The 121,896-nt window shown below is 46.6% G+C and overlaps 1 protein-coding gene across 3 annotated transcripts; it reads left to right on the top strand.

Moving 5' to 3' along the window:
• The first annotated feature begins 883 nt into the window (after window positions 1-883).
• LOC115087414 (methyl-CpG-binding domain protein 5-like) lies at window positions 884-109,545 on the top strand. Of its 3 annotated transcripts, none has more exons than XM_029594588.1 (14): window positions 884-941; window positions 1,483-1,555; window positions 23,047-23,302; window positions 25,288-25,421; window positions 26,398-26,500; window positions 40,388-40,556; window positions 41,429-43,414; window positions 44,868-45,541; window positions 72,628-72,838; window positions 73,759-73,940; window positions 81,198-82,052; window positions 98,214-98,266; window positions 99,130-99,229; window positions 106,583-109,545. In XM_029594588.1, exons 4-14 carry the CDS (start codon window positions 25,312-25,314, stop codon window positions 106,655-106,657), a joined length of 4,518 nt encoding a protein of 1,505 aa, XP_029450448.1. In that variant the 5' UTR covers window positions 884-941; window positions 1,483-1,555; window positions 23,047-23,302; window positions 25,288-25,311; the 3' UTR covers window positions 106,658-109,545. The 3 variants fall into 3 exon arrangements, with proteins under 3 accessions (XP_029450448.1, XP_029450449.1, XP_029450447.1); XM_029594589.1 differs by lacking the exon at window positions 884-941 and adding an exon at window positions 1,043-1,239 and having other exon boundaries at window positions 99,151-99,229; XM_029594587.1 differs by lacking the exon at window positions 884-941 and adding an exon at window positions 1,043-1,239.
• Window positions 109,546-121,896: the final 12,351 nt, after the last annotated feature.

Genomic DNA, 121,896 nt, shown 5'->3' with positions numbered 1-121,896 from the left:
TTTCTGCACTGAAAACATTTGTGCACATAAATCACAATTGTATGCATACAAATCATGTTTTTGGCACATAAATCACATCTGAGAGATTACCCCCACTCCCCTGAGTTTAACACGTCTGTTCAGCCTGTGCTGAATGCACATTTTAACTTGGGTCTACATACACATCTTTAAATCATCGCACGTTTAAAGATGTATTAGCATAACATTAGTTTACTGCAACAGAAGTAAAAAAAAAAAAGTGAACCTATCCATTGAAACTGTACGCAGAATTGAAGCCACAAGTTATTGTACCGTCCCAAGCTAATTTGGGGGGGGAGAGGTATAAAACTGGGTGAAAATCTGGGGGTGGTAGGTGAATCCTAACCCTGTTTCAGACTGACATGAAGGCTCAAAGAAGCAGGAAAAAACTGCTTAGTAAATAAATATATCAGATATAGTTTTCTCGTCATGTAGCAAGTTTAATCCTCCTGCTTTAGCAATAGTCCTAATATATTTGGACCTGCAATAGGGTGGAGTGGCAGGACATTAACCAGCCAAAGGACATATCTTAGCTCACGGCGGAAACCTTATTACACTTGTATCTTAGCTAAGAGAGAAAAAACAAAACTAACCATAGCTAGAATTGTGAAGAGGTAGCTGCTAACATAAAAAAATTCCAGCAGCAGCAGACAAACGCTAACAAAGAGCCTCGCAGATCTCGGGTTCACTGACCGTACACTTCCCCTATGCCTGTGCTCTACTACACACCAATTCCCTCACCACAATGGCTGCCCCCATCCACCCTGCTGCGGCCGCTCACGTACAGTCGACCCTGCACACTCATGACGTCATATCCGACGTCTCCCAGCCTCCTCCGCCCCGAAACCTACAGCCAAACCGCCGACGGGACGGCACTAGGGCGGAGGAGGCGTAGATGTGGGGTGTCGCGCTGTGCATTGTGGGTGCGGAATCCCCTGGGTTTGCCCCTTAATCGCTTCAGTGCGCATGCGCAGAAGGAAACTCCATGATAATTTTGTTGTGGTGGGGGGCTGGCATTAAACCTTCCAAAGTAAAAAAAAAAAAAAAAAAAGGAGGAGGAGCGGGAGGAGGGGAAAAGCAGGGAAAAAACTGGGGAGGGGAGTCAAGAAAGAGATCCCCCCAAAGCCTGCCAAGCCTGGTGCAAGGAGAGGGCCCCTTCTGTGCAGCCCCAGCTACACAGAGCTCTGGTGCAAGGGAGCACACACAATGTGCAAGGGTCTGGTGAGTCCCAGGGAAGGGAAGCTGAGCTGGGCCTGAGCCGGAGCCCGAGCACCCCCCTCCCTCCTTCTTCCTCTCCAAGGGCTGGTGTGGGGAGGGGGGCTGCCCCTTCTCCTGCTGCTGCTGCTGCTTCTTCTTTAAGGGAAGGGGGAGGCAGCAATAAAAACGAAAGAAAAAATATAGCATCAGTGAAGGCGCTTCAATAAAGAAAACGAATAAAAGCTTTAATTGCCCTTTGTTATTCAGGACGGAGCAAGGAAACTCAGAAAACTCCTTTTTTTGACAACTCCTGGGTGATCCAAGGTTTCTGCTGTTGAAGGTGAGTCTTCTATGAGATGTTTTTTTTATTTTGTAACGGGGGTGGGGAGGCTATTGTGGTTTTACACGCTCTCTGTTGTGGTATAAGGTTTATTTTTATTTTCTATATACAGTTAAGTTGGCTTTGATTTGTGTTGGGAATTTTTATTGTTTATTTTTGTATGTAAGATCCACAGTGACAACAGTCTGTGTCTTTGAGGATTTGGGGGTCAAGTTTTTCAGAAAGGAAGAGGGGCATGTTTATGATGAGCTTGCAAACAAAACAGAAAATAAAACAACAAAACCTAACACAAAACAAAAAGAGAGTGGGAATCCAGGATCTCTCTTCAGACCTATATGGAAAGCGTAAGGGTTTTCCTGGAGAACGTTGCACCGTCAGCTTTGCGATCATAATTTTATGGGGCTGGTGCAGACGGGCTGTAACATCTGGTGCTTTTGTGATTTCACGATATTTCAGTTCTTTGAGCTTCAGTCTGACAGTATGAATGACTTGTAGACTGCGGTGGAGGGAGGGAAGTGAGTTTCCTTTCAGGAACTAGCGAGACGAAAGTTGTGTATGTTTTAAGCCAACATTATTTTTTAAATTGTGCTATTTTCTATTTCTGTTCGTTTTGTCACCAGCAGTATTACTGGAGGTAAACATATTCTGATTGCTAGAGGACACAGTTTAGCAAGTATGCAAGGATTTAAAAAGGGTCAAAATATACCAAAAATTAGGAAACACATTTTTCTTTTATATTGTTTAAGGAAATTGTTTTTTCAAGAGGATATTGTGTTCTGTTGCTGCCTGCACCAGAACAGGTAGGACAAAAGAAGGAACAGGTTTTTAATGGGCCTTTCATCTCAACTAGGTTCTGTTAGCAAAAGCAAAGAACATCTGTATGCAAAAGAAAAAAAAAAGTAACTTATCTTAAAAAATGAGGCTATTCCAGCAGTCTGAAATTCTCAAGCTACCAACAGCAGATGTGAAGCACCATGGCCTTTTATTTTTTTGATTTTTAAATTCAGCTCTTTGGAGTGTCAGAGCAAAATAAAAGGGTGACATTTTGACCCAGATGGTTTCAAGAACATCTTTAAAAGGGTAATTTTCAATAGTGTGTGCAAGGTAGCATAGGCACTATCAGTATGTGCACACAGAGTTATGCCCGCATTGTATAAACTGGGTGGTGGGAGCCGCACAGTTCATAAAGCATATTGCATATCTGCCCTGATAGTATGTGCGGATCTTTCAGTAAATGTGCATTTTTTTAATGCAGAGATCCGCAGATTTTCTGTACCTGTTGGGGTCCATTTTCAGCCACTGTCCACAGAATATACCCAATTATCTTAAAGTTAACTGGATAAACTTGTGCTTCTAACTTACAGGCCGATTCAGTAAAGTCCACGGGAGAGCGGGCAAACGTCCGCTCTCCCGGCGCGCACACAGGCCACTAGCCTGTGCATGCGATACAGTATGCAAATAAGGCCTGGTGGTAGAAACGGGCAAAAGGAGGCGCTAGGGACACTAGTGCGTCCCTAGCGCCTCCTTTTTGACAGGAATGGCGGCTGTCAGCGGGTTTGACAGCCGACGCTCAATTTTGCCGGTGTCGGTTCTCGAGCCCGCTGACAGCCTTGGGCTTGGAAACCTGACGCCGGCAAAACTGAGCGTCTGGTTTTCGACCCGACAGCCGCCGGCCGACTTCAAATTTATTTTTTTTAAACTTTTTTTTACTCTTTGGGACCTCCGACTTAATATCGCCATGATATTAAGTCGGAGGGTGCACAGAAAAGCAGTAAAAACTGCTTTTCTGTGCACTTTCCCGGTGCCGGAAGAAATTAGCGCCTACCTTTGGGTAGGCGCTAATTTCTGAAAGTAAAATGTGCGGCTTGGCTGCACATTTTACTTTCTGAATCGCGCGCGAATACCTAATAGGGCCATCAACATGCATTTACATGTTGAGGGCGTAATTAGGTTCGGCGTAATGGATGTGCATTTTCCGCCCCTTACTGAATAAGGGGTAAGGGAAAACGCGCGTCCAATGACAGGTTAACATTGTATCGGCCTGTTTGATTGCTGTGGGGCATGACCAAATTTAACTGGATAAGTTATCTGGCTAACTCTGAATATCAGAATTAGTTGGATAATTTATCTGGCTACCTTTCCCTTGCCCTGGAATGCCCTTATGTTATCTTGCTGAATTTTAATGAGACAATGAGTTATCCAGCTAAAATTTAACTGGATAAGCAACAGATAAGTTATCCAGCTAAATGCCATTCCATGTAGACTCCATTGTAATTTGTGCACGTATTTACCACAGTTTCATGTGAATTTTCAAAGAAGTTACATGCATAAATGTTACATACTGCACAGCAATTTTCAAAAGCCATTTATGCATGCAAAGTGATTTACACATGTAAAATCTAATTTTAAGCATGTTAATGCTTTTGAAAATCTGGCCCTTAATGCGCAGAGGCGGGTATTTTTTATAAAATATGCATGTATTCTGCTTAGGAAAATACTTGTGTGTGTACTTCTAATCACCAGTTCACTCTAACCTCCCACCCAAATACTGCAAACAAAAGATAAGTGTAATTTCCCTTCTGCGACTCGGTTAACAGGTGTAAAAGCTTGTACCACTTTCAAAATAGCAACTTGTGAGTAAATTACTGCCTCTAAACTGCTCTTTTTTTGTCTTACATTTATACACAATACTGCTAGTATGCACACGCCATGCTTTTACAAAATTCTTGTGTATATACATGCTACTTACACCCCTAGCTTCCTGTTTTACATGCTGAAATCTTTTGAAAATTACCCTTAGAGTTTTTCAGAAGTTTGCATACCCAGAATGTGCTTCACATTTTACTTAGCAAATCGTTCTTTTTCAAATTATTTGTTTTGGGTTTTTTTTCTCTCTATATTGCTGCATGCAGCCTTGTCAGTAAGAAAGTCACAAGTCACATCCTTTAGGCTGGATCCAGCTGGACTGTGATGCCCCAAATGGCAACATGCATTTGCTGCATTCACAAATCCAGAGGCTCTGCATCTGTGTGATGTTTTTGACTCTACCAAACCTAGTTGTTTCTAGGGATGCTGAAGCTAAGCAAGGGCACTGTCTTTAAAATGATTCAAAGCTGATAATTATTAAGCAAAACAAGTGTGTTTCTCTTCATGCCATATGGTCCTTGCAAATATTGCATGAAGCTCAGAGGGTACAGCTTTCTACCAGAGGGGATAGATTTTCAATAAGACACCGGACAAAGCCACCCTCATGTACTTCTCAGCCCCTACAAACCTACCTGATCTTAAAGCTCAAAGTACCTGCATACTTTGTTTAAGGAACAGGTGTTTTTGCAGATAAAAAGTATGCATGCTCTTTAAGTTGTTCCAAACAAAGGCATGAAATACATGCGTTAGCTATGTGCTTGCTTCTATTAAAATTAAATCTATGTGTGGGCATCCTGGTGGCTTGGTGACAGGGCTGTGTACTGCCATGTGGAAGGTCCGTTGCTCCATCCTCGAGTTGGGCCTGCAGTGGGAGGGGAGAAGGAAGGTATGCGTTGGGGGGAGGGAGTCATGGTCATTGCCTAAAGATGACACCTGGTGGCTGGTTTCAGGCCCCCATGATTATAGGGTTTCAGAAGGATTCTTGGTGCATGGTCCCTGGTCTAGAACCATCACTGCAGTGACTGGACTAAATGTAATTTGGGAAGAAATATAAAATAGAGGGAAAATCTCCAGGAAGTTGCAAATGAAGGCACAGAGCACTAGATCCCAGCCTTAATTCTGACTGAGCCGGAAGTACAAAGGTACAGAAGGAACATATGAATTGCCATATGCCATCGAACCCAGTATCCTGTTTCCAACAGTGGCCAATTCAGGTCCCAAGTACCTGGCAAGATCCCAAACAATAAATAGATCCCATGTTGTTAATGCGCCATGATAAGTACTGGTTATTTTAAGTCTACTACTTCATTAATAACAATTTATGGACTTCTCCTCCAGGAACTTGTCCAAACATTTTTAAACCCAGCTGTGCTAACTGCTTTAACCACTCTGGCAGTGAATTCCATAGCTTAATTATGCTTTGAGTGAAAAATAATTTTCTCCAATTTGTTTTGAATGTGCTACTTACTAACTTTTGTATTTTTTTTGTTTTTGAAATAGTAAATAACCAGTTTACATTTACCCATTCTAGTCCTCTTATGATTTTAAAGACTTCTATCATATCCCCCGTCAGACTTCTCCAAGCTGAAGAACTCTAACCTTTTTATTCCTCATAGGGGAGTCATTCCATTTCCTTTATCATTTTGGTTGCTCTTTTCTCTGTTTTCCAGTGTAATTATGGGGTCCACTTTCAGCTGCTATGTGGCTCAGCTAGTTAGCTGGATAAACATAAACTTGCAGGGTATTTTCAGTGGTGCGGTTGTTAATGAATAAATCTGGCTAACTTTAGGACATCCCACGGTCCAACTAGAGTTAGCTGCATAGGTTAAATGGCAAACTCCGAATAATTTATGCAGCTAACTCTGTTCTGCCCGAAAATTTCTCCCACCCATTCTGGAATGCCTCTGACTTATGTGGCTAAATTCTAGCTGCATACCTCTTTTTGCAGCTAGAATTTAGCCACTTACGGTGATGAATATCGCCGGGTAGCCATTTAGATGGATAACCTTTCAGTTATCCAAGTTATCAATCTAAATGACTTTTAAATATCGACCTCATAATCTTTTATGAGATGCAGTGACCAGAACTGCACACAGTACTCCAGATGCAGCCCCACTATGGAGTGATCCAGAGGTATTATGACATTTTCCTTTTTATTCTACATTTCATTCCTAACATTCTGTTTGATTTGTTGACAGCCACCACACACCGAGCCAAAGATTTCAAATTATTGTCCACTATAACGCCTAGAGCTTTTTCCTGGGTAGTAGCTCCTTATATGGAACCTAATATTGTGTAACTACAGTGTGGGTTACTTTTCCCCAGGTGCATCACTTTGCACTTGTCCACATTAAATTTCATCTGTCATTGAAATGCCCAGTCTTCCAGTCTCGCAAGGTCCTCCTGCAATTTATCACAATCCACTTGTGATTTAAGAACTCAGAATAATGTTGTGCCATCTGCAAATCTGATCACCCTACTCATCGTTCCTCTTTCTAGATCCTTTATAAATATATTAAAAAGCTTAGGTCCCAGTACAGATCCCTGAGGCACTCCACTGTTTTCCCTTCTCCACTGAGAAAACTGACCATTTAATCCTACTTTCTGATTCCTCTTTTAACCAGTTTGCAATCCACACTAGGGCATTGCCTCCTATCCCATGACTTTTTAATTTTCTCAGTAGTCCTATTTTTCCTATTTCTTCCTTCTGAAACTACATTCACCGGCTCACCATATCCCCATGTTTATTAACCCCTTCAGAAATATTAGATTTGTGAGGCAAAATTTTCCTTCTATAAATCTATGCTGGCTGTGCCCCATTAAAGCATGTCTTTCTGTATGTTCTGTGATTCTGCTGGAACAAAAAAAAAAATTAAAGTATGCACGTAGTTTTCAACTGTATTTCTGAAATGGGTTCCCATCTGGGAATCTCTCTTTTTAATGTGGCTCAAAGCAAGCACGTGGTGAAAGTATGAGCATACATTTGGGTTGCATAAGTCATTCTGCTCTGGGTTTTTTTGGGTTTTTGTTTCACCTATGTCGATCCAGACTAAGCTTTTGAAAATGCATCTGATTATGTACACCCCCAGAGGAGAGATTAGGAAGGATAGGATGGAGACTTTTGAAATACCTCAAAGGTATAAGAAATGCACGAGAAGCAAACATTTTTTTTCAGTGGCAAGGAAGCTCAAGAATAAGTGCAGTTTTCAAAAGCCATTTATGTGGTGTAAATTGCATGTGGGCAAAAGTAACGTAACATGTGGTGATCAACAAATACATGTACCTTTTACGCACAGAAAATGCAGGCAAGCTCAGAGGTGGGGGGGGGAGGGAAAAAGTATCTGCAGAAAAAGCAGCCGTCTATGGGCTCTCTTTTCCCTAGGGCAGAGTTTCCCAGCCCTCTACTGGAGGCAACCTAACCAGTCAGGTTTTCAGGGTAGCCATAATGAGTATGCTTGAGAGAGAGTTGCATACACTGGAGACCCGGGACATACAAATCTATCTCATGCATATTCATCTTGTCAATCCTGAAAAGCCAACCGGATAGGTGGGTTGGGAAATTGCCTAAGGATCCCTACGGACTTTTGCAGTTATCTGTATAGTCCTGCCACCATTATATTTGGCCCGAAAGGGGCCAGACCTGGGAGTAACATTAGAAAATATTTCTTCCCAGAAAGGGTGGTGGGAACATGGAAGGGCTTTTCAGGCGGGAGGTGCGAGAGACAAAAACATAACAGAATTTAAGAGACCCTGGGATAAGCTCGGAGGATCTCTAGTTACACAGGAGTGAAGAGAAAGCCAGGGATCAACTGGAGCATAAGACAGTGCAACAGGAATGAAACTGGGCAAAGTAGTTAGGCCTTATAGTTCATATAGCAGATAAATTTAATGTGGACAAGTGCAAGGTGATGCATATAGGGAAAAATAACCCTTGCTGTAGTTACACGATGTTAGGTTCCATCTTAGGAGTTACCACCCAGGAAAAAGATCTGGGCGTCATAGTGGATAATACACCCATGAAGTCAGTTACACGCACTAGTGCGCTCCTGGTCCCACAACTGTGTAACTTGCTTCTGCTATGGACAGTGTGTAAGTAGTTTAATTAAAAAAAAAAAAGGGTAGTCAGGGCGGTTTTAGGGATTGGGGTGTGTAGGGTAATAGGGATGCAAGCTAGATAGGGGGTTTAGGAGGCCTGCTTCTTTACTGGGGTGAACTGGGAAATAGGCCTATTGCGTCGCCACGCATACCTACTAAAATTCCCCCCCCCCCCCCCGAGCGCTCGAGACGGGATTCGCGCACATATACGCACGTCAATTATAAAATCGTGTATGTGGGTAGCCAATTTTATAACATGCGCACGTGTTCTAAAATTGGCGTGTCCATGTGCGCATGCCGGCATGTCCGTTTTGAAAGTTACTGTCTTAAGGTGGCGATTGTCCGTCTTCCATTAAAAGTGGCTAATTTAAGTGCATCAGAACGGTCAAACTGTGGTCCAGTTTCTTCTTTGTCTCTTCTTTCAAAGGTTATTGAAAAGATTGTCCATTCTCAGCTCTAAGAATTTTGGGATGATAAAGGTCTTTTGGATAGTACCCAATTTGGGTTCCGTCCATTTCATAGTACAGAGTCCTTGCTGCTCTCTAGTTTTGACGTAATTCAGCATGGGTTCGACACAGGTACGCAATTCTTTCTCAGCTTGCTGGATCTATCAGCAGCTTTTGATACCTTCATTCATGAGCTTTTGCTTAATCGGTTGGAGACTTTGGGAACCTTGTCACTTCATTTCTTTCCCACCACCAGTTTCAGGTCAAAATTGGGGACTTCTTATCTGGGTCACATCCTCTCGCAACAGGTGTTCCCCAGGGCTCTCCTCTCTCTCCCCCACGCTCTTTAATATTTATCTGGCTCCCCTGTGTGTGGGGCTCTTGAATTTGGATGTGTTGTTTAGGCTTTACGCCGACGATATACAGTTCGTTTTTCCTATTTCTTCCTTTCCTGAGGATTTGGTTAAATGGTCGGTGTGTGTGTGTGACAAAGATTAAGGAATGGCTACAGGACAACAGGCTGGCCCTTAATGTAAAAAAAGCAGAAATTGTGCTCCTGGCGCGGAGTCTGGCGGAGGAGTTTTCCTCACATTTTTCCTTTGATTCGCCCCTGTCTTTGTGGCCACATCCCCACACCTTATTGAGAGTTTGATTATTTCCCCTATAGGCCACTACCAGACATATAGTGAATTCACTAATACATTTAAAGGACGCTAATTAGACACATTCCTACTCCCATAGCAACCTAAAACTTAACTGGGAACTGAACAAATTTGAGATGAAGGCAGCAGTCCAGCAGCAAGAGGGAGGCCTCCCAGTCTTTTGCATCGAGTGTCACATGTATGATTTTTTACCCGCCGGTGAGAAGTTGTATGTGTGCATCCGATGCAAAGAGCTCCTGGCTCTCGGAGAACGAGTCCAATCTCTGGAGGCTAGAGTGACGGACATGGAGGAGCTGAGGCAGACAGAGGTATATAGATGAGACCTTCAGGGACATAGTAGCCAAGTCCCAACTTCAGACTGGCAGCCCTGGTGCTGCCTTGGAGGAAGAAGGTCTCATGATCGGAGAGCATCAACCTGGTGCAGCAGGAAAGGATCCTGTAGCAAGGACCTGCTTTCCAGGTGGTGCATTGTCCTTTCGCACCAAGGATGTGCCCAGGAGGGAAGGGTTAGTTCGGCCGTCATAGTTGGTGATTCGATTATTAGGAATGTAGATAGCTGGGTGGCGTGAGGATCGCCTGGTAACATGCCTACCAGGTGCGAAGGTGGTGGACCTCACGCGTCACCTAAATAGGTATTAGTCAGTGCTGGGGAGGAGTCGGCTGTCGTACATGTGGGCACCAACGACACAGGAAAATGTGGGAGGGAGGTTCTGGAAGCCAAATTTAGGCTCTTAGGTAGAAAGCTTAAATCCAGAACCTCCAGGGTAGCATTCTTTGAAATGCTCCCTGTTCCACGCACAGGTCCCCAGAGGCAGGCAGAGCTCCGGAGTCTCAATGTGTGGATGAGACGATGGTGCAAGGAAGAGGGATTCAGTTTTGTAAGGAACTGGGGAACCTTTTGGGGAAGGGGGAATGTTTTCCGAAGGGATGGGCTCCATCTTAACCAGGGTGGAACCAGACTGCTGGCGCTAACCTTTAAAAAGGAGATAGAGCAGCTTTTAAACTAGAACAAAGGGGAAAGCCGACAGTTGCTCAGCAGCGCATGGTTCAGAGAGAGGTATCGTCAAAGGATACTAATGATGCATTAGAGTTAGGGCATCCCGACAGTGAGGTTCCAATAATAAGAGAAATAGTCCAAGTGCCTGTAATTAAAAACTCACCTGAGCTAAAAAAATTCTAATTTATCCATATCAATTAAAAAGCAGAATGAAAATACAAACAAAAAACAAACTTTGAAATGTTTGTATGCTAATGCCAGAAGTCTAAGAAGTAAGATGGGAGAATTAGAATGTATAGCAGTGAATGACGACATAGACTTAATTGGCATCTCAGAGACATGGTGGAAGGAGGACAACCAATGGGACAGTGCTATACCGGGGTACAAATTATATCGCAATGACAGAGAGGAGCACTCGGGAGGAGGTGTGGCGCTTTATGTCCGGGATGGCATAGAGTCCAACAGGATAAACATCCTGCATGAGACTAAATACAAAATAGAATCTTTATGGGTAGAAATCCCTTGTGTGTCGGGGAAGACTATAGTGATAGGAGTATACTACCATCCACCTGGTCAAGATGGTGAGACTGACAGTGAAATGCTAAGAGAAATTAGGGAAGCTAACCAAATTGGTAGTGCAGTAATAATGGGAGATTTCAATTACCCCAAAATTGACTGGGTAAATGTATCATCGGTACATGCTAGAGAGATAAAATTCCTGGATGGAATAAATGACAGTTTTATGGAGCAATTGGTTCAGGAACTGACGAGAGAGGGAGCAATTTTAGATCTAATTCTCAGTGGAGCACAGGATTTGGTGAGAGAGGTAATGGTGGTGGGGCCGCTTGGCAATAGTGATCATAGTATGATCAAATTTGATTTCATGACTGGAAGAGGAACAGTAAGCAAATCCAAGGCTCTCGTGCTAAACTTTCAAAAGGGAAACTTTGATAAAATGAGAAAATAGTTAGAAAAAAACTGAAAGGAGCAGTTACAAAGGTAAAAAATGTGCAACAGGCGTGGACATTGTTAAAAAAAATATCATCCTAGAAACACAGTCCAGATGTATTCCACACATTAAGAAAGGTGGAAGGAAGGCAAAACGATTACCGGCATGGTTAAAAGGGGAGGTGAAAGAAGCCATTTTAGCCAAAAGATCTTCATTTAAAAATTGGAAGAAGGATCCAACAGAAGAAAATAGGATAAAGCATAAGCATTGGCAAGTTAAATGTAAGACATGGATAAAACAGGCTAAGAGAGAATTTGAAAAGAAGTTGACCGTAAAGGCAAAAACTCACAGTAAAAACTTTTTTAAATATATCCGAAGCAGAAAGCCTGCGAGGGAGTCAGTTGGACTGATAGATGATCGAGGGGGTTAAAGGGGCACTTAGGGAAGATAAGGCCATCGCAGAAAGATTAAATGATTTCTTTGCTTCGGTGTTTACTGAAGAGGATGTTGGGGAGATACCCGTAATGGAGAAGGTTTTCATGGGTAATGATTCAGATGGACTGAATCAAATCACGGTGAACCTAGAAGATGTGATAGGCCTGATTGACAAACTGAAGAGTAGTAAATCACCTGGACTGGATACACCTCAGGGTTCTGAAGGAACTAAAAAATGAAATTTCAGATGTGTTAGTAAAAATGTGTAACCTATCATTAAAATCATCCATTGTACCTGAAGACTGGAGGATAGCTAATGTAACCCCAATATTTAAAAAGGGCTCCAGGGGCGATCCGGGAAACTACAGACCAGTGAGCCTGACCAGTGCTGGGAAAAATAGTGGAAAGTGTTCTAAACATCAAAATCACAGAACATATAGAAAGACATGGTTTAATGGAACAAAGTCAGCATGGATTTACCCAGGGCAAGTCTTGCCTCACAAATCTGCTTCACGTTTTTGAAGGGGTTAATAAACATGTAGATAAATGTGAATCGGTAGATGTAGTATATTTGGATTTTCAGAAGGCATTTGACAAAGTTCCTCATGAGAGGCTTCTAGGAAAGGTAAAAAGTCATGGGATAGGTGGCGATGTCCTTTTGTGGATTACAAACTGGCTAAAAGACAGGAAACAGAGAGAAGGATTAAATGGGCAATTTTCTCAGTGGAAGGGAGTGGACAGTGGAGTGCCTCAGGGATCTGTACTGGGACCCGTACTTTTCAATATATTTATAAATGATCTGGAAAGGAATACAACGAGTGAAGTACCGTATTTTTCGCTCCATAAGACGCACTTTTCCCTCCCAAAAGTGGGGGGAAAATGTCTGTGCGTCTTATGGAGCGAATATAAAAAAAAAAACCTAAAAATCTAACAAACCCCCCACCCTCCTGACCCCACCCTCCTGACCCCCCCCCCAAGACCTGCCAAAAGTCCCTGGTGGTCCAGCGGGGGTCCAGGCGAGGTCCAGGAGCGATCTCCTGGACTTGGGCCGTCGGCTGCCAGTAATCAAAATGGCGCCGACGGCCCTTTGCTCTTACTATGTCACTGGGGCCGACCAATGGCAGCGGTAGCCCCTGTGACATACTAAGGGCAAAGGGCCGTCGGCTGCCAGTAATCAAAATAACACCCAAGAAAGATATTTAGGTGTCATAGTGGATAACACATTGAAATCGTCAGTTCAGTATGCTTCAGTAGTCAAAAAAGCAAACAGAATGTTGGGAATTATTAGAAAGGGAATGGTGAATAAAATGGAAAATGTCATAATGCCTCTGTATCGCTCCATGGTGAGACCGCACCTTGAATACTGTGTACAATTCTGGTCGCTGCATCTCACAAAAGATATAGTTGTGATGGAGAAGGTACAGAGAAGTGCGACCAAAATGATAAAGGGGATGGAACAGCTCCCCTATGAAAAAATACTACAGAGGTGAGGACTGTTCAGCTTGGAGAAGAGACGGCTGAGGGGGGATATGATAGAGGTGTTTAAAATCATGAGAAGTCTAGAACGGGTAAATGTGAATCGGTTATTTACTTTTTCGGATAATAGAAGGGCTAGGGGGCACTCCATGAATTTAGCATGTGGCACATTTAAAACTAATCGGAGAAAGTTCTTTTTCACTCAACGCACAATTAAACTCTGGAATTTGTTGCCAGAGGATGTGGTTAGTGCAGTTAGTGTAACTGGGTTTAAAAAAGGATTGGATAAGTTCTTGGAGGAGAAGTTAATTACCTGCTATTAATTAAGTTGACTTAGAAAATAGTCACTGCTATTACTAGCATCAGTAGCATGGGATAGACTTAGTTTTTGGGTACTTGCCAGGTTCATATGACCTGGATTGGCCACTGTTGAAACAGGATGCTAGGCTTGATGGACCCTTGGTCTGACCCAGTTTGGTCTGTTCTTATGGTACAGTCATCTTACTGTAGACTTCGGTTAGTGCATCTCCTAAAGCCGCTTCTTAGTTCCTGTGACATAGAAACATATAAATGACGGCAGAAGAAGACCAAACGGCCCATCCAGTCTGCCCAGCAAGCTTCACACATTTTTTTCTCATACTTATCTGTTTCTCTTAGCTCTTTGGTTCTATTTCCCTTCCACCCCCACCATTAATGTAGAGAGCAGTGATGGAGCTGCATCCAAGTGAAATATCAAGCTTGATTAGTTAGGGGTAGTAACCGCCGCAATAAGCAAGCTACACCCATGCTTATTTGTTTTACCCAGACTATGTTATTCAGTCCTTATTGGTTGTTTTTCTTCTCCCCTGCCGTTGAAGCAGAGAGCTATGCTGGATATGCATTGAAAGTGAAGTATCAGGCTTATATGGTTTGGGGTAGTCACCGCCATAAGAAGCCAGCTACTCCCCGCTTTGTGAGTGCAAATCCTTTTTTCCACATTTCCTCTTGCTGTTGAAGCTTAGAGCGATGTTGGAGTCACAGTAAGCATGTGTATGTTTATTGAATAAGGGTATTGTCTCCAGGCAGTAGCCGTCATTCTGGCGAGCCACCCACTCTTCATTGACGGCCTCTTGACTTTATGGATCCACAGTGTTTATCCCACGCCTCTTTGAAGTCCTTCACAGTTCTGGTCTTCACCACTTCCTCCGGAAGGGCATTCCAGGCATCCACCACCCTCTCCGTGAAGAAATACTTCCTGACATTGGTTCTGAATCTTCCTCCCTGGAGCTTCAAATCGTGACCCCTGGTTCTGCTGATTTTTTTCCTACGGAAAAGGTTTAGACAGTCCCTTGTTCTGTCACCATTGGATTACAGCAATATTCTGTTTTTGGGTCTCCCCAACTCTCATCTACATGTACTTCAACTCATCAGAATTTGGCAGCTCGCCTTATTGTGGAATGCCGTTGCTCAACCATGTTTCCCCAGTATTGGCTAGCCTGCACTGGCTTCCCATCGAGTAAAGTTTAAAATGGTGATGTGGGTTTTTAAGACCCTGTATGGATGTGCTCCTCCATGTTTGATTGCAGCAATTCAGAGGTATCAACCTGTTCGATGCCTCCGATCCTGTTCACAACATCTGCTGGAGATTCCACCTTTCAGAGAGGCATGTCTGACTGAGTCCAGAAACCGTATCTTTAATATTGCGTGCCCCACTTTGTGGACCAGTTTACCTGAGGAGCTGAGAACCGAGAGAGAAATGCTCCGTTCCCTGTACGTACCAGGATCAGTCCAGGACACCTGGGTTGTGACTCCGCACCAGTAGATGGAGACAGACTAAAACTTGTGGGCGGAGCCATATATGCCCCTGTGCCAGTCACAGCCCCTCAGTCTTACTCTGTCTCCAGTAGATGGTGCAGGTCCGGTCACAGCTCCTCCCTGCCCTGATTCTGGTACTCCGTCAGGGTTGGTTTTTCTTTCCTTTGGGTTAGGCCAGGTTAGGCTTTTGGTGTTGTAATTGGAATTTTTTGCCAAATTGTCACTGACGTCCGTTTGCCCTGCCTCCCAGGGGGGTTGAGAGGTCCTGAGGGGACTACCCCCCCCCGGTTGAGGCCACTGCTAGGGTCGAGGACCCGGTTTGCCATTTAGCAGTGTCAGGGGTGACACCGGGGAGCCCGGTTCACTCACCCCTGCTGGACTAGGGCTCCAGGACCGCGGACAGCGACAGGCCTTGTTTTTTGTAAAAAAAAAAAAAAAAAAAAAAGTTTGTCTGTTTTTTTCCGGCTCTCTGTTCCTTGTGTCGCCGCTCTCGGGGGGGGCGCCGCTGACCGGGGGGAAGCTGCTCCTTGCGTCGCCGCTCTCGGGGGGGGGCGCCGCTGACAGGGGGGAGGCCGTTCGCGCGACTTTGTTTTCTTCAATTTGATTTCTGTTGCGGCCCTCTTCGCGCCGTTTTCGCCGGCATGCCTCGTGGCTCCGCTTGCCGAGCCTGCGGCTCGGCGCGCGCGCGTCTCTCTCGCGACGGTCTTTGCGCTTCCTGCATCCCGGGCGATGAAGGGTCGTCCGGGACGTCTCGGGGGGCTCGTGTGCGGCGCGCGCGACCACCGCCGAGCGGGGGGGGAGCGTTGGAGAAGCCCCAGGATTTGTTCCCGCTCAGCGCGGGAGTGGCGGCCATTTTAGCCACGGGCCGCGAAATGGCGCGGGAAGCGGCAGGGCCTGCGGCCTTGCCTCCGGCGCTGTCTCCTCAGCGGAACCCGGCCGGGGGGGGTCCCTCGGGGGACCCGGGGTCCCCGGGGAGCCCAGCGGAGGCTGATTCGGGTTCCAGCTCTTTTTCAGAGGACTTTGCGCTTTTGCTGCGCAAAGTCCTGAAATGCAGGAAAAGTAAGGGCAAGCGCGGCCGGAGGGAGTCCCGCAGGGCTCCGCCGCTGAAGAAGTCCAACAGTGGGGCCCCGAGTGCTTCCAGGGGGAAACGTCCTCCGCGTGGCGTCCCACAGGAGGCGGACCTGGATTCCTCCACGGGGGCAGACACTGATGCCTCTGAAGAGCCACAAAAAGGGACCGATGACGTGGCAGGGGACGGATCCGCTCCTGCTGCAGCAGGAAAGGCGTCACAGGCAGCGGAGGGCGACGATCCCAAGGTGGTACGACTATTCCGTAGGGAAGAATTGCCACCTCTAATTCCAGCCATTCTCCAGGAACTGGGAATAGACCCCCCTCCTCCGGCGGTGGTTCGGCAAGAAGCGAACATGGATCCGGTCCTGTTGGGCCTCACGGGGCCGGCAGTGGCTTTTCCGTTCCATTTTTCTTCGACGGACATCATGTTCCGGGAATGGGACACTCCGGAGTTAGGTTTGAAGGTCAGCAAGGCCATGGACAAGCTTTACCCTCTCCCGGAGGATGCGCTGGACCTTCTCAAGTTCCCCAAGGTGGATTCAGCGGTTTCGGCGGTAACCAAGAGATCTACTATTCCAGTTACGGGAGCGACAGCCCTTCGGGATCTTCAGGACAGGAAGCTGGAAGTACAGCTCAAGAAGATTTTTGAGGTTTCAGCGCTAGGAATTCGGGCCGCCATGTGTACGAATTTCGCTTTGAGAGCTAGCTTGCGCTGGGCTCAAGTCCTCCAAGCCAATGCGGATCTTTCGGCAGAGGAGGCAGCACAAGCGGATAAGTTGGAAGCGGCAATAGCATATGGTGCAGATGCACTCCACGATCTACTGCGCACTTCGTCTAGATCCCTGGTGGCGGCTGTCTCGGCGCGCCGCCTCCTGTGGCTCCGCAACTGGGCGGCGGATGGCTCTTCTAAGGCTCACCTCGGGGCGCTGCCTTTCAAGGGTAAGTTACTGTTTGGCAAGGAATTAGATGATTTAATGGCTTCCCTGGGGGAAAATAGGGCTTTCAGGTTGCCTGAAGATAGATCCAGGTCGCGGTCTTCCTTTGCATCCAGGTCCCGTTTTCGTGGGCCCAGGAAGGCGCGCCCTCAAAGGTCGTCGGGGCAATCGTACAGGTCTTCCTCCTCCCGTACCCCACAGTGGCGGCAGCAGCAGCAGTCTTTTCACCAGCAGTCCTTTCGTGGGAGGCGCTATGGTAGACCAGGGGGTGCCCTGGCCATCATGGCGCCCAAATCTTCACAATGAAAGGAGGTCGGCCCTTCTCCCGCCGCAGCCTCAGCACGCCGTTCCCAACGTCGGGGCGCGGTTGCTGTCGTTCTACGAGAGATGGGCCGGAATAACGTCGGACCAGTGGGTCCTCACCGTGATAAGACACGGCTACGCGTTAGATTTTGCTCGCACTCCAGTGGACAAGTTCCTTGTGTCACCCTGCAAGGCTCCCGAGAAGAAGGCGGCGGTGCTAGACACCATCCGCCGCCTAGAGGACTTGGGAGCCATCTCCCCCGTTCCGGTCGGCCAGCACGGCGAAGGCCGTTACTCCATTTACTTCATCGTACCAAAGAAGGACGGCACGTTCCGACCAATTCTGGATCTCAAAGGGGTGAACCGATGCCTTCGCGTTCCTCGCTTCAAAATGGAGACGATCCGGTCAGTCATCGCCGCGGTCCGGCCAGGCGAGTTCCTGGCCTCCCTGGACCTCACGGAGGCGTATCTTCACATAGGCATTCAGCCGTCGTTCCAACGCTTCCTCAGATTCTGCATTCTGGGCCGGCATTACCAGTTTCGGGCGCTCCCGTTTGGGCTCGCAACGGCCCCTCGTACATTCACGAAGGTGATGGTCGTGGTGGCGGCGCAACTGCGCCGAGAAGGTCTTCTGGTCCATCCTTATCTGGACGATTGGTTGATTCGGGCGAAGTCCGAGGATCAGTGTCGGATGGCGGTGGCCAGGGTCCTCCATCTGTTGCAGTCCCTGGGATGGGTGGTCAACTTCAGCAAGAGTCATCTGACACCCACACAGTCCTTGGAATATCTGGGAGCTCTTTTCGACACGAAGCAGGGCAAGGTGTTTCTGTCGCTCGAAAGGAGGGGCAAACTGCTAACTCAGGTGCACCGCTTGTTGTCTCTTCGCCAGCCGCGGGTCTGCGACTACCTTACGGTCCTGGGGTCTATGGCTTCCACGCTGGCGCTGGTTCCCTGGGCGTTCGCTCATCTGCGACCCTTACAGTCATCCTTGCTTTCCCGTTGGAAGCCGGTCTCGGAGGACTTCCATTTACCGCTTCCTCTACTGGGACACGCGAGGTCCAGCCTGCGGTGGTGGCTGGATCCAAGTCACCTTTCCGCCGGAGTCTCTCTCCTGGTGCCCAGTTGGACAGTGGTGACCACGGATGCCAGCCTCTCCGGTTGGGGAGCGGTCTGCCTAGGAAGCTCAGTTCAAGGCCTGTGGTCAGTGTCGCAAGCCCAGTGGTCTATCAATCGCCTAGAGACCAGGGCGGTCCGTCTGGCTCTGCAGGCTTTTCTACCATTGCTGCGGGGAAAGGCAGTCCGAGTGTTGTCGGACAATGCGACCACCGTGGCATACATCAACCGGCAGGGGGGGACACGGAGCCCCCAGGTGGCAGAAGAAGCTCAGCGCTTGATGGCCTGGTCGGAGCTACATCTCAGCAACCTCGCAGCGTCTCACATAGCGGGAGTCGACAACGTGCAGGCGGACTATCTCAGCCGTCATCGTCTGGATCCCGGAGAGTGGGAGCTGGGGGACGAAGCATTTCTTCTCATTTGCGAAACGTGGGGGGTGCCCCACATGGATCTGATGGCCACGTGGCACAACGCGAAGGCCCCGCGATTTTACAGTCGACGTCGAGAGCGGGGGGCAGAAGGCGTCGATGCGTTGGTGCTTCCCTGGCCTACGGATGTGCTGCTCTACGTGTTTCCCCCGTGGCCGATGATCGGCAAGATTCTACGGCGCATAGAGTTGCATCCGGCCAACGTGATCTTGGTGGCACCGGAGTGGCCTCGCCGGCCGTGGTTCGCAGACCTCATACAACTGGCAGTAGCGGCACCCCTTCGGTTCCAGGGAATGGCGGCCCTACTCCATCAGGGCCCCGTCTCTTTGGAGGATGCGGATCACTTCTGTCTCGCGGCATGGCTTTTGAGAGGAATCGACTGAAGAGAAAAGGTTATTCAGATGCGGTGGTGGCCACGCTGCTGCGTTCCAGGAAGAAGTCGACGTCTTTGGCTTATGTCCGTGTCTGGGTAGTCTTTGAGGACTGGTGCGTGCAGCGCGGGGTGGTCCCCACTTCGGCTTCCGTCTCTGATGTTCTGGCGTTCCTCCAGGCGGGTCTGGCCAAAGGTCTGGCGTGCAGTTCCCTACGGGTCCAAGTGGCGGCGCTTGGGTGTTTGCGAGGTAAGTCCCTGGCGCTTCACCCGGATATTGCTCGTTTCCTTCGGGGTGCTAAGCACCTTCGCCCCCCGTTACGTCTTCCTTGTCCGGCTTGGAACCTCAATTGGGTTCTTTCCGCTCTATGCACGGCGCCGTTTGAGCCCTTGAAACGCGCAACTCTTAAGGATCTCACTTTAAAGACGGCATTCTTGGTGGCGATTGCCTCGGCACGGCGGGTTTCCGAGTTACAGGCCCTGTCTTGTAGGGAACCTTTCTTGCGTATCTCCGATTCGGGGGTTTCCTTACGGACGGTTCCTTCCTTTCTTCCGAAAGTGGTCTCGTCGTTTCATGTGAATCAATCGGTGGAGTTGCCCGCTTTTGCGTGCGGAGGCTCCTCTGTTACAGAAGAGAGGGAGTTACGGAAGCTTGACGTGCGGAGATCCCTTCTCCGATATCTGGAGGTCACTAATCCGTTTCGGGTCACAGATCATCTGTTTGTCCTCTTCTCTGGTCCAAAGAAAGGAGCTGCAGCGTCCCGCACAACGATCGCTCGTTGGCTCAAGGAGGCCATTGGTTCAGCGTACTTGGTGAGGGGAAAACCTCTTCCTGTGGGGCTGCGGGCTCACTCGACTCGATCTCAAGCAGCGTCCTGGGCGGAAGCTTCTCAGGTGTCGCCTCAAGAGATTTGTAGGGCGGCCACCTGGAAGTCGTTGCATACTTTTATCCGGCATTACCGGCTGGATGTCCGGGCTACCGATTCCGGGGGTTTTGGAGAGAGGGTTCTCCGAGCGGGACTCTCTGCTTCCCACCCTCAGTAGGTTGCTCTGGTACATCCCAGGTGTCCTGGACTGATCCTGGTACGTACAGGGAAAGGAAAATTAGTTTCTTACCTGATAATTTTCGTTCCTGTAGTACCAAGGATCAGTCCAGGATCCCGCCCGCAGTGCTGCGCTGAAGTAACGGAGAGTCCGCTCTGTGTTTTTGATTTGCTCTGTTTCGCTTGTTCGCTCTCTCGGTTGGAGAGCCCGGTTCCAGAAGGGGTGTTTCTTCCCCGTTAGTTAGCGGTATCTAGTTTTGTTCACTTCTCTGGTTGTGTTCTACTTTGACATTCCGTAAGACTGAGGGGCTGTGACTGGCACAGGGGCATATATGGCTCCGCCCACAAGTTTTAGTCTGTCTCCATCTACTGGTGCGGAGTCACAACCCAGGTGTCCTGGACTGATCCTTGGTACTACAGGAACGAAAATTATCAGGTAAGAAACTAATTTTCCTTTTTAGAAACCGTATCTTTAATATTGCGTGCCCCACTTTGTGGACCAGTTTACCTGAGGAGCTGAGAACCGAGAGAGAAATGCTCCGTTTTAGAAGGCTTCTTAAATCTTTTTTCTTTACTTCGGCCTTTTCTGATGTTCTGTGTTAGATCACAGATTTTATCTTGGCTGCTGGGTTTAGTTTCTTTGGCATAAAGCAAGATAGTAAGTAGCTGTCTTGTTGTTTACTGGAATCTGTTGTGGGCATTTTATGTATGTTTGGTTGTAGCCCGCTGAGAATTGGGATCGATGGAATATAAATTTTTGAAATAAAGAAATAAATACTTGTGTAGTCCATCCTTTGTGTGTCTGCAGAGACTTTCAGCAGGGTTACAAGTCGCTGAGAATCAGGATGGTGGTATTCAGTGCTGTGGATATTTGTCAACTGGAAAGCGAACTGAAACCAAGTAATTTCTTTAAGGCCACTGAACAACTTTCATGTGGCACTAATCTCTGGGCACCATGAACCGGAGTCCTGGAAGTGAAAGGCTCAGTGGCCCTGTCTTTATCCTCTAAGCATCCATTGCCCGTTATATGAGGACACGAGGGCTGCCTGTGTTCTCCAGTAGCATCACTCCTGCATTTTCTTTTCCTTTTTTATCAGTATGTTTTGTCAGTGGCATGGAATGGACACCAGCATCTCTAGCACCAGAAGTTTTCCTGGTGGAATGGGTAACGAGAGCGTCTTTGCCCTCACTTCTCGCACTTTTACTCTGCAGCCTTTTCCCTCCATCCTGTTTGTGTCTCCTGGTTGCTTTATGTATGCAGATTTCTTACTGGGCGCATAATGAATGGAAAAGTCAGGGGCTAATATGACTCTTCGGGTTTGTAAGAGGGTTCGCATTTCCACCCTTAGCTCGCTTCTGCTGTCCTGCCTCAACTATGTGTGTTTTACTTTGGAAAAAGCTTTTTTTTTTTTTTTTTTTTTTTAAAGCTACCAAAACTTCCTCCCCTCACCTGCCAAAAAAACTGAACTCCATCACAAGTGAAGCAGATGGCCATCGAAAACCATTTTTCTTTTGGTGAACTGAGAGCGTTTATTGTGAGAAGGAGTCGAGCTGGCTGCCTTCATCAGTCCGAAGGGTCTCCTCAGGCCTTTGCTTTCTCTCTCTGTTTTCTGTCTCCAGAGAAGTGTAACAGCAGAATTTAGTGATTCCTAATCGACTTTTGGTTTAATTTTATAAATTGCCAAGATGCAGTAAAACCTTAGATTGACCATATGTTGAGACCTCTCCAGCACATTATTATTATTATTTTTGATATTATTAATGGCCTAGAGCAGGGGACATGACATGAAACTAGAACTGGAGGCTGAGATGTATCAGAAGGAAGTCTTCCTTCACAGAGAGGTTGTTGGGTACGTGGAACGGCCTTCCAGCCGAGGTGATGTGGACCGCACCAGAATTCAAGAAAGCCTGGGAAAGGCCTGAAGGACCCTTGGTGGCAATAGAGAAGCAAAGGGAGATTAGGCGGAGGACTGTGATATTGCAGCAGGGAGGGAGCCCGGGCAGAGATCTGATGGTCCTCATGGTCTTTACCTGCCATCAGCTTCTCTGCTTCTGTGCTTAAGGGGCCATCAGGACTCATTCTTGCTAGTTTATTTTTGTTTTATCCTATAAATACCTACTATATTTTCTCCTCCTGTAATTTAAAGAAATGACTGTTAAGACATCCTTATTTATTTATTTATTTATTTATTTAACATTTTTTATATACCGAAATTCTAGCAACAATGTTGCTAATCATTTCGGTTTACATATAACATTGGAGTGACTTAACATGCGAGTCTTACATGGAACAGGAAAATGAACTTGGAGAAAATTGAATAAATACTAATAACAAATAACATTAAAAACAACAGTAGTAATAGACATGTTATATACAGGCGATTTAAAAGAATCAGTATGAATAAGATATCTGCAAAATAGACTAGATGGATTGGAAAATTAATTCTTTAGTTGTTGAGCTAAGAGGTATTATATGGCATAGATCTGGAGGAGGGATTTGTGGATATACTCAATCGTAGGCTTGTTGTATACAAGGGTTTGAAATGATCAAGAACCTGTACAATATCGTTTTTATTTATTTTTTTCCATAAATTTTTTTTGTTTGTTTTCTCCTTTAAAAAAAAAAAAAGTATTTCCTGTAAAATTTGACTGTTAAGAAAAGCCAGCAAAGCATAAGTAAATTGTAAGGAAATGTTTTATTCTGAAATTTCTTTTTTTTTTTTTGGAGGTATGAGACGAAGTGCCCATTTGATTTGTCCCAAGGGGCTGAAGATCCTGGTGCGGCAGGAGGATCATTGAGATACTCCCTCCCTCCCTCCCCGCTTCCTCTCCCTCCCTCCCCCCCCCCCCTTGCTCCCCCTACCCCAGACTGGGAAGGGTTTACAGTTCCTGCAGCGTTTCTCTGAAGAGGAGCTCGGATCATGTACTCCAGTGAGGAGGCTCTCTTACGGACTTAATGCAAACAAGTTTGCAGAAATGAACAGGTAGATGAATGCACAACACCTACATGCCAAAAAGTTTGAAAAAAAACATTTTTTTTTTTCATTATTATAATTTTTTTTTTTTTTTTTAGGGGTGGGGGAGGAGAGAGTTATGTGATTACTGCATTTTGTGCTGAAGGAAGGTCCCCTAATCTATCATGAACTCTCTGACTTGGACAAACCTCTTGAGCTTTCCTGTGCCTCGGTTCCAGTTCTTGGCCCTGACACTGATTCCTCTCTGTGATACCTTGGGGCAAATCACTATCTACTGAACTGTGTTAATGCGATCATGTTTATTAACCACCTGTCTTTGCATCTAATACGCATTAAAAGCACGTGTGCATTGGCATTACCGCTGATGTACAAAACAAACCCCCTTGTTATAAAAAATGTTAATGAGCTGTGCCACATGCAAATACTTGCAAAGCAGCTCATTAATCTTAAACTAGTTTTATCACAAATCATGTTAAGCGACTTAGTCTGCAGTAACCCCAAAATATCTGTATCTCAAGAGATGATGTCAACTTTTTTTTTGGAACATATCAGCAGGCCGTTCTCTGTAAAGAGCCATTCATAATCTGAAGTAAAGCACCCACTAGCCAGGGGCCAACAAGGGCTGCTACAAACTGAGTCACATCTTCCTCCATTTCCCCTAGCTCATCTCCTCCAGACTCACAGACCACTCGCAGTGGTCTGTGAGTCGGGAAGAATTCCCACTCGCTCAGAGATGTCAAATCATGCCAGCTGCCCTGATGCTGTGCTTTGTCCCACATTTGGGGACAGTGAAGTGTGTCTGATCAGCCAGCGTCATTTGATGCCCCAGAGCGAGTGGAGCTCGTTACTGCCCTTAAGACACTTTGACCACTTTGATCGGGATGGTGGGACCTAGCTGAAGGGGGAGGCTTGATCCTGCTGTGCTCAGGGAGAGATCTTCTCGTGCTGGGGGTTGTGGTGGAGTGGGGTGGGAGGTGGTATCTTGCTTGGGGGGGGGGGGAATGAACCTTGCTCTGAGGGGTGGGGTATTTCTCAGCTCACAGTGGCCTTTTGGGCTCTACAACTTAGGGATTATTCTGGGTCACGGACAGAACTTTAAGGAGAAGGGGGAGTGCTGGCTAGCAATATGGTGGTGGCTATTAATGTATGTACATTGATATCGTATTTATTTATTATTTATTTATTTATTTATTTATTTATTTAACGTTTCTTATATACCAACGTTCGTTTGCACATCACATCGGTTTACATATTAACATTTGAAGTATGAAAGGAAATTACATATAACAGGGTAAGTAACTATGGATTAACATGGTTTGTAGTAAAGATTTTACACCCGTTTAGTAAATATTACATTAAACCTGCTGTACTAATGCACGTTTTAAAACACTTTAGTAAATGGGCTCCTGTATCTCCGTTTGCCTCAGATCTAATCCCTGGCTGTTCCACTGACTCTTTGTGACCTTGGGGCAAATCACTTGCTCTCCCTGTGTGCCATTTATCCAGCTGTAATCGAGATAGCAATAATATTGTCCCTTCCTCCCCTCATCCCTTTGGTGGTTGCCAAAAACGGCTGCCAGGCCAGCCACCCCTGAGAAGGCTGCATTCCTGTTTGACAGGATTTAAGTTGTAAAGAGTGCAGGGATCCTGTTTGGATGAAATGTAATAATTGTTGTTGTTATATACATGTCTTTGGTGTGGGCAGGTTGCTGTCCTGGAATTCTGAAGACCTAGGCTCTTGCTTTCAAAGCAGGCTGTCCCTTTGAAGACATTTCTTTTTTAATTGCATTTGGTAGCTGTTTACTCAGGGACATTGTGTTTGTATTTATATATGTATTATACATATGTGTGTGCGTGTGTGCACGCACTTCTGGTGCTCACGTACAGTCGTGGTGTGGTGGGAAATGGCAGCCTGTCCTGTTATAGGTAGCAGAGAACCTAGCTCCAATATGCTCCTTCCCTTCCAAAAAAATTGGGATTATCTCCCTGGACAGGTACAAGAGAGAAGAGCGAGCAAAATGAATGGCGGCAGTGAGAGTGGCGGAGCAGATAGAGACAGGACTCCGGAGATCCAGGTGCCGGTGGGGTGGCAGCGGAAGGTCCAGCGTGGTATGGTGCTTTATTTAAGGTATTGCTTTGACCGACCTGTTTGTTGTTGGGGTGTTTTTTCTTTTGTGTATTTTTGGTATGTTTGGAGTTGGGGGGGGGGGGGGGGTAGTTGTGGGTTTTTTTGGGGTTTTTTTTGCTGTCTATGCATGTAATACAGGTCTGTTTTGTGGAATTCAGAGGTATGTGTAAAAACAAAGGTAATTTTCAAAGGAGCTGCACATGTAAATATAACAAACTATCATAGCAATTTTCAAAAGTTCACTTACACATGTAAAGTACATTTACACATGTAAAACCCAGTTTTAAGCAGGTGAATCCTTTAGAAAATTGTTCCCAAACTGAGGGCAGGGGTATAATTCTGCTTGGAACAGAGCCCTCGTGATGTGCTCCTTCTGTATCTGATATCATTGCTGCGAGATGGTATCAGTAAATTGTATGATGGATCTTGCCTGCAGAAAGAAACACATCCTGAGTTTTCTCATCTATTTCTTTTTGTCTAGTAACTTTAAAATCATTTTTCTTAAAATATTCGTCAGTGAACGGAGCTGAAATAACAGGGCATCTCTGCACACATAGATATTACTCAAAGGCATTGATTTTCAATAGTGCTTTCTCATTCCAGATGATTTCTTAAATGTCCTCTCTTCCTCCTACTTAAGACGCTTGTCCTTTTCCCATCTGTGTTCGCACTTTTTGAACACTGATACCTTTGCAGGCTGATGGACTGCTGCTGGCACGAGTCTGTCCCTCCACAGCCCAGAGAGCCTTTTCCCTTCGCAACTGTTCCCCTTGACTCCTGAGAATCTCAAACCTAGCTGTTTCCAACCAGCCCAGCACAAGAACCCTGCCCTGTTCGGGACAATCTGTCCCGAACAGGGCAGGGTTGGGGTGGGCAGACAAGGAGCAACTTTTTAATTAAGGAAGATCGGATTTAGAATTCTGCAGTGTAGTAAGTATCAGGGCACTCACTGACTCGCTGCTCCTTCTGCCATCAGTCCCAGCGGTACGACGCTTACTTCACTGGATCAGATCAGGACGTATCTGCTGACCGACGGAACCTGCAAGTGTGGTCTGGAATGTCCACTTAAGGTACACAAGGTAACAAAATCCCTTTTCTCATTTGTCCTGAAGTGTGGGATCCAAAGGAGTGACGATGAGAGTGGGGGAGGGCAGTTTAAAATGGGAGGCAGGGGAAGGAAAGGTGTAGGTTTTTCTAAAATGCAGTCCACTCAGTAAGTGTTACCAGACTGGGAAACATTAGCAGGCCTATCCAATAAATAAGCTCGGAAAACGGGCACTCAGTTACCTCTCCTGTGCGCGGGATTAAATATTTAAAAGAGGGGTCACGCTGCCCAGGAGGTGCTAGGGACAAATGTGCGCCCCTAGCGCCTCCTTGGCAGCGGGTGCCCAGGAGAGGTGGCTATCGGTGGCTTAGGAAAACGGACGCCTAATTTTACGAGCGTCCGTTTTCCTAACCTGTACACAGCCACAGGTTAGGAAAATGGACGCTTGTTAATTGAGCATCCCTTCTCCTAACCTGACTGCTGGCACACTTTTTTTTATTTTATTTTATTTTTTTTACATTCTTGTCCTTTTTGCTCCTCCGACTTAATATCACCATGATATTAAGTCAGAGGAAGTACAGAAAAGCAGTGTTCCCTGTACGTACCCGGATCAGTCCAGACTCCTGGGTTTTGCCTCCCCTCCAGCAGATGGAGACGGAGAAAGTTTTGACAGACTCTGCCCTATATACCAAGGTGCCACCCACAGTCTGCCAGTATTCCTCTGTCTCCAACAGATGGTACAGGTGCAAAGCCCACAGTCTGGTCTGATCGGTAGTTAGCGAGAGAAAAGTTTGCTTAAGTTTGGTAGTAGTCAGTGAGGTTTGTTTGGTATTAAAGTTAGATAAAAAAGGGGGATTTTGTTTTCTGGCTGCGTTGACTCTCCCTTCCCTTCGTGCTGCTGCAGTTCGGGGTTTTTGTTTGATTCGCCACTCCTGGTGCATTGTTTTTTTCTTTTTGTCAGATGGCTGGCATTCCCTGGTCCTCTGTATTCAGCGCGTGCGCAACTTTCGCACAATGGGCTCTGCTCCTCTTGCATCCCCGGGGGGGGAACCCTCTGTTTTTCCCCAGGAGGGTCGGCAGTCTGTGCACACGGCTTCCTCGAGGTCTCCTGCATCACAGTCAGCCACAGCTGATCCGTTCCTGTGGAGCGTGGGAACTGCGGCCATTTTGAGCACAGACAGGGGAGCTGTGAGGGGGGAGGGGATTTCTCCTCCCGATCTATCCCCGCAACAGCTCTTCTCCGGGGGAGCAGATATGGCAGACCAAGACACCACGAGTACGGAGTATGGCCCTGGGGGGCTTCTCATCGGAGTTTGTATTGCTGATGCATAAAGCTTTTAAAGCCAATAAGGCTGGCAAGAAGCAAGTTGAGGAGGGTTTAACTGCCGGTAATCCCCGCAAAGTGGCTCGAAAGTGGACCAGGTCTCAGGGGAGCCGGACCGCGGACAAAGTGGGTCCCGGTCCCACTAAGAGGCAGCAGCAGTTAAGAACAAATGGCCCTCAGACGGATACGGATACCTCAGAGGACCAGGATTCGCAGTCCAAACCCCCGACGGGGGTGGATGGAGATCAGGACCAGCAAGCGGACGCAGTCTGCGGGGCTCAAGTCGTTGAGGGGGATGACCCGAAAGTGGTCCGTCTCTTCCGAAAAGAGGAGCTGGGGCCGCTCATCCCCTCTATTCTGGGGGAGTTGGGTCTCGAAGTGCTGCCAGAAGAGTCTAAACTGGTGACTATGGATCGTGTTTTATTAGGCCTGAGGGGCCCCACTACTTCATTTCCGTTTCATTTCTCCGCCATGGAATTATTGTTCCGAGAATGGGATAGCCCAGACCTTGGTTTGAAGGTGAGTAAATATATGGATAAGCCACATCCTCTTCCAGAGGAAGCTTTGGAGCTGTTGCGAGTTCCCAAAGTGGATGCTGCAGTGTCAGCGGTCACCAAGAAAACCACTATTCCAGTCATCGGGGTGACGGCCCTCAAGGACCTCCAGGATAGAAAATTGGAGTTTCAGCTCAAGAAGATATTTGAAGTGTCCGCTTTGGGAGTGCGTGCCGCCATGTACATCAATTTTGCCTTACGTGCAGGCCTTCGCTGGGTTCATCAGCTACAGGCCAGTGAAGGCCTTTCGGAGGGTGAGGCTTTCCAAGCGGGTTGGCTGGAAGCGGTGGTCGCTTATGGTGCGGATACGTTTCATGATCTGTTACGGACCTTGGCCAGATCCATGGTGTCTGCCGTGTCGGCGTGTACATTCCTGTGGTTGAGAAATTGGTCAGCGGATGTTTTGTCGAAAGCTCAGCTCAGCTCTTTGCCCTTTAAGGGTAAGTTGCTTTTTGGAAAGCAGTTGGAGGACTTGATTCAGTCTCTGGGAGAGAATAAGGTACATCATTTACCGGAGGATCGGCCCAGGTCGAGAGGCTCCTTTTCTGCGTGGTCTCGCTTTCGTGGAAATCGGAAGTTTCGCCTGGCCAGATCTTCAGGTCCTGCCTTTCGGCCAGGGGCTAACGGACAGCAGTCATGGTTACAGTCCTTTTGTGGCCGCCAGTTCGGGAGGCCTGGTACTTCCCAAGCTGCCCCGGGAGCCAAATCCTCACAGTGAGATGCGGCTAGCCCATTCTTCAGAGACCGTCATGAGGGGCAAACTGTCCCTTTATTTACGAGGAAAGGGCCAAGATAACGTCAGACCAGTGGGTCCTCACAGTGATAAGACATGGTTATGTGTTAGATTTTGTACGCCGCCCTCGGGACATGTTTCTGGTGTTTCTGTGCGCCTACAAGGAAAAACGACAGGCAGTGCATGACACGTTGTTCTGTCGGGAGAACAGAGAAAAGACCGGTATTCCATCCATTTCGTGGTCCCCAAAAAGAGGGGACTTTTCAGCCCATTCTGGATTTAAAAGAGTCAACAGATGCCTTCGAGTGCCTCGGTTCCACATGGAGACTCTACAGTCAGTTATTGCCTCCATGAGAAAGGGCAAGTTTCTGGCCTCACTGGACCTGACGGAGGCATATCTGCATACGGAAGGTCCACCAGCTATTTCTATGGTTTTTCATCTGTCATCATTATCAGTTTCGGGCTCTGCCATTCAGACTTGCCACCACTCCCAGTCTTTCACCAAAATGGTGGTGGTGGCAGCGCAACTTCGCCGGGAAGAATTGTTGGTACATCCGTATCTAGACAACTGGTTGATTCGAGCCAAATCCAAGGAGCTTTGTCAGGCGGCAGTCTGCAGGGTGCTGCAGCTTTTGAGATTGCTCGGGTGGGTGATCAACTTGGCCAAGAGTCACCTCATTCCCTCTCAGACCTTGGAATTTCTGGGGGCTCTATTCGACACGCAGCAAGGGCAGGTTTTCCTGACTGCGGACCACGTTACCAAGCTACAGGGCCAGGTTCGGGACCTGTTGGCCAAACGACTTCCCAAAGTGTGGGATTACCTTAGGATCCATGACTCCCAATCTGGAGCTCGTTCCGTGGGCCTTTGCACATATGCGTCCTTTACAGTCAGTGTTGCTTTCCAGGTGGAGTCCGGTTTCAGAGCAATTTCATCTGCCCCTACCCCTTCCGGAGTTGACGAGGACCAGTCTTGAGTGGTGGCTTTGCTCGCACAATTTGTTGCAGGGAGTTTCCCTGGTAATGCCTGAGTGGACAGTAGTGACTACGGACGCCAGCCTCTCCATGATGTGGATCTGATGCCTGATGGGCGGAGACATCAGATAGGCGTTCGCAATCTGTAAAGGATCTGCTAGGGAGTTAGCAATCTCTTATGCTTCGACTCCTGAGAGGGGAGGAGTTAGCATTCTTGTTATGTGCGAGCTCCTCTGGAGGGAGGAGCTAGCACTCTGTTATGGTTAAACTCCTATGAAGGGGAGTAGTTAGCAATCTTGTTAGGAAAACTCTGTGTTAGATCTAGGAGTAGCAATCTGTTGTATACTAGCTCCAGAAGGAGGTGGAGTTAGCAAGCGGTAATGAATCTGTTGCTGAAGACCCCTGGTAGGAAAGGAGTAGTTGTCTATTACCAGCGGAGTGCTTGGAGAGGACACTCAGCTGTAGAGGAATGTAGATAGGTGAATCCTTGAGCCGGTGGCAGATGACTGCACCCCCAGGAGGATATCCTGAGAGGGACCACCAGCTAGGCTTGAGTATGGAGACAGACACAGAATTCTTTTACTAGACAGGTAGTAGAACCACCAGAGGTGGCAGTAGTGAGCTGGTATGCCCGGCAGGGCTGAAGTCCCTCAGGTACTGGAACCACAATCCCAGGGTAGCTGAGCTGTAGAGAAACTATAGATAGTGAGTAGACAGGTATACTGTGTTCATAGCCAGAATTGGATGACAGATCTCACATAAGGTCTTTAGAAGGCTCAGTAGCTGGAAAGGGTTAGGCCCTCGTGGAGCGAGCACCTGGTTCCAGGGAAAGCTCTGAGAGAGCGAAGGTAACTCACAATTGTCTGTATCTGTGATAGCTTCCAGGCAGTAGAGAATCTTCAGTGTTCAGGAGCATGGGCCCTCTAGGAGCGAGTACCGGTTCCTATCGGCAATCTAAAATAGAGAAAAGAGAGCAAGGCCCCCGAGGAGCGGGTACCCCTGGTAAGTCTGAGGAGGCAGAGTAGCATAGGTAGCGAAACCCTTTGCTAACTCAATCCGTTAGCAATTTCTGAGACCTTTTATATTGGAAGCGGATGACGTCAGTTCAGGGGGACGCCCCCGAGGTTCGCGCCCTTGCTGGTACATCATTCGGAGCGCGCACACGCCCTACGTCATCAGGAACATGGTGGATCCACAGCGCCGTGCCGCTCCGGGGACGCCAGAGGAAGACTGCAAGAAGACGCCGCAGCAGCAAACCGTCCATCAGGCCCGGAGGATGTCGCCACAGTGGTAAGGAGGGTGGAGTGAGGGTGTCGAGCAGCGACGGACGCAACACTCCGGTTGGGGAGCAGTATGTCTACGGAGATCGATGCAGGGGCAATGGTCTCCACAAGAGTCTCAGGGGTTCATCAATCGCCTGGAGACCAGAGCAGTCTTCCTGGCCTTGCAAGCGTTCCTTCCTCTGATTCAGGGGAAATAGGTCCGAGTCCTGTCCGACAATGCGACAACAGTGGCGTATATCAATTGCCAAGGAGGGACCAAAAGTCGATCAGTGGCGGAGGAGGCTCAGAGGCTGAAAAGCTGGGCAGAGCAGCATTTGTCCCGCATCGCGGCATCTCACATAGCGGACATCGAAAATGTGCAGGCAGACTTTCTCAGTCGGAACCACCTCGATCCTGGAGAGTGGGAGCTGGCAGAAGAGGCCTTTCGGCTCATTTGCGGCAAGTGGGGCACTCCATGTCTAGATCTGATGGTGACTTTCAAGAATGCCAAGGCTCCGCGGTTTTTCAGCAGGTGCAGGGAGAGAGGCGCCGAGGGCGTGGATGCTCTGGTGCTCCCCTGGCCGGCCAACATGTTGTTTTATGTGTTTCCTCCATGGCCACTCATCGGAAAGATACTCCGTCGCATAGAACTTCACCCGGCGGAGGTGATTTTGATAGCCCAGGTGTGGCCAAGGCATCCATGGTTTGCGGATCTGCTCAACCTAGCCGTGTCAGGTCCTCTGCGTCTGCAGGACGTCCTGGCTCTCCTTCGTCAAGGACCAGTCTGTTTGGAAGAGGTGGATGGCTTTTGAGAGGCGCCGTTTGAAAAGCAAGGGTTATTCGGACGCGGTGGTCACTACCCTTTTGAGATCGTGCAAGCCGTCTACGTCCTTAGCTTACGCCAGGGTGTGGAAGGTTTTTGAAACCTGGTGCATTGAACAGGAGGTAGACCCACTCCGGGCGTTGCTGGCTGATATTTTGTGTTTTCTACAGGCTGGCCTAACAAAAGGATTGTCGTGTAATTCTCTGAAGGGCCAGGTAGCTGCTTTTGGTTGTTTTTCAGGGATCCATTCACAGAATGTCCTTGGCGATGCATCCGGATGTGGCGCGTTTCCTTCGAGGAGTGAAACATTTGCGACCTTCGATCTGTCCGCCTTGTCCTTCGTGGAGTCTGAATTTAGTCCTCACAGTTCTATGTGGTACGCCCTTTAAGCCATTAAAAAGGGCAACCTTGAAGGATCTTACATTGAAGGTGGTATTTCTGGTAGCTATTTCGTCGGCTCGGAGGGTGTCAGAGCTTCAGGTGTTGTTTTGTAGGGAGCCCTTCCTGTGGATTTCGGAGTCTGGACTTTCCTTATGTACAGTCCCGTCATTTCTTCCAAAGGTGGTTTCTTCCTTTCACCTGAATCAGTCAGTGGAACTTCCATCGTTTACAGATTTGGATTGGGCGGATCCCCTCGCACGAGACTTGCAGAAATTGGATGTTCGTAGGGCGCAAATGCAGTACCTGGAGGTTACGAATACTTTTCGTTTGTCAGATCATCTGTTTGTGCTGTGGAGTGGTCCAAAGAGAGGTAATATGGCTTCTAAGACTCTCGGACGAGGGAGTTTCTTTGAGGACGGTTCCTTTCTTTTTACCCAAGGTGGTGTCATCCTTCCACTTAAATCAATCAGTAGAACTCCCATCCTTCTCAAATTTGGATCCTTTGGAGCCACACACTAGAGATTTGCAATGGTTAGTCGTAAAGCGTGCATTGATGCGGTACCTTGAGGTCACCAACAGTTTCCACATGTCCAATCACCTTTTTGTACTGTGGAATGGTGCCAAAAAGGGGCATAAGGGGTCAAAAGCCACTATTGCGAGGTGGTTGAAAGAAGCTATTAGTCTGGCATATATCTGTCAGGGTCGCCCAGTTCTGGAGGGGCTTCAGACGCATTCTACTCGTTCTCAATCGGCCTCCTGGGCTGAGTGTCAGCTAGTTTCTCCACAAGAGATCTGTAGAGCGGCTACTTGGAAGTTGTTTCACACTTTTGCCAGGCATTATCGCTGAATGTTCAGGCTCCAGAGGCCAGGGGATTTGGTGAAAGTGTGCTTCGAGCTGGACTCTCTCAGTCCCACCCTATTTAGGGAAGCTTTGGTACATGCCAGGAGTCTGAACTGATATGGGTACGTACAGGAAAAAGAAAATTGGTTCTTACCTACTAATTTTCGTTCCTGTAGTACCACAGATCAGACCAGAGTCCCACCCTCTGGAGGAAATGGGTAGTTCGGAGAGAGTCTCAATTTGTCTTTCTTTTTCTGTACTTACTCTGAAGAATGGCAGAGTTTTTGTTAGTCCTACTGTTAAGCGGCAAACACGCTTATGATGCTTCTCCATGGATACAAGAACACTTAGATTTTGTAGACAGCATAATTTTTTATTGAGCAATATAAGTATTCTTGGGAGATGCTGGATGCCCTTTCACTGACAAACTGACCACCAGCATCTCGTTGTATACATGAACTGATCCTTCTTTTATAGGTAAAATGCAATACAGTACTAGGTCAGAAATTCTTAAATGGCATGACCACTTGGAATATCATTTACATAGGTTGTCATGTCAACAGCATGATACAGTATCCCTAAACTACCCTGATCAGTTCTCCAAGTTGGGGCCCATTTACCATCACTCTTTAGATAATCCTTTGGTCTGTTAAAATCTTGCTGTTCAGGGCACTCATTACATCTTAGGCTGTGTTTACAGATGCCCCTGTTACATTTGCCCCTGTAACCAACATTCTAGCCTGAGGTTCTAACTGTTGCCTTCTGCTCTTGTGACCCTATAATTAGGCATCACAAATTGTTGCCGGCTTCAACTGCTGTCCAAGTGTCCTTGGAATTCATCCAGGCCAGGCTCAGTAGCGCATTTAAAGTTCACACAGCCAGAAAAGCTAAGATAGCAGAGGATTCTGGGTCAGTTGCCGTCTCCATGTTGGTCTCAAGCTCAGGCACACATATCACTGCACAGGGTTTTGTGTGGGCGTAGTTTCATTTTTAAGGTTTTCCTCTTCCCACTGCTCATCTGGGGGAGTCTAGTTGGTTTGGTTGATTGCATTTCTGGCTTGGGTAGAGATTAATACTGAGGGACTGCAGGTGGCAACTTGGGTTAAGTGGCAGTGTTAGTAAAAATTTCTCTGTCTCCATCTGCTGGAGGGGATGCAAAACCCAGAAGTCTGGACTGATCTGTGGTACTACAGGAATGAAAATTAGCAGGTAAGAACCAATTTTCCTATAAGCATATCCTGACTTCTTGGAGGATGGGGAAATCCCTCCGGGACTGGAACCGTATAGGACTATGTTGCAGTTCAACCATATTTATCCATTCTGAATATTCCCTCCCCCTCCCCACCCTCCCTCGGATCGGCCACTCTTAAATTCTAAGGTCTCTTATGTCCATAGCAAGCTCCCCATTTGATGGTGGTCATGGAAAGTAACCGCTATGATTTATGTAGCATATTATGACTTCTTCCAGTGTTCATAAGGCGACCAGGTTTTCTGGACCTGTTCTAGCCTGTCCTGTCGCATGGCAGTCAATTTGTTAAGATAGTAGATCTTGTCCAGTCTCCGCCAAACTTCTATTATACTGGGACAAGCCATTTGTTTCCATTCTGCGGCGATTGCCATCCGGGTAGCTATGATCACCTGAGTTATCAAGATCTGATGGTCTTTGCTGGAGTCCAAATGTGGAAAGGTAAGCAAACAACATTTAACATCTTTAGTTACTGTGTTGCCCAGCCTTTCAGATAATTTTTGAAATATTGAATCCCAGAGAGAACTTATACCAGGGCATGTACACCATATACGCAAAAATGTTCCCTCTCCCAGAGGCAAATTTTAAAGGGAGTTGGACCTTGGAAGGCCTGTACCCGTGGATCCAGTAGTGAAAGAGCATCTGCGTTTTCTAAAAGTGAATGCGCTTGTCTGTGCTGTTTCTAAATGGACAACTATCCCTGTGGAGGGAGGAGCGGCCTTGAAGGATGTGCATGATAGAAGGATTGAGGCCACCCTTAAGCAAGCATTTGAAGCTGTGGCAATGACATTGCAGATAACTTCCTGTTGTTCCCTGGAGACTCGCTCTTGTTTGCTTCTCTCTCAGGAGGTTGATGACTCTGGGGTGAATTCCAGGGCAGTTATGGAGCCTGCCGCTGCCTTTTTAGCGGATGCAGGCTGCGATTTAGTCTGCACTTCGGCCAGAGGAGTAGCTTCAGAAATAGCGGCCAGATGTCAGTTCTGGCTGAGAAATTGGTCAGCAGATGCAACCTCCTAAGCTTATCTTATGAAATCGCCTTTTAAAGGCTCACTCTTGTTTGGGAGCGAGATGGAGAAGCTAGCCAGAAAGTGGGGCAAATCTCCGGTTCCTCGGTTGCTGGAAGATAAGAAGCAGTTGCCATTCCCCTTTGGTATGAAGGATTATTTCAGGGGGTTCAAAGCGGTTTTGCCCTTACAGAGGGGCAAACTTTCAGGGGACTCTGCCTTTTAGCAGGTATCAGTCCTTTTGTCCCAGACTGCTCAAGCGAGATGTGGGCTTGGGTACAGTTTCTCCCAAGCCTCCCAATGAAAATTTGCCGACCCACCCTCTGGTACAGGAGATAGGGGGACGCCACTCTCTCTTTTATCAGAGGTGGGGCGAGATCAGTGGGTCCTGGAGATGATACAAGAAGGATATGCGGTGGGGTTTCGCAGTGTTCCTCGGGACGTGTTCATGGTGTCTCCCTGCCACTCCCCGCAGAAAAGACAGGCAGCGGAGTGTACATTAGCCCTCAGGCTGAGGGCTATTGTTCCAGTACCAACGTCTCAAGAAAATATGGGGCGGTATTCCACTTATTTTGTTGTGCCCTAGAAGGAGGGCTCCTTTTTATCCCATCTTGGATCTTATAGGGGTCATCCGTCATTTGTGCGTGACTCATTTCCACATGGAAACTTTGTGTTTAGTGATAATGGTCGTGCAGTCGGGGGAATTTCTGACCTCCTTGAATCTGTCCGAGGCCTACCTCCATATCCCCATCCAAGTGGAATACAGACGTTTTCTACATTTTGCTGTGTTGGGGTACCATTATCAGTTTTGGGCACTGCCTTTTGGTCTGGCCACTGCTCCCAGGACCTTTTCCAAGGTTAAGTTGGTGGTGGCAGCAGGGCTGAGGAAGGATGGGATCCTAGGACACCCGTATTTGGACGACTGGCTGATTCGGGCCAAGTCTGGAAGAGAGCTGCCTGGTGACCCTCAAGGTGTTTTCCTTGCTGCAGGAGCTCAGTTGGGTGGTGAACCTGACCAAGAGCAGCCATCTCAGTTATTGGAGTATTTGGGTGTTCGGATTCGACCCGAACCAGGGCAAAGTTTTCCTGCTGGAAGTCCGTATTCAGAAGTTGATGTCACAGGTGCATCTCTTGGTGAACACAATACGCCTGACAGTGTGGTCCTATCTGCAGGTACTCGGTTTGATGGCGGCGACCCTGAAGGTGGCGCTGTGGGCAAGGGCACATATGCATCCTTTTCAACGCTCCCTTCTTTCTTTTTGGAGCCCGCAGTCTCAGGAATATTTGATTTGCTCTACTTGCTGATGGAAGTCTGCTCTCACCTCCAGTGGTGGTGGTGGCAGACAGATCATCTAAGAAAGGGAGTTTTCCTGACTTCACCAGACTGATTGGTACTCACAGCAGATGCAAGTCTCCAGAGTTGGGGAGCTCGCTGTCAGGAACTAATGGCACAAGAGCACTGGAATATGAAAGAGTCTCTCTAGAACATCAATCAGCTGCAAGCCTGGGAAATCTGGCTAGCATGCATACAGTTAGCAGCAGGTTGCGGGGGTTTGCAGTCCAGGTAATGTCAGACAATGCAACGACGGTAGGGAGGAACCAAGACCAACTTATGGTTAGGGCAGAAGTGCATCTTCAGATGATCTCAGCCTCGTCTATAGCAGGAAAAGACAGTGAGAGTGGACTTTCTCAGCAGGGAAAGTCTGGACCCTGGAGAATGGGTATTGTCAGACGAGGCATTTCAGCTGATAGGTCTCTGGGGCCTTCCATTTCTAGATCTGCTGGCAACTTCTCATAATGCGAAGGTTCCTTGATTCTTCAGTCGCAGGAGTGAACCAAAGTCGTTGGGCATCGATGCTCTCATGCAGGCATGACCGGAAGACAAGTTGATGTATGCCTTTTCTCCATGGCCCATGCTAGGCAGACTGAGTCTGAGGGTCAAACGTCACCGAGGGCTGGAACTGCTGGTGGCTCTAGTTTGACCCAGGAAACCATAGTATGCAGATTTGCAAAGACTCCTTGTAGACTTCCCCCCCCCCCCCCCCCTCCGTCTTCTGGCGTGCAGGAGTCTGTTGCAGCAGGGACCTGTCCTTCATGAAGATCTAGCTCTGTTTTGTCTTACGGTATGGCCCTTGAGAAGGCTCGATTGTTAAAACATGGATATTCTTCTGTGCTGATTGCCACCTTGCTACGAGAACAAAAGTTCTTTACTTCCTTTGCTATGTGCAGATTTGGCGTGTGTTTGAGGCTTGGTGTGAAGATCGAGGAGTACTGCCTCGTTCAATCAAGGTCCCACTCATTTTGGAATTTTTGCAAGATGGATTGAATAAAGGGTTGGCCCTTAATTCCTTGAAGGTACAGGTAGGGGCTCTTGCTTGTTTCAGGGGTCACGTGAATGGTGAATCCTTATGTGGCCCATTTCTTGAGAGGAGTGAAACATCTTTGTCTTCCCTTGCAGTTACTGGTTCCTTTGTGGAGTCTTAATCTTGTGTTGGATTTCTTGGCGGGTCCTACATTTCGTCCGCTGCATAGTCTTTCCTTGCGATTACTGACCTTGAAAACAGTGTTTCTGGTGTCAATATGTTCTACACGTCAAATTTCTGAGCTGCAGGGCTTGTCTTGCCGGGAGACATTCTTTCGAGTGACTCCAGGGGCGATACAGCTGCATACTGTTCCTTCCTTCTTGCCTAAAATGGTTTCAGATTTTCACTTGAATCTGTCCATTTCCTTGCCGTCTCTGGATAAGGAAAGGGATGCGGAGGACTATCGCTGTTACGCCTATTGGATGTCAAGCCTATTGGATGTTACGCCTATTGGATGTCAAGTCAAGAGACGTGAGCTTTCTGAAGGTTTCTAAACCTTTCCAGAAGACAGATCGCCTGTTTGTCCTTCATGGTGGAAGTAAACAGGGTGAGCCAGCTTCACGGGCTAAAATAGCTCGCTGGATTAAGGAGGTAATTATGGCCGTGTATGTGGCTGCTGAAAAACTGTTTCCTAGTCAAGTTAGGGCTCATTCCACTAGGGCTCAGGCAGTGTCATGGATAGAGGTTAGATTGTTGTTCCGTTGACATTTGCCGAGCTGCGACATGGTCCTCCTTAAACACCTTTTCCAGGTATTATCGTCTGGATGTGCAGGCCTAGGAGAACACAGCCTTTGTACGTGCAGTTTTGACTGGGCCACAGGCAGCCTCTTAGGGAGTAACTTGGGTACATCCCACTGTCCTGAGTCCATCTGTTTACATGCTAGGAAAGGAGAAATTACTACTTACCTGATAATTTTGTTTTCCTTAGTGTAGACAGATGGACTCAGCTCCTCTTGGCTGTTGAATGATTGTGTTAATGGTCCTCCTGTGTGGCTATATGTTCCAGGGGATTACTGGTAAGTGTTAATCCAGTCCCTAGATTGGGATACATACATTCATTGCCTGAGTTCAGTGTTTCCTGTTGGTTGAGTACATTAATGGTTGCCTGTTTTTAATCAAGTTTTTTTGCTAGTCTGTCCACAGTTGGCTTTTGAAGAGAATACTAGCAAGCTGATGTCTCTGCAGGAGTACATATATATATATACTGTGACGTCAGTTTGCTCCGTCTCCATCTGCTGGTGGAGATGCATAAACCCACTGGTCCTGAGTCCATCTGTCTCCACTAAGGAAAACGAAATTATCAGGTAAGTAGTAATTTCTGCTTTTCCGTACACTTTTTGGTCTTCTCAGAAATTAAATCCTGCTGTGGGCAGGCGTTAATTTCTGAGGGTAAAAAAATTTTTTTGAGGCTGCTTTTTAAATTTTTTCTTTTTACTTTATTGGTTTATTTTCCTTTTTGGTTTTTTTTGCTAATTGTTTTGAAAAACTAAGTTATATTTTTATATTTTGTCTTTGTTCATTTCTTTCACTTAGCCTCATCCCCTCCTGTTATCTTCTTCCTCTCCTTTCTTCCCTCTCCTGCCTCCATCCTGTGTCTCTTCTTGTCTTTCACCATGCGCTCTCCACAAAAGCCTTATCTTGCTTCAGCTTCTAGTGGCCTGGTGAGTTTCTCTTTGGCCTGCAGCATCTACTCCTTCCACTGGCAGAGTGCTGCTCCCACAGTCTACATTGCTCCTTCCTGTGGTGACCACTGCAGACACAGTACAGCCTCTCCAGGCTGCTTGTCTGCTCCCCAAGATCTCTTGCTGAACATGGACTGGCAGATGCCAGGCATGAAAATGTGGTCACCTGGGATTTTTTTTTTCCACCTCTGATCTGTCATTGCACAACAGTGATTCCTACTGGCCAGACTCACCCATACTTACAGGAGTCTGAAGGGAGCCCTGGCTTTTGGCTCCTGGTCTGGTCCCTTCAGTGACTGAGCTAAAGCATGAAAATATAAAATGGGGGAAAAACACCAGGTAGTTGTGAATGAAGGTGCCTAGCAGAGGTCGGTTCCAGTGGAGCTGGAAACTCGCTGCTAGGCTAAACCTTGCAGCTTCTCCCGCCACCTTCCCTAAAAACACCTTTCCTCTGTAAACACTAAAAGGTTTGACACTGTGTGGCCCTTGTTGTGGAAAAAAAGAGTGGTCTAGGTATTCAAATGGAGGGAGGTAGGTAGGTAGGGAAGTGGAGAGCCCTAAATACAGATGAAATGCAGTTTCTCTGCTGCTGCTTTTGAGGACATCCATCTTCTGCCTCTTCATTGGGCATCTTGAGGTATTTGATTTAAATTCAGGTGGTGTGTGTGTGTGTGTGTGTGTGTGTGTGTATAGATACATATCATACAACAGTTATATATTGTTGTTGCTTTGTAAGGTTTTTAACTTTGACGTGGCAGCAGCGGTGAAACGGCGCAGCGCGGAGGACGTAAAGGCAGAAGAGGACATGACCAAGCTGTGCAATCACAGACGGAAAATTGTTGCGATGGCGACGCTGTACAAGAGCATGGAGGCCCCACCCCTCACGCTGCAGGGCCCCACTGCTGGTAAGGAGCACAGAGGGTGAGAGCGAAAATGCAGACCATGGGGAAAGCTGTTTTGAATAGTTTAGTTAGGGGCTGCTGATTTAAAACTGCAGATTTGTTGCAGCACAAGGAGGAGGAGCCATCGGTGCTGGAATCCTTCTAGAAGTAGTGTGCCAAGGCTGGAAGGTTCTAGTGGGGACTGGCATTGTGCCCCTGAAAATCAATGTGCCTCTGGCTCCTTCCCTTCACTCCCAAAGTCCTCCTGGCTCCCAAAGTTGAAGGAAAATTCTGTAGCCTGGGGGTGGCAGCAATAGCAGCAGGGATTGAACCAGGGCATCTTTACAGGTTCTGTCTCTTGAACTGAAAGCAGGAGGGGGGGTCAGGGACTTTGACATTATACTGACTCAGGCTTTTGCACTAACTTGTCTGCTGCCACAGCCACTGGGCCCAACAACTTCCTTGTGTTTCAGGAGCCAGAAGGGCCATGAGAATTATGGTGGTTAGGAAGGAGGAAGAGGAGGTTAAGGATGAGTAGTGGTTTGCTTAGGGTGAAACAATGGTCTAGAGGGAAGTGGGGAGACTCCAGACTTGCCAGATTCATGTTTGGAGTTTTTTGGGTTAAAAATATGCCCTCCTGGCACCCCTGAGAAAGGCATATTTCATGATGTGGTGGTGGTGTTGGTGATTGATTTCTTTCTGTGCAAATGTATGCGAAACTTATTTCCATCAGTGCAGTCTTGGCCATAACCAGCTGTGGGGGTGCACTTGCTCACTTGTTGTCTGCCCATGGCTATCTGTAAGGCCCAAATAAAAGCCTCACTCAGGACTACCTGGAACCGATCCCAATTCCCAGGCCTTCACAATTTTTTTTTTTCACCATTGTATTGTTCCAGGATATGTTTCAAATCAGGTATTCGATGCAGCATCAAGGACACTAGACGGCGGAGAGACTCAACAGCCAGTCCTCACAGGCAGGCCATCTAATACAGAGAATGACGTTTTCACCAGACTAATGATGGCAGAGCAGGCCGGCTCTCTGGCCAGGCCTCATCGCACAGAAAAGTCAGCAGACCGGAAACTGGAAGATGCGTACATCTCTTACTCTGGGGAAAGGTACAGCAATGCCCAACCTGTACGAGGGTCTTTGCTCACCAGGCGCCTTGGGACCACTGTTGGGGACACGTTTGCCCCCAGAAACTATGCCACTGTCCCAGCTAATGGAAATCGTGACCCCCTTTCAAGGAGTGATCCAGCTTTCCCGTCCGAGCTATATTGTTTGCCGCATGGCAAGAGCTTTGACCCGTCTTCCAAAATTCCTCCATATTCTTCAACTGACCAAGATGCCTTAGATTCATCTCCCAGGTCTTCCTTCCCAGTCCATCCTTGTAACTTTCCATTGGGCCATGATTTCTCAGCCAAGGTCCAGAGGTCCTTGGAAGAAGTGCCGCATTCTTGCCCTGAGAGAGATCCGCTTGGAATTTTGGATTCTGTTGGCATTAAGTTGGTGGACCAAAGGTTTCCTTGCCCAAATGCCCCAGCATCTCAGCTTCCTGCCATCCACATGGAGCCCTCAATGCTTTCCAACAACCGCACTTCACCATTGGCCAGGTTGGGGCATGACCCTCAGATGAGCGTTTCCTTATCAAGGACTAGCACATTGGGTTCCCCTCTGTCTACCACTCTGTCTTCCATCTCCTCACCTGGTGGCAGCATGGAGATGTCACCACAGCGGTCCAGGCATTCATCCACCTCATCGGAGCATGGGACATTTATTTTAGGAGGCCATTTCACTGCTGGGAAGCCCTTGTCCAGGTCCCCTATGCCATTGGGTTCACCCAAGGTCTCCGTGCCGCCAAGTCCGAAAGCAATATTTGAAGGGCTGCTCCACCAAGGGAAGGACAACTCCAGCTCCTTGGCCGTTGGCAATGCCTTAATCCACCAAAGCAATAACCCACCACCAGTGTCTTCAGGAGCTATGCATGAGAAGAAGAACCAGTCCGGCATCTTGGGGATGTCCCTAAGTCAGATCCTGCACCAGCAGAACGTTGCCTCCTTCCCAGCCAGCAGCCTACTCTCTGCAGCTGCAAAGGCTCAGCTTGCCAGCCAAAAGAGAGCGGATGGAGGCAACGATACAGATGCCCCCAGCACTTTACAGAGCCAGCTCACCAGTTCCAATGCGCTGCTCTCTATGGTGAGCGCCCAGAGTAATAGGCCTCTGGCCAATAGGCTCTCTTCGCAGCCTGGAGACACCACCAAGGGACGGCGACAGAGGCGATCCCCCACTGTCCTGCGCCTGCTGAAGGAGTCCCACCCAAGTAGCTCCAGCTCAGAGGAGGCTGCTATGAAGAAGGGCAGTGCAAAGAACCTTCCACCTGCGCCTAATGTGGGTGCAGTCCTGGGCACCCCCTGGAAATTGGATGAAGACCCTGCCAAGAGTAAAGGGAACCCCCATCAGTCCCTGTCTTCCAGCCAACCTTTGTCCTCTCTTCTGACTTTTCTAAGCGCGCAAAGCTCTCCAACTAGTGGGAGCACAAACTGTAGCGTCACCACCCCTTTGGCCCCACATCCTGCCAACAGCAGTAGCAGTTTTGGAGGGGCCTCGTCTTCTCCCTTCAACAGCTGCGCCTCTGGCCTCCCTCTGCTTGGCGTGCCCCTTTCCCCCTCTTTCTCTCCTGCCGAAGGGGCCTCCTGCCAAAGCACAAGCGCCAGTGTCCCACCTGCCTTCCAGGACTTCAACAGCCAACTCCTCAGCCTCTTTGGGCAGCTGGCGTCTGCGGACCAAACCTCAGGGAGCCCCTCGCAGCCAAAATTCCCTGGTCCAGCCTCCGGCATAGGCCTACGCGACAGCAGCAGCAGCACCAGCCAGACCAGCGGAAAAGGTAGATCATCCTCGTACATCTTATGGTGGACAGTATTTCCAGGAAAGTGCTTGTCTGAGGGGGAAGGGAGAGGTGTGGGTAAATGTGTGGATATATTGACTTTTTTTTTTTTTTTCTTATTTTCTCCATTTGATTATTAAACACTTTTTTTTTTAACTGAAAAATATTATTTTAAAAAAGTTGAGACTCTAATTCACTGTTTGCAGCCTGTTTTTCCAAAGGGAAGAAGGCTTACAGGATCACCATGTGTATTTTCCCCTACTAAGATTTTTTGCTTGGTGTTCTATCCACACCACATTTTCAGGACAAGTCAGGGGGTGCAAGGTGGCAGGGACCATGAGGACTCTTTGACAGGGAATGTTTTGGGTTTTTTTTGGCGTGGGGGGGGGGGCTTCGTCTTGTATGTGCGCATGTTCTGGAAAACGGGCTCCATTAGTTCTGCATGGAACTTGTTAATGCTCCATGTTTCCTTTCTGCTGCTTTTTTGTGGCCTTCCTCTGTGATTTTTGAGCCATACCCATTTTTGTTGTTCTTCCATGCAAAATTGAGGAATATAAATCCCAGATAGGTAGTAGATGGAAATATTTGGAGGTATCAGGCTGAAGCCTCTTGCCAGGTGTGCCTTATCTGGGAAAGAGGTAACATTTGGGGAAACTGTCACGTCTCATGAGCATATGGGCCCAGGCCTGGATTTAAGCAACTGCCTCTGGTACAAACTCTGCTAGGCACCGCCAATGTGCTTCTAGTCAGGCCTGCCCCCTACTGTCCTGTCGAGCCAGTGCCCAAAAAAAAAAAAAACAATTGACAAACAAGAGTTGATGTTGGGGCCTGTGAGCCAGCATGTGCTCGCAAGGCCACGTGGTGGCCCTTCCCCTCGCCTGGGTTTCTGTGGTAACAGGAAGCCAGTACAGGACAGAGCCATCGCAGGGCCTACGAGTCTACTGATTCCCATGCCTCATGCTGCGTCTTGTTTGAGGATTTTGCTGCTGTGGGCAGTGGCTTAAAGGTGAGTCGGGACAAAACAGGATGTGAAGAAGGAGAGAGGGGAGGATCTAGACAGGGGTGACCCTTCCACCCCCTGCCCTACTTTCTTCAATGCTTATAGGTGCCCGAATTTTAAATTCAGCACATCTGGCAAATAGGATTGTTGATGAACAACGCAGAGACAGTGTGAGCAGAGCTGCTAAGTTTTCTGGCTCCTGCAGGGAGACTTGGGGCCTATACTGATTTTGAAACTTACATTCTTAGTGCATGGTGGTATTTTTAGTCCTGCTTCTTCCATTTGCAACTGGAGGGGAATGCTAGAAAATCAGGACTGGGCTAAAGGTCACTTGGCAGCTATGCGAGTGTTTTAAAAATATGAAATTTTTATTTTATAAGAACTGATGAAAAATATTGTACTGCAGGAAGGTTTATAATTGTTTATTTTACTTTTTCTTTTTTAACTCCTCAGGTACTGCTTCACAGCCAGCCCAGCCTTCCAACACTAAAACAGCATCTGCTTCCAGCCCTGCACCAAACAGCAGCCCCGATGTGTCCCAGTGTCCCTTACCTTCCACCGGGGAACCCTTTCCATTTCTCACCCAAGAACAGGTGCTTCCATTTGGTAGCCCGGTACCAGCTGCTGGCCTCCTGGCCCAGAGCTTCTTGGCTTCCTTGTCCCTGGCTGTGAACCAGCAGCTGTTGAACCAAAGCCTGCTGACCCTGCTCTCCACCTCTTTGCTTGGGCAGAATGAGATGGGGCTGGGTTCTTTGGGCTTCCAGAGCCCTGCCCCAGAGCTGGAATCACAGGCGCTCCTCGCGGCCTCCTTGCTTCAGGGTCAGTGCCAGCCCCCTCTGCTCCCGCTTTGCAGCCTCAGCTTACCCCAACTGGACTTTCTTCAGCAGCAGAACAGTCTTCTCTCATCTCCAGTACCTCTCCCGGCTCTGCAGGAATCCCCGATCCACTCCCAGTCTGACCCAAGGGAGAAAACCGAGCCTCTGGTGAGCGCAGCACTAGGAGAGGGGTTTTCTGACAGTTCCCTGCTCTTCCCAGCACTATCTATCCCACCAGCTCTTATGGCGCTGAATTCGGCTCTGCTGGCTGCTGGTCTGGCATCATCTGAGTCAGGGGCCGGTCTCTCTCAGGTAAGGCTTGATCTCATTCCTTTGTGTTTACCAGGGAGGCAGTGGGAAAATAAAAACCCTAGAGAGCTCTATGCGTGCGACACAACACCAGAAATCAATTTGTGAATCCCATATGCGGTTTTAATGGTTACCTTGATCATGGCTCTGAGCTATTTAACCAAAGAAGGGGGTCACTAGTTAAAGCCCCAGTTATGAAAGTATAAGGAGCAGCTTCAGGAAGGTTGTAGAGGGCTGACCTGACGGCTCTATCACAATGCCGTGCAGAAGGCCTGTCCTTTTTGCTTCTGGAGTCAGTCTGGGCCTGGGGCAGCATTCACCATCCTGTGACAGGGTTGGGGAGGGGGCATCTATGAGTTTGCTCATCAGTGACATCTACTGGCCAGACCCAGTGTTCACACGTACGGGTTCCAGAGGGAGCAGTGGTCTGTGGCCCTTGTCCAAGGCCTCTCCCTGTAATGGCTGGACAGGAGGAGGGGGGGCGAGATTTAAAAAGGGGGGGGGGGGAAGAAATCCAGAAAAGACCTTTGCAGACTTGATGAACTGGGGGTTGCTATAACCAAAAATCAATGGAAATATATATTGAAATTCCACCTAAATTATTAAAGAGGCTACAGCAAAATGAATACAATTTAGAAACAGAGAAATGTGATGGCAGTTGGTGTGGATGGGCTTCTCTAGTCTGCCCATCCACACCAACTACTCGGCTCTCCAATCCCAACCACTGCCTCAGAGACCCCCAGTGCATATCCCATGGTTTCTTGATTTCAGATCGGGGTCGGTGCTACCTGTTTTGCTGCTCTGCTCCACCCACCACCAAACCCACGTGGATTCTAATGGAACCGTTCATGTTCTCTTTGTTTTCCTAACAATAACTTGGTGTCAGAATATTGTTTACTAGTGCAGTGAGGTTACAGAAAGACCGTCCGATTTCAGGTGGGAGAATCTGGGACACTACTTCCTCGAAGTGTCAGTAGTGGGCAAGAAAGGAGTGGGTTATCTGGTGGATGGGTCCCTATGGAAAATTGAAGTAATTTACTTTCCCTGTACGTACCAGGATCAGTCCAGGACACCTGGGTTGTGACTCCGCACCAGTAGGTGGAGACAGAGCAAAACTTGTGGGCGGAGCCATATATAAGCCCCTGTGCCAGTCACAGCCCCTCAGTCTTACTCTGTCTCCAGTAGGTGGTGCAGGTCTAGTCACAGCCTCTGCGTGCCTGACGACTGTTAGTTAGTTAGTCGGGGGCATTGTGGTTTTACTGATTTCGGTTTCTTGGTTTTTGGTTTAAAAAAAAAAAAATTAAGAAGAAGAAATTCAAGGTGAGAAGTGAAAAGAGGAAGCTGTCCGCCCTGCCTCCCAGGGGGGTGGGAAGGTTCTGAGGGGACCATCCCCCCCTGGTTGAGGCCGCTGCTGAGGGTTGAGGACCCGGCCTACCACAGGCAGCAGCGTAGGGGGTGACACCGGGGAGCCCGGTTCACTCACCCCCCACGGAAGCAGGAGACCCAGGACTCTGGACAGCGGCAGGACTCTGAACAGCGGCAAGTTTGCGTAAAAAAAAAAAAAAAAAAAAATATTGTACTTTTATTTTCTTGTGCGGCTCCTCGTCTATTCACCGGTGGGGAAGTTTTCTCGGCTCGGCGAGGGGCGGGGAGTGTTTTCGGCGGTAGGATTTAATTCTTGTACTTTCGGGTCTGTTAGTCCGCCGTCCGTTCCGCCGCGACCGCTTGGTTGCCGAGGGGCACGGTTTGGCGCGCGCGCGGGGCTCGCACAAGAGGGGATTTTCTATGCCTGCGTCCCGGTCGGAAGGGTCCGTCCAGGACAGACGGGGGGGGCCAATTCCGATCGGCATGATCACCGTCGCTCATTTTTGGCCGCTTCAGTCTTGCCGGCTGACCCCTTCCCGCTCGGCGCGGGAGCGGCGGCCATTTTGAGGTCAGCCCGCGCTTTTGAGCGCGAACCGGCAGGAATTCCCGACTTGCCTCCCGGGTAGACTCTTCAACAAAGGTCCTCGGGGGGTCCTCCGGGGGAGCTGAGGCCCCGGCTGAGGCTGGCGGGGTTGGGACCTCCTCGCCTTCGGGGTCCTTGTTTGTTTTTTGGTTTTTGTTTTTGTTTCGGACGCTTTCTCGCTCCTACTGCGCAGGGTTCTCAATTAAGGGCCGCAGGCGCATAGCAGACCATGGCCACCCTAAGGGGGATGGTCCACGGAAACAGAATCCCGGGTCCTTGTTTTCGGCCGTTTTCGCGCTCCTACGGCGCACGGTACTCAAGTACAAGGGCCGCAGCCGCACGAAGAGGCATGGCTACCCAAAGGTCCATGGAAGAAGATATCCCGGGAGGGCCCAGACTTCTCCCCGGCTCCAGCAACGGAATGGCGACCACCGGGCACGGTCCCGTAAGATGCGGAGTCTGAGTTCCCCTCACAGGATGAGGTTGTTCCGCCCGGAGAGCCCCTGGGGGGGGCCGATGGAGCGTTCGGGGACATTTTTGCCCTGGCTGGCTGGACAAACCATCACAAATCCGGCTATCCTCAACGACCTAGGGGTAGAAGCCCCACCGGCAGTTTCTCGACCTGGTGCGAACGTGGACCCAGTCCTGCTGGTGCTCACTGGTCCTGCAGTGACTTTCACATTCCATTCCTCGGCGTCAGACATTTCTGTCCGGAATGGGATACTAGGGAGCTGGGTCTGAAGGGGACCAAGGCAATGGACAAGCTTTATCCACTGACAGAGGACGCTCTGGAGCTCCTACGGTTTTCGGCTTCCGAAGGTAGTTTCGGCGGTGTCGGTAGTAGCACAGAGGTTTTTCTTCGAAGTTGCAGCGTTGAGGGGTCCGGGCTGCCATCTGTGGTAACTACGCCAGGCGGGCTAGTTTGCACTGGGCCCAAGTTCTACAGGCGAAGGCAGGTTTTTCAGTTCACGAGGCCACGCAGGCGGATCGACTGCAGGCTGCCATCGCTTTTTGTGCGACTGCTCTCTATAATTTACGGCGTACTTCGGCTAGTTCATGGTCGCGGTTGTTTTCGGCCCACCGATTGCTGGTACTTCGCTTTTGGGCAGCGGATGGATCCTCCAAGGCTCTCCTTGGGGCACGGCTTTTCAGGGGAAAAGCTGTTATTCAGTTAGGAGTGGACAGGTTGAGGCTTTCCTTTGATGGGATCCGGATTTGCAAGCTCCCAGACGACAGGTCCAGAACTCGGTCCTTCTATTCTGCTAGGTTCCGTTTTCAAAGGTAGCAAGATAACTCGTCCCCAGGGGTCCTCTGGGCCTTCTTATCGTTCGACGTCTTCACTGGTCTCTTCGTGTCCACAGTCCTTCCAGGGGGAAGCGTTCCGACAGACAGAGAGGATCTCCGTCTGACGCGGGGCCCGGGGCTTCGCACTGAGATTCTGCTGGTCCATGCCTTAAGGCAGCCTCAGTCCTTCGTTCCAAATGTAGTGGCGAGGTTGGTTTTTTGCTTCGCAGAATGGGCCAACATAACGTCCGACCAGTGGGTCCTCAACGTATTAATGAACAGTTCCGAGTTGGAACCTTTTCTTCGCGTTTTCTCCCTTCAAAATGGAGTTGATTCGGTCGGTAATTGCTGCGGGGCGGACCGGCGAGTTTTCTGGCCTCCCTGGATTTCGCGAAGGCGTATCATTACATAGGCATTCAGCCGTTGTTCCTGCTCTTCATCAGGTTCTGCGTTTTAGGACGGCACTGCCAGTTACAAGCGCTCCTGGTTGGTCTCGCGACGGCCCCCGCACGTTCACGAAGGTGATGGTCGTGGTGACGACGCGGCTGCGCCAGTATTATCTCCTGGTCCATCCGTTCCTGGACGGTTGGTGGATTCGGGCGAAGCCCGAGGATCAATGTCTGTTGTCAGTTGGCCAGGGTCTTATACCTTGGCAGTCCCTAGGATGGGTGGTCAACTTCAACAAGAGTCATCGGGCACCCTCGCGGACCTTGGAATTTCTGGGAGCCGTTGTCGACACGTCGCAGGGCTAGAGGTCCCTGTCACACGAATGGAGATACGAGCTGCCAGCTCAAGTACGGCGCTTCTTGTTTGCGACTGCCTTGCGGTCCGGGGTTATATGGCTTCCACGCCTGCGCTGGTTTCCTGGGCGTTCGCTCATCTGCGGCCTTTTACCGTCGTCCTTACTATATTGCTGGGCGCCGGTTTCCGAGGAGTTCCACTTACCACTTCCACTAGGGGGGCTCGCGAGGTCCAGCCTGCTCTCGTGGCTGGATTCCAGTCATCTGTCCTCTTGAGTGTCTCTTCTGGTGCCAAATTGGACGGTGGTGACCGTGGATGCCAGCCTCTCCGCTCAGGGAGCGGTCTGCCTAGGGAGCTCGGTCCAAGGCCTATGGTCAGTGTCGCTAGCCCAGTGGTCTATCAACAGACTAGAGACCAGAGCGGTCCGTTGGGCTCTGCAAGCCTTCCTACCGGTAATGCGGGGAAAGGCGGTCCGAGTGTTGTCGGACAACGCGACCACCGTGACCTACATCAACCGCCAAGGCGGGACAAGGAGCCCACAGGTGGCGGAGGAGGCTCAGCGCTTAATGGTCTGTTCAGGACTCCATCTCAGCCACATAGCAGCCTCTCACGGTGCAGGAGTCGACAACGTTCAGGCGGATTTTTCTCAGCCGGCATCGCCTAGATCCCGGTGAGTGGGACCTGGCGGTCGAAGCGTTGCCTCTCATTTGCGAGAATTGGGGAGTGCCCCACATGGATTTGATGGACACGTGGCACAACGCGAAGGCTCAGCGATGTTTCAGTCGAAGTCGAGATAAGGGGGCGGAAGGCGTCGATGCGTTGGCGCTTCCCGGGCCGACGGATGTTCTGCTGTACGTGTTTTCTCCCGTGGCCGATGATCGGCAAGATTCGGCGGCGCATAGAGTTGCACCCAGCCAACGTGCTCCCGGTGGCACCGGAGTTGCCGCGCCGGCCGTGGTTCGCAGACCTCGTCCAGCTCACAGTGGCGGCACCCCTTCAGCTCCAGGGGATGGCGGGTCTACTCCATTAGGGCCCCGTCTTTTTGGAGACTGTGGATCACTTCTGCCTCGCGGCATGGTTTTGAGAGGACTCGGCTGAAGAGAAAAGTTTACTCAGCTGCGGTGGTAGCCACGTTGCTACGTTCCAGGACACAGGCGACGTCCCTGGCTTATGTCCATGTCTGGGTGGATTGGAGGAATGGTGCGTGCAGCGTGGGGTGGTCCCTACTGCGGCTTCTAGCGTTCCTCCAGGCAGGTCTTGCCAAAGGTAAGGTCTGGCTTGTAGTTCCCTACGGGTCCAAGTGGCGGCGATTGGTTGTTTGCGAGGTAAGGTCCGTGGTCCTTTCCTGACTCTTCACCCGGATATCTCCCGTTTCCTTCGGGGAGCTAAGCACCTTTGTCCTCCATTGCGTCTCCCCTGTCCAGCTTGGAACCTCCTTTCCGTTCTCTCCGCTTATGCGCGGCGCTGTTTGAACCCTTGAAACGCTTAACTATTCAGGTTCTCACGTCAAAGACGGTGTTCTTGGTGGCGATTACTTCGGCACGGCGTGCTTTGGAGTTACGGGCTTTGTCCTGTAGGGAACCCTTCTTGTATATTTCCGATTCCGGTGTTTATTTGCGGACGGTTCCTTCCTTCCTGCCGAAAGGGGTGTCGGTTTTTCCATGTTTTTCAATTGAGCTATCCGCTTTTGCGGTCTGGGAGCCCTCTGATCCAGTAGCGAGGGACTTACGGAAGCTTGACGTGCGAAGATCCCCCCTTCGCTGTCTGGAGGTCAATTATCCATTTCGGGTCACGGCTCTTCTCTTTGTTTTGTTCTCTGGTTCAAAGAAAGGAGTTGCGGCGTCCCGCACGACACTTGCCACTTGGCTCAAGGAGGCCATTGGTTCGGCGTACTTGGTGCGGGGGAAAATCACTTCCCGTGGGTCTTCGGGCTCCCTCGATTCGCTCTCCAGCTCTCCAGCTGCGTCTTGAGTGGCAGCGTCTCAGGTGTAGCCTCAGGAGATTTGCAGGGCGGCTACCTGGAAGTCGTTGCATACCTTTATCCGGCATTACTGGTTGGATGTCCGGGCTAACGATTCCGGGGGTTTTGGAGAGAGGGTACTCCGAGCGGGACTCTCTGCTTCCCACCCTCGATAACTTAGCTCTGGTACATCCCAGGTGTCCTGGACTGATCCTGGTACGTACAGGGAAAGGAAAATTAGTTTCTTACCTGATAATTTTCGTTCCTGTAGTACCAAGGATCAGTCCAGGATCCCGCCCGCAGGGCTTCGCTACAGTAACGGAGAGTCCGCTCATCATGTTTTCTTAGTTCTGCTGTTCGCTTGTTTAGCTCTCCCGGTTGGGGAGTCCGGTTCGAGTAGGAGTTTTTGGTGTTAGTTTAAAGTTAGAAGTGCCTTTTCTAGCCAGTTTTGTTACTTGGTTGCATGGCTACTTTGACATTACGTATGACTGAGGGGCTGTGACTGGCACAGGGGCTTATATATGGCTCCGCCCACAAGTTTTGCTCTGTCTCCACCTACTGGTGCGGAGTCACAACCCAGGTGTCCTGGACTGATCCTTGGTACTACAGGAACGAAAATTATCAGGTAAGAAACTAATTTTCCTTTCAAAATATACCTGAAAGCACATTCTTTGAATTTTGAAACCACTAAATACATCAACCCCCAATACAAAACCTCAGGGCAGATGGGTATTTCCTGTACAAGGGAAAAAATTCAAATCTGTCAACAAAATCCAGCTGTTATCAACATGTAAATTCTAAAACAAATAAAGAATAAGTGACAAAAAAAGAGCTCCAAATAATATAAATTCTGTGTAGAAGACATGTCTTGATCAGAGACTTTGAGCATGGTCCCAGGATATTTTACACCAAGGGTGGCTCAAGGGTATTAGGTCTCCCTAGGTGAACTTTACAGTCTTGTCCCCCACCCCTGGCCCTCTCCACACACACAATTAAAAATGATGCATTTATAATAACACATTTTACGTGAAAAAAGACATTCAAAGTGCAGTCTTCTGAAGTAAAAATCTCACAACAACATGTGTATTAGGATGTTAATATTCAAAAGCCATTTAGACGGATAACTGAAAAGTTATCCGTTTTAAATGGCAAAACAGTGATATTCATCGCCATTTGCGGCTACAGTGTAGCTGCATAAATTGGGGGTGGACGGGAGGCATTTCTAGGAGGAGTGGAGTTAGCCGCATAAGTTAGTTACAATATGGTAAACCTCCGATTCCAAACAAGAACTAACTGCCAGCACGCAAACAGTAACAACCCTACCTCTGATAAAGCAGCACTGCAAATATTTCACCAGGCTCTAAAACACCAATACCTCTGCTATTAGGAAAACAGAACAAGCCAAGCTAGTATAGATCCCTGCATGGTAGCAGAATACCTCTTTTCGGTCACACATGCAGAATGTAGACAGACTTTAACCAAATATGGAATAAAGAGACCATAAAATAGAAGTAGAAACATGCAGATAAAATCTGAACTGGAAACTGCAAGAAGCCAGACTGTGTGTGTGTAGTGCAACACTGGAAAAACAAACATTACATTCCTCAGAAAACATCAAACAATAAAATCAATAAATATAAGATATCAATCATAAAGCGACAGCACCCGTTTTCCTCCCAGTTTGTCTTGCTGCTCCACAAGGCGTATATATGGAGGCTGAGGCTGACTAGGAGGCACAGCCTCCACCTGCAAAGACATTTTTAGGCCGGCGGGGGACCAGGGACCTGTTGTTTTGAGGCTTCCCCGTCCAGTTCGTACCTAGGAGCTACCAGCTCCTGACACGCCTCCGGATCCCACGATACCGGACCCATCCACAGTGGATTTAAGCGATGACGTGGATATCGCCGCTCCAGTGGAAGGTGATGATCCGCAGATCATCCGCAGCAGACAATATACCATCCAAACTCCTGCTACTGATTCCAAACATGATCGCAGGACCTCTAGCTAATATTATAAACTGCTCACTAGCACAAGGGAGGTACCCAGATAGCTTAAAATCCGCTTCTCTTAAACCCCTCCTCAAGAAGCACAACTTAGACCCCAAAGAACCTGCTAACTTCCGCCCCATCTCAAATCTACCGTTCTTAGCCAAACTTACAGAGAAACTGGTTAACACTCAGCTGTCAGAATATCTAGAGGATCACAACATTCTATTCCCTTCCCAATACGGATTCCGCAAATCTCGCAATACAGAAACACTCCTCATTTCCTTAACAGACCATATCATTCTGGGATTAGACAAGGGCCATTCCTTCCTTCTAGTTCTTTTAGACATCTCGGCAGCCTTCGACACCGTCAACCACACCATCCTTCTGACTCTCCTAGCAGAAATAGGTATATCAGGATCAGCCCTCAGTTGGTTCACGTCTTTCCTTAGTAATAGAAGTTTCAAAGTTAAAATTAATAATAAAGAATCTCCTTCGACAAGGTCCTCACTTTGTGTACCCCAAGGATCATCGTTATCACCCACTCTCTTCAATATATACCTCCTCCCACTCTGTCAGCTTCTAACAGACCTTAACCTTATTCATTATCTTTATGCAGATGATGTGCAGATTCTGATTCCGATAACAGAATCCATCGCAAAATCACTCTCGCACTGGAACAACTGCCTAAATTGGATCACCAGCCTTCTTAACAGCCTCAATTTGGTCCTTAACGCAACTAAGACCGAACTCCTCCTCATCTCCTCTAACCAAGACAACCCACTCCCACAGACCAACCTCAACACCCAGCTCATGCATACCCACGTACGAGATCTCGGGGTGCTACTTGACAACTGCCTAAACCTCAAGAAAATGATCAACACCACAACCAAAGATTGTTTCTACAGGCTTCAAGTCCTAAAAAGACTCAAGCCCCTACTTTTTTTCCACGACTTCAGAACAGTTCTGCAAGCCTTGATATTTGCTAAAATCGACTACTGCAGCGCACTCCTCCTGGGACTCCCCAGCTCTACCACCAAGCCGCTACAGTTGATACAGAATGCCGCGGCAAGAATCTTGACTAACACCAACCGGGGAGAACATATATCTCCCATCCTCCGTAACTTACACTGGCTCCCAGTGAAGTACAGAATCCTCCACAAATCACTCACTTTAATCCACAAAGCCATTTACAATCACTTGCATCTGGACCTCGAATTCCCCCTCAACCTCCACTTCACCAACAGACCGACTAGAGAAATATATAAAGGAACCCTACAGACCCCACCTACAAAAGCCACACGTCTCACCTCAACTAAAGACCGATCCTTTTCGACAGCAGGCCCAACTATCTGGAACAACATCCCAGCTGACCTCAGAATGGAACCCTGCCTACTAACATTTAAGAAAAAACTTAAGACCTGGCTTTTCCGCCAAGCCTTCTCAGATACCCATGACACACAATAGTCGACAGAACCTCCTTCAGGAGCAATGGATCTCCATACTACCCCTAAGTCCAGAATAAGAGCCCCCTGACTCAGCTTTTGTTTATACTAATAATTTTTCTTCTGTCTCAAGCCTTTCCTTCCTTCCAGCAGTCTATGCTTCCAAGTTTAATTTCCCTGTTAAATGTAACTTTGTTCTTCGTGTTCAACCTATTGTTTTTGGTTACTGTTCATGGTTCAGTTCCCCAATTCGATGTAAACCGATCTGATATGGTCTCTACCATGAAGGTCGGTATAGAAAAGTGTTAAATAGAAATAGATATTCTGCTTATTCCGCAAGGAGGAACTGGACCGTTTAATCCCACATGTACTACAAGAACTAGATATTCCGGCTCCCGAGCCAGTGATGGATTCTTCCTCTGTTGATCCAGTGTTGTCCGGGTTACGATCTCTTCCTCTAACCTTTCCTTTTCATCCGATACTTTTCCATATTATGTCCCGAGAATGGGATGCTCCAGAAGCCTCTTTGCGGGTTAGCAGGGCTTTGGAAGAACTTTACCCGCTACCCAATGATTCCTTGGAGCTTCTCAAGGTCCCTAAGGTGGACTCAGCCGTCATGGCCATAGCCAAGCACACCACCATCCCGGTGACCAGAGGGGCAGCTCACAAGGATCTCCAGGATAGGAAGCTGGAGGTTTTGCTCAAGCGCATATTTGAGGTTTCCGCGCTTGGAGTGAGGGTTTGCAGCAGCCTTATGCAGAGAGCTACACTCCGCTGGATTCAACAATTGCTCACCACTCAGGACTTTCCTCCGGGGGAGGCTGAGCAAGCAAACTGCATGGAATCGGCAGTTTCCTATACGGCTGATGCTTTGTACGATCTTCTCCGCACCTCGGCTCGGACTATGTCCTCAGCAGTGTCTGCAAGGAGGCTTCTGTGGCTCCGTCATTGGTCGGCAGACGTTTCTTCCAAATCCCAACTGGGATCCTTTCCTTTGAAGGGGAAACTGCTGTTTAGGGACGAGCTAGAACAGCTGGTTAAGAACTCGGGAGAGAACAAACTTTACAAGCTGCCTGAGGACAAGCCCAGACTGTATCGTCCCTTTGGCGCGTTCCGAGGTCGTTTTCGGGGTCAGCGCCGTTTACGTACAAGCAGGGGATCCTCTGCTGCTCCTTGACACACATCGGCCAGGTCTCAGTCCTAGGCTCATTCCTTTCGTGGTAGGTGGCCCCAGCGCGACTGCGCATCTCATGGTTTCGCCTCCAACAAGTCTTCCCAATGAAGTTGCACCAACCCATTCCTCTGTTCCGGAGATCAGGGGGCGCCTCTCCCTGTTTCGTGAGGAGTGGGTCAAGATCACGTCAGATCAGTGGGTCCTCGATATTATAAATCACGGTTACGCTTTGGAATTTGCTCGCCCTCTTCGGGATCTCTTTTTGGTGTCCCCTTGCGGGTCTCAGCAAAAACAGGAGATAGTTCTTCAAACTCTGTCTCGATTATTGGTCCTTGGGGCGATTGTTTCGGTGCCACAGGTCGAGCGACGGACCGGTCGCTACTCCATTTACTTCGTGGTTCCAAATAAGGAGCGCTCCTTCCGGCCAATCTTAGACTTAAAGAAAGTCAACAAAGCGTTGCGAATACCTTGGTTTTGGATGGAGACTTTGAGATCCGTGATTGCGGCCGTCCACAAAGGCGAATATTTGGCTTCTTTGGATCTGACGGAAGCTTATCTACACATAGGAATCCGCGCCCACCATCAAAGGTTTCTGTGGTTCCAGGTCTTGGGAGAACATTATCAGTTTCGCGTCCTTCCCTTCGGGTTAGCGACGGCTCCGCGGGTTTTCACCAAAGTAATGGTGGTGGTGGTGGCGTGCCTTCGGAAGGAAGGGATTTTAGTTCATCCATAACCTGGATGACTGGCTCATCCGAACGAAGTCGGAGGCACTTTGCAGTCGGTTGTACAGCGCTTGCAATCCCTGGGCTGGGTCGTCAATTACGACAAGAGCCACCTGGTCCCGTCTCAGGAGTTGGAATTTCTAGGAGCCCATTTCGACACGTTGCTAGGCAAGGTTTTCCTACCCAAACTCCGGATGGAGAAGTTGATGTCCCAAGTTCGGCGTCTGCTGGCTCTGCCTTTGCCCATAGTGTGAGACTATTTACAAGTTATCGGTTCTATGGCGTCTACTCTGGAGCTGGTTCCTTGAGCCTTTGCTCATATGAGACCTTTACAGAGGGCATTGCTCTCCGTTGGGATCCCAAGTCAGAGGAGTTCCACTTATCCTTGCCCCTGCTGGAACCAGACAGGGCCAGTCTCGATTGGTGGTTGGTTCCGGATTACTTGCTTCAGGGCATGGACTTGGAAAATCCTCAGTGGACAGTCGTGACGATGGATGCCAGCCTCTCCGGGTGGGGAGCAGTGTGTCAATCCCGATTGGCACAAGGTCAGTGGACAACTCTAGAAGCCAAGTGGACCATCAATCGATTGGAAACCAGGGCAGTTTGCCTAGCTCTACGTCATTTTCTTCCCCTGGTCAAACACAGGGCGGTACGGATTCTATCCGACAATGCGACCACCGTGGCTTACATAAATCGTCAAGGAGGTACGAAGAGTCAACTGGTCGCCTCCGAGGCGGACAGATTGTTGGTGTGGGCAGAACAAAATCTGGCCCATCTGGCAGCATCTCATATAGCCGGGGTGGACAATGTCCAAACGGATTTTCTCAGCCACCAACGCTTAAATCCCGGCGAATAGGAACTGTCCGCGGATGTGATGGCTCTTCTGATTCACCGGTGGGGGATTCCCCGGCTGGATTTGATGGCAACTCAGTTGAATGCAAAGGCGGCTCGCTTCTTCAGTCTCAGAAAGGAGCACGGGTCGTAAGGGGTGGATGCCCTGGTCCTCCCATGGCCTCCCGGCATTCTTCTCTACGTGTTTCCCCCCCCCCCCCCCCCATGGCCGCTGGTGGGAAAAGTTCTATGGTGAATAGAATCTCACCGAGGGCCAGTTGTTCTAGTGGCTCCGGAGTGGCCTCGGTGACCATGATTCACAGACCTCATCAACCTTGTGGTGGACGGTCCCTTGCGTCTCGGTCATCTACCAAACCTCCTCCGGCAGGATCCAGTATTTTTCCATCAGGCCGATTGCTTCTGTCTAGCAGCTTGGCTTATGAGAGGAGACAGTTAAGAAAGAAAGGCTACCCGGAGTCGGTTATTTCCACTCTTCTTCGCGCTCAAAAAACCTCTACGTCTCTTACCTACGTTCAGGTGTGGAAGGTCTTTGATTCTTGGTGCAGTAGGTCTGGTGTGTCCCCGCGGCGGACCACTATTGTCCACATTCTTGCTTTCTTGCAGGACGGTTTAAAGAAAGGTTTGGCGTCCAGCTCGCTCTAAGTGCAGGTAGTGGCTTTGGGTTGTTTTCGAGGTAAAATTGATGGTGTTCCCATTGCTACTCACCAGGATGTGGCACAATTCTTGAAGGGGGCCAAACACTTAAAGCCGCCAATATGCGCGATCTATCTGTCATGGAGTTTAAATTTGGTTCTATGTGGTCTCTGCGCTTCTCCTTTTGAGCCTTTAAAGAGGGCTACGCTGAAGGACTTAATGCTTAAGACGGTTTTTCTCGTGGCTATCTGTTCGGCTAGACGGGTGTCAGAGATTCAAGCTTTGTTCAAACAAATGGTAATGGAACCCATGAGAGAAGGAGCTATACTCGACTTAGTGCTCACTAATGGAGATAATGTCTCTGATTGTCCAGGTGGGCGCTCACCTCAGCAGTAGTGATCATCAAATGGTATGGTTTAATATCACAAAAAGGATACGGAAAAGAAGCACAAAGACCCGAGTTTTGCAGTTCAAAAACACGGACTTTGATGAAATGGGGAAGTACCTGGAAGAAGAACTAAAAGGCTGGGAGAACGAGAGAGGTGTGGATCAACAGTGGACCAATCTAAAAGGAGCAGTTACCAAGGCAACTAATCTATATGTTAGAAAAGTAAAGAAGAGCAAAAGAAAAATGAAACCTATCTGGTTCTCAAAGGAGGTGGCTGACAAAATAAAGGCCAAAAGAACAGCGTTCAAGAAATATAAAAGATCCTAAAAGGAGGAGCACAAAGAAGAATATCTGGTAGAACTGAGGGAGACAAAGAAATTAATCAAGTCGACAAAAAGTTAAGCAGAAGAGAGGATTGCCAAGGACGTGAAGAGAGGTGACAAAACATTTTTCAGATATATCAGTGAAAAGAGAAAAGTTCAAAGTGGTATAGTGAAATTGAAAGGTGGAAAGAATCAATGTGTGGAGAGAAACGAAGAAATGGCAGAAATATTAAACGAATACTTCAGTTCTGTGTTCATCAAAGAGGACCCTGGAGAAGGACTGGAGGGGAGTGGAGTAGATGTAACTCCATTTACAGTAGAAATGTTTGGGAAGAGCTGGGGAAACTGAAAGTGGACAAAGCCATGGGGCCTGATGAGGTTCATCCCAGGATACTGAGGGAGCTCAGAGATGTGTTTGCGGGTCCGCTATGTGATCTGTTCAATAGATCCCTAGAAACGGGAGTGGTACCCAGTGATTGGAGAAGAACGGTGGTGGTCCCACTTCACAAGAGTGGGAACAGAGAAGAGGCTGGTAACTACAGACCGGTTAGCCTCACTTCGGTGGTGGGAAAAGTAATGGAGTCACTGTTGAAAGAGAGAATAGTGAACTATCTACAGTCGGGAGAATTGCTGGACCAGAGGCAGCATGGATTCACCAGGGGAAGATCCTGTCAGACAAATCTGATTGACTTTTTTGACTGGGTAACCAAGGAATTGGATCAAGGAAGAGCGCTCGATGTCATCTACTTGGATTTCAGCAAAGCTTTTGATACGGTCCCGCATAGGAGACTGGTGAACAAAATGAGAAGCTTAGAAGTGAATGCCGAGGTGGTGGCCTGGATTGCAAACTGATTGACGGACAGAAGACAATGTGTGATGGTAAATAGAACTCTCTCTGAAGAGAGAGCGGTTTTAAGCGGTGTACCGCAAGGATCGGTGTTGGGATCGGTCCTGTTCAATATCTTTGTGAGCGACATTGCGGACCGGATAGAAGATAAGGTTTGTCTTTTTGCGGATGACACTAAGATCTGCAACAGAGTGGACACGCCGGAAGGAGTGGAGAGAATGAGATGGGATTTAAGGAATCTGGAAGAGTGGTCGAAGATATGGCAGCTGAGATTCAATGCCAAGAAGTGAAGAGTCATGCATATGGGGAGTGGAAATCCGAATGAACTGTATTCGATGGGGGGAGAAAGGCTGATGTGCACGGAGCAGGAGAGAGACCTTGGGTGATGGTGTTTAATGATCTGAAGTCGGCGAAACAATGTGACAAGGCGATAGCTAAAGCCAGAAGAATGCTGGGCTGCATAGAGAGAAGAATATCGAGTAAGAAAAGGGAAGTGATTATCCCCTTGTACAGGTCCTTGGTGAGGCCTCACCTGGAGTACTCTGTTCAGTTCTGGAGACCGTGTCTCCAAAGAGACAGAGACAAGATGGAGGCAGTCCAGAGAAGGGCGACCAAAAACGTGGAGGGTCTTCATCGAATGACTTATGAGGAGAGATTGAAGAATCTAAATATGTACACCCTGGAGGAAAGGAGGAGCAGAGGTGATATGATACAGACTTTCAGATACTTGAAAGGTTTTAATGATCCAAAGACAACGACAAACCTTTTCCGCCCAAAAAAAATCAACAGAACCAGGGGTCACGATTTGAAGCTCCAGGGAGGAAGATTCAGAACCAATGTCAGGAAGTATTTCTTCACGGAGAGGGTGGTGGATGCCTGGAATGCCCTTCCGGAGGAAGTGGTGAAGACCAGAACTTTGAAGGACTTCAAAGGGGCATGAGATAAACACTGTGGATCCATAAAGTCTAGAGGACATGAATGAAGAGTGGCTGGCTCGCGGGAATGACGGCTACTACTTGGAGATAATACCCTTATTCAATAATCACACACGGTTAATGCGAATCCAACATTGCTCTAAGCTTCAATGGCAAGAGGAAACGTGGAAAAAAGGATTTGCATTCACAAAAAAGCGGGGAGTAGCTTGCTTGTTACGGCAGTTACTACTCCAAACCAAATAAGCCTGATACTTCACTTTCAATGCATATCCAGCATAGCTCTCTGCTTCAACGGCAGGGGGAATGAAGAAAAGTGGATCTATATACAGACAACAACCAACAAGGACTGAATAACATAGTCTGGGTAAACAAATAAGCATGGGTGTAGCTTGCTTATTGTGGCGGTTACTACCCCTAACTAATTAAACTAGATATTTCACTTAGATGCAGTTCCAACACTGCTCTCTACATTAATGGTGGGGGTGGAAGGGAAATAGAACCAAAAGGTTAATAAGAGCCAATAGAAACAAATAAGTATGAGAAAAAAAAAGTGTGAACCTTGCTGGGCAGACTGGATGGGCCGTTTGGTCTTCTTCTGCTGTCATTTTTGTGTTTCTATGTCATGTAGGGAGCCTTTTCTATGCATCTGACTCTGGGGTTTCACTTCGGACAGTGCCTTCCTTCCTGCTGAAGGTAGTATCAGATTTTCATGTCAGCCAGTCAGTTGAGTTACCGGCATTCTCAAATGAGGATAGGAATTCCCCATAAGCTCAGGATCTGAGGAGATTGGACGACCGCAGAGTCCTTTTGCGGTACTTGGAGATAACTAATCCTTTTCGATTGTCTGATCATCTTTTTGTATTGTGGAGCAGTCCTAAGAAAGGGACTAGGGCTTCTAAAGCAACTATTGCCCGCTGGTTGAAGGACGCTATTGCGTCAACCTACATATGTCACGGGCGACCAGAACCGGATGGTCTAAAGGCGCACTCTCTTAGGTCACAAGCAGCATCCTGAGCAGAAAGCCAATGTGTGTCGCCCCAAGAGATTTGCAGGGCAGCCACTTGGAAGTCTTTGCACAGGTTTGCTAAGCATTACCGTTTGGATGTCCGGGATTCAAAGGTGGATTCTTTCGGTAGCAGTGTGCTTAGAGTGGGACTCTCAGGGTCCCGCCCCTTTAGGACAGCTTGGGTACATCCCAGCAGTCTGGATTGATCCTGGTACGTACAGGGAAAGGAAAATTGGTTCTTACCTGCTAATTTTCATTCCTGTAATAGCAAACATCAGTCCAGATGCCCGCCCTTATGCAGGAGAGTCCGCTCAAATACTTGTTCTTTTTCTCTTTGCAGACTTTTTTCGAAGATTGCACAACCACACAACATTGTTTTTTGTCACAAGTTATAGTTTTTTGTTTTTTTAGAAGGTTAATCTTTGGCTTGATCTAGTCATTGGTTGTTAAATTTTACTTCATTCTGCTTTGATATTCATTATACTGAGGGATCGCAGGTGGCACACTGGGTTATCTAGGGGGTGCTTTTCAGCTTTTCTCTGACTCCATCTGCTGGAAGGGAGGCATAACCCAGCAGTCTGGACTGATCCTTGGTACTACAGGAACGAAAATTAGCAGGTAAGAACCAATTTTCCTTTATGCGGTTAAAATTTAGACACATATGGCGATGAATATTGCCGGGTAGCCATTTAGACAGATAATTTTTCAGTTATCCATTTAAATGGCTTTTGAATATCAACCTCCTATAACTTTCATTTCTTTTTTAAATTTCACAAATACCGATAAAATATTTCAAAACAACCACAGCAAACACCCATTAAGGTCAAAATTAAATCCCCTGCTCTCCTTATCTGGGAACCTTTTGATTTCCAGTCAACTTGAGGTTGTTATGGATTAGTGGGGTAAGGGAACACACAGACTTTCTGCTCTTTCTTGCTCGCTAGCTCCCTCTTGCACATTCTCTCTATCTCTATCTCTATCTCTGTCTCTTTCTGTGTCTGTCTCTCACATCCACTGGGAAGCTGTTCCATGCATCCACCACTCTCCCTGTAAAAAAAAAAAAAAATGTCCTTAGACTACTGAATCTTCCCCCTTTCGCCCTCATCCCGTGACCTCTTGTTTCAAATCCTGCTTTCCATTAAAAGAAGCCTGCCTCCGGTGCATTGATATCTTGGAAGTATTTAAATATCTCTATCATATCTCTCCTATCCTGTCTTTCCTCTGAGGTATACATGTTTAGATATTTGTCTCTTTTCCTGTACGTACCCGGATCAGTCCAGACAGTGGGTTATGTCCCCCTTCCAGCAGATGGAGTCAGAGAAAACTTCGAAGGGTGCTCCCATATAAACTAAAAGAGACAGAGATAGAGATAGAGATAGAGAGAATGTGCAAGAGGGAGCTAGCGAGCAAGAAAGAGCAGAAAGTCTGTGTGTTCCCTTACCCCACTAATCCATATATATATATATATAAAAAATTAAAAATTAAAAAAACACAAAAATACATTTAAAATTAATAACCAACTTTATTGGGAAACGGCATACAGATTGACATTTCCTTTTCTATTGTTGATTTGGCTTTTGTTGGAAATTATTTGCGTTCTTTTTGAGTCGTGTTAAATTATTATTGTACACCGTTGTGAAGGGCTCCGGCTGATGTGACGGTTTAGAAAAACAAACTATAAACTATCCTTCCGTATTCTTCTGACTCCAGCAGATGAGAGTGGCTGAACTCTAGTTCCCCACTAAGACTTCTGAAAAGCTAAATTTAGTGCTCCTTTCTCTATTTCTTAGCTTCCTTCTTATCTTAAGATGGATCAACCAAAAAAAAAAGAGACAGGGAAAGCTCAGACCCTTGTCTAGGGACATGTTTAGATATCTGTCTCTATTTGTTTTAGAACCACTGACCATTTTAGTAGCTGCCCTCTGGTCAGACTCCAATCAGTACATATTCTTTTGAAGGTGTTGTCTCCTGAATTTTACCCGGTATTCAGAATGAGGTCTCACCAGGGATTTGTACAAGGGCAGTATTGCCTCCTTTTTGTCTGCTAACCATTCCAATGCACCCAAGCATCTTTCTGGCTTTTACTGACATTTTATCCACCTGTTTAGCCACCTTTTAGATCATATTTAAGATAAGACCCCGCCTCACACACACACACCTACACACACCTCTTCTTTCATCCGCTGTACTGCTTCCTTAGGTTTTTGCAGCCCAAATGCATAACTGTATGTTTTTTTAGCATTAAATCTTAGCTGCTGGACTCTAGACCAGTGGTTCTCAACCTGTGTGTCACCAAGGGTTGGAAGGTGTGTCATCAAAAATTTGACATAGCAAGCCTATGCTTTCTATAAGAGCCACATGTGCTTGCTGCTTGAAGAGAGTGCAGAATAAGGAGCCGGTACATAAAATTCCTCATCATCACTCCCTGTTGCTGCATTTCCCTGTATCTTTGTTTATAATTATTGGTCCTTTATTCTGTATTAGGTGAGTCAGTCTGCATTCTGCATGTTTGACAGAGGTGAGGGATTCTGCTAACTAGGATGTAGCTTCTGCATAGGAATCTAGAGCAGTCTGGCTCTTTGTTTTTCCAATAGTAAGGTACTGTGATCTGTATTTGTAGTCTTGCTTTTTCATAGGTAAGGTTGTTGCCTTTCAAGCCCTGGGTGTTCTTATGGTATGACTGATATGCTATACAATTTCTAAATGTCTTTTTAGCAGGTTTTCATGTTATTTCACAAAGTGGCTGACAGGGAAGGGATTTTGATGTACTATTACTGAGGGGGTATCAGAATTTGAATATATTTTTTTGTATGGTGAGTTGAAAGGGGAAATTTCCTCTCTCTTCTTTGTATAAACTCCAGAAGAGGTCAGACCTCTCTGAGGTTGACAGTGAAATGCATGATAGTTTGTCTGTATCGAAAAACTGTGTGTTACATATGCATATCGGTCCCACATTTCTCACTGATGCAGTAAGCAAAGATTAACATTTTGTGAAAAAACATTTATAATGATATTTTATAAGCAGTTATTGAAATTAAAGAATATGTTGTCTTTCTCCTGCATCATTTTAAGCAGTAAAATATCTAGGATTTCTTTTTTTAGTAAGGCTGTTAAATGTAGTGTGCAATGTGTCACGCATGTGAGCATCATCTGTCAGGTGTGTCATGACGGGGAAAAAAGATTGATAACCACTGCTCTAGACCATTCCTTGAGCTTCGCTAAATCCTTCCTCATGTTTTCCACATCTTCCTGGCTGTCTACTCTTTTTTGCAGATTTTGGAATCATCTCCAAAAAGATAAACCTTTCCCAACAACCCTTCTGCAATGTTGCTTATGAATAAGTTGGAGAACGGGTCCAAGGACCAATAGCTGCTTCGCACCCACTATTAATGCCCCCTCTTCATGGAGTGATCTCCACTTACCTCCACCCTTTGTCCCTCCCACTCAGCCAATTTCTAACCCAGTCAGTCACTTTGGGGCCCGTACTAAGGGGGCTCAAGTTATTTATAAATTTCCTATGCAGTGCTGTTTCAAAGGCCTTACTGAAATCCAGGTTTTATTACCTTCATTTGTGAATACACAATTCACCCAAAGCAGTTTACAGTACATTAGAATATCAGTATATGAGCAAAGGTCAGTAGCAGCTTTACAAATGTTACAGGGCTGATATGCAGCCGCGGAGCACCACTGAATATCCCCAGCTTTCTTAAACGTTAGCTGGATAAGTATATCTGGCCACCTTTAGGACAGACCTACAGCGCAACCAGAGTTAGCCGCATACGTTAAGTGGCTAACTCTGATTATCTGAGATTGCTGCATAACTTATACAGCTAACTCTGCTCTGCCCAGAAACACCTCCCTCCCGCCCCAGGAACACCCACGACTTATGCGGTGAAATTCTAGCTGGATATGGCTTTGAATATAGCCAGGTAGCCGTTTTAGATGGATAACTTTTTTCAGTTATCCGTCTAAACGGCTTTTGAATATCAACCTCTACCTGTATAACAATTTAATGTAGCAGCAAAATCACATTTTACTTCTCAATCAATGATGCACCTTAGGACTAAATGTTATATAAGCAGCACTAATTAAACCCTACAACAAAACAGAGGACAATACTGATGATTTATTTGAAAATAACAGTTGTAGCAAAAATGTTTATTTTCAGCAATGCATTTAAGGCAGAATGCTAGATAGTGACTTTGTCTTTCAGATTTAACACTAAAGACCTGACTGAAGAGCCAGGCCTTTAGCTGCTTCCTGAAATGGGAGTAGTCCTTTATTTCTTGGAGTTCTTCTGGGGATGCTGTTCCCAAGAAGGATCTGTTTTGGGTATCTATTGTTTTGATTTGTTTGATGAGATTGCCATAGAGGATTTGAGCGAAGATCTTAGTGGTCTGGATGGCATGCACACTGATAATCTTTCATTCAGGTAGATAGCATTAGTGTTTTGAATTTTGTTCTGTACAGTACTGGTAGCCAGTATAATTTTTTTTTAGGACAGGCATGATGTGGTCATATATCTAGCGCACTCCCCTGATCCATCCTTCTAGTCACCCAGTCAAAGAAACTTGATCAGATTCGTCTGGCATGACCCACCTCTGGTGAAACCATACTGCCTTGGATCTTGTAATCCATTGGATTCCAGAAACTGAACTTACCCTGCTTTGGCAGCGATTCCATTAATTTGCTGACATAGAAACATATAGAAACATAGAAATGACGGCAGAAGAAGACCAAACGGCCCATCCAGTCTGCCCAGCAAGCTATGCACTCTTTTTTTTTTTTTTTTCCTCTTACTTGTTTCGCTTGGCTCTTAGTACCTTTTAGTTCTATTTCCCTTCCACCCCACCATTAATGTAGAGAGCAGTGTTGGAACTGCATCTAATTGAATATGTAGCTTAGTTAGGGGTAGTAACCGCCTCAATAAGCAAGCTACACCCATGCTTTTGTTTACTCGACTATATAATTCAGTCCTTGTTGGTTGTTGTCTATATATAGATCTTCTTTTCTACATTGCCCCTGCCGTTGAAGCAGAGAGCTATGCTGGATATGCGTTGAAAGTGAAGTATCAGACTTTCACCACAGAGGTCAGACTATCCAACTTGTAATTCCCAGCCTCCAACTTGCTTCATCTTTTGTGAAGAAGTATCACGTCTGCCTGTCTCCGGTCCTCCAGAACTATTCCCAATTCTTTAGACCGTAATCTGTCGCCATATTGATGCGGTTTGGGTGGCATGTTGGAAGCTTGATCGCGCTGGTTTTTGCTGCTATTATATGTTTGTATGTTGGTGGTGGGGAAAGTATAAAGTTCTGGCATACAGCTTAATTGTGACAATATGGGATTTTGATCAGCCCCTTTTGGAAATTAACAAAGTTCTACACTACGTCATACGTTGCAGCTATTTTATAAAATGTATTGGCTATGTGCAATTGTAGTCTATTTTATTTGAAGCGTTTGGGTCCCCTACAGAAGCTGATTTTTTGGCAAAACTAGGGCCCTTAGTTAGGATTGTTTTTTAGTATTTTGGTTTGTATTTATGTTTATATGTGTGAAAATGATCTGTATAATAAAGTGTATTTAATACAGACACATTTTTTTATTTGTTGTTTATGGAATATCATGTTTGACTAATAGTGAATTTTGTGTTCTGCATGATTTTACTGATCTTCAGCCTATTTGCAAATCTAAGAGGAGATGGCTTGCCAATGCTGTAACATGTGCTTAAAAACTTATTCTCTCTCTCTCTCTGGAAATCCACCACTTTACCCACAGTTAAGGAATGGATTTAAAAAATGTCCTGATTGCAGTTCATGGAAGAATAGTTTCCAAACGGAATAATGGCCTGGAGTCTTACATCTACTCATGGGTTTATTTTTTTAAATGAGAATATAGAACATAAGAATATAAGAGATGCCATACTGGGTAAGACCTAGGGTCCATCAAGTCCAGTATCCTGTCTCCAATAGTGGCCAATCCAGGCTACAAGAGCCTGGCAAGTACCTAAACATTAAACAGATCCCATACTACTAATGCCGGCAGTGGCTATTTCTTGTTCATTAATAGCAGTTTATGGATTTCTCCCCCAGGAACTTATCCAAACCTTTTTTAAACCTAGCTACACTAGTTGACTTAACCACATCCTCTGGCAATTAATTCCAGAGCTTAATTGTTCATTGAGTGAAAAAGAATTTTCTCACATTTGTTTTAAATGTGCTACTTGTTAATTTCATGGAGTGTCCCCTAGTCCTTTATTATCCGAAAGAGTAAATAACCGTTTCCTAGTGTGTAGCCAGATGGACTCAGGCACCAGTGGGTTTTGCTCCCCTGCCAGCAGATGGAGATGGAGTCAGATTTCAAGGCTGACATCACCCTAGATACACCCTGCAGTGACCTCAGCCTTTTCAGTATTTCTTCCAGCAGATGTGGATGTGCTTTCCCTTTGGTGATCACTGTACCTTTTGGAAGAAGAAATTCTACTTTTAAATTGGAGAGAAAATTGAGCCCCGCTTTCTTGTGGTGATCCCTAAAGGTCGCTCCCCCAGTTGAGAATTCCTGAGGTAATTTCCTCGAGGGCCTATTCTGCTCAGGGTATCCTGCACCTTGGACCACGGGTCCCTCTCTTCATTCATCGACCGAAGGAAGTTATCTGACTCTGCAGAAAGGAGTATTCTCCAGCAGTAATTTCAATGCTACTGAAGTCTTGGAAATGGTCCACTTCCATGGCTTACATTCAAGTCTGGCATCTGTGTGAGCATTTCTGCAAAGCCAGGTTGGAGTCCCCCTGGCAAGCTGCTATTCCCTGCATCTTGGCCTTTCTTCAGGGCATTATGGACAAGGGCTTGGCCCTGAATTCCCTAAAGGTGTAGGTAGCATCTATTTCTTGCTACTGGGACCCCATGGTGGGGGTCTCTATAGCAGCTCATCCACTTCTTGAGAGGCATGAAAAGTTTGCGGCCTCCTTTCCGTCCCACTGTTTCCCTGTGGGATTTGAATCTAGTGTTGAGAGCCCTAACGGGGCCCCCTTTGAGCCTTTGAAGCAGAGCTCTTTAAAGGATTTGTCAATTGAAAACAGCATTTCTGGTTGTGGTTTGTTGTGCATGGCAGGTCTCGGAGCTTCAAGCCCTATCTTGTCGGGACCCTTTTCTGGTGATTTCATCAGATGGTAGTGGTCTTTCGACAAGTTCTCTTTTCTTCCCAAGGTAAAATCCACTTTTCATGTCCATTGGACATTTTCCCTTCCAGCCTTTTCTTGTGAGGAGTCTGGACCTGAGTATTGACTCTCAGTTGCTTGACCATGCGGAGGCATATCCTGCGATATTTAGAGGTCACTAATGCCTTCTGCAAGTTGGACAGATTGTCCTTTTTGAAGGTCCGCATAAAGGAGAGGCAGCATCTAAGGCTACTCTGGCTTGCTGGATAAAGGAGATGATTGATTTGGCTTGCTTGCTAAAGGGAAAGCAAGCTAAAGGGAAAGCAAGCGTGTGCACTCTACCAAAGATCAGTTTGCATCCTGGGCAGAGTACATGCGCTTGTGCCAGCTGATATTTGCAGGGCGGCTACTTGGTCTTCGCTGCATACCTTTGTGAAACTGTGAAGGATTTTAAAGGGGCGTGGGATAAACACTGTGGATCCATAAAGTCTAGAGGATGTGAATGAAGAGAAGAGGCATGGGGGGTGGCTTGCGGGAATGACGGCTACTACCTGGTGATTAATACCCTTATTCAATAAACATACACATGGTTAATGCGACTCCAACACTGCTCTATGCTTCAACGGCAAGAGGAAATGTGGAAAAAAGGATTTGCATTCACAAATAAGCAGGGGAGTAGTTTGCTTGTTGCGGCGGTTACTACCCCAAACCAAATAAGCCTGATACTTCACTTTCAATGCATATCCAGCGTAGCTCACTGCTTCAATGGCAGGGGGAATGAAGAAAAGAGGATTTATATTCAGACAACAATCAACAAGGACTGAATTATATACCCTTATAAGCATGGGTGTAGCTTGCTTGTTGCGGCGGTTACTACCCCGAATCAATTAAGCCTGATACTTCACTTGGAATACATATCCAGTGCAGCTCACTGCTTCAGTGGCAGGGGGAATGAAGAAAATGAAGAAAAGAGGATTTATATTTAGACAACAACCAACAAGGACTGAATTGCACAGGCTGGGTAAACAAATAAGCGTGGGAGTAGCTTGCTTATTGCTGCGGTTACTACCCGTAACCAATTAAGCTTGATACTTCACTTTGATGCAGTTCCAGCACTACTCTCTATATCAATGGCGGGGGTGGAAAGTAATTAGAACCAAACTGTTACTAATAAGGGCCAAGAGTAACAGATAAGTATGAGAAAAATGTGTGAAAGCTTGCTAGGCAGACTGGATGGGCCGTTTGGTCTTCTTCTGCCGTCATTTCTATGTTTCTATGTGAAGCATTCTTGTCTAGACTTGCTAGTGCAGGAGGATATGGCTTATGGTATGGGGCTTCTCCATGCATCCTGCGCTTCCTCCCACTCGGGTAGATGAAGCTTTGGTACTTCCCACTTGTCAAGGGCTGAACTGATGTAGCAGGACGTGATGGAAAGAGAAAATTCCTTCCCTGTTAGTTTAATTTCTATTAGTCCTTCTACACCAGTCCAGGACCCACCCGGGAAGTGAGGCTATAATTTGTCAGGATGTTCTCTTTGGGTATATGATTGAGGGCTCTGCCCATTTTCCTTTCTTCTTGTTCACATTTAGTTTCCCCTTTTTTTTTCCTTGTTTTGTGGGTTACATGGAAAATTCTTCTCAGAATTCTGGTTGAATGTTAATTATTCTTCAATTGATGGGGTCTGATCCCAAGCTTGGTTAGAAGGATACTGGATCTCTGCTGCTAGCACCATCTCCTGTGATGTCATAGGGTAAATCAGTGTTGTCTGCCTCCATCTGCTGGTAGGGGGAAATAACCCATTTGTCAAGGAATGTACTAGTGTAGTAGGCCTAATGGAAAGGAAATTAACAGGTAAGGAATTTTCTCCACAGAAGAATTAAAAATTATGCCTTTAGGCAGGTTGCTTTCTGTGGTGGGTCCCATTCAGCAAAAGGCTTTGTGTTAAACATAAAATCTTGGAACCCACAGGCCAAGGTTCAAATTCAACCTCTACAGCTGTTTTGTATGACTTTTAACTGAGTCACAAATCCTTCCCATGCTAACAGGTTTAGAAATATATGCAGTTGTGCTTATAAGTTTACATACCCCTTTTCAGAATTTGTAAGATGTGTAGCATTTTAAGAAAACATGAGTGATCAGACAAAACACGTCTGTTATTTTTAATGTGTTTAAAATTAAACTATTATGCATCACAGAATAGCACAATCATTAAACAAACCATAGCAATAAGGGAAAGAATAAAATGGTCCTGTTCAAAAGTTTGCATACCCTTGAATGTTTGGGCTGATAATATACATTCTGATTGACACACACAGGTTGAGATGTCTGTGGAGGTAGGTATCCACATTTGTTCCTTGTTTGATTTGATTGTAATTAGTGGCTGTGTATAAACAGTCAATGAGTTTCTTAGCTCTTGAGAAACCCTTTTCCATTTCATCCAGGGCTGCACTGACTTTTGTTACTGAAGCATAGAGAAAGGAAAAGAACTGTCAAAGGATCTGCAAGCAAAAGTAGTTCTACTTTATAAATGAGAAAAAAGATGTAAAAAGATATCCAAAGATTTGAAAATGCCAATCTGTACTGTTCAAACTCTGATCAAGAAGTGGGAAATTATAGGTTCTTTAATAAGGCAGACCAAGAAAGATTTCAGACACAACTACCAGGAAAATTTGTTGGGATTCAAAGAAAAACTCACAAGGAACTTCTGCTTCTCTGAAACAAAAGTGGTGTGGGTGTTTCAGCATGCACAATAAGGAGATACTTGAAAAAAAATGGGCTGCATGGTAGCGTTATCAGAAAAAAGCCAGTGCTGCACCAATGCCACAAAACAGCCCACTTGCAATATGCTAAACAGCACCTAGAGAAGCCTCAAAACTTCTGGAACAAAATAATTTGGAGTGATGAGACCAAAATTGAATTTTATGGCCACAACCATAATCTATGAAGAACACACACCATTCACCATGGAGGTGGATTTCTGCTGTTTGGGGGGGGGGGTGTTGTGAGCTACAATGGCAGAGGGAATTTAGTCAGAATTGATGGCAGGATGAATGCAGCATCTTATCAAAAAATATTGGAGGAGAATTTGTTCTTCATTAGACAGGAAGCTACAAATCGGTGCACTTGGACCGATTTGGGGAGAACTCAAACATGCAGTTTATGCTAGACAACCAAAAAATTTACAGGATCTGGAGGCTTTTTAGCCAAGACGAACGGGCAGCTTTACCACATGAGAAAATAAAGGGCCTCATTCATAACTATCGCAAAAGATTGCAAGCCGTCACTTGATGTACAAGGAGACAATACAGGATATTATTCTTTTATTCTTTCCCTTATTGCTATGCTTTGCTTAATGCTTGTGCTATTCTGTGATGCATAATAGTTTATTTTGAAACACATTAAAAATAACAGACGTGTTTTGTCTGATCACTCATGTTTTCTTAAAATGCTACACATCTTACAAATTCTGCCAGGGGTATGTAAACTTATGGAGCACAACTGTATATATATTTTATTATGTTTAATTGTTCTGTTTGATTTTATTGTATTCTGTATTGTAAATGTTATGATTGATTTGCTTTTTATTAATGTAAATTGCTCCGATTATTTTTAATATGAAAAAGTGGTATATATTTTTTTAAATAAACATAAAAACATGTATTTATATATGTATCTTTCTGTTTGTTCTATAGCCGTGCAGTGCTGCCTCTTCTGCAGGATCTACCTCCTCCATAACCACTTCAACTACTGATACCCCTGTCGCAACCACAGAAGGGAAGGCAGTCACTGCTGAGGTACCGGGGCTTTCACAAGGCACCACGACAGCCAGTGCTGCCATCTCAGGGAGATTAACTCCTCTGCTGCCACCTCTGGCCAGTCCTCTTCTTGGTGCCGCTTTGCTTGGTGAGTTCTCCTGTGGCTTCCGAGCTACAAGACCCCTCAAGCACCCTCCTCTGATAGGTCAGTGCACAAATAGAATGATATTTGTGTGAAGCTGCTCCGAGTTTCCCAGCTCAGTGTTTCCCAACTCCTTCCTGGAGGCACATTTATCCAGTTGGGTTTTCAGGATTGCCACCATGAATATACATGAGAGAGGTTTGCATACATTGAAGACCCCAGGGTGTGCAAATCCATCTCATGCATATTTATTGTGGATATGAAAACCCAATTGGCTTGGTGTGCCTGCAGAAGAGAATTGGGAAATACTATTTTAACTTACCTCCTGTCAGTTGGCAGTTTAAAATTGTCAAATGTTATTATTGTTTTGTAAATTTATTTTATATACCTGGTTGCTGCAGTGCGGAACTAGAATACTATGCTCAGTATGTTTTTTTTTTTCCCCACGGGAAATGTCTTCAGACAGGTGATATAGTTATCTGACTGTGCTGCACAATGGCACAAAGGCCCTTTACAGTGAGTCTTGCCTAATGAAGGGAGTTTCCTTATTAAGGCTGTGTTTTGGGTGACCCTGATTGGTCACTGAATTAATTGTATCATATGTGTAAAAGTTGGTCAGGAAGGGCTGCAAATAGCTCTAGTTTCTCTAGTAACCATGCTATGCAAATTAACCTGGTTCTCAGACCAAGTTTATGCAGATATGCCCAATGAATAATCATTGTTGGTGTCCTGAAAACCAGGCCTGTTTGAGGCCCTGCTGTACCAGGGCTGAGAATCTCTTGAGTGATATCTTTTGAATAAGAATGTGTTCCACCTGTTACAACATTGAACCTTTGTTTCACTGTGACTTTGTTTCACTGTGACTGCTGTGCTGTCTGCTTCCAAACGGACCCCTTCCTAACCCCCATTCTGTCTTTATATTCCAGGAGACCTCTCTGCATTGGCCGCAAATACATGCAGCACGCCACCAGGAGCCCTGCTGGGGGCTGGGCCCCTGCTGGCAGCCCTTCAGAGTCCCCTGGGGTTGCAGCTCTTCCAAAACCAGGCGCCCTCACCAGGCCAGTTAACCAGCCCCAGTCCACTGCCCTGGCTCTCCCAGAACCTTCAGGTGTGTTTGTGGGACCTACGTTTCAACTTCTGGCACTCTGTAGCCAGTTTGGCTACTAGGGCTCTGATTTTAAGGTTTTGTTAAGTTTAGTTGAAACGATGCTGCTCATTAGAGTACGAATCAGAGCAATAAAAGCTCTGGAGTGTTACGAGCAGGTTGAGAAGTGTATTCTTCCAGCATTTCATAGTCATGTTGTGACTTGAGCCCTGCTTCCTCCCTGCTCCTGTGTATCCCAAGGATGGCCCCTACTCTCCCAGGATAGCTGTTGAAGTTAGAGGAGGGGGCACTCTCCCTGGACAGATTTGGTTGAAATTTGATAGAGTTGGAACTAAGTAAAGCACTTTTCTATCAACTTTCAGCCAAATCCATCCACAGAGAGGAGCATAATAGCATAATACGTGCCTTTGGGCAGATGAGCGGTATCAGTAGCCGTTTTATATTGATAAAATACTTCCAGAAATGACCACTTTCCTTTGATGTTCTTTCTTCATCATTCTATGCTTGCTTGCTTGTTTGGGTTTTTTTTTCTTTTTCTAACCCTTCACCTTACCCAGGCATTGTAGTGCTGTCCTTGGGCAAGGGCTACAGATTGCAGCTCCTTCCAGAACCTAATATGTGTGCTTCCCCACCCTCCTCCATTCTGGACATTAGGTGTTGCTATTAAGGGATGACTGAGACTCCTTCCCATCCCTATGCCCCCTAACCAGGCCTCTTCAGCATCCCCGGCACTGACCAACCCGGAGAATAGAAGACCTGTCTTGGGAACCCGAGTCCTTCTGCTTGGCAATTGCACAGCACTGCCATTAAGCCACCAGGCTACCCTGTGTATCTTTTTTTTTTTTTTTTACATTTTCAAAAACATTTTCCTAGCGTGTAGCCAGATGGACTCATGACCAATCCCCTGCTAGCAGATGGAGACAGAGTCAGGTTTCAAAGCTGACATCACCCTAGATATACCCCTGCAGTTACCTCAGCCAATTCAGTATCTCTCAGTCTCCTAGCAGATGTGGATTGTGCCTTCGCTAGCGGGAACACAGTACTCTTTAGAAGAGGAAATTTGACTTTTAAATTTTACCTTTAAATTGGAGAAAGATCAAGCCCTGCTCTCCTGCTGTGATACCTAAAGGTCCCTCCCCCAGGCGATTTCCGAGATCCCTCAGAGGTTTGCCTTGGTCCAGTAGCCGGTTCCCGGCATGGACTTTGCTGCTGAAGCAGCTGAAAGGCAGCGGGTGCAGGAAGCCGAGCACGGCGGTGATGGCCTATGCCCTCTTACCCCTCAGCAGGAGACCGCCCGTGTACTCAGCCGGTAAGCGCTGAGCCCAGGTAAGTAAAGAAGAGCTCCTCCGGTTCAGAGACGTGGAGGGGCTTTGGTAAGTCTTTCCTCTGGTCTCCTTGCTCATCGTGCTGTACAGATGACGTTCCCGATCCCGTTAGGGCAAGGGAAGGGGGTTTCCGAGTGGGTTGAGCAGCCCCCCCCCCCGATGGGCTAGGCCCCATTTCAGACTCTGTGGGCACTCAACGTGGCAGGCTACGGCGGTGCCATCTTGTGCATGGTTTGGTGCAGCGCCATTTTCCCCCATTGACCGTCGGTACGCACAGTGCGGGCCGGCCCTGTTAGGCGCACATAAGTGCACACACACCTGTGCACATAACTGCGCGCATAACCACGTCCATACCTGCACACATAAGTACACGCATACATTCACGCATAACCATACATTTATACTTAACACACAGGACGTATTTGTGCACGCTCTAGTTCAGGCGCTAACTGGCGAAACACACAAGCTACAGTTAACTCTGGCTCCAGCAACAAAGAATAACAAGTGACACTCCCTTTGTGCTGCCTGCCATATTAGGGCTGCACAGTCTGACCTAGAATACTTCCTGTGTCAGCACTATGAGGAGGCACAGGGAGGACTGGACTCTCAGAACTTCTCCAAGCCTGGCCTCTCCCAGTCAGAGGATGGGTCAGCCACGACCTTTTCTGGTAGCACCCCGGATCTGAGCAATCCTGGGGCTGCGTCCTCCCCAGGAGAGGGCAGTTCAGCGGCCCCTACCTCAATTCCTCCTGGGCTAGGTATGGACCCGGTGACTTTTTCTTGGGTGGAATTCTTTCATGGCCTTCAAGCCTTTGTTCAGGCGCAGTCAGCTGCTGCCCCTGCCCTATCAGAATGCCTCGGGTCATGCCTCACCTGACTAAGGGTATCCCTGACAGGGACCCAGACACAACAGACAACGATGGGGATGCAGGCTCATTGGAGGACGGGGAAATCCCTCCAGGCCTGGAGCCATACTAGACTATGCTATGGTTTTTCTATAAAGATGAATTGCCGGCCTTGGTTTCCCAGACCCTGAAGACTCTGGGAGTTCCCGGCACAGACCCTATGTCGGAACCAAGGAGGTAACCCATCCTGGTGTCTCTACAGAAAGCCTCTTCCTATTTCACAATGCTGGAAGCCATCCAGGAGTTGGTTAAAACTGATTTCCGGGGCATCCCACTCCAGGTCAAAGGAGGTCAGGCCTTGGAGGCCTTGTACCCTCTGGACCTGGTGGCCAAAGAATGCCTGCATTTCCCAAAAGTGGACGCCCTGGGTTGTGCCGTCTCAAAGCGAACAACTATCCCAGTACAGGGAGGAGCAGCCTTGAAGGATGCACAAGATAGGTGGTTGGAGTCCATCCTTAAGCAAGCCTTTGACGCAACAGCAGTGACACTGCAGATCGCTTTCTGTTGTGACCTGGTGACTCGTTCATGTCTGCTTCTCTCCAGAGATGCAGATGGCTCAGGGGCGCATCCCAGAGAGCAATGGAACCTACCGCGGCCTTCCTAGCAGATGCAAGTTCTGACCTAGTGCTTACCTCAGCCAGAGGAGTAGCCTCAGTGGTGAGGGCCAAAAGACAGCTATAGCTGCAAAATTGGTCAGCGGATGTGACCTCCAAGGAAAATCTCACAAAGATGCCCTTTAAGGGAACCCTTCTATTTGGAAGTGAATTGGAAAAGAAAGCCAGTAAGTGGGGTGAGTTTCCAGTGCCTCGGCTACTGGAAGATAAGAAAAAGAGGTCACAGCGCCCCTCGCCCATGAGGGGTCGGGCCAGTGGCTCCCAGTGCTTCCAGCCCTAAAGAAGCTTGCCATTTCAGACATCTCAGCCCTTGGGAAGGTCTCAGTCCTTTCAGAGCCAACAACCAAAAAGAGGAACTGGTTTGGGCTCAGGTTTGACTCGAATTTCCCAATGAACTTCCCACGGGATGAGGAAATAGGGGGCCCAACTGTCCCTCTTCTGTCAGAGGTGGGTTGAGATTACGTCGGACAAATGGGTATTGAACATCAGATGAGAAGGATATGCTCTAGAATTTCGCAGCATCCCTCGGAACATGTTCATGATATCACCTTGCCATTCCCAGCACAAAAAACTGGCAGTGGAATCCATGTTGATAAGGCTCCTCAGTTTGAGGGCTATAACCCCAGTACCTACACCCCAGGAAAATATGGGGCGTTATTCCATCTATTTCATCGTACCCAAGAAGGAGGGTTTGTTTCGCATCAATCATCATCTGCAGTTAATTCACTTCCGCATGGTAACTCTTCGCTTCGTCATAATGGCTATACAACCGGGAGAGTTCTTAACATCCCTGGACTTCTTGGAGGCCTACCTTCATATCCCAATCCATCAAGATCATCAGTGTTTCCTATGCTTTGCGGTACTGGGCCACCATTATTAGTTCCGGGCATTGCCCTTCAGCCTGGCAACTGCCCCTAGAACATTCTCCAAAATTATAGTGGTCATAGCGGCGGCACTGAGGAAAGAAGGGATCCTGGTACACTCTTACTTAGACGACTGTATGATCCGGGAGAAGTCATTGGAAAAGAGCCTCCAGGTGACCAGCAGGGTCATATCCCTGCTTCAGGAACTTGATTGGGTCGTGAACATGGACAAGAGCAGTCTCAAGCCCTCCCAGTCCTTAGAGTACCTGGGAGTCCAGTTCAACACCAAGCAGGACAAGGTCTTCCTCCCTCAAGAATAAGGAAACTGATTTGCCAAGTGCATCGGTTGACGAACCAAATGCGCCCTAGGGTGTGGAGTTATTTCCAGGTCCTCGGCCTGATGGCATCAACCCTGGAGGTAATATAGAAACATAGAAATGACGGCAGAAGAAGACCAAATGGCCCATCCAGTCTGCCCAGCAAGCTTTCACACTTTTTTTTTTTCTCATACTTATCTGTTACTCTTGGCCCCCATCAGCAACCCCCTGGTTCCAGTTTCCCTCCACCCCCATGGGCGAGGGCACACATGCAGCCACTCCAGCACTCCCTGCTGTCACGTTGGAACCCACTGTCTCAAGACTTCTCGATTCGCCTCCACCTACTGATGGAAGTATGTTCTCAGTTCCAGTGGTGGCTATGGAAGTGCATCTAAGCAAGGGTATAAGCCTGTCCCCATGACTGACGCGAGCCTCTGAGGGTGTGGAGCCCACTGTCAGGAATTGACAACCCAGGGGCGATGGACCAAGGAAGAGGTGCGCTGGAACATAAACCGCCTGGAAGCCCGAGCTGTCAGATTAGCATGTCTGCAATTCAGCCACAGGCTCCAGGACGAGCAGTCTGTGTGATGTCAGACAACGCAACAGTGGTAGCCTACGTCAACTGCCAGGGAGGAACCAAAAGCCACCAAGTGTCTCTGGAAATAGGCTCCCCTTATGGAATGGGCAGAGTTAAATCTACAAGTGATCTTGGCCCCCCACATTACAGGAAAAGACAATGTCAGAGCAGACTTTCTCAGCAGGGAGAGTCTGGATCCAGGGGAATGGGCACTGTCAACCAGAGCCTTCCAGCTCCTAGTAGATTGCTGGGGCCTCCCATCCATCGACCTACTGGCCACATCATATAATGTGAAGGTCCCCCAATTCTTTAGTCACAGAAGAGATCAGCCTTCCCAAGGGATCAACGCCCTTGTCCAGACATGGCCAGAAGAGGACTTACTGTACACCTTCCCTCTGTGGCCTCTACTGGGCAAGGTCATTTGCAAGATTGAACGCGACAGAGGATTAGTCCTTCTGGTGGCCACGGATTGGCCCAGAAGCCCTTGGTATGCAGACATGCGGAGGCTTCTGGGGGAGAGTCCCCTATGCCTCCCCCTACACAGGGATCTTCTCCAACAAGGTCCGATCCTTTACGGTTTTGTCTTACGGTCTGGCCCTTGAAAGGGCTCGCTTGACAAAGCGTGGATATTCGGCTGCTGTAATCACCCCATTGCTCTGCACGTGGAAGTTCTCGACATCCCTGGCATACGTGCACATCTGGAGAATATTTGAGGCCTGGTGCGAGGAATACAGGATGCCCCCTCGTGCGACCAAGATCCCCATGATTCTGGGATTCTTACAGAATGGCCTGAACAAAAGACTGTCCCTCAACTCTTTGAAGGTCCAGGTGGCGGCTGTCTCCTGTTTCAGAAGTGAGGTGAACAGAGCCCACCTGTCAACACATCCGGACTTGGCCCGTTTTCTAAAAGGAGTTAAACACCTCTGACCACCCTTAAAGTGGCTGGTCCCCCTATGGAACCTCAATCTAATATTGGACTTCTTTAGCAGGGCCTTCCTTTTGGCCGCTGCGCGTGCTATCTTTACGTTTGTTAACGCTGAAGACTGGTTTCTTGGTGGTGATATGCTTGGCTCGTCATGTCTCTGAACTACAGGTACTGTCATGTTGGGAGCTGTTCCTCTGGTTGACTCCAGGAACATTGCAGCTTCGCACCGTCCCTTCCTTCTTGCCAAAGGTAGTCTCGGAGTTTAACCTGAACCAGTCCAATTCCTTACCGTCCCTAGATAGACTCAAAAGACTACCACCTCCTACGCCACTTAAACATCAGTAGGCTTTTAGTACAGCCTACTGATGCACAGAACTGGTGCATAAGATGGACCACTTGTTTGTTCTTCAGGGTGGAAGGCTCACTGGATCAAGGAAGTGATCACGGGAGCTCATGTAGAGGCAGGGAAGCCTTTACCCCTTCAGGTTAAAACTCATTCCACTAGGGCCCAGGCAGTATCCTGCGCGGAAACTAAGTCTCCCATCGACATCTGCTGAACAGCGATGTGGTCTTCCTTGCACATCTTCTTCAGGTTCTATCGCCTAGATGTCCAAGCCCAAGAAGACGCAGCCTTTGTGAGGGCGATGCTAACCGGACCACAGGCAGCCTCCCGCCCGTTCGAGAGTAGCTTTTTGTACATCCAATTGGTCCTGAGTCCATCTGGCTACACGCTAGGAAATAGAGAAATTACTTACCTGATAATTTCATTTTCCTTAGTGTAGACAGATGGACTCAGCATCCCGCTCACAGCCTCCCATGAACAGTGCCAAGGAATCGCATATGAATCTCGATCCCAAAGAGGTTATGGGTAAGCCATCACCCTATCCCTAGATCTGGGCATCTATAATATTGCTGGGATTCAGCGCTTATTGTTTGGTTGAGTACAGTTACGGTCACCAGTTTTAATTGTTTTTATTCAGGTTCTTAATCAAGTTATTAAATTGTATTCAAGTTTTTTCAATAGTATGTCCACAATGGCTTTTGAAGTGAATACTGAATGGCTGAGGTCACTGTAGGGGTATATCTAGGATGACGTCAGCTTTGAAACCTGTCTTCATCTTCATCTGTCTACACTAAGGAAAACAAAATTATCAGGTAAGCAATTTCTCCATTGAAAAAGATGGAATGTAACAAATACAAATGTATTTTTATATCAGCCCCTTTCTTTCTGAAGTATCTCTCAAATCAGGAGCAATATGCTGATGTTTTTAACTGTTGCAGGCTACTGAAGTACACTTCAGAAATGTTGCATATAGAATTGCTCTTTTGGGAGGGGAAGAAAAGTGAGAGAGAAGCCTCCTTGGTGAGGCAATCTGTCCATGTGCTCTGTGGTGAAGTGGCCATCTGTCCATGAAAAGTGAATGAGAGCGAGCTATGTGCTCCATTCTAGGGCACTGAACAGCTCCTTTTGGCTGACAGTCTCTCACTGGTGGGGACTGTTTGAATCTGCATTCCAGAAATACTGCAAGATTTCCATTGCATAGGAGTTTGAGCTATTTCATGTATTAGCTAAGAACATCTTACTTGTACTTAATTTAAGCTCATGGAAAAGCTGGAATGGCTAAAAATGCTATGCGGTGGGAGTTTTAAAAATATTCCCCTCTGTAACTTTGTGTCATGGGTTTAAAATAATTTCATTCATACATTTTCTTTTAATGTTCCTTCTGCACACAGCCAAGCAATGGTCCAGCCTTGGAAAGACAGGTCAGCACACCCGGCACACCACTGCTTCCCCGTGGCACCAGTCCATCTCCATCTCCCAGCCTGTCATTAGGCCACCAGCCACTGGATCGGAACCAGAACTTGCTGGGGAGGAATAACTTTCCTGCTGCCCCTCTACCTCTCCCGTGCACAGACGCAGCCCGGAAAGTCCAAAACCTAGTTTCGTGTCTCTCACACCTAAGTCCCTCCCTAGAAGCGAACACCACAAGTGCCTTAGACTATAGTTCTGATGTTAAGCCTTTGCGTCTTCCGGAACCAGAGGACATTACGGCCCTGGAAGAGAACGACTGTGTCAAGGACCGGGTGAGTGGATCTTGTCAGCAGCAGTCACTTTACTACGGTTTCTCGAGCCAGGAGTTGGAAAGCGGAGGACATCCCTTGCAGAGATCGCCGTTAAAACGGGTGAAGCGGGCCACCAGGGGCAGGGGCCTGACAAAAGGCCTCAATGGAGACATGCGCAGCTCCAAGGACACGCAGCTCCCTGCCAGCATCAAGTCTTCCGAAAATGAACTGAGTCACCCGCATGCCTTAAAGTGTCCGGCTGCAGTGAGGCCGGCGCACGTGGGCCGTGCCAGGGGCCGGAGGCCTGGCACACATTTCAATGGGCAGCAGGAGAGACCCAAGGTAGAGGGCCCCTCTGTTTGCCTGTCTCATCCTGCCTGGAGGTGCAACGGGGAGGTGTCATTTCACAGCACTGACTCCACGGTGGAGGAAGCAGTCAGTCGGAGAGTACCGGAGCAGGACATGGCAACAGATGAAATTCTGGGTTCACTGCCGAAGAGTGAGCCCAGCCTGGAAATGACAGAGGTTAGATATGTAATTCAGTCACTGTTCCTTTCACTGAATGCCATCTGCTAGTAAGATTTGCTAGGGGAGGGCTGCCCTGAGGAGGACAAGGGAGTTGATTTCTAGGCAGACTGGGTTGGAGAGGGAGGTAGTCTCAGCTGTAGCTCAGCAACACCACCTAGTGGCCAGACTTGAAATTCATGCTCCAGAGGGAATTAGGGGTCCGTGAGTCCTGGCCGAGGGCTGCTGTTGCTATGGCTGGGCTGAAGAGCTGAGGAAGGGAAGGGGTTAGAGATTAAAAAAAAAAAAAAAAAAAAGGGGGGGGGGTAATAAAGTCTGGTTACTATGGATGAAACCTCATGGTGCCATAACCTATTAGAGGCCGGTTCCAACTGAATGAAAGCCCAGAGGAGCAGGAGGAAACTGGGGGGGGGAGACGGGGGTCATGAATACTAAAGATAAGGGAAGAGGTAATGACCAGCAGCAGATTATTCTCCACTTCGAGCAGTATTCACTCTAGTGGTTGGTGATTTATTTTCCACAGTTGAATAAATGAACTGTTTGTCTGAAATCATGCCAAGACCTCTGCAGGTGAGGGGAGTGTGAGGGGATTCTGGCAGCTGTTGACTGCGGCAGGAAGCATTCAGGGATGAGATTTAAGTGCAGGGCGTAAAGAGTGCAAACAGTCTGCAACTTTGGTTTCTTCACAGATATTCTGAAATAGCACCTCTTTTCCCAAGGATTTAAATTTCTGCAACTTTAGGAAGGGACGAAAAATCCACAGGGGAAAAAAAAATTAACAGCAAAATTTTGTTTGCAAAACGTTAGCAGACTTTTGCCCAATCCTGGGGAAGGCAATTTCCAAAATCCATCGACATGTGCAACTGGCTCTGCACCTGCTTGAATCAGATGTCTGAAAGTTTACACACGAGGCGTGCACTTGTACCTGTTCCTGGGGGCGGGGTCAGACCAGGGAGCACTAGGACGTGCAGAGCTGGGAACGCGGTTTGTAAGGACTATAAAATAAATGCCTACAGACACATTGAAGGCTAGGCAGATTTGCAAAAAGGGAAAAAGCAGGTGCAAAGCTCTGCGGGGATTTAGAACATAAGATATGCCATGCTGGGTCAGACCAAGGGTCCATCAAGCCCAGCATCCTGTTTCTAACAGGTGTCAATCCAAGTCACAAGTACCTGGCAAGTACCCAAACATTAGATAGATTTCAAGCTACTATTGCTTATTAATTAATAGCAGTTTATGGATTTTTCCTCTAGGAACTTATCTCAAAACTTTCTTAAACCCAGTTACACTAACTGCCATAACCACATCCTCTGGCAATGAATTTCAGATGTTAACTATGTGTTGAGTGAAAAAGAATTTTCTTTGATTTGTTTTAAATGAGCTACTTGCTAACTTCATGGAATGCCCCCTAGTCCTTTTATTATCTGAGCAAGTAAATAACTGATTTACATTAACTTCTCAAGTCCTTTCATGATTTTGTAGACCTCTATCAGATCCCCTGTCAGTTGTCTCTTCTCCAAACTGAACAGCCCTAACATCTTTAGCCTTTCCTTATAGGGGAACCGTTCCATGCCTCTTATCTTGGTCGCCCTTCTCTGCACTTTTTCCAGTGCAACTATATACTTCTTTTGAGATGTGGAAACCAGAATTGCACACAGTATTCAAGGTATAGTCTCACCATGCAACGATAGACAGGCATTATGACATCCACCATTTTATTTGCCTCTCTCTTCCTAATAATTCCTAACATTCTGTTTGCTTTTTTGACTGCCACAGCACACTAAGCCGACAATTTCAATATATTATCCACTATGATGTCTAGATCTCTTTCCTGCATGGTAACTCCTAAGATACAACCTAATGTTTTGTAATTACAGCAAGGGTTATTTTTCCCTATATGAATTACCTTGCACTTGTCCACATTATATTTCATCTGCCATTTGGAAGCCTCACAAGGTCCTCCTGCAATTTTTCACAATCCATTTGAGATTTAACTACTCTGTGTAATTTGATCACCTCACTTGTCTTACCCCTTTCCAGATCATTTATAAATATATTAAAAAGCACTGGTCCAAGTTCCAGATCCCTGAGGCACTCCATTGTTTACCTTTTTCTACTGTGAAAACAGACCATTTAATCCCAACAGTGAGGTTCCAATAATTAGAAAAATAGTCCAAGTGCCTGTAACTAAAAACTCACCTGAGCTAAAAAATTCTAACTTATCCCTATCAATTAAAAAGCAGAATGAAAATACAAACAAAAAACAAACTTTGAAATGTTTGTATGCTAATGCCAGAAGTCTAAGAAGTAAGATGGGAGAATTAGAATGTATAGCTGTGAATGATGACATAGACTTAATTGGCATCTCAGAGACATGGTGGAAAGAGGATAACCAATGGGACAGTGCTATACTGGGCTACAAATTATATTGCAATGACAGAGAGGAGCACCCGGGAGGAGGTGTGGTGCTTTATGTCCGGGATGGCATAGAGTCCAACAGGATAAACATCCTGCATGAGACTAAATACAAAATTGAATCTTTATGGGTAGAAATCCCTTGTATGTCGGGGAAGACTATAGTGATAGGAGTATACTATTGTCCACCTGGTCAAGATGGTGAGACGGACAGTGAAATGCTAAGAGAAATTAGGGAAGCTAACCAAATTGGTAATGCAGTAATAATGGGAGACTTCAATTACCCCAATATTGACTGGGTAAATGTATCATCGGGACACGCTAGAGAGATAACGTTCCTGGATGGAATAAATGATAGCTTTATGGAGCAATTGGTTCAGGAACCAACGAGAGAGGGAGCAATTTTAGATCTAATTCTCAGTGGAGCACAGGACTTGGTGGGAGAGGTAACAGTGGTGGGGCCGCTTAGCAATAGTGATCATAATATGATCAAATTTGATTTAATGACTGGAAGAGGAACAGTGTGCAAATCCACGGCTCTCGTGCTAAACTTTCAAAAGGGAAACTTTGATAAAATGGGAAAAATTGTTAGAAAAAAACTGAAAGCAGCTACAAAAGTAAAAAATGTCCAAGAGGCGTGGTCATTGCTTCTAGAATGGTATTTTTTTTAACACAGTCCAGATGTATTCCACACATGAAGAAAGGTGAAAAGAAGGCAAAACGATTACCGGCATGGTTAAAAGGGGAGGTGAAAGAAGCTATTTTAGCCAAAAGATCTTCTTTCAAAAATGGCAAGAAGGATCCAACAGAAGAAAATAGGATAAAGCATAAACGTTGGCAAGTTAAATGTAAGACATTGATAAGACAGGCTAAGAGAGAATTTGAAAAGAAGTTGGTTGTAGAGGCAAAAACTCACAGTAAAAACTTTTTAAAATATATCTTAAGCAGAAAGCCTGTGAAGGAGTCAGTTGGACCACTAGATGATCGAGGGGTAAAAGGGGCACTTAGAGAAGATAAGGCCATCTCAGAAAGATTAAGTGATTTCTTTGCTTCAGTGTTTACTGAAGAGGATGTTGGGGAGGTAACCGTAATGGAGAAGGTTTTCATGGGTAATGATTCAGATGGACTGAATCAAATCACGGTGAACCTAGAAGATTTGGTAGACCTGATTGACAAACTGAAGAGTAGTAAATCACCTGGACCAGATGGTATACACCCCAGAGTTCTGAAGGAACTAAAAAATGAAATTTCAGACCTATTAGTAAAAATTTGTAACCTATCATTAAAATCATCCATTGTACCTGAAGACTGAAGGATAGCAAATGTAACCCCAATATTTAAAAAGGGCTCCAGGGGCGATCCGGGAAACTACAGACTGGTTAGCCTGACTTCAGTGCCAGGAGAAATAGTGGAAAGTGTTCTAAACATCAAATTCACAGAACATATAGAAAGACATGGTTTAATGGAACAAAGTCAGCATGGCTTTACCCAAGGCAAGTCTTGCCTCACAAATCTGCTTCACTTTTTTGAAGGAGTTAATAAACATGTGGATAAAGGTGAACCGGTAGATGTAGTATACTTGGATTTTCAGAAGGTGTTTGACAAAGTTCCACATGAGAGGCTTCTAGGAAAAGTAAAAAGTCATGGGATAGGTGGCGATGTCCTTTCGTGGATTGCAAACTGGCTAAAAGACAGGAAACAGAGAGTAGGATTAAATGGACAATTTTCTCAGTGGAAGGGAGTGGACACTGGAGTGCCTCAGGGATCTGTATTGGGACCCTTACTTTTCAATATATTTATAAATGATCTGGTAAGAAATATGAAGAGTGAGATAATCAAATTTGCAGATGACACAAAATTGTTCAGAGTAGTTAAATCACAAGCAGATTGTGATAAATTGCAGGAAGACCTTGTGAGACTGGAAAATTGGGCATCCAAATGGCAGATGAAATTTAATGTGGATAAGTGCAAGGTCATGCAGATAGGGAAAAATAACCCATGCTATAATTACATAATGTTGGGTTCCATATTAGGTGCTATAACCCAAGAAAGAGATCTAGGCGTCATAGTGGATAACACATTGAAATCGTCGGTTCAGTGTGCTGCGGCAGTCAAAAAAGCAAACAGAATGTTGGGAATTATTAGAAACGGAATAGTGAATAAAATGGAAAATGTCATAATGCCTCTGTATCGCTCCATGGTGAAGTCCGCACCTTGAATACTGTGTACAATTCTGGTCGCCGCATCTCAAAAAAGATATAATTGCGATGGAGAAGGTACAGAGAAGGGCTACCAAAATAATAAGGGGAATGGAACAGCTCCCTTATGAGGAAAGACTAAAGAGGTTAGGACTTTTCAGCTTGGAGAAGAGATGGCTAAGGGGGGATATGATAGAGATGTTTAAAATCATGAGAGGTCTAGAACGGGTAGATGTGAATCGGTTATTTACTCTTTCGGATAATAGAAAGACTAGGGGGCACTCCATGAAGTTAGCATGGGGCACATTTAAAACTAATTGGAGAAAGTTCTTTTTTACTTAACGCACAATTAAACTCTGGAATTTGTTGCCAGAGGATGTGGTTAATGCAGTTAGTATAGCTGTGTTTAAAAAAGGATTGGATAAGTTCTTGGAGGAGAAGTCCATTACCTGCTATTAAGTTCACTTAGAGAATAGCCACTGCCATTAGCAATGGTAACATGGAATAGACTTAGTTTTTGGGTACTTGCCAGGTTCTTATGGCCTGGATTGGCCACTGTTGGAAACAGGATGCTGGGCTTGATGGACCCTTGGTCTGACCCATTATGGCATTTTCTTATGTTCTTCTTATGTTCTTATGTTAATCCTACTCTCTGTTTCCTGTCTTTTAACCAGTTTGCAATCCACAAAAGGACATTATCTCCTATCTCATGACTTTTTAGTTTTCTTAGAAGCTTCTCATGAGGGACTTTGTTGAACGCCTTCTGAAAATCCAAATACACCACATCTACTGGTTCACCTTTGTCCACACGTTTATTCACTCCTTCAAAAAAATGTAGGAGATTTGAGGCAAGACTTCCCTTGGGTAAATCCATGCTGGCTGTGTCCCATTAAACCATGTCTCTCTAAGTGTTTTTTGTGATTTTATTCTTTATAACAGTTTCCACAATTTTTCTCGGCACTGAATTCAGGCTCATCGGTCTATAGTTTCCCGGATCACCCCTGGAGCCCTTTCTAAATATCTGGGTTACATTGGCCACCTTACAATCTTCAGGTACAACAGATGATTTTAATGATAGGTTACAAATTAATTGAAATAAGTCTGAAATTTCATTTTTTAGTCTTTCAGAACTGTGGGCTGTATACCATCTGGTCCAGGTGATTTACTAATCTTCAATTTGTCAGTCTGGCCTACCACATCTCCCAGGTTCACTGTGATTTGGCTCAGTTCATCTGTATCGTTACCCTTGAAATCTGTCTCCAGAACGGGTATCTCCCCAACATCCTCTTCAGTAAACACCGAAGCAAAGAATTTGTTTGGTCTTTCCGTGATGGCCTTATCTTCCCTAAGTGCCCCTTTAACCTCTTGATCATCTAACAGTTCAGCCGGCTCCCTTGCAGGCTTTCTGCTTTGGATATATTTTTTAAAGTTTTTACTGTGAAGTTTTGCCTCTATGGCCAACTTCTTTTCAAATTCTCTCTTAGCCTGTCTTATCAATGTCTTGCATTTAACTTGCCAGTGCTTATGCTTCATCCTATTTTCTTCTGATGGATCCTTCTTCCAGTTTTTGAATGAAGATCTTTTGGCTAAAATAGCCTCTTTCACCTCATCTTTTAGCCATGTTGGCAATCATTTGACCTTCCTTCCACCTTTCTTATTGCTTTGAATACATCTGGACTGTGCTTCTAAGATGATGTTTTTTAACATTGTCCACGCCTGTTGCACTCTCTTAACTTTGTAGCTGTATCTTTTTTTTTTTTTTTTTAACAGTTTTTCTCATTTTATCAAAATGTTCCTTTTGAAAGTTTAGTGTTAGAGCCGTAGATTTGCTTACTGTCCCCCTTCCAGTCATTAATTCAAATTTGAACATGTTATGATCACTATTGCCAAGCGGCCCCACCACCGTTACCTCTCTCACCAAATCCTGTGCTCCACTGAGAATTAGATCTAAAATTGCTCCCTCTCTCGTCGGTTCCTGAACCAATTGCTCCATAAAACTGTCCATCCAGGAACTTTACCTCTTTAGCTTGTCCTGATGTTTTACTTACCCAGTCAATCCCCACGCGGTTTTGAAAGGAAACGTGTGTTCCCTGTACGTACCCGGATCAGTTCAGACTCCTGGGTTTTGCCTCCCCTTCAGCAGATGGAGACAGAGAAACTTTTAATAAAACAGAAAATGTCATAATGCCTCTATATCGCTCCATAGTGAGACCACACCTTGAATACTGTGTACAATTCTGGTCGCCATATCTCAAAAAAGATATAGTTGCGATGGAGAAGGTACAGAGAAGGGCAACTAAAATGATAAAGGGGATGGAACAGCTCCCCTATGAGGAAAGGCTGAAGAGGTTAGGGCTGTTCAGCTTGGAGAAGAGAAGGCTGAGGGGGGATATGATAGAGGTCTTTAAGATCATGTGAGGTCTTGAATGAGTAGATGTGACTCGGTTATTTACACTTTCGAATAATAGAAGGACTAGGGGGCATTCCATGAAGTTAGCAAGTAGCACATTTAAGACTAATCGGAGAAAATTCTTTTTCACTCAATGCACAATAAAGCTCTGGAATTTGTTGCCAGAGGATGTGGTTAGTGCAGTTGGGTTAAAAAAAGATTGGGATAAGTTCTTGGAGGAGAAGTCAATTAACGGCTATTAATCAAGTTTACTTAGGGAATAGCCACTGCTATTAATTGCATCAGTAGCATGGGATCTTCTTAGTGTTTGGATAATTGCCAGGTTCTTGTGGCCTGGTTTGGCCTCTGTTGGAAACAGGATGCTGGGCTTGATGGACCCTTGGTCTGACCATGTTCTTATGTGTACAACAGGTGTGGACATTGTTTTAAAATACCATCTTAGAAGTGGAGTCCAGATGTATTCCACGCATTAAGAAAGGTGGGGAAAAAAAGTCAAACGATTGTCAGCATGGTTAAAAGACAAGGTCAAAGAGGCTATTTTAGCCAAAAGAACTAGGAAAAATCAAAAGCATTGGTAAGTTAAATGCGTAATATTAAGACAGGCTGAGAAAATTTGAAAAGAAGTTGGCCGTAGAGGCAAAAACTCATAATAATAACTTTAAAAAATATATCTGAAACAGGAAGCCTGCGAGGGAGTCAGTTGGACCGTTAGATGATCAAGGGGTTAAAGGGGTACGTAGGGAAGATAAAGCCATCACAGAAAGACTAAATTAATTCTTTGCTTTGGTGTTTACTACTGAGAATGTTGGGGAGATTCCTGTTCTGGTACTTACCCAGATCAGTCTAGACTCCTGGGTATTGCCTCCCTGCCAGCAGATGGAGACAGAAAGTTTTACCAACACTGCATGCAACCTAGTGTGCTACCTGCTGTCCCTCAGTATTTCTCTGTCTCCAGCAGATGGAGGATTATGCAAAATCTTCAGTTTGGAGTATATTAAAAAAAAAAATAAAGAAAGAAGAAAATAAGAGTAAGATGAAGACAGAATTTTGGAAGAGTCCTCCTAGGTAGTTGTTGGTTCCTTTGGGGCCATTCCTTCTGTTTGAGGCAGGCAAGCAGAGGTTGGTGACCCTTGGTGTGCTTCTGCCCTGTGAGAGTGGTGAAATCTGGTGGTGTCAGATCCCTCATGCCTCTTTCTTCCTCCCCGCTTCGATGAGCTCCCTGTGGTGGCTCCAAAAGTGAAGAGTACTGACAGGGAAATATTTCTTTTCCTTTATTAAAAAGAAAAAGGGATTGGTTTGAGCCGGGGAATATGGAGGCAGCATCTCCAGCTGAGCGGTTGGTTTCTCAGTAGTGTGTTCACCACCGGAGACTAGGGGGCTGAGCATGGGAGGACCTAATGGCTGGCAGTTGGCTCGTTCTACTCAACCTGTAATGTCAGGTGCAAGCAATTATAGGTCCAGCAGTATCATGGCGAGCGGGCTCCTCAGGGCAAACTATTTATTTTTATTGAGAAAAAAATATATACAGAGTTCTGGTATATTTGCTCCTGCTAGAGGCAGGAATGGATTTTCTAGCATCTGGTTTAACTGTTACGTTCGGCGTAATTTCCCTCGCCACTTTATTTGATCGGTTGAGTACCGGTTGCAAGGAAAACATTCACACTTAGCGGGAGTAGAACTATGTTCGCCACATTTTTCGACCCGCTGAGACTGGGAGCATGAGTACTAGTTGCAAGGAAAATTTAGCGAAGCTGTGGTTGTGCGCGCAGGCAGAGTGTGTTTATGCTGCGATGGTGTGTGCTCCCACTGAAAGCAGGAAGAGCCTAGGGTGGCAGGCCTGTTGGTCACGCTCAGCGAAGGCTGGGTAGGAGCAGTGCCTGTGTACTCACTCTTCCGACGGAGAGTGGAGAGAGAAAGACGATGACAGGTCAGCGCGGGATCTCAGCACACGCAGCTAAATTTAGAAGCACTTGTGCAAGGGAAGTTCTAGGGGCTCCCGTTACCAATTTTCCCTCTCATCGTCAAGGCTGGGCGGACAGCACTCCTGCAGAGAGCAGGAGGAGGAGTTCCAGGGCCAGGATGAGATTCCTGCCATAACATTCACGTCATAATGTTCACGTCCAGTAGAAGCAGGATGGCAGGGACTGCGGGGCTGGTTCAGCGCCTCTGGTCATTACTTGCAGGAGAAATTTAGTTGCCTCCAGGGGGGTTCCCCACTCAGCTATCATAGGCTTGCAGGTGGCAAATTTATCTTTCTCTCCAGGTAAAGTCAGGAGGGTGATGGACTGGCAGCCATGTGGCAGTTTCTGGAAGTGGGCGCACGCATAAGGATGAGTCCTAGACTTGTGCACATATTGGCATGGGTACTTGTGCGCTTAAGTCCGCAACCTAGGATATTTGCATGCATCCTTCAGGGTGCGCGTTCATATCCGGGTGGCATTTGGTGTGTGCACTGGAGACCATTTAGAACTGAAGTTTAGGAGGGCTAGGTGCTGGAGATGAACACATCTAGCTGTTTTGCTAGCTTTGAACCTTGCCGTCTGAGGGCAATCCGGCCCCCGCTCTCTCTTTATGCCTCTGTTAGCGCTATTTAGAGGTCCCAGGTGGTTTGGCTATTAGATTGGAGTGAGAGATGAGGCAACGGTCAGTTCTCCTCTCTCTTGGTACCCAATGACAGAGGCATCCCCGAGAGAAAGGTCAGAGAAGGCCAGATTTGGGCCTGTGGGCCTCTGTATAGTTCCATTCTCCTCCTATGAGGTAGAATTTTTTTTTTTTCAGGGGCTGCAGACTTTTCTGCAGAGGCACCCAGGAAAGGTGAGGCAACCTACTGAGGAGGGGTTGCATGTTTGGGTCATTCATTTGTCAGCCACTGCGGGTAAACACCACAGGGAGGCTGTCCCTGAGAATGTTCAGGGGGCTGTTGATCGTGATACGTCAGAGGATTCTGATGGGGATTTGTCTTTATCACCTCTAGTAAAGGGAGAAGTTACACCTGATTTGGAGCTATATCAAACTCAGACCCTGAAGATGCTCAGTGTGGTCATGTTAAGTGAAACGTTCTGTTTCTTTATCCTCCTGTGTCCAATTTGGGGGATAGTTAACCTTGAGTGGAATGACCCGGAAGTAGGTTTTAAAAAGGGAAGCGTGCTTTGGTGAATTTGTACCCCTTGCACCAGAAGGCAATGGAACAGTTGAAGGTAGATGGTGTAGATTGTAAACCACCAAGATTGTATTTCAGATTGACGGTATATAAATAGACTAACTAACTAGTATGCGCTGTTATAAAACTAACCTGCATCCCAGTGGAAGGAGGGGCAGCTCTAAAAGATGATCAGGATGGGAGGATTGAGGCTACCCTTAAGTAGCCCTTTGGGGCTCAGGCTGGTTTGCATCTCTCTTAGGAGACACAAGGATGGGGTGCCAACGGATGGCTGGTAGAGCCAGGAACCACCTTCTTTCCCGATGTGGCTGTGGCTGGCCGCCAGAGATGTAGTTTCCGTGATAGCGGCTAGGCTCCAATTATGGATTCTCTTTTTTTTTTTTTTTTTCAGGAGTGAGTTGGAGAAGTTGGCGACGAGATGGAGTGATTTCAAGTCTTCTTATTTGCAAGAGGACAAGATGGGGACATTGTGTCCTTTTGGTGCGGAGGACCGCCTCAGGGATTCACGTTTGTTTCATCCTTACAATGAGTAACTTCTCAAAAGTCTCATCCTTTTAAAAGATATCAGTCCTTTTGGCCTGAGAAGCCTCGCAAGGATGTAGGCTCCAGAGCCAGAGTAGCTTGATCTTCACATTAAAGGTGTGCGGCAGAGCCAGAGTAGCTTGATCTTCACATTACTGGAGCAGAAGATATTCATGTGTCTATCTTGATTTTTTCTCAAAAGTGGGCTCAGATTGCGATGGACCAGTGGGCTCTGGAGGTGGTATAAGATGGCCAGACTCTAGGATTTCTCCAAATTCTTCCAGATGCATTTATGGTTTCTCCATGCAACTTTACACAAAAGGAAGTGGTAGTGGGAACTGCGTTTAGGAAGCTATTGGATTTGAAGGCCATAAGTCCTGTTCCCAGGTTGCAAGAAAATTCTGTGCAGTCCCATTTATTTTGTCGTTCCCAAGCAGGAAGGGGAATCCTTTGGATAGGAAGGGAGTCTATCAACTGTTTCGTGTGACTTATTTCAGAATGGAAACTTTATGTTCCGTGATAGGGACAGTACAAACAGGGAGATTTCCTTTTCTACATATTCCCATTCTCCAGGAACATCATTTCCTATGCTTCACCGATCGGGGACTTCATTACCCATTTCAGGCCCTGACCTTCTTCAAGGCTTTGTAGCAGCATTTCTGTGCAATGCAGGCATTCTGGTCCACCCATATCTGGACGACTAGTTAATTCGAGCCACAAATATAGAAGAGAGTCACTTGGATCTCACAAGAGCAGTTTACAGCCTTCTCAGAGCTAGAGTATCTTGGCATGCGTTTCGACATGAAGCAGGTCTGGGTGTTTTCTCAGTTTGAGGACTTTGTACCACCAGTTCTCAGGACTGGAGTTGTCTTGGGATGGGGGGGGGGCGTCTGCACAGAATGGGCTGTCCACAGGACTTTGTTTGGCAGGAGCTCTGCCTCTGAAGTCCCGACGAGCCTTTATTCTGGTGAAATCGCTTATTGTCTCGAAAGTCAGCACGAGCGGGAAAGGTTTTTCACCTTTTGATTTGGTCTCCGGTAGCTTATGCACTATGGATGGCTGTAACAGAGGGGATATTCTGAAGAGGTTATTATCTTCTTCTTGCAGGCCAGGCGTCCTTAGCATATGTGAGGATTTGGATGGGCTTCGAGTCCTGGTGTACTCTTCTCAGCAGGCAGCCTACTTGGGCTTTGGTGTCATATATTTTGACCATTCTGCAGGAGGGTTTGGTCAAGGATTTGGCCTTTAACTCTCTTAGGGTATAGGTAGCAGTTTTGAGCTGTTTCCAAGATAAGATACAGGGTTGTTCTCTGTCCACTCATTCCGATGTCATACATTTTCTTCAAGGAGCAAAGAATTTGCATCCTCCAGTGAGGAAGGCTTGTCCATCCTGGAATCTTAGTCTGGTGCTTAAAGGAATGTGTGAGGCTCCTTTTGAACCACTGAGGCGGGCACTGAGGAGGGTAAAGGACTTGACTCTTAAGGTGGTTTTCCTGCTGTCTATTTGTTCGGACAGGAGGATTTTGGAGCTCCAGGCTTTGTCGTGCCGAGATTCGTTTCTGCAGATTTCTGTGTCAGGAGTGTCATTACACATGGTGCCCTCTTTTCTGCCCAAGCTGGTTTCAGCATTCCATCTTAATCAGAAGGTTGATCTTTCTGGATTTGGATTTCTCAGTCTGCACTCAAGCAAGAGAACTTAGTCTCTTGGACGTGAGGCGTTTTCTTTATTGAGATATCTGAAGGTGAGTAATGAATTTCGTAGATCAGATCACCTTTTTGTTCTGTGGAGTGGTCCTAAGAAGGGGTCTCCAGCTTCTAGGACTATAATTGCACATTGGCTTAAGGAGGAGATTGGTTCAATATATATATATATATATATATATATATATCAACCAGTGCCTGAGGATTTGAGGGCTCACTTGATGCATTCTCAGGCAACTTCCTGGGCCAAGGCTCAGCAAGTATTTCCGCAGGACATTTGCAGGGCAACTATTTGAAAGTCGCTGCACACTTTTGCCAGATACTATCACTTGGATGTCAGAGCTCCAGCTTCCATGAATTTTGGTGAGAATGTTCTGCGAGCAGGACTTTCTAGGTCCCACCTAGTTTAGGGATGCTTAGGTACATCCCAAGAGTCTGGACTGATCTAGGTACCTACAGGAAAGGAAAATTGGTTCTTACCTGCAAATGTTTGTTCCTGTAGTACCACAGATCAGTCCAGAGACCCACCCATTGGGGAGGGAAAGGCCACTCATACTGATGATGAGTTGTATATAATGTAGTGTAGGGGCTCCAGAGCTGTTTCCATTTGGTTTATTGGACCGAATTTCAATATTGTGGTGAATTTGCTGCCCTCCTGCTTGTTGTGGGAGTTTGGGTTCAGGATTCTAAGTGTTGTTTTGGGAGTTGTTGTCTTGGCTTGGGTACAGGTCAATAGTAAGGGACTGCAGGTGGCACACTAGGTTATATGCAGTGTCAGTAAAACTTTCTCTGTCTCCTTCTGCTGGCAGGGAGACAAAACCCAGGAGTCTGGACTGATCTGTGGTACAAGAAAACAAAGAGGTAGGCGATCTATAATGGCCATCAGGTAAACACAAAGGAATAGATGCCTTAATCTTTTTCAGAACCTTTTATTGAAGTAGAGACGTATTCATAAAAACTGCCCGACTCAGGCCGAGTTTCGCAGCTCAACAGCTGCTGCCTCAGGGGCTTAAATAGTCCAAAGTCTCGAATGAAAAACAGTAATGCGGTTTCATCAAGTAACAAGTGATTGTATGTCAGCAGTGCATAAACAACTTGTCAATTAGTGTTCAGGACACAGTCTGAACATACAATCACTTGTTATTTGATGAAACCGCATTACTGATCTGTGGTACTACAGGAACAAACATTAGCAGGTAAGAACCAATTTCCTTTCCAGAGACTGTTTTCAGGGTGGTGATTTGGATGAACTGAACCAAATTACGGTGAACTTGGAAGATGAAGTAGGCCAGATTGACAGACTGAAGAGTAGCTAATCACCTGGACCAGATGGTATACATCCCAAGGTTCTGAAAGAACTAAACAGTGAAATTTTAGACCTATTAATAGTAATTTGTAACCTATCATCATCCATTGTACCTGAGGACTGGAGGGTGGTCAATGTAACTGTGATATTTAAAAGGAGCTCCAGGGGTGATCTGGGAAACTATAGTCTAGCGAGCCAGACTTCAGTGCTGTGAAAAATTGTGCAAACTATTCTAAACATCAAAATCACAGAACATATAGATAGACATGGTTTAATGGGACACATCCAGCATGGATTTACCCAAGGAAAGTGTTTTTTGAAGGAGTTAATAAACATGTGGATAAAAGTGAGCTGGTAGATGTAGTGTATTTGGATTTTCAGAAGGTGTTTGACAAAGTTCCTCATAAGAGGCTTCTAAGAAAACTGAAAAGTCATGGGATAAGAGGTGATGTCCTTATGTGGATTGCAAACGTTAAAAAATAGGAAACAGAGTAGGATTACATGGTCAGTTTTCTCGGTGGAAAAAGATAAACAGTGGAGTGCCTCAGGGATCTGTATTTGGACCGGTGCTTTTTAATATATTTATAAATGATCTGGAAAGGGGTACGACAAGTGAGGTGATCAAATTTGCAGATGATACAAAATTATGCAGATTAGTTAAATCACAAGCAGATTGTGATAAATTGCAGGAGGACCTTGTGAGATTGGAAGATTGGGCATTCAAATGGCAGATGAAGTTTAATGTGGACAAATGCAAGGTGATGCATATAGGGAAAAATAATCCATGTTGTAGTTACAAGATGTTAGGTTTGCTAGTAGAAGTTATTACCTAGGAAAAAGTTCTGGATGTCATAGTGGATAATAATTTGTTCTCGCTGGCTCAGTGTGCTGTAGCAGTCAAAAAAAGCAAACAGAATGTAAGGAATTATTAGGAAGGGAATGGTGAATAAAACAGAGAATGTCATAATGCCTCTGTATCACTCCTTGGTGAGACCGCACCTTGAGTACTGTGTGCAATTCTGGTTGCCGCATCACAAAAAAAGATATAGTTGCACTGGAGAAAGTACAGAGAAGGATGACTAAAATGATAGAGGGCATGGAAAGGCTAAAGATGTTAGGGCTGTTCAGCTTGGAGAAGAGACAGCTGAGGGGGGGATATGATAGAGGTATTCAAAATCATGAAAGGACTTGAATGGGTAAATGTGAATCGGTTATTCACTCTTTCAGATAATACAGGGACTAAAAGGCACTCCATTTAAGTTAGCAAGTAGCACGTTTAAAACCGGAGAAAATTCTTTTTCACTCACTGCACAATTAAGTTCTGGAATTCATTGCAGGAGGATGTGATAAAGGCAGTCTGTAGCTGTGTTTAAAAAAGTTTGGATAAGTTCCTGGGGACTTAGGGAATAGCGAATGCTTATTACCAGCATCTGTAGCACGGGATCTGTTTAATGTTTGGGTACTTGCCAGGTACTCATATCTTGGATTGGCCACTGTTGGAAACAGGATGCTGGGCTTGATGGATCCTCTGTCTGTCCCAGTAAGGCTTCTTATGGTTTTAATCTTAAATGCACTCTCAGGCAAACTTTTCAGCTGTGCGTTCACTATTTTACCCTCACTTGACTGCCTGTAGAAGGGGTGGGCACTAAATATGCAGTCACTTTTAGTGCGTGTAGCTGGTGGTTGCTAATTTCAAAGGGGGAACGATAGACTAATTTTCCTTTGAACGCTGGCTGCAGTGCATTTGGGATAAAAGTGTACAGTCAGGGCTTGGAAGGCAGTACACAAGGAGCGTTTGGAGGTTTAAATTTAAATGAAGGATTATAGCAAGGATCCCCAAACCTATCCCCCCGCCCCCCCAGCCAGATTTTCATTATCTGCACAGTGAGTGTGCGTGCAGTATATTTCCATATGCTGGAGACCGTGTATGTGCAAATTGATCTCCAAGCAGTATTCGTTGTGGATCATCTGAAAACCTGACTGGCTGTGGAGGGGTCTCCAGGACAGATTTCTTTAGCCCTGGATGAAAAGCTCACAGAGAATCCAGATTGGGAAGAAGGAATTGTTAATAAAGAATCCTGTCCCCCTTTCTCTTTCAGCAAAGTAATTACTTGGTAAGTTCTTAAAAGGGAGATGATGTTGTCTTGTCTGCCATGGACTCTGTATCCATGGGAAAATCCATTTACCTGTGCCTTAGTTTATCCAGCTGTTATAGGAGTATTTTAAGAGTTCCACTGCATAACAATTTGAGCCATTCCAGCTTTTCTTATGAGTTTAATTAAATTCATCAGAGTGTCTTGAAGCTTCTGAAACTCATAATAAAAATCAAAACAAAAACTCACTGAAACTGCTGTACAACAGGAGCCTTTATCTTCTTATTCAGGAGAGAGCCCTGGCCCATAGGAAGTTTGCTTTTGGCAACTCACCCCCTGTTTCTCTTGGTCTCCAGGTAACGCTGGAAAAGCTGAAGCCTTTGAGAAGGGGCCGGAAAAGGAATCAGCAGTAAGTCTTCAACAAGCTTGTCTTTGAAAGAGATGTGAAGCCGCTGCTGCAGAAGCCCATTTTCAGAGCTCAGTACTCCTGTGGGCGCTTGCTGCTTTAGGGTTAATAGATCTTAAGTGTTGTTGGGGTAAGAATAAGCACAAAGCAAGTGTTTTCCAGCAACCTAGGCTATGACAGCAGATAAACCCATCCACAGGAGCCGCACGGGGCTTTTATCGTTGGTCCATGGGCAGGAGGGTAGATACTGGTGGCCTCATTGAACTTTGGCGGTGAACCCGAGAGTGCATGGCAGCAGGGAGAGGGGGTGTGCCTGCATATGCATGCAACTTTCAGCCGCTGTAGTGCCACCGTCGGCTGTGGAGTTTAAACCACAGCGTCTTCAGGCTGGGTAAGGCAATGCAAATGAAAAAGTAGCTGTGCTAGACTGGAGGGTTAAAATCCGGACAATTTCTGGACAGTTTGGCCCTCTGCCTGGCTTCCGGACAGTATCTTAAAATTCTATACTGTCCAGAGAAAATTCGAACAGTTGGCAACCCTAAGCAGTACTGCAGACTCAACCTGAATTTTGGTAATACCCCTCACTTCCCCACCAGTGAGAATCCTCTGTGCTCATCTCCAGACCCTCTTGCTCCTATGCATCCACCAGCCTTTGTGAAGGCTGTCCCTTACCAGACTCATATTATGACCCCTTGTTTAGAAATACCTTGCTTTAAAAACATAAATAAATAAATAAAAAGCAGGTGTCTCTTAACATTTATTTATATGCTTGAGATATTTGGAGCAAAAACTGCATTGGTTGAAGGGTTTGGTTTGTTTTTATTTGCAAATCCGAGGTAAGCAGCGCATTGCTTTTGATCTTACAGTCTCTTGAACTATCCTTCCAGCATGCCAAGAATGAGCACCAGGCTGGACGGAATGGCATCCAGGTGGGCTGGCATGGGCCCCAGCGTCGTCGTCACAAATGCAAGTAGAAATTAGAATTTCTCTCTGCTTTCATATTTGCCATTTTTGTCATGCAATCTCGGATGGTGGTGCTGAGCTCATCTTATGCTTACCTTTTCCCAAATCTTGCAGAAGCTGACATTGTTAGAGAATTAAGAGGTATCCTGTAAAAACACACTTAGTCTTAGCAGGTCACTTTTTTGCACCCAATCAATTTTTTAATGAAGTCCAGTCTTGTCATTCAGTCAATCCTGGAGGCCTGAACTTGGAACAGTCAGTGGTGGAAATCATGGGCCCTTACCCAATGCAATCAAAACCTGGGAAACAGCACTCACCGCTGTAAACCAACTCCTCACCAGCCTCAATCTTGCACTCAACTTCTCAAAAACAGAATTCTTGATAATCTCACCCCAACACAACACCAACTTACCCACCCAAATCCACTCCCGCCCCACATCAGTCCCATTCACACATCACGTAAGAAACCTCGGCGTCATCATTGATTACCAACTCAGCCTTAAGAAATTCATCACTACTACCATGAAAGACTGTTACTTCAAGCTACAAACCCTGAAAAAACTAAAGCCTCTCCTCCACTTCAATGACTTCAGAACAGTGCTCCAAGCAACTATATTTTCAAAAGTCGACTACTGCGACTCTCTCCTACTTGGCCTCCCCAAAGCCCACATTACCACCCTCCAAATGCTCCAGAACGCAGTTGCTCGTATTCTCACCAATACCAGAAGGAACGAGCACATCACCCCAATCCTCAAACTACACTGGCTTCCCATGCAACAATGCATCCAATACAAAACCCTCAACATCATACACAAAACCCTACGTAACCAAAATATGAAATGGCTTAATGACTCCTTAGTCTTCCGTAACACCAATAGACCAACCCGTTCCCAATACTCAGCAACCTTAAACACACCCTCACCCAGACTTACCCACTAGAACTCCACCAAAGAGCGAATCCTCTCCATCGCAGGTCCCGCACTATGGAATACTCTACCCCCTGACCTTCGACAAGAAACAAGCCCATAAAAATTCAAACAAAAACTAAAAACCTGGCTTTTCTCACTAGCATACACTTAACCCTCCCATTTAAACTCCCCCCTTCTCACCAGTTACCAATGTAATTATCTATGTATATTTTCTCACCCTATCCTACTCCCGCCACATATATAGCTCATCCAAACCCTGCAAGCATCTAATAATTGAAAATTTTGTTATCATCTATGTGTCATGTAAATAGTTCGCCCCCTGCTCCCCCCCCTGTAGCTACGACCTCTGTTTAAATTCACTTTGTTCTTTGTGAAGCATATTCTTGCTATTGTTATGTTTCTAATGTAAACCAATGTGATGTATCTAACTAATGTCGGTATAGCAAAAAACAATAAATAAATAAATAAATACTGTTCACATGGTACTATACTGTGTAGCACATCTGCATTTTCCAGATATTTACCAAATCCAATTCCCTGTACATACCTGGATGAGTCCAGACTCCTGGTTTTTGCATCCCTGCCAACCGTTGGAGACTGAGAAAGTTTTACTGGCACTGTTACATAACCACTTGTGCCACTTGCAGTTCCTTAGTATTTCTCTATCTCCATTAGATGGTGGATGGTACAAAACCTGCAGTTCTGCAGTCAGGAGATCAAAATTTTGTTCTTTTTCATCAGAGTATGAGCCTTCCTCCCAAGAAGGTGGTGGGTCCTGGTGGGACCATCCCCGTCGGTTGAGGTGGACGAGCAGGGGGTCGGTGATCCTTGTGTAGGCTCGATCCTGATTCCGTGGGGTGTAAATCTGATGGTCCAGATCCCTCCCCTTTACGAGGCTGCTTTGGCGGATACTGGTTCTGATTAGCTGGTTTGGGGGCTATCTCGTTTTTTATTTTGTGGGACAGCTCTGTGTTCCAGCCACTGAATAAAGTTAAAAAAAAAAAAAAAAAAAGTGAGAAGCTGCTCGGATCTAGCCGACTTCCTGCTGCTTTGCTGGGGTGGCTGGTGAGTACAGTGCGGTGTTTTCTGAGTTGGTGGCTTCTTCGGGGCTGAGGTGAGTTTACCGCTGCAGTTTACAGATGGTGTGTGGCTCAGTGCACGTGCATTTCAATCACATCGGCTGCTGCTCTGTGTTTTCTGCCGGCAGTGAGGGGCCATTGGAGACTCCAGCGGCCACGAAGAGAAGGAAAAAGTCACCCGTTGTTGTTCCTCCAGTGCCGGAGTCTGAGTGCCGGCTGGAGGACCCATTTCCTCTCAGCGTGGGAATGGTGGCTATTTTGAAAGCCAATGCAGTTTGGGCCGCACAGGCAAAGGGGGAGGGGGATTTCCATCTGAGGCTCTCTTCAGGCCCTAGGGGGAAGCAGGAGGGGGCAGAGGAGGAAGGTAGTCCTTCTTTGTCTGACCCTGGTCCTCCTAAGCCCGTGGCTGGTCCCCCAAGATCTTTTCCTTCTAATTTTGTGGCTTCCGCACAAGGCCTATTTAGCTCAGCAGGAGGCGGTGGCTTCTGGTATGGGGGCCCAGGCCCATCCTTCTGAGGGTTGCGATTTGGGTCCCAAACGCAATTCGTCCTAGAAGACATGGCCCGTGGGGATTCAGCACTTGTTAGATCCGGTTCCGTCTCGAGGGCTACCAGCTGAAAGTTCCGATGACTCAGGAGGCTCTGGATTTTCTGGAGGTGCCCCCGGCGCACAGCCTGTCGGGTGATCCAGAGGAGATCCTGGTTTCTGAGGGGAATGACCCTAAGGTGGTCCGCCTTTTTCATAAGGATGAGCTTGGGCCGTTGATCCCTCAGGTTTTAGAGGAGCTCGGGGGTCAAGATCCCACAGGAGGACTCTGATCTTGAAGGAGCTGATTCGGTCCTGGATGGCTTGCGGGGCCCAGAAAAAGCTTTCCCTTATCATAAGTCTGTCAAGAAGCTTGTGGATTGAAAGTTGGGAACTCCCGAAGGTGGTTTAAGGGTCAGAAGGGCTATTATGGCGAAGCTTTATCCTTTGCCTGAGCAGTCTTTGGACCTGTTTTCCCTACCCAAGGTTGATGCGGCTGTTTCGGCCATTACCAAGAAGACAACCATCTCGGTTGCGGGGTCCGCAGCACTGAAGGATGTTCAGGATCAGAAGCTGGAGATGCAGCTGAAGAGGATTTTTGAAGTGTCTGTTTTAAGTTGAAGGGCTGCCATTTATTCCAGTTTTATGCAGTGGGCATGTCTGCTTTGGGTGCAGCACCTGCAGGATGCTGAGGCTAAGCCTAAGCCTGGTGAGGAAGCTTTTAAGGCTGAGAATTTAGAAGCTCAGCCTTAAGCCATGGCTTATGTTGCTTTTGCTCTGTATGACTTTGTGAGGACTGCCTCTAAGGACATGGTATCGGCCAGGAGGTTATTGTGGTTGTGTAATTGGTCGGCGGATGTGTCATCCAAGTCTCAGCTAGGCTCTTTGCCTTTCAAGTGTCGCCTCTTGTTTGGGGAGGACCTGGCCAGTCTTGGGGTCAGACCTTTCGGGGAGGTCAGAGGTCCTTCCTGGACACTGCAAGTGGTAGCGTATCAGAGTCTAAGCCTTCGCATTGAGGCAAGGCTGGTCCACTCCGTCATTCCTTTTGTAGGAGGTTGCTTGACATGGTTTTATGAGGAGTGGGCCAAGATTATGGAGGATTTGTTTCTGGTTTCCCCTTGTGGTCCTATAGGCAAGTGTCTGGTGGTTCTGGAGACTCTGGACTGGTTGCGGAAGCTAGGGGTGGTAATTCCGGTTCCGTAGGAAGAAAGAGGATCGGGAAGGTTTTCCATTTACTTCATAGTTCCAAAAAGGAAGGGACTTTTCGTCCGATCCTAGATTTAAAGAGGGTAAATGCAACACTCAAGGTACCACGTTTCAGGATGGAAACCCTGAGGTCGGTCATAGCGGCGGTCCACAAGGGCAAGGTCCTAGCCTCTTTGGACTTGACGGAGGTGTATCTGCATATACCCATTCACCCAGATTATCAAAGGTTTCTGCAGTTCATGATTCTGGGTCAGCATTTTCAGCTTCAGGCTCTTCCCTTCAGGTTAGCCATGGTACCATGCACTTTCACCAAGGTGATGATAGTGGTTGCAGCGACTTTGCGTCGGGGGAGGGATTCTGGTACACCCTTACCTCGACGACTGGCTGTCTGGGCAAAGTCTGAGGACCTTTGTTGTCAGTCAGTTCAGAAAGTGATCCACACTCTCAAGTCTCTCGGTTGGATGGTAAACTTGGTGAAGAGCCACTTGGTTCCCTCGCAGTCCCTGGAATATCTGGGAGCCTGTTCGACACTTTCTGAAGCAAAGTATTTCGGGGGAGTGGGTTCTGAAACTGCAGGGTCAAAATCACTGGTTGTTAGGATTGTTGATGCCCAGAGTCTGGGATTATTTGCAGGTTCTGGGCTGGATGGCTTCGAACCCAGAATTGGTACCATGGGCATTTGCTCATATGAGGCCCTTGTAGAGGGCTCTGTTGTCTCATTGGAACCCGTTTTCGGAGGCGTTTCACCTTCGTTTGCCACTCGAGGGTGTTGCTAGGGACAATCTGTCTTGGTGAATTCTTAGTTCCAGTCTTAATCGGGGAGTAGAGTTGGAGGTCCCGGACTGGGTGATTCTTGCTACCGATGCCAGTCTCTCTGGTTGGGGTGTGGTGTGACAACAGTCTACTCAAGGATGCTGGTCTGCCAAGGAGGCTTCCTGGCCTATCAATCAGAGACCAGAGCAGTCTGTTTAGCGTTACTGGCTTTTCTGCCGTTGGGACCCTCACTGACCGACCTATTACTATCAGACAACGCAATGACTGTGGCCTACATCAATCGGCAGGGAGGAACCAAAAGTTAGGCAGTGGCTTAGGAGGCTCAGGATTTGATACTCTGTGCAGAATGTCACCTGAAACGGATAGCACTGTCGCACATCGCGGGAGTAAAAAATGTCCAGGCAGATTTTCTAAGTCGCAGGTTGTTAGATCCGGTGGAGTGGGAACTGTCTGAGACAGTGATGCAGCTCATCTGCGACAGGTAACAGGTGGGGTTCTCCTCATGTGGATCTGATGGTGAATCATCTCAGTGCAAAGCAGCTTAGTTTTTCAGTTTCAGGAAGGAGCACAGGAACGAGGGATTGACGGTCTGGTGCTGCCTTGGCCTCGGGAAGTTCTGCTGTATGTGTTTCCTCCTTGGCCTCTGGTAGGCAAGTTGCTGAGTCGGATAGAAAAGCATCTGGGAGACGTGGTGTTGGGTGGCCCCAGAGAGGCCACATCGGCCGTGGTTTGTGGATCTGGTCAACCTAGCCATGAATTGTCTGTTGCGGCTTGCCCATCTGCTAGGTCTTCTTCGGCAGGACCGAAGCTGCGGCGTTTGAGAAGCTGGTGGTATCCTGAAGCTGCTATTGTTACACTCCTTAAGGCTAGACAGACATCTACTTCCCTCTCTTACGTGAGGGTCTGGAAGGTTTTTGAGTCCTGGTGCATAACTAATGGCATGCAAGCGTTACGATCCTCAGTCTCTCAGATCTTGTAACTTTGACTCATTCCTACCTATTGTTTATCCTTCGTTTACTTGAATTGTTACCCCAGTTTTTACTCTTGTTAATTGTAAACCGATCCGATATGGTTATTTACTATGAAGGTCGGTATAAAAAAACTGTTAAATAAATAAATAAATAAAATCTTGATTTTTCTTCAGGAGGGTTTAGTCAAGGATTTGGCTTTTGACTCTCTGAGGCTCCAAGTAGCTGCTCTGTGTTGCCTAAAAGGGAAAATAGACAGTTGCACTCTGTCCTCTCATCCTGACATGGTTCACTTTCTTTGGGAGGGCCAAGAATTTGCATTCGCTGGTTAGGAGAGTTTGTCCGTCCTGGAATCTTAATCTCGTACTCAGAGGTTTGTGTGAAGCACCCTTTGAACCTCTTCGGAGACCGATGCTTAAGGATTTAACCCTTAAGGTCGTGTTTCTGGTGGCCATTTGTTCAGCTAGGACGATCTCTGAGTTGCAGGCTTCGTCTTGCCTTGATCTGTTTCTGCAGATATCAGACTCAGGGGTGTCCTTGCGGATGGTGCCCTCGTTCTTGCCGAACGTGGTATCGGCATTTCATGTGAATCAGTCTGTAGAACTTCCGGATTTTCCAAAGATGGACTCTTCTGCTCCTCATGCGAGGGAGCTTAAGTTGTTGGATGACCACTGAACTCTGTTGAGTTATCTCAAGGTGACAAATGATTTTAGGAGGTCAGATCATCTATTTGTTTTGTGGAGCAGTTCCAAGAAAGGTTCTCAGGCTTCCAAGTCTACTGTGAAGTGGCTTAAGTAGGCCATTGGCTCCACGTACATAACGAAGGGTCATCCAGTTCCTGAGGGATTGAGAGCTCATTCTATGCAATCTCAGGTGACCTTGTGGGCAGAGGCTCAAATGGTTTTGTCGCAGGAAATTTGCAGAGTGGCAACTTGGAAGTCGCTGCATACTTTTGCAAGGCACTATCGCTTGAATGTGGGGGATCCAGTATCTTTGTCTTTCGGCGAGAGTGTCTTGCAATCAGGACTCTCCAGGTCCCACCCTAAGTAGGAAGCTTTGGTACATCCCAAGAGTCTGGACTGATCCAGGTACGTATAGGGAAAGGAAAATTGGTTCTTACCTGCTAAGTTTCAATCCTGAAGTACCACAGATCAGTTCAGAACCCACCCGATGTGTGGAGGTGGAGAGTCGCCCGCTCAGCTGAGTTTGTGGTAGGAAATTCAGATGTTCATGATATAGAATACAGAGTTGTTGATCATTTTTTAAAATGTTTTAGAATTTTTGGTGTTTTTATAAGTTTTTTGGTGCTTGGGTACAGGTAAATACTGAGGAACTGCAGGTAGCACATGTGGTTATGTAACAGTGCCAGTAAAACTTTCTCTGTCTCCATCTGCTGGCAGGAATGCAAAACCCAGGAGTCTGGACTGATCCATGGTACTATAGAAATGAAAATTAGCAGGTAAAAACCAATCTTCCTCTGTTGCTTAGCATCAGGGCGGGTCCGTATTCAAAAAAGATTTGCTCAATCAGCATCACAATTCACTGGTATCACTCTGAGATGTGGAATTTTTCACTGTATAGATGCCTCTTGAAAATGCCCTTGCATTGCATCATATCAGGTAAAGTCCCCTAGATGTGCTGGTGTCTGCCCATACTCCCATTCTACTGCAGAACTCCAGATCTCACTTGATATCCTGCTTTCCCACTACTTGGGCACCTCTGTGCTGGTCCAGGTTTTCTTGACTATTGCTTCTGTCGTTGCATACATCATCCTCCCTCTGGGGGCTGTGAAAGCATCTTCTGCTCCTTTCTTCTGAGCCTTGTGTTGTTTTGTTTTTTTTAAATCATTTTCTTTCTTGACTTTCTCTCCCTTAGACTGATCGTTCGCTCTCACGGCTGCAGAGACCTGGTAGGCCAGCAAAAAATAAGAGACGTCGACTTCTTTCGTAGCACTACATCCCGCTGAACTCCTTCCAGCGGTGCTTCCTCCCCCCACAGCAAGCTCTTCCCTATTCAAGGCACTTTTATTGATGAGTGACACTCACTGTGGGACATGATGCTCAACTGCAGCTGCTGTTTGAAGGAAGATTTCTTCTGCCTGTACACCTGGGGTCTAGATGGCTATCCACAGGGAGAACAAGCATGCTGGCCTATCACTACATAGCCAGCATGGAAAGCTGGGGGGTTTGCTGCAGAGTGCGCTTTTCCACTGTTTTGTCCTTTGTGGGAAATGGTAAATGTTTTTATAATGTTCCTCATCCCCACCCCACAATTTTGTGAAATTTTGGTGCAGGGAAAGCTCTTTAAAATAAAATATAAACAGAATTTTATAATTTATTTGAACTTTGAAAATGTAACTTAAAAGTATGAAAGCTCTCCTTAACCATTTAGTGCCGTTGATCAGTCATTGCTGTTCAGAGTTGAAATCAAGCAACCTGATGGGACAAGTACCCCCACTCCCACTTTTTCTGTTTTGCCCAGCTCCCAGTGCACATAAGTCTCTCAGCTACCTCCTCTTCCAGTAGAGTGCCATTTTGAAATAAGGGTGAGCAATCACATCCCCTCTTCCCCAGGGACTAGCAGGTGCATAAACCCACTTTGTTACAGTCCCCTCTTCCATCACCTTATTTATCTCTTCTAAAGAGGATGTGCAGGCATTTTTGGGACTATACCTGTATTATCTGAAAGTTCAGGTACATCACCAACTTAGGTTAATACTGGTGTTGGTCAAAGAAAAGGTTTTAAAGCTTGCTCAGAATCCAACTTTCTAGGGTTGACAGGCTCCAATTGTACTGCATAGCAGAATTGCTCAAAGGAAAACCCCACCTGTTCCTTCTTTACCAGCCCCCAAAAGGATTGCTACCTCAAGTCAGGTGAACCTGACCAGGTTAGTCTAGTCCCAGTTTTGCCCCAGCACATGCTTGAAATTGTAGTTTTGATTTTGTTAGGGAAACCAATGTGAAAAAACAGAACTAAAACTCTTATGTATGCTATGGAGGAAAAACCAGGCCGAGATCAGCCTGTTTAATTATCTGGCCAGAGGTGAAATGCGCTTCTCCAGCTATCTCAGGGGCTGATGTCACAAGGAGCACATAGTAGAGTGCACAGTTTAATGTTTAGTTGTGCAAACATTTTTTGTTCACAAACTTTAATGCTGATGCAGCAAGCAGTTTTGTGCACAGGTTAGCCCCCCTCATGCAAATCCCATACTACTGAAGGCATTAGCAATTCCCCCCTCCCCCAATGCAGAGAGATGTGCTGGCTTACTTCCTTGTTTTATTAGAGCTGGAAAGTAGTTTCCAATGCTAGTGCTCGCCTATGGGTAGAAGTTGGAGTTCTGGGGCCAGGACCTGTATGTGCACCCCAAAAAAAGCCTTTAACACTGAAAACATTCTTTTGTGCACATAAGTCATTTTATGCATAGACAATGTGGTTTATGTACGCAAATCATGTGTGCTAAGCATTTTCTTTATGTATATTTTTTGGGTTTGTGTGCATGTTTATCTCCTGCTGCAGTAGCAGACCTTACTGTAGCAGGAGTTAAAAACAAAACAAAACAAAAAAAAATGTTGGCGTGTGCATTAAGACAGTGTGTGTGTGTGTTGAATTCCAGCACACAGTTTTAATGCTCAGCTTATTCTCTCAGCCCCTCAGGGAGAAGAGCTGCAGTGCTGAGTTCAGGAGTGATTTGATGTTATGCTTTTTAAACAGAACATTGCCTTGGTTCCAAGCAACCTGATTGGATGGAACAGGGGTGTGCTACAGCACCCTCTCAAAAGATGTGTTTGTACCGTAATGTTGCTGTCCCATATTTTATTTCATTTTAAACCCAGCAAAAGTTGCACTGGGTGAGATTTTTCTTCCTCTTGAACAAGCAAGCAGCTTTCTGATTGCTAAGCCACATTAAAAAGCTACCCATGCAGGCTTTGTTTAGAAAAAAAAACAAAACAAACCCAACAATTAACCATAGAAGGCTCTGATTTTTGGAATCAGTGTTTTTGAAAAATATACATTTGTGATAGTGAGAACTCTTCTTTTATCACAATGAAAGGCATGCATTTGCTGCTGCTGCTGCTGCTGCTGTGTCACTACTAGTGTGGTGGGGCTGACTTTGTGTGCCTAAACAGCAGAATCCAGGGCTGCACTACTGCAGCACAGCAATTTAAAACTACATCAACAACAAAAGTGTTTGGAGAACACACAGGACTTAGCTGTGCATTTCTGCCAGAGGCATAAAATGAAAAAAAACCAAAACCCCACACACAGTAAACTCGATTCCCAAAAAACCACAGACTTCTGGGACCAGTGGGTTCCTTTATATAGCAATATAGTTTAAAACAATAAAAAAGAATGTTGTTTTCCTTTAAAGGCTCTGTGTCTAATGAGAACATTAGAAGAAAGGACAGGGTTAATTAGGAGCATCAGCACTTGAAACAGGAAATGGAAGGAAGCTCCCCCAGACATCCTTGGAAGCTTACAGTAGTAAATATTTTTCACACTAGTCTTCTCTCTCTTTCAATGCAATGGCTTTAGTTCTAGGACTATGTACACTACAGATTAATCAATGAAAACCAAAATCCTCACACAAGACGAATTTCAACCTTTTTTTTTGTTGTGTGTGCATGTGTATATGTATATAGAAATATGAAAAATTATGCAATTTAAAATTTTTGTAAATGTTGTATAGGTACAGATGCCTTCTGTACACCTGCAAGAAAAAAATTTATTACCATTTTGCCTGTCATGTATAATAATTCACTATTTGAGCATTTGGGGGGAGTTTTGTGCTAAGTGAAAAAAAAAAACAATTTGAAGACTTGTGAATTGTAGCTTTTTTATATGGGATTGAACTTAATTTAACAGATGAAAATATTTTGAAAGTTTTAGATTTAAGTTCCTATTTCTTTACTTTTTTTGGGGGGGGGGGGCAGTGGGAGAGGTTTGGGGTTTTTTTTGTACCAAGTATTAAAAAAGTGTTTAAAAAAAAATCCAAGTTTCCTGCTGTTTGTAAGCATGTTGATTTTTTGCTGCTTTGACATCTGATATAAGCATTAAGTGCTGAGCATAGGAGCAGGAGAGAAAATTAGATTTAAAAAAAAAAAAAGTACAAGATGGGCAAATTGTATTCATTTCCTGACTAGATTGATCAGGAAGCTAAGCTCAGTCCCAAAACAATTACCCTAAAACTTATTTTAAAAAATGTAATTAAAAAAAAATGTTTATAAATTATACATTTTTGGGGGAAAGAAGCGATTCTCCAAGGACAAGCAGGATGGCAGTCCTCACACATGGGTGACATTCTCAGATGGAACCCAGCACGGAAAACTTCAGTCAAAGTATCCAGAACTTTGACTTGGCATACTGAGCATGCTCAGCATGCCCTATACCACGTGTCTTTCTTCAATCTGGTTTTTTCTGCACAGCTTTCACACCCCAGTGTTGGTGAGCTTTTGATTTGTTTCTATGAAAACTTGTGCAAAACATTTTCCCCCTTTGGGTTTTTCCTTGCGTTCCATCGGCGCTAGGTCCCTCTCAGTCCCTCCCATAGCCTCCTTAGATAGATTTCTCAGCGTTTTCAGGTAAGTTTTCTTTTGTTTCGACCTTCCCGTGGCGGCAGTGCCTCGGTGCCTGCCGGTCATTGTTGCCCGCCACCATAGTCATTTTGCGTTTCTCTTTTTTCGCTTTTATCATGGCCACTACCGGTTTTCGGCGATGCCCCGGTGCCTGAGGGCCATGTCTCTCTATGTGTCCTCTGCCTAGGGCATTGCATGACATCCTTTGTTGTCGCAAGTGTGCCCAAATGATGCTGAAGGGACATCGCGCCCGACTCAGTAAGATAGAGAAACTCTTCAAGTCGGGGAAGTTTGAGCCATCGACTTCAGCATCAGTGGCATCGACACCGATGGACCTTGGAGCCGCACCGATGGACGCCACGCCATCAACATCGGTGGGACTGTCTGTTCCACTGATGCTGCCAGTTGATATGGGTGCCAGAGACCGGCCTTGCTCGGTCACCTCCAGGTCGAGAAAGTCTGGATCCTCATCTTCGACCTCGGCACAGGGGAAAGACCGGGCCAAGCACCAAGGGAAGCTAAGGAAACATTTGATGCACTGTGCCAGGAACGGGGATGCGCCAGCTCATGCTGTGATACCCCCAAAGCGACCCCATAGCGAGGAGCACCCATCCTCCAATGATGCCAGGGATCCACGATGGTCTCCACTGGTCCTGGTACCATTCGTCTATCCACTTTGAGGATCCGAGGAAGATCTGGCCACCCCTCCTCCCTCCCAGTCAATGTTGGCTTTGACAACTTTCAAGGAGGACTTGGAGTGGCGCGTCTAGTTGGCAGTGGAGCAGACACTACAGGGCATTAATCCTGCAGTACTGATAGCACCAATGCAGCTCCTATCCACTTTGGAACCGCTGCTGGAATGGCTCAGTGTCCTCATCGGTGTGTTACTGGCCCAGTTGGTACCAGTTCTCAGGAGGCTATCAGTGCCCAGTGGGACACCGATGCTTTCACCAACCAATGTGGTGGTCATTCCCGGTTCTTCCTCAGAGGAAGCTCCACCAAAGTCAGCAGACACATCGTGGCCTGCTGCCCCTCATCCAGCTGGGTTTGCCCATGACTGCGCCTCTGGATGAAGGCCAAGCACCCAGGGCCCCATCCCCTGATTATAGTGAGGATGAGGGTCCCTATGATCCTTGAGGGGATGATACTACGGAACTCTCTTCCATCTCTTCCAGAAGAACGAAGGAGGTCCCCATTAGAGGACTTATCCTTCTCAGGTTTTATGTGGGTAATTGAGGCCATTCCATTTCAGTTGTTGATGGAGGAAGATGCTAGACACAAGATGCTGGAGATCCTCCAATTTGCGGAGCCTCCTAAGGAAATTGTGATAGTCCCAGTGCACAATAGCTTTAAGGAGTTGCTGTTGAGGATATAGGAACACCCCCTCACAGTACCTTCCGCTAACAGGAAAGCAGAGGTGATCTATCTCATCCAGAAGGCTACAGGATTTGGTAGGCATCAAATTTGCCCTCAAGAGGGCCAAGTGCTCTCTGACTCATTCCTCAGCACCCCTGGGGAAAGACCACAGGGAGTTAAACGCTCTTAGGAGGAAAGTATTCCAAGCAGTCATGCTTATTGCCTGCATCTCCTCCTACCAGCTCTACATGAGCCAAATACTCACAGGACCTCTGGCAGCAGGTGCAGGAGATAGCCGAGCAGCTGCCTCAGCAGCAGCAGGTCTCCCTCCTGTAGCTGGTGCAGAAGGGCCTGGAGGGTGGAAAACATGAGGTCTGTATCACTCCATGGTGAGACCACACCTTGAATACTGTGTATAGTTCTGGTCGCCATATCTCAAAAAAGATATAGTTGCGATGGAGAAGGTACAGAGAAGGGTGACCAAAATGATAAAGTGGATGGAACAGCTCCCCTATGAGGAAAGGCTGAATAGGTTAGGGCTGTTCAGGTTGGAGAAGAGACGGCTGAGGGGAGATATGATAGAGGTCTTTAAGATCATGAGAGGTCTTGAATGAGTAGATGTGAATAGGTTATTTACACTTTTGGATAATAGAAGGACAAGGGGGCATTCCATGAAGTTAGCATGTGGCACATTTAAAACTAATTGGAGAAAGTTTTTTTTCATTCAATGCACAATTAACCTATGGAATTTGTTGCCAGGGGATGTGGTTATTGCAGTTAGTGTACCTGGGTTTGAATAAGTTCTTGGAGAAGTCTATTACCTGCTATTAATCAAGTTAGTTAACTTAGAAAATAGCCACTGCTATTACTAGCATCAGTAGTATGGGATCTTCTTGGTGTTTGGGTACTTGCCAGGTTCTTGTGGCTTGGTTTGTCCTCTGTTGGAAACAGGATGCTGGGCTTGATGGATCCTTGGTCTGACCCAGAATGGCAATTTCTTATGTTCTTATAGGCAACCTAAAATGTTTTCGAAAGAGCAGGGAGGGCCTCTGCAGTGGAAATTGGCACTTGCAGAATGGCATGGCCGCAGGCCTCAGCTCTCCATCCAGAGGTTCAAGAAAGGCTCGCTGAGATGCTGTGTACTGGGGAGAATCTCTGGAGATAGTGTGAGGGATGCAGTGGCCCAGTTGCTGGACCACCATGAGACCCTCCAAGAGCTCTCCACTGGACCTGTCCTCATCCAGGAGGTTGGCAAGACAGGAGCAGAGGAAGTCTTTTCTATCGCCAGAGAAGGTACTATCCTCTGCCCTCTCACTCCTGTTAGCAGCATCTGAGCTCCCATGGCTGCCCCAGGCAGCAGACAGCTCCCAAGCCCCAGCCGCCGGCGTCTCAGTCAACTCCTGTGACGGGGTTTTGACTGGATCGGATGGAGCATAAGGCAGTTGCCTGTACCCAAGATGCTAGATTCCCAGTCTGGGGCAGGCTACAGTTCTTCGTGAGCTGGTGGTCCAGTATAACCTCAGAGCATTGGGTTCTGTCCATCGTCCGTCAGGGTACAAATTAAACCTATACTCCGGGGGGAATTCTGCGCTACTGCGGAATGCAGAATTTGCACAGAATTCCCCTTTCCTGCAGATTTCCTCTCTCACCTCACAGATTTCCTCCCTCGTTGCCCTTCCCTTAGATTTTCACCATCGCCTCGCCAATTTCCTCCCTCCAAAACTGGAAGCGCATGGACAGCGGCCATCGTGATAGTGGGGGCATCTCAGCACAGCAGAATATAGCAGAGGAGACCCTGGAGCGCATCCTGCAGCGAAGATAAAGGCCCAGCGCACCGTTCACGGGGAAAAGGGAAGGCCCCCTGGTACCGCGAACAGCGCGCTGGGCCTTCATCTTCGCCATGAATGGAGCTCGTCCCACGCCATGCTGGTAAGAGAGGGGAGGGTGACAGAGAGCATGGTTGGTGGGGGTGAAGGTAAGGTGAGAGAGAGCATGGTTGGTGAGGGGGGTGGGGAAGGTGAGAGAGAGCATGGGAGGTAAGAGAGGGTGGGTGGGTTTCAGAGAGAGGGAGCCTATATGAGGGGAGGATGACAACGCAGGAGGGTGAGAGCATGGGAGGTAAAAGAGGGGGTCTGGGGGATGCTTGAGTGTGGGTTTCAGAGAGAGGGAGCCTATAGGAGATTGTGAAGGAGTGTGTGTGAGAGAGATTGGGAGCTCGTGTGTATGAAAAAAGAGATTGTGTGTATGTGAGGGTGCTGGCCTGTGTGAAGGGATTGTGTATGTGAGGGAACCTGTATGAGGGTGTGTGTATGTGTATTAGAGAGAAGGGAGCATGTGGGTGAGAGAGGGAGGGACAGAGGGGAGCCTGTGTGAGGGGCAGTACTGAGAACAGGGTCAAAGTCTGGGACTGGCAATAGAGTGGAAAGGGTTGAGCCTAGAGGTGAAGGGGAGAGATATTGGCAGGTGGAGGAGTTGGGGCCTGAGAGGGCAAAGTGGCCAGGGGAGTAGGGAGAGTGAGTGGAAGGGACACTCTCACAGTGAATTTCTAGGGAAAATTCTCAAAATATTTAAAATTCTGCAACTTTAAGTAACAACATTTTTCTGTAATAATTTAAAATGTAGTTACTTAAAGACTTACAATCACAAAACCAGAAGCAACTTCCTCTCGTGATAATCACTCAAAATACAAGCAAAAAGAGAGGGAAATAGAATATAATCCTATTAGAATATAATCCTATTAGTAATAGGATTATATTCTAATCCTATTATTAATTGTGGCCAGTTTGTCCTCTGTTGGAAACAGAACAGTAGCAGAGCTCTCTGCCCTCAACTGCCAGGGTGGTTGAGCCTGTTCCACCAAGCCAGAGAGGGTAGGGATTCTATTCCAGGTATTTCCTAATTCCAAAGAGAATAGGAGGACTCTGTCCCATCCTAGACCTAAGGGCCTTGAACAAGTTTAAAAAAAAAGAAAAAGTTCAAGATGGTTTCCCTGGGCACCTTGATCCCCCTTCTGCAAAGCGGGGACCGGCTATGTTTCCTCGATCTACAGGACGCATACACCCATGTCAAGATCGTTCCACTTCACAGGAAGTATCTCCGATTTATGGTGGGGAAACAACACTTCCAGTTCAGAGTGTTGCTGTTTGGGCTAGTATCAGCCCTACGTGTCTTCACAAAATGCTTGGCCGTGGTGGCGGCACACCTCTTCAGGCTGGGAGTGCATGTCTTCCTCTATCTGGACGATTGGCTGGTCAAGAGCACATCTCAAGCAGGGGCCATTCAGTCCATGAGCTTGACCATCCAGGTGTTGCAGTCACTAGGATTTGTCATCAACTATCCAAAATCTCATTTCAGTCAGTCACCTCAATTGGACTTTATAGGAGCCCTGCTAGACATGACTCAGGCAAAAGCCTTCCAGCCTTGTTCACAGGCTGCCACCCTGGCATCCATTGTGGCAGAGATCAAAGGGAGCCAGCGGTATGCAGCGTGGCACATGTTGAGGTTGTTGGGACACATGGCCGCAACCATCCATGTCACTCCCTTGGCATGTTTACACATGCACAGAACCCAGTGGACTTTGAGGTCGCAGTGGCGCCAGACCATGCAGAGCCTCCAGGCTTGTATCTGAGTCACCCTGTCTCTCCGGGACTCTGACCTGGTGGCGTGTGCTCTCCAATCAGGAATGGGGGATCTCTTTCCGGAGTTGTCCTACACAAATTTTCCTAACCATGGATGCATCCATTCTGGGCTGGGGAGCTCATGGAGAGGGACTCCGCACCCAGGGTCTTTGGTCTGGTCAGGAAAGCTGTTGCCCGCTGAACTTGCTGGAACTCTGGCGATCAGCTATGAGCTAAGAGCTTTCAGAGATCAACTGTCCAACAAAGTTGTCCTGATCTAAACAGACAACAAGTAGCAATGTGATGTGTCAACAAGCAGGGAGGTTTGGGATTATACCTCCTGTGTCAAGAAGCAGTCCAGATTTGGTCATGGGCCCTGTCCTACCGGATGGTGCTCAGGGCAATGTATCCGGCAGGTACGAAGAATGTGGTGGCAGTTAGACTGAATCTTATCTTCAGACCCCACAAATTGTTCTTGAACCAGGAGGTGTTGAATCAGATCTTTCACATCTGGAGGAGCTCAGACATAGATCTGTTTGAGTCCCCCTGGAACAGGAAGGTAACTCTATTCTACTCCCTGTACGGGATGGATGGCAAACCAGCCTTGATTGCCCTTGCCCGTCAGTGGGGCAGGGTCTTCTGTACATGTATCCTCCAATTCCTTGCTGGTGAAGACTCTCTTGAAGCTTCGCGAGGACTATAATCCTCATAGCCCCTCATGGGCAGAGACAGGTCTGGGTTCTACTCCTACCGGAGTTATCCATGCAGAAACCGATCGCGATGGGGGCTTCCCTAGCTCTCATTAGCCAGGATCGAGAGAGGATGTGGCATTCCAACTTCCAGGCCCTGTTGCTCACAGCCTGAATATTGAGAGGTTAATCCTGCAACCACTCAATATCTCATAGGATGTGTCTTGGATCCTAGTGGCTTCTAGAAAGCCTTCCACTAGAAAGTTCTACAGACTGAAGTGGAGGATGTTTCCGTGTGAGGTGAACAGAAGGCCCTAGATCCGTTCTTCTGTCCCACACAAAAACTGCTTTATTACCTTCTACACCTTTCGGAGACTGGCTTAAAACCAACTCTGTTAGGGTCCATCTGCATGCAACTGGTGCAGAATGGTGTAGAAAAGAAGATTTATATTCAGCATCAACCAACAAGGAATGAATTACATAGTCTGGGTAAACAAATAAGCATGGGTGTAGCTTGCTTGTTACGGCGGTTACTACCCCGAATCATTTAAGCCTGATACTTCACTTGGAATGCTTGTTACGGCGGTTACTACCCCAAACCAAATAAGCCTGATACTTCACTTTCAATGCACATCCAGCATAGCTCTCTGCTTCAACGGCAGAGAGAATGAAGAAAAGATGATTTATATTCAGCATCAACCAACAAGGAATGAATTACATAATCTGGGTAAACAAATAAGCATGGGTGTAACTTGCTTGTTACGGCGGCTACTACCCCGAATCAATTAAGCATAATACTTCACTTGGAATACATATCCAGTGCAGTTCACTGCTTCAACAACAGGGGAGAATGAAGTAAAGAGGATTTATATTCAGACAACCAGCAAGGACTGAATTGCACAGGCAGGGTAAACAAATGGGAGTAGCTTGCTTATTACGGCGGTTACTACCCCAAACCAATTAGCTAGATACTTCACTTAGATGCAGCTCCAGCACTGCTGTCTGCATCGATGGTGGGGGTGGAAGGGAATTGGAACCAAAAAGTTACCAATAAGGGCCCTTACCTCAGCGGTCAGAGTAACAGATAAGTATGAAAACAAATAGGTGTGAAAGCTTGCTGGGCAGACTGGATGGGCCGTTTGGTCTTCTTCTGCCATCACTTCTATGTTTCTATGTATGCCCATCTCGGTTCAGCCAATAGTTGTACCTTTTTGGCTGGGCCTGCTTTCACTTGAAGCCTTCCACTGTATCTTGGGCCCTCACTGTTGTATTAGCTCAGCTGATGAAAGCTCCTTTTGAGCTGCTGCGCACCTGTGACCCTGAAGTAAGTGACCTGGAAGGTCATATTTTTGGCAACGGTCACTTCAGCATGCAGGGTCAGCAAGCTCGGGCCTTAGTGACTTATGATAAAGTTTAGTATAAGCTAGATAACAGGGTGCTCTTACACAAGCACCCTAAGTTCCTGCCTAAGATGGTGACTAACTTCCATCTTAATCAGTCTACTGTCCTACCAACTTTCTTTTCCAGATCCCATTCGCACCAAAGCAAATGAGCACTGCATGGTTTGGACTGCAAGCGAGCCTTAGCCTTCTGGCTGGAGTTGAAGAAGCCCATAGACAGTCCACCCAACCTTTCTTTTACCTTTTGATAGTAATAGGTTGGGAGTTGCTGTTGCCAGACACTAGCGATTTGGATAGCAGATTGCATTTCCTTCTGTTATGCCCAGGTGGGACTGCACTTTGAGAGTCATCGCAAGGCTAATTCTGTCAGTGCCATGGCAACATTGGTGACCCACTTGCAAGTAGTTCCTGTGGTGATGAGCAAGGCTGCGACAAAGAGTTCTCTTCCCACATCTCACTGTTGTCTGGATTGGGATGGCCGATGTGACAGTAGGTTCAGCCAGTCTGTCCTTTGGAATCTCTTTGAGGTAAAGAATCCAACTCTCCCTGCCTAGGGCCCATTGTTTGGGTTCAGGCTGTTTCCCTCTCTGTTACCAACAGCACTGTTGTGCCCATTGGCACCTGGTTGGTGCCTGTTGGTCTCCTTTTGTTTTGGGGAGCAGCCTGTAGCTATGGCTCCATGCATACATGAGGACTACGATGCTGCTTGTCCTTGGAGAAGGCAGAGTTGGTTACCTGTAACAGATGTTCTCCAAGGACAGCAAGATGTTAGTCCTGACAAAACCTGCCCACTACCCCCTGGAGTTGAGTTTCTCCTATTTTTGTATTTTTCACCGTAATTCTATAAAACAGGACTGAAGACAACCACCTAGACACATGGTATAGGGCATGCTCAGTATGCAAAGTCAACATTCTGGAAACTTTGACAGAAGTTTTCCCATCCAGGCTCCCTCTGATGATGTCACCCATGGGTGAGGACTAACATCCTGCTGGCCTTGGAGAACACCTGCTTAAATGTGAGCAACTCTGCTCTCCTGTACATTGTACCAGATCTCAGCTCAGCAAAATCATCTTCCTTCTCATCTTCTGTGCTTTGAGTTCTTAAGTGGAATGTAAATTGATAAAATGCAACTTAACTGCTCATGGATTTGAATAGAGATTTGTTCCCAAATTAAAGTTCTCATGATCCTAAGGTCTTTACCATCACTATGCTGTAGCAGTCCCTCACGCAGCTGTTCTATGATGGATGTGTATGAAACCAATCTGCTACTCCACGCCAAAGCCTGCTCTACCCAGGCCAGCCAAACCATTAAACAATGGGAATCACTCTGCAGCTTCACTATGCAAGTCTGCCGCATACAGTCTTACCCTGGCTCAAACTCCTCAAAGTCCAGGTTTCTGCCAGCAGGCCCCTTCTACTCATGATCAAATGACATCAGTCTGAGCTGGGGGTGTAATGAGAGGCACTTTTTCTACATATATAGAGAGGGGGAGGGGGGGGGGGCCCTGCTCTCCAGCTGATGCATTGTCCTTTCACACCAAGGATATGTCTCCCAGCGCTACTGCCCAGGAGGGAAGAGTGAGGTTGGCTGTCATAGTTGATGTGATTATTAGGTATGTAGACAGCTGGGTGATGGGGGCGGACCAAGATCTGGTAACTTGCTTGCCAGGTGTGAAGGTGGCGGATCTCCTGCAGCACCTTGATCTTATTTTAGACAGTGCAGGGAGGCACTGGCTGTTATAGTTCATGTGGGCACCCATGACATAGGAAAATGGGGGGGGGGGGGGGGGAGATTTTGGAAGCCCAGTTTGGATTTTAGGTAGAAAGCTGAAATCCAGAATCTCCAGGGTAGCAGACTCTGAAATCGTCCCTGTTCCACACACAGATTCCCAGAGCCAGAGTCTCACTGCATGAATGAGACTGTTGCAGGGAAGAAGAATTCAGTTTTGTAAGGAACCAGGGAACCTTTTGGCAAAGTGGGGAGTCTTTTTCGAAGGGCTGGCTCCATCTTACGCTAACATTTAAGAAGGAGATTGAGCAGCTTTTAAAATAGAACAGTCACTTGGCAGTGCATGGTTTGGAGGGAGGTATCTTCGAAAGATACTACAGGAGCAGACTAAAAGCAAAAGTAGTCCATGGGCATATAAGCAAAGAACCACCTGCGCTAAGAGAGTCCAAATTATCTGTCAACTGAAAAACAGGTTGTTGATACAAACAAAAAAACCACCTTTGAAATTCCAGTATGCCAATGCCAGAAGTCTATGAAAGAAGATGGAAGCGTCAGAGAGTATGAATGGTGAAATAGACTTAATTGGCATCTAAGAGATATGGTGGAAGGAGTCTAACCATTTCGATAGTGCCATACCAGGGTACAAATTATATCACAATGATAGGAACAATGGGGGGGGGGGGGAGGGGCACTTTATGACCAGGATGGCATAGCATCCAACAGGATAAGGATCCTGCAAGAGCCTAACTGCACAATAGAATTTTTCTGGCTGGAAATCCCATTGGTGGTGGGGAAGAGTATAACAATAAGGAGTATACTACCATCCACTTGGCCAAAATGATGAGATGGACAATGAAATGCTAAGAAAAATTAGGGAAGATAACCACATTGGTAGTGCATTAATAATGGGAGACTTCAATTACATTTACCCAGTAAATATTGAGGTAACATCAGGACATGTTAGAGAGAGAACATTCTTGGATGGAATAAATGACAGCTTTATGGAGCAATTGGTTCAAGAACCACTGAGAGAAGGAGCTATTTTAGATCTAATTTTAAGTGGAGCACAGGATTTTGGGAGAGGTAACGGTGGTGGGGCTGCTTGACAACAGTGATCATAACATGATCAACTTTAACTTAATGACTGGCAGGGGAACTATAAGTAAATTCATGGCTCTAGCACTAAACTTTCAAAGGGAAAACCGATAAAATAAGAAAAATAGGAAAAAAACCCTGAAAGTTGCAGGTACAAAGGTGTGGACATTGTTAAAAAAATATCATCCTAGAAATGCAGTCCAGATATATTACATTAAGAAAGGTGGAAGGAAGGCCAAATGATTGCCAGTATGGTTAAAAGATGAGGTGAAAGAGGCTATTTTATCCAAAAGATCTTCCTTCAAAAATTGGAAGGATCCATCTGAAGAAAAGAGGAAAAAGCATAAAGATTGACAAGTTAAATATAAAACATTGATAAAACATTGATAGGACAGGCTAAAAGAGAATTAGAGGTAAAAACTCAATAAAAAGTTTTAAAAATATATCTAAAGCAGGAAGTCTGCAAGGGAGTCAGTTGGACCATTAGATGATCAAGGGGTTAAAGGGGCACTTAGGGAAAATAAGGCCATTGCAGAAAGACTAAATGAATTCTTTGCTTTGGTGTTTACTGGGGAGGATATTGGAGAGATACATATTGTAGAGATGGTTTTCAAGAGTGATGATTCAGATAAACTGTCCCCAATCACAGTGAACCTGGAAGATGTAGTAGGCCAGATTGACAAACTGAAGAGTTGCAAATCACCTGGATTGGACGTTATACATCCCAGGCTTCTGAAAGAACTAAAAAATTAAATTTCAGACCTATTACAAGTATTTTGTAACCTATCATTATAATCATTCATTGTACCTGAAGACTGGAAAGTGGCTAATTTAACCCCAATATATAAAATGGGCTCCAAAGGTGATATTTATTTATTTATAATTTTTCTATACCGAAGTTCAAATAACAGAGTTACTTATCACAACGGTTTACATTTCAACCATAAAAAACAATATGGGAATATGGGAAACTATAGACCAGTGAGCCTGACTTCAGTGCTAGGAAAAATCATGGAAACTATTATACAAAATAAAATCACAAAACATATAGACATGATTTAATGGGACACAGGCAGCATGGATTTACCCAAGGGAAATCTTGCCTCACAAATCTGCTACATTTTTTTGAAGGGGTAAATAACCATGTGGATAAAAGGTGAACGGTATATGTTTATGTAATGTATTTGGATTTTCAGAAGGTGTTTGATAAGAGTCCCTCATGAGAGGCTTCTAAGAAAACAAAAAAATCATGGGATAGGAAGTGATGTCCTTTTGTGGATTGCAAACTGGTTAAAAGAAAAGAAGAAGAGTAGGATTAAATGGTCTGTTTTCAGAGTGGAAAAAGGTAAACAGTGGAGAGTCTCAGGGATCTGTATTAGGACCAGTGCTTTTTAATATATTTATAAATGGTATGAGTGAGGTGATCAAATTTGCAGATGACACAAAATTATTAAAAATAATTAAATCACAAGGGGATTGTGATAAATTGCAGGAGGATCTTGCAAAACTGGAAGATTGGGCATCCATATAGCAGATGAAATATAATGTGGGTTTAATGCATATAGGGAAAAATAATCCATGCTGTAGTTTCATGGTTAGGTTCCATTTTAGGAATTACCACTCAGGAAAAAGATCTGGGTTTAATAGTTGATATTACATTGAAATCGAGTCAGTGTGCCGAGGCAGTCAAAAAAGCAATGTTATTAATTATTAGGATGGGAATAGCAAA

This window comes from Rhinatrema bivittatum, chromosome 3 (genome assembly GCF_901001135.1).
Source record: "Rhinatrema bivittatum chromosome 3, aRhiBiv1.1, whole genome shotgun sequence".
Taxonomy (NCBI): domain Eukaryota; kingdom Metazoa; phylum Chordata; class Amphibia; order Gymnophiona; family Rhinatrematidae; genus Rhinatrema; species Rhinatrema bivittatum.
Note: the sequence above shows the minus strand (reverse complement) of the source record. Positions and strands in the feature narration are given on the sequence as shown.

Coding starts and splice junctions, on each gene's coding strand:
- LOC115087414 (XM_029594588.1), top strand. CDS start 25,312: ATGAATGGCGGCAGTGAGAGTGGCGGAGCAGATAGAGACAGGACTCCG. Junction 45,542..72,627: donor CAGGGGCCGGTCTCTCTCAG/GTAAGGCTTGAT, acceptor TTTGTTCTATAG/CCGTGCAGTGCTGCCTCTTC. Junction 72,839..73,758: donor TCTTGGTGCCGCTTTGCTTG/GTGAGTTCTCCT, acceptor TTTATATTCCAG/GAGACCTCTCTGCATTGGCC.